This window comes from Staurois parvus, unplaced genomic scaffold, assembly GCF_062004578.1.
Source record: "Staurois parvus isolate SC_StPar_1 unplaced genomic scaffold, SC_StPar_1.0 ptg000183l, whole genome shotgun sequence".
Lineage (NCBI taxonomy): Eukaryota > Metazoa > Chordata > Amphibia > Anura > Ranidae > Staurois > Staurois parvus.
The window spans coordinates 1,621,127-1,765,305 of record NW_028317979.1 but is presented as its reverse complement, the minus strand read 5'-3'; positions in this window follow the sequence as shown (position 1 = coordinate 1,765,305).

Genomic DNA, 144,179 nt, shown 5'->3' with positions numbered 1-144,179 from the left:
GGCGTCCATCTTGGATTCTGCTGTGCATGATGGGAACCCTTTTATGCCTTCAGGTTTCTGTGGTCCATCCCCCAGAGGGGTGTGGCTGATGACATATAAGCCTGTGGCCCGCACATGCTCTTTGCACTTGTGTCTTGTGTCTTTGTGTTGCTATTACTCTGTTCTGACTCTCGTGACTCTCCTGGTATCTGATTCGGCTTGTGACTTGACTATTCTTTGTATTCTCCTTTGATTTGACCCTCTGTTGCTGAACCCGGCTCGTGACCTGTGATTCTCGTCTGCTGTCCTGTACCGTTTTGTCCTGTTGTTGTTGACCCCGGCTTGTCTGACTACTCTTTTGTCTCTTCCACCAGTTACACGCCATTGGCGGCGGCCATTACCGCAGCTGAGGTGTCTCGGGGGCCGCGACCTGGTTCCTGGCTGCGTCAAGTCCATCCCCACCATCAGGGGCCCTGGTGAAGGGCAGCCTGGGACTTAGACTCCGCGCCCTGAGGAACTTCGGTCTGTGGGTGGTGGTTGTCGTCTGCCAGTGCGTTACATTGTTAGGCCTGCCTGTCCGTTCCTCAGCTCCTGCCCTGACATTACACAAGTGCCATGAACCCTGACGGTGCAGGCACGCCTTCGCTCCCAACGCTAGTCACCAGACTGGATCAACAGGATCACCTGTTGGATCAGTTCGCTCAGGCGTTGCAAACTCTGCTTGCACGCACTGCACACCTTGCTCCTGGTGCTATTAGGCCGGTAGTCGCTCCGGTGGTCTCTCCCGCAGCTTCTCCGCCTATTGCGTCCACCACCTCGACGGCTGCATCAGCGGCGCCCAGAGGTATGACTGGTTCTGCCCCTCTTCCACAGCGCTTTGGGGGTGAGCCGAGTCAGTGTCGTGGGTTCCTCAACCAGGTGGGTATTTATTTTGAATTAATACCCCACGCCTTCCCGTCTGAGAGGTCAAAGGTTGGGTTCCTAATTTCACTACTCTCAGACAAGGCCTTGGCCTGGGCAAATCCCTTATGGGAGAGGAACGACCCGGTGATTCAAGATTTTTCCAGTTTTGTCGATGCCTTCCGTAGGGTATTCGACGTACCGGCTCGTTCCGCCTCGGCGGCCAAGCTGCTCATGACCATGCATCAGGGTTCACGGACCGTGGCCGAGTACGCTATAGAGTTTCGTACCCTGGCGGCAGAGGTCGGTTGGAACAATGAGGCTCTGGTGGCTGCGTTTTCCCATGGTCTTTCTGACACATTGAAGGACGAGATTGCAGCTAAGGAACTGCCTGTGGTGCTGGAGGAGCTCATCTCTTTCCTGATCCTGATTGACACCAGGCTCAGGGAGAGGCCTTCACTCAAGGAACGCCTGCGGAGGCCTTCCAATCGACTGGCACCTGCGTTTTCTGTCCCACCTGTTCCTCCCTCTCCTCCCACGCCTCCTGGGGATAGCTTGTCTGGTGGGGAACCCATGCAGCTGGGGTTTGCTCGCCTTTCCGAGGGGGAGCGGGCCGCTTGGCGTCAGGAGGGTCGCTGCCTGTACTGTGGCCTCGGTGGTCACTTTCGGCAGTCTTGTCCGGTCCGTCCGGGAAACGCTCGCACCTGAGATCATGTCGGGGACAGATCTTGGGTGGAGTTTCCTCGTCCCCGGCGTTCCGCAAGGATAAGCCACTGATCACCGTGGTCCTTTCTTGGACGGAGGGCTCGGTGACGGCCCAGGCGTTGGTAGACTCTGGGGCCGGTGGATTGTTCTTGGACAGCTCGTTTGCTGCACAGCACTCCATTCCCCTGCAGGCTCGTGCTGCCCCATTGGTTCTCGAAGCAATAGATGGCAGGCCCCTGCAACCGCCGCAGGTTACCCACGAGACTCTGCCAATAGAGGTAGCCATTGGGGCTGTTCACAGGGAGTTGGCCTGTTTTCAGGTGATTTCTTCCCCACACTATTCGGTGGTTTTGGGGTATCCCTGGCTCCAGAGGCACAATCCAACCTTCAATTGGCAAACAGCCGAGATTCTCTTATGGTCTCCACAGTGTGGGGCCGGGTGCATCCGGGGGCCGGTTAAGGTATTGTGTGCCTCCTCGGACTCTGCGTTGCCCACCGACTATGGGGAGTACCGGGACGTGTTTGATAAGGTACGTGCTGGTACCTTACCACCGCATCGTCCTTACGACTGCGCCATATCCTTGCAACCCGGGGCCACTCCTCCACGTGGCAGGGTGTACCCTCTCTCGGTTGCGGAGAATAAGGCCATGGAGGAGTACGTTGTGGATGCGCTTTCCCGGGGGCAAATTCGTAAGTCTACTTCCCCAGCAGGAGCGGGTTTTTTTTCGTAAAGAAGAAAGGTGAGGAATTGAGGCCCTGCATCGATTATAGGGGTCTCAATCGAATTACCATTAAAAATGCATATCCAATTCCTTTGATTTCGACCGCCTTAAGGGAGCAACAGTCTTTACCAAACTCGACCTTAGGGCGGCGTACAACCTCGTACGGATCAGACAGGGGGATGAGTGGAAGACCGCGTTTAACACCAGAACTGGGCACTACGAATACCTGGTGATGCCCTTCGGATTGTGTAATGCGCCCGCGGTTTTTCAGGAATTCATAAACGATGTCCTTCGTGATTTGTTGCAGCAGTGTGTTGTGGTTTACCTGGATGACATCTTGGTTTACTCTGCCTCCATGGAGTCCCATGTCCAGGATGTCAAGCAGGTGCTGCAACGATTACGTGAGAACGGACTCTTTTGTAAACTCGAGAAGTGCGAGTTCCATCGATCCCAAGTTGCCTTTTTGGGCTACATAATTTCCGTGGAGGGATTTTCCATGGACCCTCAGAAGGTTGCGGCGGTTCTGCAGTGGCCTCGTCCCAGTGGTCTTCGGCCCATTCAGCGCTTTCTGGGTTTTGCCAACTACTATCGGAAGTTCATCAGGAACTTCTCCACGTTGGCGAAACCTCTGTCTGACCTAACCAAGAAGGGGAGTAACCCTCACGAGTGGCCATCCGAGGCCATCATAGCTTTCGAGGCTCTGAAAGCTGCCTTTGCTTCGGCTCCGATTCTTTCGCATCCCAATCCTGGGTTGCCCTTCGTCCTCGAAGTTGATGCTTCCGAGACGGGAGTAGGGGCTCTCCTGTCTCAGCGTCGGTCGCCCGATGGACCCCTACTTCCCTGCGGGTTCTACTCCAGGAAGCTTTCCTCGGCTGAGTGCAACTACCAGATTGGAGATAGGGAGTTGTTGGCAATCATTCTGGCTCTCAAGGAATGGAGGCACCTGCTCGAGGGTTCCGCAGTTCCGGTCCTCATTCTTACCGATCACAAGAACCTGACCTATCTTTCGGAGGCCAAGAGATTGACACCCCGCCAGGCCAGATGGGCTCTGTTCTTGTCACGATTCAACTATGTGGTTTCATATTTGCCTGGTTCCAAGAATGTCAGGGCTGATGCGTTATCACGCCAATACTCTGAGTTGTCCAGGGAGGACTCTGAGCCAATCTCACTTATACCTCCAGATCAGATCCTGGCTGCCATTCGCACCAGTCTGACCTCTCCCCTTGGGGGACAGATTTTGGCGGCTCAAACTGATGCTCCTCCCGGGAAGCCGGAGGGTAGATGTTTCGTACCCGAGGGATTGCGCACCCGCCTGCTGCGTACCTACCATAACGCCAAAACTGCCGGGCATCCGGGGAAGAACCAGCTGTGTTGGGTCGTCTCTCGCTTATTCTGGTGGCCAACCCTCCGTGCCGACATTGCCTCTTATGTAGCGGCATGTTCGATCTGTGCCCAGAATAAGTCTCCACGGCATCTCCCTTTGGGTCTTCTGCAACCCATTCCCAATGGGGAGCGTCCTTGGTCACATCTAGGGATGGACTTTATTGTAGACCTCCCGGTGTCTCGGGGTCATACGGTCATCCTCATGATCGTCGATCGGTTTTCCAAGATGTGCCATTGCATTCCACTCAGGAAATTACCCACAGCGCAAGAACTGGCCACAGTCTTTTCCAGGGAGGTTTTTCGCCTGCATGGGTTACCTAAGGTGATTGTCTCAGACCGCGGGAGTCAGTTCGTGTCCAGATTCTGGCGCGCCTTCTGCTCCCAGTTGGGTATTAGTCTCTCCTTTTCTTCAGCCTACCACCCGCAGTCCAATGGGGCTGCGGAGCGTTCCAATCAGGCCTTAGAACAATTCCTTCGGTGTTATATCTCAGACCATCAGGACGATTGGGCCGATCTCCTGCCGTTGGCAGAGTTTGCCAGGAACTCGGCGGTCAACTCCTCCTCCGGGATGTCTCCCTTCATGGCCAACTATGGGTTCCAACCCGCGGTATTACCTGAGAGGTTCTCACCACAGGACATTCCGGCTGTGGAGAACCATCTTGCTGCCCTGCGTTCTTCATGGGGGCAGATCCAGAGGGCCTTGAGGGACTCAGCTCAGCGCCAGAAGTTCCAGGCTGATCGCAGACGGTTGCCCGCTCCTTCATACCAGGTCGGCGATCGGGTGTGGTTGTCTACTCGCAACCTCAATCTTCGGGTGCCCACACCCAAACTAGCTCCCCGTTTTGTCGGTCCTTTCCGCATTCTCCGCAAAGTGAATCCGGTGGCCTATGCCCTTGCCCTTCCGTCTGGGATGCGGATCTCCAATATCTTTCATGTTTCCCTGTTGAAACCTCTGATCTGCAATCGTTTCACTACCTTTCTGCCTCGGCCCCGTCCTGTCCGGGTTGACTGTCATGAGGAGTATGAGGTGAGCCGGATCCTGGACTCTCGATTGGTACGCGGTCGATTACAGTTCCTGGTTCATTGGCGCGGTTATGGTCCCGAGGAGCGTTCCTGGGTTCCTTCCGCGGATGTCCATGCTCCTGCCCTCCTCCGCGCTTTTCATACCCGCTTTCCTCAGAAACCTTTTGTTGAGCCGCGGAGGGGGAGGGGCCCTTGAGGAGGAGGTACTGTCAAGGTCCTACCTTTTCCCTGAGGTTATGTTACTCCATGTGCTGGCGTCCATCTTGGATTCTGCTGTGCATGATGGGAACCCTTTTATGCCTTCAGGTTTCTGTGGTCCATCCCCCAGAGGGGTGTGGCTGATGACATATAAGCCTGTGGCCCGCACATGCTCTTTGCACTTGTGTCTTGTGTCTTTGTGTTGCTATTACTCTGTTCTGACTCTCGTGACTCTCCTGGTATCTGATTCGGCTTGTGACTTGACTATTCTTTGTATTCTCCTTTGATCTGACCCTCTGTTGCTGAACCCGGCTCGTGACCTGTGATTCTCGTCTGCTGTCCTGTACCGTTTTGTCCTGTTGTTGTTGACCCCGGCTTGTCTGACTACTCTTTTGTCTCTTCCACCAGTTACACGCCATTGGCGGCGGCCATTACCGCAGCTGAGGTGTCTCGGGGGCCGCGACCTGGTTCCTGGCTGCGTCAAGTCCATCCCCACCATCAGGGGCCCTGGTGAAGGGCAGCCTGGGACTTAGACTCCGCGCCCTGAGGGACTTCGGTCTGTGGGTGGTGGTTGTCGTCAGCCAGTGCGTTACATTGTTAGGCTTGCCTGTCCGTTCCTCAGCTCCTGCCCTGACAGTTACTTAGCGCCTGTGGTCAGTAGGAGGAGGAATAGTGGCCCATTATTGGTATTACTGGGAGGAACAGTACCCCATCATTAGTATCAGTGGACTAAATAGCACCTTATTGTTGGTGTCAGTGGGAGGAATAGTGGTCCACTATTGATATCAGTGGGAGGAATAGTGGCCCACCATTGATATCAGTCGGAGGAATAGTGGCCCACCACTGATATCAGTGGAAGGAACAGTGGCAAATCATTGGTATCAGTGGGAGGAATAGCGTCCCACTATTAGTGTCAGGAATTATGCCCCAATGTTGGTGTCAGTGTAAGGAATAGTGCCTCATATCAGTGGAAGGACAATTACCCCAAGGGCTGGATAGAGGCTAGCAAAGGGCTGCATCTAGTTTGGAGACCACCGAGCTAAACAAATTGTTCTTGTGTTCATTGGGATATTGATTAAAATCTTACTTTTCAAAAGGGGTGTACTCATTTATGCTGAGCACTGTATATATATTTTTGATTGTTTGTTGTTTTGTTTTTTTTACTCTAGATTTCAGCCACATAGGTTTAAATTTGGTCTTTTATGTTTGTTACTCAACAAAAGGCACTGTTGAATATCATTGTCTGATATGTCCTTAAAACACCTCTTATTTTCATTGTTCTTTGAGAGTTCTTGCTTTACCAACAGTCCTCTCTTTCCTGTAACTTACGGTAAACATACTTACCCTATAATCACTGTAACCTAAGTTGTCCCTAATTTCCACATGTGCAATCAGCTCTTTGTTGCTTAAAATTATAGATCCGACAGAACGTTTTTCTATTTGGAGCTTCCGCCATTTGACCAATGAAATTGTCCTGCAATATGTAATAAAATATTTCATTGCTTTATTGTTGCTCAGTTTTGGATTGCAATTTGTTTCTGCAAGACTTCCTGGACATAGATAATACAATTTTCCTTCTGACTGGTCAGAGCCCTTCTTCTTCCACTATTCCACCCACCTCTATAATCCATGCCCACTTTGACCATTGGTCTCTATATATTGTAATAATTTTTATCCCTCCTCAAAACCTAGGTGTTAAATTAGGATACCTGAAACAGTTACTTGTTATGATGGGATTTCCCCTCACTTCTTATTGTTGCACACATTTGCCATCAGCCCCTTAAAGCCTAACTGTGCCTAGCTTTTTTTCTTTAATAGCACTGTACTACACTCCCATTTCCTGACAGCATTCCTAAGACAAGGACCCACCCCCTCTGTGTGAAAGCAGCAGTCCTCCAGGGGTCTGATTCACCTGCTGTACAATCACAACTACTGTTCCAATCAGCAATGTTCATGATCCCTTCTGATTAGAGAACAGTATTTCTACCTGTGCAGAGGGCATGCTGAATCATTAGAGATTGGAGACTGCTGCTCTTGCAGTAAGATCTTCAGTGCACTACCGTAAAAGGATTTTTTGGTGCCACTGGAGAGATATTATGGGCTAACAAGTTAGACATTTAAAAACAAGGGCAAAGACCAAGGGTGCAATGATCTTTGTGCATCAAAAACAATAATACAGATATTTTTTAATATTTATTTATTACAGGTACTTCTATAGCGACATCAATTTGCACAGCGCTTTACATATAAATTGTGTATTCACATCAGTCCGTAACCCTCAAAGGGCGTACAATATAAAGTCCCTAACTTGCATTCATACATACACATAATAGGGCCAATTTAGACAGGAGCCAATAAACCTACCAGTATTTCTTCGGAGCGTAGGAGTGTAGAGTAAGCTCAATCAGGCACAGAGAGAACATGTAATCTCCAGGCAGGTGGTGCCGTGGTTGGGATTCGAACTAACGACCCGAGTACTGTCCGGCGGAGGTACTAACCATTTAGTCACTGTGCAGATATTCTGAGTGTCTTCCTTTGGTTGGGACTCTCGGATCAGGCCAATGCAGTACAATGTGGATAATGATGGGAGTGAGATTTTATGCTGTTTGTGAATATACATCTGGTTTATGATTTCAATAAAAGGAATCACAAAGGTAATGTGCAAGGCTGGTGCACCTTTCTGTTCCTGTTTTTCTAGTGTGTCTTTTGGGCATCCTCAGTACTCAAGGGGCTGAAAAGTTTTGCCAGTACTGGAGTGACTGAAGATCTGTGGTCCATTACTGCCAGAACATTTCTCTTGAACGCTCGAGGCTGTTCTTTACAGTGCCTTGACACACTGCCTTGAACACTGGTTTTAAAACATGTTTACAAATAAATATCTGAAAAGTGTGGCATGCATTTGTATTCAGCCCCCCTGAGTCAATACTTTGTAGAACCTCTTTTTGTTTTAATTAAAGCTACAAGTCTTTTTGGGTATATCTCTATCTGCTTTGCACATCTAGAGAGTGAAATTTGCACCCATTCTTCTTTGCAAAATAGCTCAAACTCTGTTAGATTGGATGGAGAGCATCTGTGAACAGCAATTTTCAAGTCTTGCCACAGATTCTCAGTTGGATTTAGGTCTGGACTTTGACTGCGCCATTCTAACACATGGTTTGATCTAAACCATTCCATTGTAGTTCTGTTTAGGGTCGTTGTCCTGCTGGAAGGTGAACCTCTGCCCCAGTCTCAAGTCTTTTGCAGCCTTTAACAGGTTTTCTTCTAAAATTGCCCTGTTTTGGCTCCATCCCTCTTCCCATCAACTCTGACCAGCTTCCCTGTCACTGTTGAAAAAAAGCATCCCCACAACATGATGCTGCAACTACCATGTTTTGCGGTGGGGATGGTGTGTTCAGGGTGATGTGCAGTGTTAGTTTTCTTGCCACACATAGAGTTTTGATTTTAGGCCAAAAAGTTCAATTTTGATCTCATCTGATTAGAGCACAATCTTCCACATGTTTGCTGTGTCCCCCACATGGCTTCTCGCAAACTGCAAATGGAACTTCTTACGGATTTCTTCTTGCCACTCCTCCATAAAGGCCAGATTTGTGGAGTGCACGACTAATAGTTGTTCTGTGGACAGATTCTCCGACCTGAGCTGTGGATCTCTGCAGCTCCTCCAGCATTACCATGGGCCTCTTGGCTGCTTCTCTGATTAATGCTCTGTTTGCCTGGCCTGTCAGTTTAGGTGGACGGCCATGTCTTGATAGGTTTGCAGTTGTGCCATTTCCTTGACCTGTCTGGTGTGTTCTTTGGCCTTCATGATGCTGTTTGTTCACTAATGTTTTCTAACAAACCTCTAAGAGCTTCACAGAATAGCTGTATTTATACTGAGATTAAATTACACACAGGTGGATTCTATTTACTAATTAGGTCACTTCTGAAGGCAATTGGTTCCACTAGATTTTAGTTAGGGGTATTAGAGTAAAGGGGAATGATTCTCAACCGTAGCACATATGGAAAGATAGGAGTAAGGAGGTGGTGGCAAAGTTGTAGCATTTTACCCATAATCCCTTCCAGAGTGCTAGAAAATAGCAACAACAGCCTAGGCTACGCTCATCTCCTCTAAAGCATCAAGCCAGTACAGTGAGTCTAAGATGGCTTCAGCACCCTGCACTCCAATTAAAACCGGTTGTATTAATATTTTATGGTATTTATTGTGATGACTAAGGGTTGACTGTTTATTCTTGGAATGTGAGGGGGTTGAGAGATCCAGTAAAAAAAATGGCCATATTTATGATGGCTTCCACTCCCAAGGCCACTGTTCTTTGTCTGCAGAGGCATCTCAATAAAGAAACAGCAATACGATTGAAGCATAAAGGACTTCCCTGTCAGTATCACTCAGTATACACCCAGGGCTGTAGATAATTTTTTTTCGGGGGGGGGGAGTTTCAGCTCACAGCCAAGCTGCATTTTTACTGCTCCCCACCTTCTCCCCCTTGAAGGAAGGAAGGAAGGAAGGAAGGAAGGGGTTGGTGGAATGAAGGAAGGAAGGGGTGGAGGGAAGGAAGTGTGAGTGGAAGGAAGAGTAGGTGAAAGGAAGGAAGGGAGGGGTGGGTGGGTGGGTGGAAGGAAGGAAGGGATGGGGGGGTGGGTGGAAGGAAGGAAGGGGTGGAAGGAAGGGGTAGGTGGGTGGAAGGAAGGGGAGGAAGGGAGGTGTGGAAGGGAGGGAAGGGTGGGTGGCAGGAAGGAAGTGAGGGAGGGAGGGAGGAGTGGGTGGAAGGAAGGGGTGGAAGGAAGGGAGGGGTGGCGGAAGGAAGGAAGGTTAAGTCAGATGTACCGTGACTCCTTCAGAAGCATCAGAGCTGTCGGCTGCTGCGTGCAGCTTCCCGCCCATACATCCTCTGAAGCTTTGAGGCACAGGGGGAGGCAGAGCAGATCCAGCCTCTCTCCCCTCTTCTCCTATTGGTGCAGATGATGGAGGGAGGGGTTGGGCACTGAGAAGAACACTGCAGCAGGAACACAGCTGTGGTGGAAGGGGATTGGGGGCCAGAAAGAAAAACTGAACAGCCCTAGTTCCTGCTCGCCGCCCCCACCTTATTTCCATTCGCAGGCGAGTGGAAATTTTGAGGGCTGCAGGGATGGTTGGCAACTATCCTCTGGGGGAAGGTTCAGACCCCCCTGACCCCCCCTGTATAGACCTCTTATCCATGAGGAGTGAGTATATTAATACACAGGTCAGTGTCTTTCTCCTGCAGACAGACAAGGATTGATAGTGGAATTCGGTATATATTTATGTATTGTTTATTAGCAGGTATTTCATGCATATTGGTAAATGTTTATATTCCTCCCCTGTCACGTACCTGATGGGAGACTGAAATGACGAGGTCGGCCTCACTTGTGTCACTAGCCCTGCCCCACTGGAGTTGGAACAGAGGGAGTCTAGGACCCAGGGGAACAAAAGCGCCAGTAGTTGTTGTTTGCAGCTCTTGCAGATGATGACTCTGGAACAGGGGCGGACTGACCATTTGGAAACTCGGGCACTGTCCGAGCGCCCGGAGTAAGTATGAGATGCCTTTTTCATAGGCTTTTTTGAGTTTGGTAAGTATGAGATGCCTTTTTCATAGGCTTTTTTGAGTTTGGGCAAGGACACAGGGGCCCAATGATCCCCTATTGCCCGGGGGCCCCATGAGTTGTCAGTCCGCCCCTGCTCTGGAAGACTGATGATCTTCTGATTCAGGCACAGTAGTAACAAGCAGAGCAGGTCTTGTAGATTGCCAGGCATGCACCAGAGCAAGGCAGGTAGTGAGGGTAAAAGACAGGAGCAGTGTCATGGGAATAGTCAGGGCCATCAACAGTCAGGCAGCATGGTACAGAATCAGAAGGAAAGCTAAGGTCAGGAGCAGAGCCGAAGTCAGGAACCAGTATCAATCAGGAGAGCAATCAGAGTCAGGTGAGGAACAAGCCGGGTCAGCAACAAAGGAATCACACAGGAACAAGCAGGACACGGGGGAGCTGAAGACCAGTCAGAACTCAACATGGGCAGAGACACTCTTTAAATAGGCCGTCTGGCGCCAATCTTCGCCATGCATCTGCATGTGCGCGATCGCTCATTTCTGCGCGCATGCGCACACCCGGTAGTTCTTCTCCGGGAATTCCGCGTATTTCCGATTCGTCTTGCCAGAAATCCCTTACATCTCACTTTTAGGATGGAGGTAATAAGACATCTCTTGGAATTTATAGCAGATAAGCCAAGGTTACCAGTCTTGGTAGTAGGGGATTTCAATGTGGTGATGGATGTTTGGAAATTTCCCCCTGGGAGGAGAGTTGGGCAGTATCTATATACTTCATTATGCCATTATATAAGGTACTTGTTGAGGTGGGTCTGATAGATATTTGACGGGTGCGCCATCCAGCAGACCAGTTTTTTTTTTCATGGTATTCTAGTACTTACTCTATGCTCTCCAGAATAGACTTGGAAATGAAAGCCTTTTACCACTGGTCATGGATATAAAGTACATAGCTAGAGAGGTGTCAGACAACTCCCTCCTGGTCCTGTCAATGCGTTTAGAAGGGTGTCAACAGTTAATGGAATGGAAGGTGAACCCCTTTTGGCTAAATCCGATTACACCTTAGGAATGAATGATAGACAGTCTGGGGGAATTTCTACAGCTCAATAGAACTTCAGAACCTCAGGGAATGGTATGGGACGTATGGGACTCATTTTAGGCCTAACTTAGGAGGCTCATAATTGTGCAAAATTCTGAGATAATAAAAGCTACAAAGGATTGGGAGCTGTCAATCATAAAAGAGGTGGCTGAAGTGGAAAAATATTACAGAAGATCCTTCACCGGACAATCTACAGTATCTAAGTGGTTTGAGATGTAGCTGATGAATCGTATGGTATCCTCAACAAGTGCAGAAAGAATGCACACTCACCAGAACGCACAGTAAATGAGCGTTTTATATATATTTTTTTTTTCCTGAGGTCATCTGCTGATCAAGGTGTTCTCTGGGGTCTGATATCCTTCCTTCAAAGGTCCTCGATTAGTGTCAAGGTGGTCCAGTATCTCCCTCAGATAGTAGCCTATGGACTGCTCTGTGGTAATAGGAAAAGCTCCTTCTCCAATGGTCAGGTGGATGGCTGTGGATTAATACTCCCCAAGGGAGTCAAAGCAGAGACATCTCCATAGTGTAGTAGATTGATACTTTATTGAGGCAAACCCCTCCAGACGACGTGCGTGCGCACGAAACGCGTAGGAGGAGCCAGCAACGCCGTGACGTCACGCCGCCGGAGCATCGTGGAGCTCCGGCGGCCATCTTTAACACTGGACGGTTAGTCCATGAAATTGCTTGCATATATATTTTATACTATATACCCTCGTTTTGCCTCAATAAAGTATCAATCTACTACACTATGGAGATGTCTCTGCTTTGACTCCCTTGGGGAGTATTAATCCACAGCCATCCACCTGACCATTGGAGAAGGAGCTTTTCCTATTACCACAGAGCAGTCCATAGGCTACTATCTGAGGGAGATACTGGACCACCTTGACACTAATCGAGGAACTTTGAAGGAAGGATATCGGACCCCAGAGAACACCTTGATCAGCAGATGACCTCAGGAAAAAATATATATATAAAATGCTCATTTACTGTGCGTTCTGGTGAGTGTGCATTCTTTCTGCACTTTATCTCACAGCACCTGTCGGAGATCGCCGCGCCGCTGGTCCCGGCGCAGGCGCAGTACACCTCCCTGTACGCGAGCGCCGGGACTTGGCCGACCGCGGCAATCAGGTTCGCGCATGCGCAGTAGTGACCGCGCGCGCGCGCCTGGCACCAATGACAGCGCAGGGCGGGATATTTAAACGGCCCTGAGCTGTCATTCAGTGCCTTTTGGTCTTTTGTATCCTGTGAACCTGTGAACCTGTCTGAAGTAAGTTGCTGACCCGGATTGTGCCCTGACCTTGCTGTTTTCTCCTGTTTTGACCCTTGCTTGCCTGACCTCTCTCCTGAATGCCCCCTATTGGATCTGACCTGCTGTTGCTGACCTGGCGTGTGACCCGACTATTCTCTGCCCGCTGCTCTGTACCGCACCGTCCCCATAGTTACCGACCCGGCTTGTATGACCCTGCTCCTGCTCAGCCATCCATCCATCCGTCCCTCTCTACGGGGTCTCCAGACCTCCTCATACCTGGCTCTCTCCCGTGGGAGCCCCTGGCGAATACCCCTACCACTGACGGGTGTCCTCAGTAGTCACGACCTGGTCCTAGGGTGCTCCAAGTCCATCCCCACCATCAGGGGCCCTGGTGAACAAGTACCCTGGGGCTTAGACTCCGTGCGCTAGGAACATCCGACCAGTGGAGTGCTAGTGGTACCGCCGGGCGGTCCCTTACAGTACCAAAAGGCCATGACTGAGCCTAGAGGAGGGCCCTCCCCGTTAGAGGAAATTTGCAGGCACCTAGCTAATTTGACGCAGGCCGTAACGGTCCTGCAGGACAGATGCATGCAGCTGGAGAATCGCATCCAGACTGGCTCTATTTCTGATCCTGCCCCACAGGCCCCGGTTTCTGCACCTCCGGCCCTGGTAGCTCAGGAGCCAGTCTCAGGGGCTTCCGCCCCGCTCCCTATGGTAGAACCCCGAGTACCCCTACCGGAGTGTTTTCACGGGGACCGCACACGCTTCCGGTCATTCCGCGACTCCTGTCTCTTGTTCTTTGAGCTACAACCCCGTACCTTCCTGACCGAAAACGTGAAGGTAGGATTCATTATTTCACTCCTACAGGGTGAACCCCAGGATTGGGCCCACCGGCTAAGGGGAAACAATGATCCTCACCTGGGATCGGTCAATAGTCTCTTTGAAGCAATGGCCATCTTGTATGATGACCCACAGCGGGCAGCCTCAGCCGAAGCGACCTTATATGCGCTCCGACAGGGCCGGCGGGCGGCAGAGGAATACGCCTCTGATTTCAGGCGGTGGATGGGGGACACACGCTGGAATGAGTTCGCTCTATTGCACCAGTTCCGTATGGGACTCTCCGATCCCTTGAAAGATGAGCTGGCCCGGGTGGAGGTTCCCGAGTCTCTAGAAGACCTTATTGCCCTGACAATTAAGATTGACCGAAGACTGCGGGAACGCAGGCTTGAGAGGTCCGGCCAGGGTCGCGGAAATACCTGGGGTCCATTCCTAGGCCCCAGCCCACCAACCCGACAAAGCATCCAGAACCCACCACCAGGAGATGTACCGGAACCTATGCAGCTAGGTCTGGCACGGCCTAAATTATCACCGGAGGAACGCCAGCGCAGACGAGCCCAGAACCTCTGCCTTTACTGCGGTGAAGCTGGTCATATGGTGCGATCCTGCCCTCAAAAAATGAGTAAGTGCACCCGTTTTTCTTCCTTGTCTATTAGCAATACCTGTCCTTCGCAATACTTAGTAGTGCCCCTCTCCTTTCAGCTTCCAGGAAAGATCGTGGAGGTGACAGCCATAGTTGATTCGGGGGCATGCAGCTGTTTCCTGGATCTAGAGTTTGCTCACCAACAGGGTATCCCTCTCCAACACAGACAGAAGGGCTTCAACATCTTTTTGGCTGATGGTTCCCAGATAAAATCGGGGGTAGTTAATCAGGAAACTCCCCCCATTGCCACTATTATTGCCAACCAGCACCAGGAGTTCCTCCGCCTGGACGCTATTGCATCACCTCTTTTCCCAGTCATTCTGGGGCTCCCATGGTTACGGGCCCATAACCCCCAGATTGACTGGGAGACCGGGTCAATCTCGTTCCCTTCCCCATACTGTCGGGAACATTCTCGCACTTCGGGCCCCGCGGGGCCCCGAGTTCTCCTTTGCTCTGAAGGAGACTCCGACTTGAAACAGGTTATTCCCGCAGCCTATCATGGGTTCCTGGATGTGTTCAGTAAGCGGGGAGCCGACACTCTGCCCCCCCACCGCCCGTATGACTGTCCAATCGACCTGTTATCAGGCTCTGAAATCCCTTTTGGGCGTATTTTCCCCCTATCTGAGCTTGAATTGGGGGCCCTGAAGGAATATATCGAGGACAGCCTCCAGAAGGGATTCATCCGCCCCTCCACTTCTCCAGCAGGAGCGGGAATCTTCTTCGTGGAGAAAAAAGACAAAACCCTGAGGCCTTGTATTGACTACCGGGAGCTGAACAGGGTCACGATAAAAAATCGTTACCCATTGCCATTGGTACCAGAACTGTTTCAGAGCCTAAAGGCTGCGGCTATTTTCACAAAGCTTGATTTAAGGGGGGCCTATAACCTGGTACGCATAAGAGAGGGGGACGAGTGGAAAACGGCTTTCCGTACCCGGTTTGGCCACTTTGAATACTTGGTCATGCCATTTGGGCTGTGCAATGCACCAGCCACCTTCCAACACTTTGTGAACGACATCTTCAGGGATTTTTTGGATGTCTTCGTTATCGTCTACTTGGACGACATACTAATTTTTTCACCCTCTCTAGAGGATCATAGGATACATGTGGCAAAAGTTTTGGGGCGATTGCGGCAGCATGGGTTATATGCTAAGGCGGAGAAATGTTGCTTTGAGCAAACTAGCATCACGTTTCTAGGCCTGATTATCTCCACTGCGGGGGTCGCGATGGACCCCCAGAAGGTCTCTGCAATTTTAGATTGGCCTGAACCCACGGACAAAAAAGGTGTCCAACGGTTTATAGGGTTCGCGAACTTTTATCGGAAGTTCATCAAAAACTTCTCGGGTCTGGTCTCCCCCATTACCCAACTAACCAAACTTGGAACCCGGTTCAAATGGACACCAGAGGCTCAAAAAGCTTTCGAAGCTCTGAAAAAGCTGTTTACCTCGGCACCCATCCTGGGCCACCCGGACGCGGCCCTGCCCTACATCTTGGAGGTAGATGCATCGGAGAATGCGGTAGGATCCATCCTGTCTCAGCGGAAAGGCACCAAAGAGTTACTCCATCCCGTAGCATTCTTCTCGAGGAAACTCACCCCAGCAGAAAAGAATTACGATATCGGGGATCGAGAGCTGCTGGCTATCAAAGCAGCGCTAGAAGAATGGAGATACCTGCCTCACACCCTATATTGATTTTCACAGACCACAAGAATCTGGAATATCTGAGGACTGCCAAGCGTCTACGCCCACGGCAGGCAAGATGGGCCCTGTTCTTTTCCAGATTCAATTTTCATATTACTTACAGGCCCGGATCTAAAAATACGAAGCCTGACGCGCTATCTCGTATGTTTGAGGACTCCGAAGAAGAACTGGTACCCGACACTATCTTGTCCTCAGGGAACTTCTTGGCGCTCCAGACGGACCTTCGCTCCAAGTTAATAGAAGCATCTACGGCCACACCAACCCCAGTTGGGGTATCCCTCCAGAACAAAGGGGGACTCCTGTGGAAGGAGGATTCTATCGTGGTACCTGAGGAAGTCCGGACCCTGGTTTTGGGGCATTGCCACGATCACCCGCTGGCGGGTCACTTTGGCCCAGTCAAGACTCTGGAGCTTCTCCGGCGCTCGTTTTGGTGGCCAAACATGGCTAAGGATTGCAAGCGCTACGTGAGATCCTGTACCATCTGCCAGAAGAGCAAACCGTCAAGGAGCAAAGCCTGGGGGCTGTTGCGACCTTTGCCGATTCCCGAACGGCCTTGGCAGAAGATCGCAATGGACTTCATAGTCGAGCTCCCACCGTCACAAGACCACACAGCAATTCTGGTGGTTATTGATCGCCTATCCAAGATGGCTCACTTCGTGCCACTAAGGAAGACTCCGTCAGCAACTGAGACGGCGCGAATATTTATCCGGGAGATCGTTAGACTTCATGGAGTACCCGAGGACATCGTCTCTGATCGAGGGGTCCAGTTTACATCTAAGTTTTGGAGGGCTCTGTGCAAGGCCCTGGACATCAAGTTGTCCCTCTCCTCCGCGTTCCACCCTCAGACCAACGGTCAGACCGAGAGGACGAACCAGACCCTGGAGCAATACTTGCGTTGCTACACGTCTTTCCTGCAGGATGATTGGCTGTCTCTTTTACCCCTGGCGGAGTTCGCTTATAACAACGCAAGCCATTTGGCAACGGGGCAGTCCCCATTCTTTTCGAATTATGGGTTTCACCCTGTCTTTCTCCCTGACTTGGTCTCTGAATGCCCAGTTCCAGCCACGCAGGATGCGTTGACCTTCTTCTCCGTCAATAACAAATTACTCCAGGAAGCCATCGCTCGGGCCCAAGAGGACAATAAGAAGGAGTTTAACAAGAAACGAAGAGGGGATTTGGCGTTGCGGCCTGGGCAGAAGGTGTGGTTGGCCACAACCAACTTAAAGATGCTTTGTCCCTCGAAAAAATTGGGACCTAAATTTGTGGGGCCTTTTCAGGTAAAGCGGATGGTCAACGAAGTGGCATATGAGCTGATCCTTCCGGCCACGTTCAGAATTCATCCAGTTTTCCATGTATCTCTGCTGAAGCCAGTGATCCCAGATGCCTTCCCAGAACGAGAATCCAGACCCCCTGAGGCCATAACGGTCGAAGGACAAGAGGAATTTGAGGTGGAAACGATCCTTAAGTGCCGAAGAAGGGGGGGCCAGACCCAATTCCTAATTAAGTGGAAGGGCTATGGTCCTGAGGACAATTCCTGGGAACCGGCTCATAATGTCCACGCACCTAGACTAGTCCGGGAGTTTCTTCGTGATCACCCGTGGTGGAGAGATCGGGTGGGCATCCGGAGGTTGCCCGTGGGGGGGGCAATGTCGGAGATCGCCGCGCCGCTGGTCCCGGCGCAGGCGCAGTACACCTCCCTGTACGCGAGCGCCGGGACTTGGCCGACCGCGGCAATCAGGTTCGCGCATGCGCAGTAGTGACCGCGGGCGCGCGCCTGGCACCAATGACAGCGCAGGGCGGGATATTTAAACGGCCCTGAGCTGTCATTCAGTGCCTTTTGGTCTTTTGTATCCTGTGAACCTGTGAACCTGTCTGAAGTAAGTTGCTGACCCGGATTGTGCCCTGACCTTGCTGTTTTCTCCTGTTTTGACCCTTGCTTGCCTGACCTCTCTCCTGAATGCCCCCTATTGGATCTGACCTGCTGTTGCTGACCTGGCGTGTGACCCGACTATTCTCTGCCCGCTGCTCTGTACCGCACCGTCCCCATAGTTACCGACCCGGCTTGTATGACCCTGCTCCTGCTCAGCCATCCATCCATCCATCCGTCCCTCTCTACGGGGTCTCCAGACCTCCTCATACCTGGCTCTCTCCCGTGGGAGCCCCTGGCGAATACCCCTACCACTGACGGGTGTCCTCAGTAGTCACGACCTGGTCCTAGGGTGCTCCAAGTCCATCCCCACCATCAGGGGCCCTGGTGAACAAGTACCCTGGGGCTTAGACTCCGTGCGCTGGGAACATCCGACCAGTGGAGTGCTAGTGGTACCGCCGGGCGGTCCCTTACAGCACCTTACCACCAGAAGAATACAATTATAGGAGAGCACCTGATGTCACTTGAAATCACCATATGAACTGTTTATCCATTTAATTATCCTAACATCTATAGTGTGTTTTCTAGCGCTGCACTTTCTTGTTTTACATTGTTTTAGAGGTTTTATGGTTACCTGGTGTACAGCTGCTATATTTTCTCTACGAGTGCGCTCGCATATATTTTCTATATTGTCTATCCTCAACAAGGGCTTCAGCCAATCACAGCTGCCCTTTACCAAGTGATCAGATGTGTCCAAGCACAGCTGGTCACATGTAAACAGATTTGCAGATTATCTGCATTTTCTTTCCTCACACCCTGTCCCTGTGTGAGGAAAGGAGAGTCAATAACTGGCCAGTCTGACCGTATATTGTTTACACTGATAATCAGGATAATGATGTAAAACTTGCTGCAAAATGAGCTGTTAAAAATGCACAAAGCTCAGTGTTCAAAAAGGTGTATGAGCTACTTATCCTGTGTAGGGCAGCCCATTGGAATTAATAGGCTACCGCAGTATTTCTCAATCTTTTTCCAGTTAGGGTGCCCTTGAAAATTATTTTACTTCTCGAGGCACCCTAGTTAAGGCTTGGTTCACACTACTGCATGTTGGGGAATGTACGCAAAATCATTGGAATTCCCAAGATGCACACAAATGCACTGCTCTTTAGCAAAACACACAAGGGTGCGATTAATTCCTAATGTTATTTCTGTGCATTAGCAAATGCAGTGCGCTTTCAGTGTGGCACAATTTAAAAAAGAAAATGGTTTGGGCATAAGGGCCAGTTCACACCAGAACTATGTACAGGAAAGGAACGCTCTACATGCATTTCCCACACTGCAGGTGATTGCATTGGCCTTGTGATTTGCATGTAGGTGCCAATGCATTGTCAACGGAAAAACATTTCGCAAATGCAGTGTATTTGAAGGCACCAGATTGCATTCAAATGCATGGGCTGCAAAATCACACTGCATGTTCCCCTCTCTGCTAACCTCTGCACCCCAGTCCCACCCTGCCCACCTTCTGACCCCAATCCCCCTGCTAATCTCTGCACCTCAGAACCCTTCTGCTCACCTCTGCACTGCAACCCCCCTCTCTTCTTACCTTGGTACCCCTGAACTCCCCTCTCTGCTCACCTTCATATCCCAAAACTCCATCTCTGCTCACCTCTGTACCCTGAACCCCCCCCTGCTCACCTCTACACCCTAAAACCCCCTCTCTGCTCACCTCCACACCCCCAACTCCTTACTGCTCACCCCCCACCCTGCCCACCTTCTGAACCCAATCTCCCTGCTAATCTCTGCACCTCAGAACCCTTTTGCTCACCTCTGCACTGCAACCCCCCTCTCTTCTTACCTTGGTACCCCTGAACCCCCCTCTCTGCTCACCTTCATATCCCAAAACTCCATCTCTGCTCACCTCTGTACCCTGACCCCCCCCTGCTCACCTCTACACCCCAAAACCCCCTCTCTGCTAACCTCCACACCCCCAACTCCACCCTGCGCATCCCCACACCCCAACCCCTTTCTGCTCACCCCTACACCCCCAACCCTTTTCTGCTCACCCCTATACCCCAAAACCCCCTCTCTTCTCACCTCCACACCCCCTCTCCACTCACCCCTGTACCCCAACCCCCCCTGCTCACTTCCACACCCCAAAACCCCCTCTCTGGTCACCTCCACACTCCCAACCCCTCCATGCTCACCTCCACACCCCCAACCCCTCTCTGCTCACCTCCACACCCAAAAACTCCCTCTCTTCTCACCTCCATACCCCTAACCCCTTTCTGCTCACCCCCACACCCCAAAACCCCTTCTCTTCTCGCCTCCACACCCCCTCTCTGCTCACCCCTGTACCCCAACCCCCCTGCTCACCTCCACACCCCAAAACCCCCTCTCTGGTCACCTCCACACTCCCAACCCCTCCCTGCTCACCTCCACACCCCCAACCCCTCTCTGCTCACCTCTACACCCGAAAACTCCCTCTCTTTTCACCTCCATACCCCAACCCCTCTCTGCTCACCTCCACACCCCAAAAACCCCTCTCAGCACACCTCCACACCCCAAAACATCTCTGCTCACCTCCACACCCCAAAACCCCTCTCTGCTCACCTCCACAGCCCCAACCCCTCTATGCTCACCTCCACATCCCCAAAACCCCCTCTCTGCTCACCTCCACACCTGCAATCCCTCTCTGCTCACCTCCACACCTCAATCCCACCCTGCCCACCTTCTGACCCCAATCCCCCTGCTATTCTCTGCACCTCAGAACCCTTCTGCTCACCTCTACTGCAACCCCCCTCTCTTCTTACCTTGGTACCCCTGAACCCCCTTCTCTGCTCACCTTCATATCCCAAAACTCCATCTCTGCTCACCTCTGTACCCTGAACCCCCTCTGCTCACCTCTACAAACCAAAAACCCCTCTCTGCTCACCTCCACACACCCAACTCCTCCCTGCTCACACCCCCAACCCCTTTCTGCTCACCTCCACACCCCAAAACCCCTTCTCTGGTCACCTCCACATCCCCAACCCCTTCCTGCTCACCTCCACACCCCCAAACCTTCTCTGCTCACCTCCACACCTGAAAACTCCCTCTCTTCTCACCTCCACACCCCCAACCCCTCCCTGCTCATCTCCACACCCCCAATTCCTCTCTGCTCACCTCCACACCCCAAAAACCCCTCTCTGCACACCTCCACACCCCAAACCCTCTCTGCTCACCTCCACATGCCAAAACCCCCTCTCTGCTTACCTCCACACCCCAAAACCTCTCTCTGCTCACTTCTACTCTCCAAACCCCTCTCTGCTCACTTCCACATCGCCCTCTCTGCTCACCTCCACACCAAAAAAAACCCTGTTAGCTCTCCTATGTACACTACTCTCCCTGCTAAGCGCTACAAGCTAACCTCCACCTTCCCTTTTGATCCCCTCTGTGCCCTGCTTTCCACTTAACATAGACTCAGGTCAGGCTATTCTTCACATTCACAAAAATTGGGATCAGACTTAAATGATGTTCTATATATAAAGGGTGTTTGCACAGCATTTGCATTTCCAAGTGTCCTTTTCACATGTGGGACTGGAGCACCTTTTCAGACCATGGACCATTGTTGGCCATGATATGCCTGTTTACATTTGTCATTTGTGAGTATACATCTACTATTTTTACAATTAAACTTTTTGTTGAGATAATGCACAAGGCTTGTGTGCTCCTTTTCTTTTCTTATTTTCTAGGCCTTTCTTTTATTGCCATCCACACAGCTGTGGACGGTGCTGGCTGGGTACTGTCCTGTAGGGGGAGGTGGAGAGCTCAGGATTCAGAAAGCTGCCTCCCCTTGCAACTGCTTTGCACTGCACTGTGCCAACGGAGCCCTTGCTCTTGTAATATTCGGCAGAGCAGGAGTTCGGTCGGATCTGACAGCTTTTTGAATCATGATGCCACGGCACCCCAGTTGAGAAACTCTGGGCTACTGTCTGTGTGTGGTGTAAAAACATGAGTGCGCAAAACCATTTTTCATGTGTTCTCCAAAACTCTAAATTTGAATGCAGCCTTTGAGTGCCCTCATTTAGTTTGGTTATGTAATTCTGTCTAATTATGGGATGCTAACAAGTTAGATTTATATGTTTTAAAATAAAGTATTTCACTTCACTACTCTATTTACTATTTATATGCCTTGCTAATGATTACACTTGGAAGATTGTATTTATGTTTTACATATCATCTAAGAATGAATTTTATATTACAGTACATTTTGCTGACAGGCACAGAAACCTGTGGTTAAGGAAATGCAGTAATCTGCTTAGGCTAATATGTTGTCAAGATTCCTCGTCACCTTCTGTTAAAAATATACTTTTGTTGCTGAGTTAATGGATTCTGTTTGCCGCAGATATTTAAGTTTATGAAATTTTATGCTGTATATTGGAAAAAAAAATGAGTTTTATGCATTTGTTTACTAATATGTTTGCTAAAACTAGAAATACAGAGGCAGCTCTAGCTCACATCCCTGAAATCTATATGTCTAAAATATGATTTGAAATAGAAACCGTTGGCATCCTGGCAATTTTTTTTTCGAAGTCCATGGGGTTGAATTACTAAAGGCAAATTGGCTCTTTGCTTTACCCAATTACCTGCAGAAAAAAAATATTATTGCTTGCACATGATTTGATGATGAAAATCTGCAGGGCTTCAAATTATTCACTAAGCTCTGGGGCAAATTCCCTTCCTTTAGTAAATCAGCTCCATGTGTCCCTTTCAGTAAAAATGGAAGATGAACAGCAGGTAAGTGATATAAATGTCACCCTCTTCTCACATGCAAAAATGATTCACAGGGGCTTTTTTGTGACCTTATGGAGAAGATATAATCAATGATTGTTTGGATTGTGCAGCAAATATGTGTTTGCTTCGAATACCCAGTCATAATCAGAAGAAGAATGTATTTTTTTAATTTACTTTAAAGGATGATAGCACTTTTAAAACTTTTCTTCTATTTTGTCTTCCTTCTGTAGCCTGGGGGAAAAAAAATTATTAGGATGGATTACCTATCCTGCCGAGAACTGTTTTCAGATATTGTGGCCTGCACCCACCTGCTTGTGTGATGACAGTTTCAAGTGGCTAGAAGTTGACATTGTTGAGGAAGACAGGATCTGTGTTCAGATGAAGCCCAAAACTTGTCTCACATAAGCATCTGATAGTAGCTTCTAGACAAACAAGAAGCTATGCAAAGACAATGCTAAGAGGTTTGGTAGTGCAAATACCCGTTTGCATTGCCATTTTTCCCAAGATAAGACTCATTCAAATGGCAGATTAGTGCCATCCTCTATGTGTGTATCTACCTTGGAGCTGCATGCAGACAGATCATAGAAGTGGATGCACATGCAGCTCTGGCACAGATACAATCACATGTCAAAGTTTGACATGCGGACAGAAGTGGGTGCATGCATCTTTCATCTGAATGAGCCCCTGATGCTAGGCATGTACACAGGTCCTGGGGGGTATTTAAATGTCTTCCCTTTTGGTGACCAGTGCAGCGTCCTTTTGCCAGTTACCTTGTTGATGAGATTGCTGTTGTTTCTGCCGTACCTTTGCTTGACCCTGCTTGTATCTCCTGCCCCCTGTTACTAACTCTGCCTGTTCTTGTTATCCTCTTGCTTGTCAACTGCCTCTACCTCTGCTTAGACACTAATTACTCTCTTGCCTGCTGTCTGATCCACCTCTGCCTTGACATCAATTACTCTCTTGCTTGCTACCTGCCTTGAACCCTTCTTGGACTTTGGCCTTCCATTATATTACATTCTGTCTCCACCCCATAGCCACCTTGTACAACCCATTAATGGAGATAACTGAGGGCTGCAACCTGGAGGGGGGGGCCAATAGGGTCACAAAGCAGGAAACCAGAGACAGGTTTTCCAATCAACAAACTTTGCAAGCAGATCGCCAAACTAAAGATCTCAGTAAAAGAAGTTCAGAGAGGTTATTTTCAGCTGAAAGGTAATATCCAATCCCTGGCCAGCATATCCTTCTCTACAGTCTACTCCACACCAGCTCCAGTCTCAGCCCAGCCGCCTATGTTTGAGACCAAGGTACTTCTTCATGATTGCTTCTCAGGAGACTGCAATCAGTTCAGGGGCTTCTATAGAGCTTGCCTACTTTACTTTCTTCTTGCGGCCAAGAACTTTCTCTGATAAATGAACCAAAGTGGGTACTGTTATCTCCCTTCTTCATGTGGAGCCTCAGTTTATAGACCAAGGAGACAAGGCCCAGACCAGTGTCTCCTCTTTGTTTGATGCACCGACTGAACATTATGATGACCCATGTCTTGCTACTAGTGCTGATTTTCCTCTTTTTAAAACCGTGACCAGAACTGGAAATGGAAACCTGTTGAAGAATATATCTCAGATTTTCATAGGTGGAACATACATACTCCGTGGAACAATGCAACACTCAAAATACAATTCCATTTCTGTGCTTTGAACAATCGAAGGATGAGTTAGATGTAGTCAGTATTCCAAATACTTTGGGGTTGATTTACTAAAGGCAAACAGGCTGTTTACTTTTAAAGGGAATTTGTCCCAGAGATTAGTGAATCAGGTAAAGCTCTGCTGAATTTCATAATCCAATCATGTGCAAGCAAACATTTTTTTACATTTTCCTTGCACATGATTGGGTATTCTTTGCAAATTGAAACTTCGCAACAGTCACTAAGCTCTGGGGCAAATTCCATTGCAAAATGAAATCTCCTTTGCAAATAAATAGCCTATTTGTCTTTAGAAAATCAACCTCTTTGAATGAGTTAGTCAGTCTGACTACACAAAGAATATACCAAAGTTTATAGAGGACTTTTTAAGTGCCATCTTCAATCTAACGTCTGCCTTTTTTGCAGGGCGCCAAGCACGTTTCTTTATTTCGGTCCAGTGAGACAATGCAATAAGAAAGATTCCTCTGTCCTTCAGCCTACCTATGTCCTGTAGGCTTCCTAAAATCACATATCCTTATGTTTACCTCTGCAGGGTCCCAAAAAAAAACTACGGAGGTACTCACCATTGTAAATGTATGAGTCTGCGCGTGTTTGAATGCTTCTCTAACTCAGTAGCTCTGTATTGCTCTCCACACCAAGGCTCAATCTCTGCCTATTCAGTTATCTGATGGTTTAGCTATCAAATCAGGACCAGTCACACTTTTCTAATTCTCACCACGATTTACCTGGCTTATCAAGCATATCTAAGTTACAAGAAGATCCATTCACCACTATTTCCTGTTATTTTGAGTATTTCCTAATTGTAGGCCCATAACCCAAATATCAGTTGGTCCTTGGGAGACATCTTCTAGGACTACTGTGGCCATTTCTGCCTGGTCAGTCCCAGAAGCATCTGTTGGAGTGATATGAAAAGAAAATAGAGCTTCTCTCTCATATACCATGATTACCTAGATGCCTGTGATAAGAAAGGGGCAGATAGTCTCCCAACACATCATATCCACGACTGCCCCATTGAGCTTCTACCCATTCAATTTGGCCAGATTTTTCTGAACTTGAGCTGGCCAACTTCAAAGGTATATTAATGATATTTTAAAGAAGGGGTCATTATGCCCGTCCACCTCTCCTATGGGTGTAGTTGTATTTGTAATAGAAAAAATAACCAACCGTTAGGCTTCCAGACCCTCAACAAACTGATAATAAAGAATCAATATCCCCTCCATTGGTACCTGAGCTCTTCCAGAATGTGAGATCTGCAAAAATATTAACTAAGTTAGACCTGCTAGGAGCTTATAATAAGAAAATGCCCTAGAGGGGGATGAATGGAAGTCAACTTTTAGTACCAGGTATGGCCACTTTGAATGCCTGGTGATCCCTTTTATTTTCTGTAATTAAACTTTACAGCATTCTATCAACAACATTTTCAGGGACTTTATTGATGTTTTTTATGGTTTTGTACCTGAACAATATCCTAGTTTTCTCATCCTCTCTGGAAAATAATAGGAATCATGTCACGAAGCTCCTTTGTGATATCTATACTCACAATTGCATGTTAAGCCAGAGAAATGTAAATCCAATTCATTGGGTTGGTCATCTCCACTGAAGGTAACAATTTAAATCCAAAGAAGGCCTCCTCAGTTCACCGACAAGAAATATAATCAGAGTTCCTGAGATTTATTAATTTTCCCTGTAAATTTGTACAGAATTTTTCCGCCATAATTGTTCTACTGACCCAACTCATTCGTTTGCACGCCTTCTTGCCATGTTAGCATGAAGAAGAGTCTGCATTTGATAAGGTGAAAGTTCTGTTTAATTCAGCACCAATTCTGAAGCATCCAGATAAGAGATGGGAAGGCCTGAAAAAAAAAATGGAAAAAATGGGGGGGGGGGGTTCCGTTTTTCTCAAAGCTCTTTTTTGTTTGTTTTTTCTGGAAAAATTGGAAAAAAGAAAGAAGCGTGGAATATGGGTTTTTTACAATGACAAATAAAATATCTATGGCATGGCATTCAAACTAAATACCAAGAAAACCTTAATAAAAGATTTTCTGAGCCTTTATATAAAGTCTTAAATCATTGAATCATTGAAGATAAGCAAATCCTGGAATACAATTCAAGTAACACTCTACTTCTCAATGCAGTTTGCAAACAAGAGAAATCTGCATTTCTGCCACTAGGGGGCATTGTAGGAAAAAGGTTCCAGTTTACTTTGCTTGTGACTCCATCTTGTACCTCCTACCATTGGGTGATTGTTGAGATACTGTAGATGATAGTTGCTGTCCTAACTAGCTTTAAATGACTGGTAAGAGGGTAAATTTGTCTGACAAATTAGTTTCTCTTTTTTAACCTTTAAATTATTCCTATTAATTTTCTCCACCATCACAGCATAATGTTTATCTATAGTCTGCTCAGTAAATTTTTTTTCTTTTCCTCCCCTCAGTAAAATGGTGAGACCAACATCTAGAGTTTGGAAACATTTTCGCAGTGCAATTTCTGAGCTGCAAAGTGCAAATATTGTAAGAAGAAATATTCTTTTCCAAATGCTACACGGATGACAAAACACATCCTGGCATGCCATGCGTGAGTGCATTTTCTGCTGGAGTGCAGTTGAACACAGTCCCCCTGATCATGTCCTCTCTGTTTTTTCACAGGTAAATGCTGGTATGTGATCTAAATCTTAAACTGTCTCCCTGCTATGCACAGACTTTCTGCAAACTTAGGGTAAATGCTGTTATGTGATCTTCACCAAAACTGTCTCCCTGCTATGCACAGACTTTCTGCAAACTTAGGGTAAATGCTGTTATGTGATCTTCACCTTAAACTGTCTCCCTGCTATGCACAGACTTTCTGCAAAACTCACGATAATTAGTCCTATATCTTTTTGTCTGTTTGTGGTGATTGATTCTCACCTCTTTTGCCTTTCTGTGATCAGAGGATCAACCATCTTTTAGGACTTTGACCTGTGTCTGTAGCTGGTCTAGTTTTGACCAACCTCCCCTCAAATTCATGTGATCCTTATCAGTTCCTAATTGGAGCAGAGAAGAGTTGCTCATTTGATCATCTCCCTAGACCAGCTTTTGGGGAAGGTCACATACGAGGAGGACAGTCACAGACGGAGGGCATTGTCCTGCATGAGTGCATTTTCTGCTGGAGTGCAAAACAGCAGTTGAACACAGCAGTTTAACTAAAGCAGGATAATTAAAGCAGCAAGAAGATACAACAAAGAACTCTACTGCAATTTGGATGGACTGCAAGCAAAACACCCTGGTCAATATCTCCTAGAAGTCTGATTCCCACTCCATCTGCCTTTTAATATGTCCCCTCTACTCCTCCTTTTCATATTAATATCCTCTGTTCTCAAAATCTAATTTCTTTACCTCTCTGCTCCACCCCATAGCTTTTACATATCACCCTCACTTCTACCATCTCCCTACTACTGCTCTCATCACCTCTTGCTAATACTTTATTCACCTGCTGACCCAAACACCAGGACAGGAAGGCATGTGCACTCATATACGTCATCCCACTCCCATCTTACTTTCCTCACCCTCCTTCTAACCTCTGGAGATATCTCCCTGAACCCTGGTCCTCCAATATCTCACCCCCACACCAGGCACCCTCCTTCCTCCGGGAATAGCTGCAATCCACTCAATTTAATCTCAATCCCCATGCTCCTAAAAACCACCCTCCCTTTTTCATGTGCACTCTGGAATGCCCGCTCTGTCTGTAATAAGCTCACCTCTGTCCATGATCTTTTTGTCTCCTACTCCCTTAACCTACTAGCAATTACAGAAACCTGGCTTCAAGCATCAGATTCCGCTTCTCCCGCAGTACTTTCCTATGGAGGCCTTCTCTGGACTCACTCACCCAGACCCAGTGGTCAAAAAGGAGGTGGAGTTGTTTTGCTTCTATCCCCGCTGAGCACTTTTCAAGTCCTCCCTAACCCACCCTCTCTATCCTTCTCTTCTTTTGAGACTCACTGCATTCAGTTGTTTTCTCCCATTTCTCTGAGGATTGCAGTGATCTACCAGCCTCCTGGACCAGTGTTGCGCTTTCTTGATGACTTCTCTGCTTGGCTACCCTACTTTCTCTCCTCTGAAATACCTACTATCATTCTTGGAGATTTTAACATCCCCATTAATGTGAACAACCCAGTTACATCCCAACTCCTCAACCTAACCTCATCTTTTGCCTTAACACAATGGATACAGTCCTCCACTCACTCTGATGGGAATACATTAGACCTTATTTTCTCCCATCTTTGCACTCCCTACAACTTCACAAACACCCCCTTTCCTCTCTCTGATCACAATCTCATCAACATTACAGTGTCCTCATCTTCAAACACTTATCCCTCCAAGCAGCAAACAATTACCCTCAGAAACCTTCACAACTTAAACCCTTCTCTTTTCCACTCTGCAACTGACTGCATCTATAACAGAATTTCTCCCCTGTCCTGCCCTGACCTGGCCACTGCTATCTACAACAGTTCACTTTCATCCACACTAGACTCACTTGCTCCTCTAACTACACGAAGTATCAGGCCCCAACCATTACAACCGTGGCAGACTGACATCACCTGAAATCTTAAGTGACATAGCACTGGGGCAATCATAGCGTAAAGCCAATCTCAGCAAGCATTCACCCTATATAAATCGGCTTTCTTAACATACAATTCCTCCCTCCATGCTGCCAAGCAAGCCTACTTTGTCACTCTTATTAACCACTTGCCGCCCTGCCAGTGTAGAAATACAGCGGCAGGGCGGCACTGGCAGGGAAAACCACGTTTTAAAACGCGTGTTTTGTAAACAGATAGGAGGCGCGCACGTGGCGCGCCACAGCCCTATCTGTCCCGCCGATCACCGCCGCGGATGTCAGCAGCAAACAGTGACAGACAGCACAGCTGCAGTAGCTGTGCTGTCTGTCACTTCCCTGACAGCTTGAGGATGAGCTGATTGAGAAAGAAGAGTTTCTCTCTCTCAATCAGCCTTGTCCTGTCCAGCACACACCCCCGCCCCCTAGCAAAACACACCCCTCACTCAGATAACCCTTCCCTGCAAAATAAAGTTAACCCTTTCCTTCCCAGTGTCAGTGTTTGTTTGTTTTTGCACTGATCACTGTATTAGTGTTTTTGGGGATATCAGTGGCCCCAAGTCAGTACCCCCCAATGTCAGAATGTCCGCCGCAGTCCCGCAGTCCCGCCATAAGTCGCTGGTCGCTGCCATAAGTCACCGACCTCCATTATTAGTATAAAAAAAAAACTAAAAATCCCAGTATCTTTCCCACCATTTGTAAACGCTATAACTTTCACGTAAACCAATTAATTTACACGTATTGGTTTTTTTTTAGCAAAGTCATGTCGTAGAATGCATTTTGGCAGAAATTTATGACTAAATTTGATTTTTGCATTTTTTTTTTACTGGACATGTTTTATAGCAAAAAGTCCAAAATATTGTTTTTTTTCCCTCAAAATTGTCAGCGTTTTTTTTTATAGCGCAAAAAATAAAAACCGCACAGGCAATCAAATACCACCAAAAGAAAGCTCAATTTGTGGGGAAAAAATATATACCGTATTGCATGACCGCGCAATTGTCCGTTAAACTAGCCCAGCGCTGTATAGCAGGAAAATGGCATAAATTGCAGTATTTATACCATAGTTTGTAGACGCTATAACTTCCACACAAAGCAATCAATATACACTCATTGGGATTTTTTTTTACCAAAAACATGGAGCAGAATACATTTTGGCCTAAATTTATAACCAACTTTGAGTTTACTATATATTTTTTATAGCTGAAAGTAAAAAATATTGTTTTTCTTCAAAATTTTTGGCTTTTTTTTGTTTATAGCATGAAAAATAAAAAGCGCACAAGTGATCAAATTACACCGAAAGAAAGCTCTATTTGTGTGAAAAAAGGATGTAAATTTCGTTTGGGTGCAGCATTGCATGACCGCGCAATTATCAGTTGAATTAGTGCAGCGCCGAGTAGCAAAAAGAGGCCTGGTCATTAAGGGGGGTAAATCCTCTGGAGGTCAAGTGGTTAATAACTTTTCATCCAGTTCTTGTTGTCTCTTCTCTATTTTTAACTCTCTACTTTCTCCACCCCCACCTGCATCCAATAACTCACTCACTGCTTACAAGACTGCAAATCATTTCAAAAACAAGATTGATGCAATTCGTAGGGGCATCTCCACTACACAGACATCTATCCCACTTAGCATATCTTATATCAAACCTCCCTCAACACTTTCCTCTTTATACTTTGCTACTACTGAAGAGGTCACTAAAGTTACCTCAGAAGCCCATCTCACCACGTGCCCCCTGGATCCTGTCCCCTCTCAACTACTACAGTCACCCTCTTCTTCTGTCCTATGCTCCCTCACTCACATCTTCAATCTCTCCCTCTCTTATGGTGCCTTCCCCACCACTCTAAAGCATGCACAGATCACTCGCATACTTAAAAAGCCCTCGCTGGACTCCACCAACCTGAACAACTTAAGACCCATCACCCTGCTCCCGTTTACCTCTAAACTCTTAGAATGCTAAGTCTACAATCGCCTGAGCTCCCACCTCACTGACAACAACTTTATTGACCCTTTACAGTCTGGCTTTCGCTCACTACACTCCACTTAAACTGCCCCACTAAAACTCACTAATGGTTTACTAACTGCTAAAACCAATGGCCACTACTCCATACTCTTATTACTTGACCTCTTTGCGGCTTTTGATACTGTTGACCATCCCCTCCTCCTAAAAAAACTCCACTCTCTTGGCCTCTGAGTCTCTGCTATGTCCTGGTTCTCCTATCTATTGCAGCTCTCCTTCAGCGTTACCTATAACTCTGTCTCCTCCTCTCCACTTTTTGTAGGGGTCCCTCAAGGTTCTGTTCTTGGATCCCTTCTCTTCTCCATCTATACCTCCTCCCTTGGTCACTTGATAAACTCCCATGGCTTTAAGTACCAGCTCTATGCTGATGACACACAAATGTATCTTTCTACTCCTCACCTCACCCCTTCAGTCTCCTCTCACAGTACTAACCTACCAAGTGACATATCAGGATGGATGTCACTCCACTTACTCAAACTAAATCTTTCCAAAACTGAGCTCATACTATTGCCTCCAGTTTGTGCCTTCTCCTCTGACTTCTCCATCAAGATCAATAATACAACCATAAGTCCCTCCCCTCATGCCAGGGTACTAGGTGTAATCCTGGACTCCCATCTGTCCTTCAGTCCCAAATCCAATCACTGTCCAAATCTTGTAGATTTCACCTCCGCAACATCTCCAAGATACTTAACCTCTGAAACCACTAAGCAACTTATTCACTCCCTTGTTATCTCTCACCTTGACTATTGTAACTCCCTCCTCATTGGCCTACCTAATGGCAGGCTATCCCCTCTTCAGTCTATCATGAATGTTGCTGCCAGACTTATCCACTTTACCAACCGCTCCATATCTGCCATCCCTCTCTGCCAATCCCTCCACTGGCTTCCCATTGCCAAAAGAATAAAATTCTAAACATTAACAATAACATATAAAGCCATTTATAACTCCAAATCACATCACCAAACTTGTCTCCAAATATCACCCAAACCGTCCTCTCCGCCCCTCCCAAGACCTCCTGCTCTCTAGCTCCCTTTTGTCCTCCTCCCATGCTCATCTCCTGGATTTCTCCAGAGCCTCCTCATCCTCTGGAACTCTCTACCCCAATCTGATACCCCAGCTGATAACAGAATTTTCTATTCCTCCTATCAGTTCATCCCCCACAGTTATTACCTTTTGCACCACCAGCTCCCCCTCTTAGATTGCAAGCTCCAATGAGCAGGGTCCTCCTCACCCTCTTGTATTGAACTGTATCATTGCTGTATTGTCTCCCTTTTATATTGTAAAACGCTGAGCAAACTGTTGGTTCTATATAAATCCTGTATAATAATAATAATGCCAGAGGTATTGAATGAAATGATGAGAACCATAATGAAAGTGCAGGTAGCTTTTCCCTTCAGAGTTCTCATTCCAGATACCTCTATTTAAACTAGCTCAGATTGCCATTATGTGCCTGAGCATCAGGTCGTGCTCCTAGCCATAGGCCCCTGTTCCAATGTGACCCTGACTTCTGAGTGACCCATTAAACTTATTTCCAGTCCCTAGTTCCTGTGTCTCCAAGCATTCCTATGACCCAAATGCCTCCCCATGGCATAATTCCTATAGAACAATCCCCCACACTGTCACCTCCTGTTTTTTTGCAAACTGCAGATTTCATCTGGCTTTGCTGCTGAGTTGCTCCTTTCAGTATCAATGATTTGGTGTGGCTTTCTGCTACCAACTACCCTCTGAAAAACTGAGCCCTAGATTTATTGGCCTGTTTCCTATTCAAAGGATCATCATTCTAGTGGCAGTCAGGCTCACACTTCCACTTACTGATTAAAGGTTCATCCAGGTTGCCACATATAATTTGAAACCAGATCCATTTCTAGGCAGGTCAGCTCCTCTATCCACTCCAATCCTGGTGGGTGACATTGGGGATTTTGAGATGGAGGAAATTGTGGATTCCAAATGAGTGGCAGGGTGTCTTTAGTATCTGATTAAGTGGACAAGGTCTGCACAGAAGGCAATTCTTGAGAACCATTGACTACACAGCTACATTGATCCAACCTTTCCATAGTGCTCTCTGAAAAATTAGGCCCTGGGGCACTCGGAGGCTGCCCATAAGAGGGGGGAAATGTTTCAGGGCCTCTAGGATTCAAGTCTGTCCATCCTGGGGCCATATCAGTCCTGCCTTTGTGCAGCATGTGATGTACACGCATGCTGAATTGTGGCCATTTCGTTATGGCTGGTTGCACACATAGGCGTGAGCATGCACATGTTGGTGCGCATTCCTTAGCATGTGTCAGCGTACACACATAAGCACTCATCGGTGTGCATTCTTGAAATTGGGCCTGGAGGGCATCTAAATATCTTCCTTTATGTTAAATTTTGTTATGTTTTCTTGAAGCTACTGTGTGCTTGCGATTCCTGTTGTTTCTGCTTTACCTATTGCTGACCCAGATTGCCTGGCACTGCTTGTGTCTCCTGCCCCCACTGCCAACTCTGTCCCTTCCTGTTATCCTCCTGCCTGTCACCTGCCTCAACCTCTGCATGGTCTCTGGCTTCTCTCTTGCCTGTAACCTGCCCTACCTCTCCCTGAAAACCGACTACATTCTTGATGATATTCTGTCATCAGCTCCTTCTATTGATGTGTCAGCCACTCCCAGCACTGGGTGTAATGTGAGGAGGAGAGAGGTGCACAGGGACTCCTCCATCCCCAGATCATCATCTCCTCTCTTCTGCTGTGTGCACAGCCAGGGACAGCTGCTGCTCTGAGTCCTCCAGCTACTTAAGGAGGATATCCATTGGTACTGACCTTATTTTGATGCCGGGTGTAAGTGATACCAAGGAGCAGTCCCTGTATGCTGTGAGGGTCCCACTAAGAGGTCTGGAGTCCAACCCTTGGTGTACAAAGTACCAACGGAGTGCCTCATCCTTACCGGTTCCTAGATGACCACTAGTGCCCTTCTGATTATTACATACATGCACAATAATATTGTGCGTCCGGTGAGTGCAAGCACACCTCTTTTCCTTACCACGAAAGTCACGAGCAACTTATTTATGTAATTCCAATGAGAGTGACCGGTACCCCCAGACACTGGATTGTCGATGCACCTATGAGAAAATTTTCAACACTGTTATTTTGGACCTGTACGTTTATGTCATTGCACTTCGTCTACTTTAAGATGACACACTGTTGCCACTTTATAGCGCTCACCAATAGCACTTGAATTTATCACTTATCACTTTATAATTTATTCGATTTATATATATATGTTTTAGCACTGCATTCTTGATATATATGGTTTAAAGGATTTAGGGGTTTTTTCCTTATGCAAGCTGCTTTTGTTTTTCATTTTTAAGAAGCGCCGGCTTGATTACTCATTATATTAGCAATAGCGAATTGACATTTTCAGTATCACATGCGATATGTGGTCACCTGACCGGCACAACGCATGCAATAACCTTTTGTGAATTGTCCCCAGTATAAAAATGAGATAAATACAAGAAGAAGACCCAATATATATGAATTTGTGTACAAAAAAGAGAGCAAGTTCCTTGTCCAGGTACTATTGGAAGTGGTCATATGGCCTTGTACTAACTGCCTTATGCAAGGTAAAAAAAATTATGTAGGTGAGCTCTACTTTATGATCAGTAACAGTAAATAGTTGATAAAAATAACAGTGTTACGAGATGTCTTTATATACACCCAATATATTGTACATCTCAAATGTCTGCAATTTCACAGGAGTAGTACACCCGTTCTGTCCATATGTCCCTAAAATATGTCCACATGTCCTTTCTTGTTTATTTTTAACAATGTCAATCCAGCTTTCAGCTTCCATCACATTCTCTACCTTCCTCTTACAATCTGAGAGTAATGGACAAGCAGTTTGTTTCGAAAATCTTGGAATCAAGCTTTTAGCTGGGTTTACTGTAGTAAGTGCATAGTCACACTGTTTTTATAAGATTTGAAAGAGGGCATATCATGAAGGACGTGGTGTAGAGGCGTGCTTCTAATTGTTTTAAGGGTGGTCTTCTGAATCCAATGGGAAATGGAGTCCCATAAACTCCAAAGTTTTGTATATGACCACCGTATATGTAAAAATGTACCCTTTTGATTACAACCTCTCCAGCACCTTGAAAATGTACCTGGAAAGATTTGCATCAAACGTGAAGGAGTTTTACACCATCTAGCTACCATCTAGCTAAAAACTAGTAGCAAAGCTCCTGAACTTTGGAGCATACAGATGAAGCATAGGAAAGACCTATCATTTTTAGTAGTTGATGAGGTGTGAATTCAATAGCAAGCTCCCTCTCCTGCTCTCTGATAAAGTAGGATCAGTGTAGACTGTGACATGAGTAATAGTTCATACATACAGTATGAGAAAGAAGGTGTCTCATATCTTGAGATTTCATGCATAGGGACTCAACAGAAGAGAGTTCTGAAACTGCTCAGAGCTTAGGGGTTACTTTGTGAATAAATTCAAATAGTTGTTGGTATCTTCATGTGTCCATTGGGGAGGCCCATATGGAATGTCTCAGCTTCTCCAGTGGCAATAACTGTCCAGTAGGAGCAAACTTGGGTCATTTAGTGTCTCCACCAATCCCCCATGTCTGAAAAAAGTGTAGATCTTCATCTGGTTTAAACCAAGGGAAGCCCCTTAATGGAGCTAGTAGAGAAGTCTTTGGGACCAAGGCATCATTAATGTTCAGCCTGTCCCAAACAGTTGTTAGTGTAAGTGAGGATGCCCAAGAAGGAAGCCCTCTATGTGTAGCTTGAATCCAAAGGCACCTGCTACATTTCTGCACGCCTTAAACAGTCCTAGTATGTCAGCTGAATTTTGGTGTCATATCATTATGTTGTCCAGTGCCATTGCCTTGTAATATAAAGCTATGTCCTGTAGGCACATGTATCTATCTAACTTCTGTCTGTGTAATATTGTATAGGCTAGTCCGGGATTTTTCTCTTGCCAAACAAATGTCGGAAGGCTTCTCCTCAGTCATCTAAAGAAGACACAATGGAGATCTATGGGAATAGTACAGTATATAGTAAATAAATGATGTGTGGGAGAATGTTATATTTGTCCACTTAAGTAGGCGATGGAGAAGCCCTGCCATGTCTGGAGGTCCCTACCCCCTCCATCAAGGTTAATCTTAAAGTCCAGTGAGATGTGGATCCCCAAGTACAGGAGTGATTCAGTTTGCCAGACTACTGGGAAGGATCTGAACAGCTGGGAAATCAAGGCCCCGGATATATTATTCAGGAGGATTTCCAACTTGGCAAAATTAATTTTAAAATTAGATATTTGTCCAAATCTATGTAGTTCAGACAGAACTGGGAGAGTGGCGGTCGGCTGAGAAACATATAATAAGACTTCAATCTTGTAAACAGATAGATTTTTGCTCTCTCAAGCCTTTGGATCCCCTTGATGCCCCCGTTGCTTCTGACCTTCTGAAGGAAATGCTACAAAACTAATGTAAAAACCAAGGGGGACAAGGGACACCCTTGTTGGGTTCCATTTCTAATAAAAAAGGGCTTAGACAGCATATCAAAATAAGGTTCTTTATCCTTTCTTTTAGGCTCACTGGAAGTGACAAGGTAATTCAGGAAAAATCAACAAGTATTTTCTCTACTTGCTTAAAATGTTTTTAGCTGAAAAAGTAAAAAACAAATGCAACCACCACATCTATGGACCTGTAAGTTGTATTATATGACATTTTTGTTTTTGAGTTTCAATGTAATACATGTTTTAAAACTGGTACACTATGTCAGTGTTTTAATCTTCAAGTGAAAGTTGGCCCTGTCTGAGTCTGTCTGAGTCTTAGGGCAATGAAGCTGAATTTATTCAGTCTCTGAGAGAGCAATGTCAGTAACTAATGTGAATCAGATAATGCCAGCTTCCAACTGAGGATTCTCACTCAAATAAATTGTTTTGTAGCAGATTCCCTTTAAATTGGTTTCAAGAACCATCATCAAAATTATGATTTAGATAATTATTATTCCAACAAGTCTTCTATAAAAGACAAGACATGCAAACACTCTAGTAATACATATTTAAACCTACAGAAAAGAATTCATGACTTAGTAAACAAAACAGATAAATAAAGAATCTGTTTAGCATTAGATAAGAATGAGAACAAGTCAGTGTGTTACTAATTTACCATATATTATACACTATTCTCTAAACAGCTGTTAGTACCATGAATCTAAAACACTAGTTTATGTGCTTTAAATTTGCGCAAACATCATGTTGACTTTACTAATTGGTCCCCTTGAGAGTATGTTTAGTATATAAGGCACCGAACAGCACAACCAAAGGAAGAGGCGCGTGTGCCTCAACACATAGCACTACTAATTTATTGCATAATATCTTTACTCCATATACATAATTTTGTGCCAAGACACAGTGACTACATTTTTTCTTGTATGTAGGAAAACAATGGCTTTAACAGACCTGAACACCTAAAATGGCAGTTCATACAAATAAAAACCACCACTTATATCACACAAAGATGTATATAAAGGTGCAAATTGTACTTCAGTGAGTGTTTATAAGTCTGGTGAGCACTGCCTATCCTATGCATATTGTTCTATAGGATAATGAAAAGAATTATCAGTGTTTATGTAAATGCCAGCAGCATCAGTACTACTAATATTTATGTATTTAAAAGGCTATTCCATTCTCTTTTGTAAAGAGAGAAACCATCCTGGTCAGCTGTAAGTATTGTAAGGATTGTAGGGATTCCATCAAACTTCAATGGCTATATTTGCCAGTTGCTGATGTGTTGAAACTGACACATATTATACTGTAAACTGTAGTTACATACTATAATAATAAATGGCTCATGTTCATTAGGTTCAATTGCTGACAGTTTTGGTCCAGAACAATGGAAAACAACCCCCTATCACCTTACTACAGCAACTGGTGCAATTTTGAAAAATAGGAGGAAAATATATTTTTTCACTGCAGTATTTATTGATTGTGTAGTAGTATAAACCAGTGTTTCTGAACCTTTTTTCAGTCAAGGCACACTTTAATTTTTTTGACAGTCCCGAGGCACCTTTTAAAATTATGGACAGTCTTGAGGCACCCCATTCTAAAATGTGAAAAACTATTCTAATAGTTTTATATAACTCAGCAACATCCACACATGTAGGATACCCAGGTGATTTATTCTTCTGAAGCAAATACACTTTTGCACCTTGGTACTGACTTGTATTCCAGTGTTTCTCTTCTCCATCAGTTTTTCACCTTCACTGAGCTAATGTGACCCCAGCACTGACAGAGAGGGGCAGGGGAGGATCAAACTAGGATGCTGTGCAGGCAACTGCCATCCTCCTTATCAACTGATGATGCCATTGGTTGTCAGGACGCTAGAAGGTCGTAATGGTACACAATGAAAACCCGTGGCTTTGTGTAACTAAAAGGCAGGCTTGTTCCAGCCACTGGCTTGTATACAAGTTTGGGCAATTTTTAGATATTTAGCCAAGGCACCCCTGAAGAAACCTCAAACCTCATGCCTGGGCACCCTGGTTGAAAAAGCCTGGTATAAACTATTAGAAGCACAAATTGTTACATTTGCATGACTTATCCCCATTTTCCCTGGAATTCCCAAGTCAGTACCAAAATCAGTGAGATTTAATATGTATATGCTTGGCAGTCAAGTAAGGGGACAATTTGACAAAACACAGTCCAGTTTGGAGTAATGTAGAACATCATCAATATTACTTAGCAGGGTCTTCAAAATACTGTTAAATAGATCCTATCATAAATGGCCAAATCATAAACAATCTGGAAAGCAGTTGAGGAATACACATTTGTGAGACACTGGGGGTAGGGACCTTTTGACCTAGAGCTGTATTTTCATACATCTCAAACTTGAAACCTGAATTCAGATTCCATAAATTCTACAGTAATGTATAACAGGATACTAATCAGTTGACCACCAAACACTCCTAACTGACAAGGTTCAGAAGGCTAGTAAACCACATTACACCTCCTAAGCAAAATATACATCGGATCTACATTATATTTGGTTTTTAACAAATTGTATTTTCACTCTGCTTAATAAAATGTTGGTTTTCAGATTGTAAAACCCTCTCATATGGACGTACCCAGAAATGTTGACATTAAAAAGGTATTAAACCCAAAACAGAAGTGTAATATATTGCAGCGTACCAAATCTTTAGATGTTGCAGCTGCATTCATTTTATTTTTTAAGCTTCTATTTTCCTTTATTTCATTAAGTGATCCAGCCATTTCCTATGTTAGGGTATCTGGGTTCTGGATGAAGTACAAAAGCAGACAACTTTGGACAGCAGCATTGCCATTCTGGGGAGAGGGTAGTGTTAAACTGGCACATTTAGATGGACTTGACAAGCTGAACTCCAGCTTACACTTTATAAGCAGTTACAGCAAAAAGTTTTTGTTTTTCTTTTCGGATAAACTATTCACATAAATGAATTAAAGCTGACCATAGAAAGGACCCCTATCAGTGTTAAATGGTTTGTCTCAGCCCTCTAACTGCTTCTTTGTCTGGACAGCTTGGTCTGTTAGAGTAAGTTGATAAATAACAGACTTTCTGGTTGGATTACCAGGTGAGGAAAAACCCTAAAAAAGAAAGCTAATGCAGCCAACACATGTAAGGATTGGTAATCCACAATTCATTACATTTTAGTTTTTGCATGCAGTACCGCTTTAGAGGATAAGCTCACCTTTTATAACATGTTACATGTCACTCATAGTTAGCCCCGTTGTGACATATAGTGAGGGAGCTTCTCTCCTCCAGTTGTCACAATTTTAGAGAAAAAAAAATGTGGCCATGCAGGGCTCCACCTGCCAGGCTGCAGCATTCATTCACAGGGTTCTATGAATGGAAAACTACAAGTCCTGACATCCTTTGCAGCTGTTGGCTTGTAGTTCTCATTGAACTACCATGGTGCTGTTGAGCGTTGTGGTAGTTCATTGAGGCTTCCTGTCAGTGTAAAACTGCCTGCTCATACAATGTACGTGCAGACAGATTACACTGACAGTCTGATCGCTGGTGCAATGTTTTCCAGGTTCCTAAAACAAAAATAGAAAGTGCACACTTTTTTACCTGCAAGAAATGTGCATTTATTATTTTTTGTTAAAAGATGAACTTATCCTTTAACCACTTGCCTACTGGGCATTTTACACCTTTCATGCCCAGGGCAATTTTCAATTTTCAGCTTTCAGCGCTGTCACACTTTGAATGACAATTGCGTAGTCCTGCAACATTGTATCCATATGACATTTTTTATAATTTTTTTCACACAAATAGAACTTTCTTTTGGTGGTATTTAATCGCCACTGGGTGTTTTCTTTTTTGCATTATAAAAAAAAAGCAAAAAAAAAAGTTTTCCTTTCTTTCTATTATAAAATTTTGCAAACAGGTAATTTTTCTCCATCACTGATTTACATTGATGAGGCTGCACTGATACGCAGTACTGATATGCAGCACTTATGGGCACTGATGAGGTGGCACAGATAGACAGCACTGGTGGGCACTGATAGGCTGCACTGATGAGGTAGCACTGATGAGATGGCACTGGTGGGCATTGAAGAGGAGGCACTGATGATGCTGCACTGATATGCAGCAATGATGGACACTGATAGGTGGCACTGATGGGTGGCGCTGACTGGTGGTACTGACTGACAACACTGACTGGCAGCACTGATGAGTGACACTGCTGGGCACTGGTGGTTGGCACTACTGGGCACTGATCATCAGTGCTGATCTGCTCTGTGACAGTTGCCTGTTATCGGCAGTACTTTCTTCACAAAGTGACAGCATGAGAAAAGTGCAGCCGATAACCGGCAACTGTATTTACTTGGTGATCTGCTGTGTCATTGAACACAGCTGATCACATGGTAAAAGGCCACTGTGATTGGTTTTTTACCTCATTACATGATCAGCTGTGTCCATAAAAAAGATGCTACCATCACTCCATGCCCTTGGCCATCGTGCACTTTTCCAACATGGCAGTGATCCAAAACACACATCTAAGGCCACTGTTGCATTTCTGAAGAATAACGGGGTGAAAGTGACTCAGTGGCCAAGTATGTCTCCTGATCTGAACCCATTTGAACACCTATGTGGAATTTTGAACAGACAAGTTGAGCATCACTCCATCCAGCATCCAAGCTCTAATAAAGGTCGTTCTTAAAGAATGCAAAAAAATCGGTTACAATATGTCGCCAACATGCTCATTCAATGCCTAGAAGACTTGGTGCTGTCCTTACAAAACATGGAGGTCATACAAAATACTAGATATAGTAGTTTTAGTTGTTTTGCATTAACTAATTTGAGTAAAACTGAAGATTGTGTAATCTAAGCTATATTATTAACCTTATTTTCATGTAGTGAGCTAAACAAATGTTCTATAAAACTCAGTTTTGTAAACATTTTGGAAATTATTCTTGTGTTCACTGAGATATTAATTAAAATCTTACTTTTTAAAGGGGTGTACTCAATTATGCTGAGTACTGTGTGTATATATATATATATATATATATATATATATATATATGTACACACAGTAGGGGTGGAAACTCTCTTGGGGGGGTAGCAGGAGGCAAAGAAACAACAGTACACTGATCTTCCCAGTAAACAGCTCTGCAGGCAGAATGTCGGGACAAGTCTGATCATTGGATTGCAATAAGGCTGTGCTCCCACATAGAATGCAATAAAATAATATTGACAATGCTGGAGTAGATGTGCTTCCATGCCTGGTGTGGTAAGTTTGACATTAAAAAGCAGGGGCTGGCAGGATCACCGGCTATTTTTTACAAAGAAAGCAATGCAAAGAGAACTGGACATTTTTTAATACAAGTGCATGGTACAACAGACACATAATCAGAAATATGAAATGTTGGGGTAACATACACTTCAACCAACAAAAATTTATTTACCTCATTAACCACTTGCCGCCCAGCCACCGCATATAAACGGTGGCAGGGCGGTGCTCGTAGGCAAAAGCACGTTTTAAAACGGCTGCCTTCAAAACAGGTAAGGGGCGTGCGAGGCGCGCGCCCGCCCTACCTGTCCCGTGGGTGTCAGCAGCGGGTGTCAGCCGACGGGTCACGGCCGGTTTTTACCGGCCGTTTTCCCGCGATTGCCGGTGATCGCTGAGACAGAGCAGGGCTGCATTGTTTACACACAGCCCTGCTCTGTGTCAGTTCTCTAACAGCTTGTGAGAAGCTGCAGAGTTTCTCTCCCTCGATCAGCTCCCCCCTCCCTCCCCCCGTCCAGTATACACCCCCGCCCCTTAGTAAAACACTCCCCTTACACTGCAAATTCTAAAAATGTTAACCCCTTCCTCCCCAGTGACATTAGTACAATTTCAGTGGTTTTTTTTCACTGATCACTGTATTGGTGTCACTGGGGATGTCAGTGACCCCAAGTCAGTTCCCCCCCCAGTGTCAAAATGTCCGCCGCTGTCCCGCAGTCCTGTCATAAGTCGCTGGTCGCCGCCATATGTCGCTGATTGCCGCCAAAAGTCGCTGATCGGCGCCATTATTAGTATAAATAAAAATTTAAAATTCCAGTATCTTTCCCGCCATTTGTAAACGCTATACCTTTCACATAAACCAATTAATTTACACGTACTGGGGTTTTTTTTTAGCAAAGACATGTCGCAGAATGCATTTTGGCAGAAATTTATGACTAAATTTGATTTTTGCATTTTTTTTTACTGGACATGTTTTATAGCAAAAAGTCCAAAATATTGTTTTTTTTTCCTCAAAATTGTCAGCCTTTTTTTTTAAAGCGCACAAAATAAAAACCGCACAGGCGATCAAATACCACCGAAAGAAAGCTCAATTTGTGGGGAAAAAAAGGATGTAAATTTCATATATGTACCGTATTGCATGACTGCGCAATTGTCCGTTAAACTAGCGCAGCGCTGTATAGCAGAAAAATGTTGTAAATTGCAGTATTTATACCATAGTTTGTAGACGCTATAACTTCCACACAAAGCAATCAATATACACTTATTGGAATTTTTTTTACCAAAAACATGGAGCAGAATACATTTTGGCCTAAATTTATAACCAACTTTGAGTTTACTATATATTTTTTATAGCTGAAAGTAAAAAATATTGTTTTTCTTTAAAATGTTTGGCCTTTTTTTGTTTATAGCATGAAAAATAAAAAGCGCACAGGTGATCAAATTACACCGAAAGAAAGCTCTATTTGTGTGAAAAAAGGACGTAAATTTCGTTTGGGTGCAGCATTGCATGACCGCGCAATTATCAGTTGAATTAGTGCAGCGCCGAGTAGCAAAAAGAGGCCTGGTCATTAAGGGGGGTAAATCCTCAGGTGCTCAAGTGGTTAAGATGACTTTTTTTTCTAGACTGAACATGCCCAATTTTCAGTCTTCAACTGTAAAATATTTCATCCCAATTGAAATTTTGTCACCCACCTCTGAATCCTCTCAATAAAACCTAAGTCCATTTACAGTTTGGTGCCCCAAAGCAGATACCATATTTTGCATATGAACTTACAAATGATTTATATAAAATGATTATTAGGTTATTAATTGTCTTGTGTAAATTTTTTGTCTATATGTTTAACAGAAATAGAGTTTTTCTTTAAGTTTTAAGAATTTAACATCTTTAAATTTGACCGTAAATATATTTCTAAAACCTTTTTTACCTAAATAAATTTGGAATTCATGTTCACTAATCCTTTAACTGCTTCTAGTCTAAAGTCCTTCTAAAAATAGCAGGAGACATAATAAAATGTCCTGGTATTTAATCTATTATGTTTTTCTATTTTTTTGTTAGTTCAGTGACATTACATTTATACCGATTACAGTATTTTAGCTCTTGATGGCCATAGTTAAATAAAAGGTCAGATGTATCTCAATACATCATCCGAGTTTCAAGTTTTCTTTTTCTTCAGCTGGTCCCTAGCAGAGCCCTAGGTAATGTTTAAGATCTAATATCTCTTAGAATCTATCTTCTGCTTGGAAAGGTCAGATCGCTCCAAGCACTGGCAACAACCATTAAGCAAACAAGGCCCAACTTTGTATATTTATTTGCATATTGGAGTTTCCAGTGCAATTCAAAGCTGCTGTGGAAAAATACTGTCCCTTGGCGTTATTTTTGCACTGTCATAAGCATTTAAGTCTTTACGATATTCTTGATATTTAACAATACGTAGCGCATGTTTAGCAGAAAGCTATACGAACATTGATGTCAAGTCCATTAATCATCGGTAAAAAAAAATGTTAAGGCCAGCATGTCAGGCAAGGATTACTTGTGCCTTGTTCTATAAAATCTATTCAAACAACTGACCGATTAGGTCAGCTTGTCCTCCTGCCTTGGGATTTCTAAGAGAGGTTGGCACTTACAACTCTAATCCTTAAAATACTGCAGGCTGTGTGTAGATATATGATTGGAGACTATGGGTAGCAGCGATGTAGAGTTTAGCTTGCAGCTGTCACTATAACAGGTTCACAGAGAAAAAAAATCAATATAAAAATACATGTTCTGCAAAGAAAACATGTCCATCATAAAGGAAACATTTCCCAGCAGTTTAAAGGTGCCTGACATCCCCATAATTGAATATCACCAATTTCTTTGCAAGCGATATCACCAGGTAAAGCGTGCATGACTTATTTGTCTGCAGAGAGAGAGTGAGCCATTTTAATCGGTAACACTTCTCTGTGCTTTACATCCCAGGATACTTCAAGATACATGTCTCAGTGAGGAAGAAAAATGAAAATGAACACTGCTATGAGCAATACGGCAATGAGCTGTAATAAACATGCATATAACAAGCTTAATGTGAGACTGTGCTTTAATTATGCCCCCTACCCCATACTTTTATACTTGTCCACTTTTTGCTCCCCTATTCACCCGTAGGAATGACCTGAAGACCTGTGCAAGCCTTAACCCTTTTGCTGCCAAATCTGTTCTTTTGCACACATGTTAAAATGCACATTTTAGGCATGAAAATAAGTTATAAATCCTTAAATATTATATACGGTATTTTCTGAAAACAGAGACCCAGGAGAATAAAATGTGGTAGTTCCGATTTGTTATGTCACACGATATTAGCCCAACCAGGGGCAGACTGACCATTTGGAAACTCGGGCACTGCCCGAGGGCCCGGGGTCAGTAGGGGGCCCCATAAGATGCCCCTGCTACCTTTTTCATAGGCTTTTTTGAGTTTGGGCAAGGACACAGGGGCCCCATGATCCCCTATTGCCCGGAGGCCCCATGAGTTGTCAGTCCGCCCCTGAGCCCAACGATTTATCAAATGCATATTTTTAGTAAAATAGTCAATTTTAGTAAACACTAGGAAACTTTATTGCCATTTTTTTTGTTAAAATATTAAAGATGAGATTGCATTGAGTAAATAGACACCCAGTATGTTAAGCCTTAAAATTGCACGTACCATTGAAAAACAGAAACAAATTTGATACCCAAAATGCTCCATAAGCAATTCTTTAAAAAGCCCTTACGAGTCGTCAGTTTAGAGTCAACTGTGAATAATGGCCATAGAATTATTGCTTTTAGCCCAGCATGTACTGCAATATAAAACATACATTTTCAAACTGAAACTTACACAGGGCATGCATTTATGTATGTATGTGTGTGTACATGGAAAGAGGGGGTCTTTTTTTTTCATATGTCCCTTTAATTCTTTTTACATTTCTTTCATATAATTTTATTGCTATCACATAGCATATAACTTGTGACAGGTTCTTTTTGATGAGACATCAGAAGACAAGACACATGAGGCCCTAATGCACTCCACTGAAGTTAATGGTGTACAGATTATGCTTTATTAGCTTCTTCCCCGGCCAGCGTTCCTGGAGAATGACAGCTCTGCACCAGAGGGAGGATCACTGAACAAGTGTACACCATCCTACCCCATGAAACCCACCATGCAGGTGTGACAGCAGAGCCTGGAATACATGGCAAAAGGGGTCGCATAGAGGCAATAGTGTGTTTCGGTGCCCGTGGAAGTGATTGGGTGGGATAAAACTGATAGTCAGGTTGTAAAGTACACACACTTTCCTGGCGGCTGCAGCAGTTGCTGCCTTATATTATTGGCAGCAAAAGGTTTAACGCAAATTTCCACTTTTGCAGCCAAACTGGGATAACACCTACATTATACAGTATTTGTTATATCTTCTCATTAACATAGAATACCTTAAAAAAAAACAATAAAATTGCTTGTTACCCCTTTATGTGTTTGTTTTCTTGTTTAAAAATCTTACCAAGCTCACTCTGCTTTGCAATATTTAGGAGGGGTTGTGGAGTGATGTTTAACATAATTAACCCTGTCTGTATTGTACTGACAGCTCTTCACTACCAGTTTTACACTAAATCTGCACTGTCTGTCCTAACAGAGGATTCAAAATCTAGAAAGTGGCTTCCAGCTTTGTATTTTAATGATGGATAGTTAAGTGAGTCTCCAGTCTGAACAGGGGCATAGATAATGTAAAGATACTCAGAACCTCTTGCAATCTTCCACAAAGCCTTTTTTTAGGTATGCTGTGTGAACAGTAACACATAGCAAACATACAGTATAGTGGGGTTTCTCTAATTTGACTGCAGAAGAGGAAATATGCTTTAAGTCTCTCCAGCAGCAGTTTACACAAACTAAAGACCCTCTCTCTTTACGCCCATAAGACACCAATGGTGTCTGAAGACTGGCAGCTCTGGCTCCAAGTGATGCACTTTGGGATGAAAAGAGGAAAGATTTATACACCTGGAAGTACCAGATATTTCCCTTCACTTGTAGTGGTCTTAAACTATTACATATACCCACTGAAGAGACTAGCTTTAGGGGATATACAGAGATGGAACAAATCCTCCTATATAAGTTTTACTTGTTTATCTGCAGTCCACTCTCCTCCACAGCCTTCTAAAATACATTTTAGAAATACATACACAAATCAAAGGCATATTTCCCCAGCTCCAGAAGGCAGGAGTGGGGATCTGATGTTACACACTGCACAGAATAGTGAGGAGAGCTCAGTGTAATTTGAGACCTGAGTGTAAGGAATGGACCAGGGGCGGACTGACAACTCATGGGGCCCCTGGGCAATAGGGAATCATGGGGCCCCTGTGTCCTTGCCCAAACTCAAAAAAGCCTATGAAAAAGGTACCAGGGGCATCTCATGGGGCCCCCTACTGACCCCGGGCCCTCGGGCAGTGCCCGAGTTTCCAAATGGTCATTCCGCCCCTGTGTACAACCGAATTAACAAATGCAATGAAATTTGGATCCAATCATTATCCAAATCCAAATTACCGAGCAAATTTGAAAATTTAATTACTATCCCATCATGTGACGTCATCCACATAAAACGAATGAAACAAATGCATTTGATAATTTCGTTTTAATGTTTTTCCAAATCGTTGACATTCGTTACTTTATCCATTCGGAGATTCGTATACATCAGAATCTCCAAAAATGACATTTGCAATCCGAAAAGCAAATCAAAACAAAAAGTACATGTCTAGTATGTAAAGTCAAAATGTTTTTTTTTTCTCATTTTGGATATTGCAGGGATAGGTTTCATTAGGGAGATGTTCCATCACCTCCCGTCTTGTAGACTCAACTGGAAGATATCTTTCAAAAGTGAGGCAAATCCACTGACACCACCTAACATTCCATCCAAATAAAAAAAATAATGCCTTTAATTATACATTAAAATTCCTTGTAAGTCTCCAAAACCTAAAACTAATGTGTCAGTGTCCTAGGGTTTTAAACTTTAATACAGGAACATCAGAGCTCACATTTGATACATAAAAATGCCAAACGAGCATAACCTATATGGGTTTACTGATATAGTTGTGCTTGGCTGCAGTTCTCTATTAAAACTTCTAACAAAGCAGCCCTCTGATTTTAAAACAAGATAAATGTTCAATGCCTTTATAGACTGTTGTATTTTTAAGATTGTTATGCTAAGCTTTCTGTCGTCTATGGCTGAATAGAAAACTTTCACAAAGTGTGAAATTTGAATGTAACTGTACTTGTGTTCCTAAAATAAATACATTATGTAATAATCATACTGAAAGATACAATGCACGCTTCAAAGCACCTCATATATATAAACATATGGCATCATTCTGTTTTAAATTATGTATCATTGTGAGAAAAGATTTATTTTCTATTTTGATTTTCTCTGTGTAAATTGGATTGTGACTTTTAATACAAACTGGTTATCATTCAAAAGACTAGATTTGTTGAAAGGATAGCAAATGCCATTGTTTGTTAATATAATATACTGATTTTATCACATCATTCTCAATCTCCCTCATTTTAAGTCTACCTGACATTAAATTGGTCGTTTCCATAGATACGGCACACGCAATTCTTTTCATTTGACCTCCAGTTCAATCCATGCAGCTATAGCTAGAATTCTGACAGATGCCTTCTCTGCAACCAAAATGTGCCATCATTAACCATTTACAAGCACGATGAAAAAACTTTAAGTCCTTTATTAAAATAACCGGGGTAAAATGCATCATCCTCCTCCGATTATTATCAGTACAACATATAAGACAGGTAAGAGAGATAAGGCAGTGATAAGCTCAATAAAAGGATAGTAGGGACAGCTGAGTTCTCCTCTTCCAAGTGAATAGTACGTTTTCACCTTCTACCTTTTCATGCCAACACTTAAAAATTAATTATAAATTAAAAAGAAAAATGCCAGTTTCAAAAATGCACCTCCTTATGTATTAAACAAAGGGTTCAAAATAAATTGAAGTTTCTTTTTTATCTCACTCTGAGCCTTCACCTGCATTAAATACCCTATCTAGGGTTCACATTTGAGGGACTGAGCATCCCCACATCTTCACTCTGGAGCTTCCAGCCCCACAAGTGAATCTCATAGAGATTCTCATTCCAGTAACTAGAGCACAATATTCTATAATTTTCTCAGTCTCTATGCTTTGTCTTTTTAAATAGTTTTATCACAGGGACAGGGATACCATATGGTAGGATTGCCCATCTGGCCCTCGTGGACTTAAAGTGATATTAAAGGCAATTTTTTTTAACTAATAAAAATGTTATACTTACCTGCTCTGTGCAATGGTTTTGCACAGAGCAGCTCCGATCCTCCTCTTCTTGGGTCCCCCGCCAGTGCTCCTGGCCCCTCCCTCCTACCAAGTGCTCCCACAAAGGCTCCCGCTGCTGTCTCAGCCAGTGAGGAGGTAGAGTCCCTGGAGAGCCAAGGCTCTTGTGCACATTGATGGATCGCAATGGGGCTCAGGTGAGTACTTCACACAGAAGGTTTTTTACCTTCATGCAGAGAATGCATGAAGGTGAAAAACCTTGAGCCTTTACAACCACTTGTCCATTTATAATAAACTTGGATCACCACTGCTTTCAGATGACATGCACCTCTTTCACTCCTTGCCTGTCGGGGACTGAGACATGTAAATTACTTTTCCCATCTTCTCTTGACACCATTTAGACTAAAGTGAAGGATGTGTTCGCTGATGGATGCTAGCTGCATCTTATGAACCATAGGAAAGTATATGGTATACCCAAGGCTAGTTTGCATCTGTATCTATCTATCTATCTATCTATCTATCTATCACTCTATCTGCAGTTTAAAAAAGTGCTCGCACTTGGGCAGTAGTTGAATGGGGGTCCCAAAGCTCAATGGAGAATTATGCACCCCCCTAGACCAGTACTAATAAATTATGTTGAGTTGGTGGGCCTGAATGGAGATATTTTCACCATTTAGATGCCAATCAGAGTGAGACCCCCAGGCACAGATATTTTTCTTTTTTTCACCTTTCAAACAGATATACCAAAACACTTTTAACTTTTATTTAACAGATGAAAATGTAGCATATAGACAAAGTTCATTTATAGGATTTACATACAGCTGAATATAGGGGAAATTATTCCCAGATCAGATGAATTATCTAAACTGTAGTATTCTTCTTTTAAAAGGATATCTCTCACTGAATCCTTGTACAGGGCACTGAGGGGAAGTGAAGGGTAGGGAAAAACAGCTATAATGCATTCTCTTGTGTTGTAAATGTCTGCTTAAGCTATGAAACCCTGTAAACAGCAGACTTTCCACAACAAAGAAATAAGGAAGACACTGGAAAACATTCAAGTACCATATCCTGACAACTTGTTAAAAGGAGCCTATATCTCCACCTGCTGGTTGGATAGAAGACTACATAATATTCATATGCAATATTTCCCATCTACCCGACTAAAAAACATACAAAGAAATAAAATAACTAATTTCTACCTTCTAATTCCTGAACCAAGCAGTACAGAGAATACAAACATTTCCAAATTATGTATTTTTTCTACGAGTCATGATGATTTTTTTTTTTCTTTTATGCTTTATGCATTGTTTTAATCAAAATAAGAAGGCAGTACTGTATTGAGACTGTGTCTTGTGACCGGTGAGGCATGAAACATTATGCTTGCACAAACACAACCCTTGTTTACCTCATTGTTCCTTGATTTATTAGTTGCGTGTAACTGGTTCATTTAGAATAAATTAATAGCAATCTATCTCTTACAACTGTTAGCCTGTGACAAATTGCTGCAGTGTCTGAATGCAAGTGAGCATGCATCTAAAGCGTATTAAATAGGCCTTTCATAACTGCAGCTTGACCTTATATTAAGTTGATTCAGGTATGGCAACCTTCTGTAATCAGTCTGTAACTGAACAAGTTCTGGTGTGGGGAAGGCTAATAAATCTAAAATTAACATGTCCTGAATAACAGCCAAAATGTATTTCAGGATTAAACGCACACATACGCATATACAGTATATATATTTACTGTTACAGAATCATTTCTTGACATTTTAGGACAGCGCCTGCTTAGTTAAAATACATTTTAATATAGAAGAAAGGCTTTATAAAACAGTTTTAAAGCTGAATTCCGTGCTAAATAAATATTGTCTAAATACAAGGGCCATGTCAATTCTTGCTTGAATCTGGGTGTCCATTGTGTATTCCTTTCAGATTTCTGAAGTAATCCAGCATGAAACAGCACTTGCACTTTGCCTGTATGCAGGAGCTTTCTGTGATAAAGACTAGGCATTGCTGTTCTCTCCCCTTGTACATGGGGACTAGTCCTGTGCCCGCCCCCCGTAGTTTTCTGTGAACAGCCTGTAATAGGTGGAGAGTTGGGTTCCCCCCACAGCTCTGCTCACTGTACAAGCAGTGTACCGCCCAGTGATGATATCACCAATACTTTTATATATTTTTCAATCATTTTTTTCTGCCCAGAGTTCATCTTTAAGCAAATATATTCAAGTTTTATAAGCGCTACATGTACAACAATTAAAGTAGTTGGGAAGGCGATGTGCACAAGAGCAGCGACTCTCCTGGGTCTCTCTCTCCTCATTGGCTGAGACAGCAGTGGGAACCATTGGCTCCCTTTGCTGTCAATCACAGCCAATAAGGAGGGGGGGACCCATAGACACACAGAGCCAGCTCGGGAGCAAGCGCGTATGAGTGTCCCCAGAGCAAACAGCTTTCTCTGGATGCACTCGGCAAGGAAGAGGGGCCATAAGCATTTGTAGGACCCGAGAGGATCGGGGCTGCTCTGTGGAAAACCATTACACAGAGCAGGTAAGTATGATGTATGTTTTTATTTTTAAAGAAAAAAAAAATCAAGCCTTTAGAACCACTTTAAAATTATTTTTCATCTTGGCTAGTGCAGCGGCCTAAACCTCTATTACTATCGCATTTCCACACTACTGAAAATTGAAATCAGACTTGTAGTGATGTTTCTGTTTCAGTAAGCTGATAACAGGAGAGGTTCATCAATAGGCTTTTTAGAGAGGATAAAGTTCAGGGTGACTGCAACAGAGGTTCACTATCAATCCAATGAGCAGACAGGATGGTTTAATACAAAGAAGCCTAGATAAATGAACTCTCTAAAATGTGTTGTCACCATCCTTTTACTCCTGAGCCACATGATTTGATTGTGTATGTGGCAAGTTGATGTAAGATGAACCACTTCTGCGCCACCCTATAGCAGAAATACTGCTACAGGGCGGCACGGGTGAGCAAAATCATGTATATGTATATATATATATATATATATATATATATATATATATATATGTGTGTGATTTTGCAGTTATGGGTAGGGGGGGGGGCGCCCTACCCATGCCACTATTCACGGCCTTGGGTGTCAATCACCGGGTCCCAGTCGGTGATTCCCAGCTGGCACCCAGCGATCTCCGAGGATTTCCAATGGGGGAGAGACCTATATGTAAACAATACAGATCTCTCCCCTGTCAGCTCCTGCACACTGCTTTGTATGGCTCAAAAGCAGTGTGCTTACAGTGAAACACACACAGCACACATAGTAAAACAGCACACAGCACACAGTTAACCCTTTGATAGCCCCACATGTTAACCCCTTCCTGCCCAGTGTCATTAGTACAGTGTCAGTGCTTTTTATTAGCACTGATAACTGTATTGATGTCACTGGGGATGTCAGTGACACCAAGTCAGTTCCCCTACAGTGTCAGAATGCCCGCCGCAATCCCGCTATAAGTCGCTGATCGCCATCATTACTAGTCCTAAATTTATGGCAAAATTTGATTGTTTTAATTTTTTTTACTGAACATGTTTAATAGCAAAAAGTCAAAAATATATATTTTTTTCAAAATTGTTGGTCTTTTTTTGTTTATAGCACAAAAAATAAAAAGTGCAGAGGCAATCAAATACCACCGAAAGAAAGCTCAATTTGTGAGGAAAAAAGGACACAAATTTTATTTGGGTGCAGCGTTGCATGATCGCGCAATTGTTAGCTAAAGTAACAAAGAGCCATATTGCAAAAAATGGCCTGGTCAGGAAGCGGGGTAAATCCTCTGAAGGGCAAATGGTTAAAAAAGAACCTGTCAACAACCAGCATGTATAATAGTCCTAAAGTCATTTTTTAAACAACAAACATTTCATACTTACCTGCTCTGTGCAAAGGTTTTGCACAGAGCACCCCCGATCCTACTCTTCTCGGGTCCCCCACCAGTGCTCCTGGCTCCTCCTTCTGCTGAGTGCTCCCATAGCTAGCAACTTTTTCTGGGGGCACTCATGTGTGCTCACTCCAGAGCCAGCTTTGTATGTTCTTTGACACGCAGAGCTCAGTTCAACCCTGCCCCCTCTCCATCCTCAGTAGATGTGATTGACAACAGTGGAAGCCAATGGCTCCCCCTGCTGCCTCGATGTCCAATGAGAAGAGAGAGCAGAGAGAGTCGCTGCTCTCCTATACATCATTGGATCAAAATCAAGTTCAAGAATGTACAAGGGGAGCAGGCGGTGAAGTTGCATGCAAAATGGTTTTTGTTTTACCTTAATGCATTAAAAGCATTAAGGTAAAAACCTTTCTGCCTTTAGAACCACTTTAATCTCCATTCTTACATTCTTTTTGTTTTTAATAATGTACTTACTTGGGCTACTTGACCTTTATTACTTTCGTGGGCTACTTGACTTTTATTACATACTTTGGCTACTTGCCTTTTATTTGCTTTCTCCATCCATGTCAGAGTAGAAATGTCATAATGACTGTCATCCTTTAAGACCACATTATCCCTTGGTTCACCTTAGTGACAAATAAAAAAGGTGCCATCACAATTACACAAATAACAGTTGCAGCCTGGACAGTGGCAGTTATCATCCTGAACTCACAGTGGAGACAGTACAGCATCTGTGGGGATTATACAGCTTAACACTGGGCTGACATTTCTGCTCTGTCAGGGGAAGAAAACACAGTGAATAACTGCACACACATCTATACCTGAGATGTAATGCTGCATTATTATAACAACTTTAAAGATGCTTAAAAACTACATTCTAGTAAGGGAACTAGTTAAAAGAGTAGCTCTTCCTCATCATTATGCAGACATAAGCTTGACATTCATTTTTACAGTGTCCACACATACACCTTTACAGGGGTCACCAAACCAGTGAAGCTTACCATCAGTATCTAAATTTCCTATCACAATAATACATGCAGACACACTTATGGGCTAATGTAGGCAAAAGACAATTAGGGTTCATTCACACATGAGTGATTATCCTTGCGTATAGAAGAATGTTATAGAGAGAAAGATAAAAAAAAAACAGTTGACCCATTTTCTATGCAATCTCTAATTGTGACTGTATGTTAATCTTTTTCTGAACATCACCATGAGTCCTTTTCTAAACATGCATTTTTTAGCACATTTAAATGTGTTAGTGTGAATTTCATACAAAGCAGTGAGGCAAAAGAGTGTACCATATACTGTATATATATATGTGTGTCATATACAGGGAGGAGCTTTGTTCACAGATACAATACATGAGTACCATTCCCTAACATTACCCTAATTTGGGGGCACAATAGTGAAGGTACTTTGCAAATTGTAACATTAGTCTGAGCCCTGTGCCAAAAGAAATGTATAGGTTGTCGTCACAGATTCTGAATGCGAATAGCCTATCAAGTTGATCCAGTGACTTTAAAGCTGAACTTTGGGAACAAAAAAATATTACCATTGCAGTGGAACCCCATCTCCACTGCAAGGGTTAAAGCAGAGCTCCACCCAAAGGGGGAAGTTCCGCTTTAAGGGCTGCTCCCCCGCTCCCTATTAAGGATTGGTACCTTTGGGGAGCGGGGGGGGTAGGGGGGGGCGGGTATCCGAATTTGACAGGTACCCGCTCCCACTTCCGGTTAGATCGCCTAGGCGATCGGAATCAGAAAGGTCTCCTCCCTCCCTCCCTGTAGTCTTTTGGGACACGTGACAGGTCCCAGAAGACTACAGGACCATTCACGAAACGTAGCGGTACTCACGGATGCGCAGTGGGTACCCAACTGTGAAGCTGCAAGCTATCACAGCCGGGTGCCCTCACTGAAGATGCTAGCCTCCTGGAATATAGGACGGTCGGTGAAACTAGCTGCGGGGGACACCACGGGACCGACGAACAGGTAAGTAGCTGTTTTTTAAAAGTCAGCAGCTACAGTTTTTGTAGCTGCTGAATTTTATTTTTTGATAGGCTGAGTGGAACTCCACTTTAAGTGCTCCTTTTGTCTAAGGAATGATGAATATGGTGATATACTAAAGCCAGACATGTACTGATCTAAATTTGGCCCGTTCATCAGAGATCTGTAAAATTTTGATCCATGTGTGGGCAGGCTGGTTTTAGAGAAGTCAATTTACAGTTTGGCTTCTGTACAACCATGATTTCTGATATTCCCTGCTCAATCAGCACCACTTGCTATAGCCAGAATATAAAAATAAACAATATGGCATAAAGTCCAACCAAACAAAGCTCTTGCCAACATCCCAATGTACTTTAACCAATAAAAAAAAAGAAACAGAAATGTTCCCCTTGGACTTTGTATGGTAAAAACCGCAATAAGTATACAAAAATTAAAACAAAAGTATTTATTAAAAGGAATTGACAGTAAAAATGAATCAAAAGATTCAATATAATGGCTTGTGGTACAATGATTCATAAATTGCATACAGAACATACATAATGTGCATGAAACCTGGCAGTCTGTAGTACATCAACTGGTAAATGGGTAAATAGCCCAAGAAAAACTTAGCAGTGATGTTGTTCAGACAAATCCAATGTGTTTCGGAACTTTTATTTCTTTCTTCAGGGATTAAATATGTCAGGTCTACAACATAACATCAGCCATGATGTCTACAGACTGTCAGGTTCCACGCACATGTGTACGCGCATATGTATGTTTTGTATGCAATTTATGAATCATTGTACCACAAGCCATTATATTGAATCTTTTGATTCATTTTTACTGTGTCAGTTCCTTGTAATAAATTCTTTGTTTTAATTATTTGTATACTCATTGCGGTTTTTGACATACAAAGTCCCAGGGGAACATTTCTATGTCTTGCTATAGCCAGTAGCACTGATCTGACAATGGGGAAGACTCCCTGCTGTCAGAATACAATAGCTCAGCAGGGAGGATTTCCCTATCCAAACTGAATGTGTGGATGGGGGAATCAGGTCATTTTTTTTTCATTCAATCCACTGGTTGAACAAACAAAATGATTCATCTATGTCCTGCTTTACCAAATTTCTCACTCATCTGTCAGCCAGCACTCTTCTTCACTGTCCAACAGTGGATGGGCCCTCTGCGTCATCCCCTACAATGCAGAAGTTGGTCCTGCATTGTAAGGGATGATGTCAGACAGATGGGGGTTTATTTACTAAAGCTGGAGAGTCCAAAATCAGACTCCCTTCTACATAGAAACCAATCAGCTTCTAACCTCAGCTTGTTCAATGAAGCTTTGGCAATGAAACCTGGAAGCTGATTGGTTTCTATGCAGAAGTGAGTCTGATTTTGGACTCTCCAGCTTTAGTAAATAAACCCCATGATGTCAGAAAGCTGTGAGCTGTCATGCAGGAGAGGGAAGAGACTTCGAGGGACCAGTCAAATGGGAGAAAGCCTGCTTAAGTAGGGAATAAAGTACAGTTGTGTCCAAAATTATTCAACCCCCACTGAAATTGAGTGTTTTGGCCAGTTTGACATTGCTTTTGATCATTCAGTCATCTTGCTTACATTTACATTAAAGAGGCACTTGTAGGTCAGACAAATATAACATAACAGTTATAATGAAATAACCACAAATGTCTTTTCTGTGCTCACAGCATTATCAGTTTTATTCAACCCCCAAGTGACATTCAATCTTAGTACTTAGTACAGCATCCTTTTACAGTTATAACAGCTTTTAAACGTGAAGCATAGCTTGACACAAGTGTCTTGCAGCGATCTACGGGTATCTTCGCCCATTCTTCATGGGCAAAGGCCTCCAGTTCAGTCACATTCTTAGGCTTGCGCACTGCAACTGCTTTCTTTAAGTCCCACCAGAGGTTCTCAATCGGATTTAAGTCTGGTGACTGCGATGGCCACTCCAAAATGTTCCAGCCTTTCCTCTGCAACCATGCTCTAGTGGACTTGGAGGTATGCTTGGGATCATTGTCCTGTTGAAAGGTCCAACGTCTCCCAAGCCTCAGGTGTGTGACGGACTGCATCACGTTTCCATCCAATATCTCCTGGTACTGAAGAGAATTCATGGTACCTTGCACACGCTGAAGCTTCCCTGTACCTGCAGAAGCAAAACAGCCCCAAAGCATGATTGACCCTCCACCATGCTTCACAGTAGGCAAGGTGTTCTTTTCATCATAGGCCTTGTTCTTCCTCCTCCAAACATAGCGTTGATCCATGGGCCCAAACAGTTCTAATTTTGTTTCATCAGTCCACAGAACACTATCCCACAACTTTTGTGGTTTGTCCACATGGCTTTTGGCATACTGCAGTCGACTCTTCTTATTCTTTGGAGACAGCAAGGGGGTACGCCTGGGAGTTCTGGCACGGAGGCCTTCATTACGCAGTGTGCGTCTTATTGTCTGGGCTGAAACTTCTGTACCCACATCTGACAAATCTTTTCTCAGTTCCTCAGCAGTCACACGGGGACTTCTCTCCACTCTACGCTTCAGGTAGCGCACAGCAGTCGAAGTCAGCATCTTCTTTCTGCCACGACCAGGTAGCGTTTCAACAGTGCCCTTTGCCTTGAATTTGCGAATGATGCTTCCTAAGGTGTCTCTTGGTATGTTTAACATCTTTGCAATCTTCTTATAGCCATTGCCCTTCCTGTGAAGAGAAATCACCTCTTCTCTTGTCTTCCTGGACCATTCTCTTGCCTTCACCATGTTTGTAACCACACCAGTAAATGTCTAGAAGGAGCTGAGTATCACAGTCATTTTAAAGCTGCCTAATTGGTGCTTATTATGCTTGATTGCTGCTCGGTGACATCCACAGGTGTTTTCAATACCTGATGGAAAGCACCTGTATGAACCTCTGTTCTTCAGAGTGGTAGTCTTTAAGGGGTTGAATAATTGTGGCAATGAAGAAACCACATAAGAACCATTTACTACTGTATTACATAAACAATTGATGTCATTTTAGTTGCATTTGGGTAGTTACAACGTCCTTGTAGGATTTGATTCTGAATACAATTCCAAATGTACACTATAGTCCCTAAACCCCTTTACAGCATTGGGGGTTGAATAATTTTGGACACAACTGTAAGTATGTCACCTTATTAATGGCTCCCTATGCAAAACAAGCATTTAACCATTGCAGAGGTGGAGGACCCACTGCAAGGGTTATTTTTCTTCCCCCAGAGTTCAGCTTTATTACATCCTAAATTAATGGGGTCAATTTACTAAAGAAATATAGATTGTTCACTTTGTAAAGTACTGTATGCTAACCTGCAAAGCAAATGTTTACTTAGCTTAGTGAGTAAGGTGAAGCCGTGTACACTTTAATCATCCAATCATGTGCAAGCAAAAATCATGTTTTTTTTTTTATTCCTTTGCACATGATTGTATATTTAAAGTGAATATAATCTACTCCTTTAGCAAATCAACCCAAATGACTTTAGTTAGTATACAGAAAAGGAGTTATTATTTTTTTCTGACATCCACATCATTAACTTAGAAGGTTTGAGTTTGTAAAGGAGCAAAGATTTTTTATTTGGCAAAGTAAAAGTTCACATTGCTTGGTAAATACTATGATGCTCTGTTCGTTTCAAACATGCAATCATTAATCCTGATGTTTTAACTTCCCTTAACACACTGCATTAAAATTCCATCCTAATTCAGCAAAGAGAAATGCATAGCTCAAAACATTTAATTTTTTGAAAAACATTTTTTGTAGCCTCTTTCAATCTTTGATTTGGCTGTCACATGACTGCACAACATCTTAAGTCCATAGCAAGGGGCGTGTTCTGTTTAATAAGGGGGTGGGTTTAATGGCTCGCACACAGAAGGGAAGTTTTTGGAGGGGAAGGGAAAACTAAAATATTAAAAAAATTACATTTTAAAGTACAGTTGAACTTTAGGGTTGACAGTTAGCAATATGTTTAGATTAGTGGATTGGTAGTGAACTACATTTTAAAACATATCCCCTCACTATAGATACTTTATACATATTCCCCATGTTGCCAACGCTCCTAAAATATCCATGAACATTCTCAAAATGCTTTTTTTGTTTAAACTATCTTTACTATGTTTATTTTGTGTATTTTGTTATGTTAAGTGGTCCTTTAACTATTTGGAAAGTTTCCATGATAAAAGAGGAAATGAAAATAGTTTATTCCGCCACTTGGCAGAGAAGCCAAGGAACCATTTCACTGTAGGTTTCCTTAAAATACTCTGATAATGATACCATTACAATTATATAAATGTTTCATTTACAAACAGCAGCCAAAAAAAGTCCAAAAAACAGGGCAGGATTTTTCTAAGATTCACGATAACTAGATGTTGAAGGCTAATTAAACTCAAGTGTGAAAAAGCAGCTCTGAGTGCTATTTACCATATCATGCTGCCTGCAGTTGGAATAAACACAAGTGCTGACCCAGGAATTCCCCAATCTGAAGTTTATGCAGGAGGAAATTAATGCAAAGTGAAGGCAATCCTTGGCTCCAGCTCCAGCAAAACTGAACACTTGTCAGAAGTGCTGTGGGATAGCTGGTAGAATTTGCATTTTTGTGTGAAATATGAAATATTTATGAATAAAAATTAAAATATTGTATCAAATTAATATTGCATTAACATGAATATTTAAAAAAAAGATCATGCCAGATACTCAAAGCTAGCTACCTATTGGGATTTACGATATGAAACCAATTATACAAATTAGTCATGAAATGAGAACTAAGCCATTGCCACTAATAAAATAAAATTGTACTTTTGTATTGTTTACTGGTACATGTCCGAAGCAAATATTTTGTATATTTGTATACTAGCATTTTCTTAAAGCATAGCTGACATTTCTATAAAAAAACTGGTGATTACAGATCAGACAAACACTAGCTCCCCTTGCCACTACTCCTATGCATAGACCTGGCTCAGTCTACTGCCGCAGATAAGAAAGCGAAGTCTGGCTTGGACTGGGCTATAAAGAGTAATGGCCACTTTGTGGCTGACCCAGACCAATTGACAGCAGCTTGTGGACTCATCTGCATTTATGGATTGGAGCAGCAGCACATGGAGGCTGTAAACATAGAATACAGGTTAGTACAAGGATACCATTGCTGGGATTTAAAGACAAGCATTTCTTGCTCTATAGGCAGGCAATATCTTCCTGGTCTTAGAGACAGAGATTTAATGTTCTATAGGCAGTAAAGATCTTCCTGATCTATAACCAGCCTTTTGCTCAAAAAAAATAAAGGAACACTATTTAATCAGAGTATAACATCAAGTCAATTTAACTCCTGAAATATTGACCTGGTCAGTTAAGTAGTAGAGGGGGTTGGTAATCAGTTTTAAACTTTGGTGTTAATTAAATTAACAACAGGTGCACTAGATGGGCAACAATGACGCAACCCCCAAAACAGGAATGATTTTACAGGTGGAGGCAACTAAAATTTTTTGCTCTGCGTATCTTTTTTGACTCTTTTTCACTAGTTTTGCCTTTGGCTAGGGTCAGTGTCATTACTGGTAGCATGAGGACCCTATAGAGGTTGCAAAGGCAGTCAAACTACTCCAGGATGGCACATCAATACGTGCCATTGCCAGAAGATTTGCTGGATCTCCCAACACAGTCTCAAGAGCAAGGAGGAGATTCCAGGAGACAGGCCGTTACTCTAGGAGAGCTGGACAGGGCCGTAGAAGGTCCTTAACCCATCAGCAGGACCAATATCTGCTCCTTTGTGCAAGGAGGAACACGATGAGTTCTGCCAGAGCCCTACAAAATGACCTCCAGCAGGCCACTGGTGTGAATGTCTCTGACCAAACAATCAGAAACAGACTTCATGAGGGTGGACTGAGAGCCCAACGTACTCTAGTTGGCCCTGTGCTCACTGCCCGGCTCCATAGAGCTCAATTGGCATTTGCCATTGAACACCAGAATTGGCAGGTCTGCAACTGGTGCCCTGTGCTTTTCACAGATGATAACAGGTTCACCCTGAGCACATGTGAGAGACGTGAAAGATGTCATTCAGCATGACCGTTTTGGTGGTAAGTCAGTGATGGTCTGGGGAGAAATATCCATGGATGGACGCATAGACCTCTACAGGCTAGACAATGGCACCCTGACTGCCATTGGGTATTGGGATGAAATCCTTGCACCCACTGTCAGACCCTACGCTGGTGCAGTGAGTCCTGGGTTCCTCCTGGTGCACGACAATGCTCGGTCTCATGTGGCAAGAGTATGCAGGATAAAGGAACTGATACCACTGAATGGCCCCCAAGCTCGCCTGATCTAAATCCAATAGAACACCTTTGGGATATCATGTTTCAGTCCATATGACACCACCGGGTTGCACCTCCGACTGTCCAGGAGCTCAGTGATGCCCTGGTCCAGATCTGGGAGGAAATACCCCAGGACACCATCCATCGACTCATTAGAAGCATGCCTCGATGTTGTCAGGCATGCATACAAGCACGTGGGTGCCATAAAAACTACTGAGTACCATTTTGAGTTGCTGTAATGAAATTTCAGCAAAAGAGAATAGCCTGCTGCATCATTTTTTTACTTTGATTTTTGGGGTGTCTTTGAATTCAGTCCTCTGTAGGTTGATAATTTTCATTTCCATCAAACGATGGGACATCCTTACATTCCTAACACATTACCCAGTCCATATCAGTATAGATATCCAGCCTGATATATTTCACCATTGAGATCTGATGTGTTTTCAAATTGTTCCTTTATTTTTTTTTAGCAGTGTACAAGGTGCTTATTGAGCATGCTATATTAAAGTGTAAGGTGGGGTGAACTGAACCTGTGTTTACTGCAAACATCCAATCATATACAGAATTCATTCTTTTTTTTTAATTTCCTCTGCACACAATTGTATATTCATGCAGAGACCTTGTCTTATGTAGTGGTGTCTCTAGATAAATTCTATGTCTGCTCAAAACAGCTAGGATGTAGTCAGCATTAACTTCTTTTATATTCTGAAATTTGCAAAAGTTCCAAAGCTCAGGTTATTATTTGCTTCTCGCAACTACTGTTGAGCAAGCTCAAGTAGTCTGTTAGAGAAGGGATCAAGGCTCATTCAGACGGCAGATTAGTGCAGTCCTGTGTGTAGAACCGTTGGCAGATGTGCCTACATCCATCATGGAGCTGCATGCAGACAGCCCATATAAGCAGATGCACACACATTGCTGCTATGGACACAATCGCATTTCAAAGTTTGTTTCTACAAGCTGCCTGCATGCATCTCCGTGGTGGATGCACACGCATCTGCCAGCAGCTCTGCACAGAAGACGGCACTTAGTAGCCCTATGAATAAGTTCTTAAAGTTAACTCCATGATAAGCAAATATTGGATAAATACAGTACATGTAGCACCTTCTTAGGTCAGGTGCTAGGAGTGAGATAAATCTAGTTTTTGGCTCCACTGTTAGAAGTGGAGACTAATTGTGTTTACCTACTCTGGTTCTGCAGTTGCAGACTTGCCAGTCTCCTTCTGTTGTTCCAGGGTATTCTGGAAACATAGTGAGCAGGAGAGGATGAAGTCTGGGCTGGCCTTGGATACTGTCTCAGCCAATTCCTGGTCGAAAAGAATGGCCAGCAAGGGGCTGTGAGGGGTATGTAAGGCTAAGAGCAGAGAGTGGCTGGGCCCTTTGCCAGCAGTGAGTGACCCAGTCTGGAAATGCTGTTAAACTTTCCAAAACTCAGGAGGAGCCTTAAGAAGTCCTGGATGATTCTTGCTCAGTGTGGAGCAATAGGATCACCCCTAAAATTGCAGGAACATTCAAGGTGACACTCAATGGGGATCTTCCTGGGATAATTCATGTCAGAGGCAAGCTGAAGCTGAGGGAAGATCTTCAGATTGCCTGGATCATAGTGAGTAGGGCTTAGTAGAACTCTCAGGAGAGAAACTGTTGCCTGTGAACCCTTTCTAGAGAGAGAGAGAGAGGGACTGTTCAAGACTTGCTGCCAGGGTTGTGCCTTAGAGAAGAGAGGTCCCCCTGTGCTGGAAACTGTGCTACCTTTTTGTACTGAAGAATTCTGAGTTACTTCCATTAAAGTATTACTAAACCCAGGACCCTGCATTCACTATATCTGGTCTTCACAATACACACAACATGGAAATGCAATTATTTTAGTAAATACAAACTGCTAAATACCTTTTCTCATCAGCAGTTAGAGCAGTCTTGTGACTTCTATCAGTGTCCGGCTGAGCACTGGTTAATCTTGGAGGAAGAGTTTTCATTCTGCTCTGATTGCCTTATGAGGCTGCATAACTCCTGTCCCTCTGTCTGGACAGTGCTGATTAGCCCTGTGATGACCACATGCATCCTCCTAGAAAAAAAAAACTATCTAGCAATACACACCAAACTGAGCATGTGCAGAGTGACTCCCATAGCTCTGTACTATCAGCAAATGGATTGGGGACAGTAAAAGAAGAGGAGGATCAGAGAAGACAGGATCAAAAAGTCTTTGTACATACTGTGGAGGATTAACTCCTTAGGTTGCAGAGTGAGTATAACAAGCATGCTTTACTGCATATACAGACTGAGTTTACTGTTGTGGGTTTAGTAACACTTTAACTACTTCAAGATAGTGTCCTCAATCAAGGTATTTAGTTCTGGGCATCCCAAAGCTTTTCCAAATCCCAGTTCTACAAAACAAATAAAACAACAAAAAATACACTATTTGCCTAATTGCTATCTGAGGACTGAGTGAGAATTTGTGTATCTTGCTGAAAATACCCTGTGCCTGGATGCTTGCTGCAAAAAGGAATCAGAACCCAGGATCAAATTGGAAGACCATACCAGTCTGTCTGCTACATACAATAGGCATATCTATTCTTACTTGAATCTTGGTGTGCATTGTGTATCTTTCCACATTTGTGCAGTAATTCAGTGTGAAATTTTAGCTGACTATACACTTTTCGAATTTGGAGCAGCTCCTGGTGGATCAACCACTATCAGTTTAGTTGGTGGCCTTGTCAGTCCACTGATCGAAAAATCAAAGAAGCCAAGAGGAAAATTAACAGTGGAACAGTGGTTGCCTCCAATCAGCAGTTGTTTGGGTATGCTGATAGCTACCAATTGTGGCTTTCACAATACAATGTCCTCAGCAAAAGATTCCTCCATCTACTGATGGAGATGGAGGAATCTGTTAGATGTTATTTGTATGGCTGTAATCAAAACCAGTCACAGGTGCTCATTCTCCTTGTGCAGAGTGACTGGCCTTGTATTCTGCCCCCTCCTGGAGTTTTCTGCAGGCAGCCTGTAATGTGTGGGCCCGCTGAGTCCCTTCCACAGATCTGCTGTCTGCAAAGACACAAAGAAACTAGTCAAGGTGTGAGCTTGGGAGTGGGTTGTTTTGCCTGGACTCCCACCTAGTGGGATACATGCTGAGTTTCTATCCATATGAGTTCTGCCTTGAAACTCTCCTCCAGTTGGTACAATGGCTTTGGGACAAAAGCAGCTTAATTTCTTTTGATTGACTGCAACCAAGGACCTGCGACTTCTCACTAAAAGGAACTGGAGCTGAACTACAGTGGGGCAAAAAAGTATTTAGTCAGCCACCAATTGTGCAAGTTCTCCCACTTAAAAAGATGAGAGAGGCCTGTAATTGGCATCATAGGTAGACCTCAACTATGAGAGACAAAATGAGCAAAAAAATCCAGACAATCACATTGGCTGATTTGGAAAGAATTTATTTGAAAATTATGGTGGAAAATAAGTATTTGGTCACCTACAAACAAGCAAGATTTCTGGCTCTCACAGACCTGTACCTTCTTCTCTAAGAGGCTCCTCTGTCCTGCACTCATTACCTGTATCAATGGCACCTGTTTGAACTTGTTATCAGTATAAAAGACACCTGTCCACAACCTCAAACAGTCACACTCCAAACTCCACTATGGTGAAAACCAAAGAGCTGTCGAAGGACACGAGAAACAAAATTGTAGACCTGCACCAGGCTGGGAAGACTGAATCTGCAATAGGCAAGCAGCTTGGTGTGAACAAATCAACTGTGGGAGCAATAATTAGAAAATGGAAGACATACAAAACCACTGATAATCTCCCTCGATCTGGGGCTCCACGCAAGATCTCACCCCGTGAGGTCAAAATGATGACAAGAACAGTGAGCAAAAATCCCTGGACCACACGGGGGGGACCTAGTGAATGACCTGCAGAGAGCTGGGACTGGGTAATAAAGGCTACCATCAGTAACACACTACGCCGCCAGGGACTCAGATCCTGCAGTGCCAGATATGTCCCCCTGCTTAAGCCAGTACATGTCCGGGCCTGTCTGAAGTTTGCTAGAGAGCATTTGGATGATCCAGAAGAGGATTGGGAGAATGTCATATGGTCAGATGAAACCAAAATAGAACTGTTTGGTAGAAACACAACTCGTCGTGTTTGGAGGAGAGAGAATGCTGAGTTGCATCCAAAGAACACCATACCTACTGTGAAGCATCGGAGTGGCAACATCATGCTTTGGGGCTGTTTCTCCGCAAAGGGACCAGGACGACTGATCCATGTACAGGACAGAATGAATGGGGCCATGTATCGTGAGATTTTGAGTGCAAACCTCCTTCCATCAGCAAGGGCATTGAAGATAAAACATGGCTGGGTCTTCCAACATGACAATGATCCCAAACATACCGCCCGAGCAACAAAGGAGTGGCTTCGTATTTCAAGGTCCTGGAGTGGCCTAGCCAGTCTCCAGATCTCAACCCCATAGAAAACCTTTGGAGGGAGTTGAAAGTCTGTGTTGCCTATTGACAGCCCCAAAACATCACTGCCTCAGGGGAGATCTGCATGGAGGACTGGGCCAACATACCAGCAACAGTGTGTGCCAACCTTGTGAAGACTTACAGGAAACGTTTGACCTCTGTCATTGACAACAAAGGATATATAACAAAGTATCGAGATGAACTTTTGATATTGACAAAATACTTATTTTCCACCATAATTTGCAAATAAATTCTTTCCAAATCAACCAATGTGATTGTCTGGATTTTTTTTCTCATTTTGTCTCTCATAGTTGAGGTCTACCTATGATGCCAATTACAGGCCTCTCTCATCTTTTTAAGTGGGAGAACTTGAACAATTGGTGGCTGACTAAATACTTTTTTGCCCCACTGTATCTATCAGGGAGAAGCAGAATGGAAACCTTCTTGGCTGATCTACAAGTACAGAGAGAGCACTCAAGCAGACACCTGAGCCTTGACAGACGCTCCTACATTGTCTTAAAGCACACAAGTTATGTTAAGAAGTTAATGCTGTTTTGAGTATTCTGTTTCCTCACCCTCTATCCTGTTGAGTACCTCACCAAAATATCTTCAAAATCTACGATTATGGTACCCATTTTCTTGTACCCACTATATGCCAAGGAGCCGCCCTGAAAGTGACCAAAAAGTTCAACAAATATGTTTAGTGCTGAGTAGAGCTCTGAAACAAGTTTAGTTCCCAAGATGCAATGCTTTCCTTACTCCATTCATGCACCCACTCATATAAATTTTACAGGTTCTGCATCAATATACATTCAAATAAAGGACCAACAAACAGAGGTTATACAGAATATGGTGCTAAGATGGACAGCTATATAACTCAGAACAATAGACAGTAAGGCGTCAGCAGTTTTCTGTAAAACATATCTGATGTGAAGTGGTGGAGAGAACAATTTCCAATTTCAATGATGGAACATTTCTAAATACTTTAGGTGCTCATGCACACTGGATGTTTTCACAGCTGCTGTTTTTGGCTTTTGATGTTTTTTTCTACAGCCAGTAAACTCCCCAGCATGTTATCCTATGTGTCCGTGCACACATAGACTGTAATCAACGTTTTATGGCAGGGACGTTTTTTGGCTGAAAATAAAACCCAGGACTAATGGGTTTCCAAAGGAGTTTTTAGTAAAAACGCTCTAATGCTGGAAAACACGGCAAAATGCCACAAACCAGAGTTTTTGGATTTTTTTTTTTTTAAAAATTGGGGGTGTAAAAAAAACACTAAAAACGCAATTGTGGAAAAAACGTGGGAAAATTCCGCTAAAAGAGGCAAAACGCAGCTAAACACTAACGTAAAAACACTTTAAGAAGCTGAAAAACTCATGTTTTTAATGTGACCTTACACAGTTAACATTAACAGCGTTATCAAAATGTCCCGTGTGCATAAGGAATAAAAGGTGCATATGGAGTACTCTTTAACACCCACCTAACTAAATCCTTCACAGGTCTTCCTTTCCATGGTAGTCAGAGGTGATGCTGAGTTCTTTATGTCCCCCAAGAATATATTGAGAGTGCAAAATCAGGCTCACTTCTGCAGAAAAACCAATCAGCTTCCAACCTCAGCTTGTTTAATTAAGGTTTGACAATAAAACCTTCTCTGCAGAAGTGAGCCTGATTTTGCACTTTCCAGTTTTAGTAAATAAACCCCACTAATTTTTGTTCCTTACACTTGTAAATAGGGATGAGCCAAATGAACCTGAGTTTGATTTGGAGTATGTTTGATGAACGTTACTGGAGTTCAGGTGCTGAATCATAATCCCACTGATGTCAATGGGAGCAGAATGTTAAAATACAGAAATGGCCAGGCTAAAGACAATGGATTATCAAACAAATGGCATGGGGGCTGGGCATTGCCCTGGGAAACATGTAGAAAAGCAAAGAAATGTTTTCAATTCCATTTAGAGGGGAACAGAAATTTTAATACTGTTTTAAAGGCTACAATAAAAATGCTAAATTCCTTTCAATAACATGCCTGGGGGATGCCCTGAACCTGCCTGTGAAGTCGACTGGTACATTGCACACCATACTGGAATCAACCATGAGAGTATAAGGGAGCTTCAATGACTACCATCCTGAAAGTTTACACCATGTATAGATGAAATCTGTCACCAAGAGGGACTGTTCCTTAGGTATGTGATCATACAAGAATAAAGAGCTTTGCACTTTGAAACAAGCTTGCTGATGTGTTGCCGATATTTTTCATCCCTGCCTGTGAATTGGCACATTTGTACAATGAATACAACCTGCTACAGTAAAACTGGCATTTACAAGAAAAAAACAATGCTGTTTAAATTACCAGCAAATAACAGCTCCCAAATAAACGACTGGTGATCCTCTTCATTTATACCAGGTGTCACTAAATGGCGGACCGCGGTCCGAATACGGACCTCATGACAGTCCTGTCCAGACCGCGGCCACACCACTTAGCAGCCTGAGTGGACTCCTGTCCTCCCGCTACTGCAGCTGTTAGAAATCGGGAGTAATGGCGGGGTGGAATCCTGTTCTGTATGTACTCTTCTGCCACCGTCGTCATCGCTGCTGTTGAAGTCACAGCAGGGAAGAGGACAGGAGGAATAAAAGGAAGGACTCGTCTTCTAAATGTACCAGCTTGCTGCAGATGAACTCAGAGCAGGAAGGAGGGCGTGAGACATTTGCAGGTCTACAGGGGAAGCTGGGAAGAGAAGCCAACCTTTCATGTGGGTCACTCGCTTTTTAACAGGAAGAGTTGGGCTGCTTTGGCCCTCAGTGGAAACCTTCTGTGTCTCCCGTCCTCCTCCCTGCTCTGAGTTCAGCTGCGGCAAGCTGGTACATTCAGAAGAGGAGTCCGTCCTTCCATTCTTTCCATTCTCTTCCCTGCTGTGACTTCAACAGCAGCAGCGACAAGGTATGGAGTTAAGGTATGGAGAAGATTATGGGGTAGAGGGGGCTGTGATATCCAAGGGGGGATCTGTGATATGGGGGGCTGTGAAATGGGGGGCTGTGAGATTGGAGAACTGTGATATGGGGGAGCTGTGAAATGGGGGGCTGTTAGAAGGGGGAGCTGTTATATGGAGGGCTGTGAAGTGGGGGGAGCTGTGATATTGGGGGCTGTGAAGTGAGAGGGGGAACTGTGATATGGGGGGCTGTGAAGTGAGAGGGGGAAGCTGTGATATGGGGGGCTGTGAAGTGATAGGGAGGGAGCTGTAAAATGGGGGGCTGTGATAGGGGGAGTCATGATGTGAGAGGGGGAGCTGTAATACTGGGGGGATGTGATGTGAGGAGAGCTGTAATATGAGGGAGCTGTGATATGGGGAGCTGTGATTTGGGGGGTTGTGATTGCAAGGGGAACTGTGATGCCAAGGAAAGACTCTGATGTGAAGTGGTTTCGGACCTCTGCAGAAAGAAAATGTTACCCCGATCTATACCAAAGCCATATCCTAGATCTTGGATGAGGGTCTGGTATAGATAATAATGGGAACCCCACACAAACAAAGGCATCAAGACCCCCACTTGAATTCCATACCACACCTCCTGAGCCATAACTGGCCACATGCTTAACATGAGGGGAACCTTGCCAGGAAGGACCCACTGGCAAAGCACCTTGTCACTAAGGAAGCTCCTAGATACTGCCCCCCTGGCAATAAGTAAGGACTATGCAGTAGAAAAAAATGTAAACAGTAAATAAACAAACACACTTTTTGACAGGTCCTTTAAAAAAAATTAAGATGTCCCACAATGTACATCCATCATCAATACATCATCCAGTGCTGCAAATCATTGTTAATTTTGATGCCCATGCACGTTGACCTCTTGACATGATTCTATTCCAACAACTGCTTAACCAGGAATAACAGATCCAGCAGATGAGAGCTAGAATAAACAAAGGGGTGGGGTCTCCTGGGTAACATCATTGATCAAATTTGGATACTTTTGGGGGTCTGATAGTATTTGGGGGAACCCACACCATTTTTTTTCGTTTTGCAAAGGGTACCTGAAGGACCTGGTAATAATTATCGAGGGAACCCCCGCCACTTTTTTAAAACAATACCTGCCAACTTTCATTACATGACCGGGGAATCCCTGACAGCAAGTGAATGGGGCCATTCAAGGTCACTGGTTGCTAAACAATCATTGACAATGGAAAAAGTAAGCTGTCATATATATCAGTGGGAGAAAAATCTGCTACTGTATATGAAGTTTAACTCTTCCTGAAGTTGCTGAAAGTCTGCCATTCGGACAAATGCCTGAACAACTTGTGTTCTGACCAAACCGGGAGCTCATCCCTACTTGTCAGTAAAGGAAATGCAATGTGACTCCTATATGACTTTTTATGTACAGATGTTCGTTTATAGCTCCTAAAATTTTCAGAAACTGGAAAGTTTCTAGTTTGCAGAAGTGCCTTCTTCCTATCCCACTGCAAAAATAAAAATGGTAAAGCAGAAAAAAAATCATAACCTCAAGATCTCAATGATATGCAGCACATATACTGTACATTGTATGTGTTCTACCCAGGGGCGGACTGACCATTTGGAAACTCGGGCACTGTCTGAGGGCCCAGGGTCAGTAGGGGGCCCCATGAGATGCCCCTGGTACCTTTTTCATAGGCTTTTTTGAGTTTGGGCAAGGACACAGGGGCCCCATGATCCCCCATTGCCCGGGGGCCCCATGAGTTGTCAGTCCGCCCCTGGTTCTACCCCTTTAGCAGCAAGAAAAAATAATGCCATTAAAACATTTACTTCTGTCCATAGGAAAAGAAGTATAAGTAGCATACACTGATGAAGTCATGTGTGCTCTCACATCCTGTAAACATGCTCAAAGTGTTAGACTGGCAGCATGGTGCACAGGAATAGAACAATGACTGTCTGATTGCTGCTGGTTTCTGTTATAGATTTATTTCAAAAACTTTTTAAAAATAATGCCTTGGCTGGAGTTTTTCCAGCCAGATATAAAAAGAACAACTTCAAGCAGATATAAAAAACTAGACGTGCGTTTTGGTTCATTTTGATTCATTTTTCAAAAGAAAATGTCATTTTCAGAGATTCGGATGTATACTGTACGAATCTCTGAATGGACATATTAATGAATGTCAACAAATCCATAAAAAAGAAATGAAAAAACAAAATTAATGATTGCATTCATTTCATTTGAATGATGTCACATGATGCAATAGTAGTTCGGGCCCATGGGGAAATTAATACAATTTTCAAATTTGTCCGATAATTCGGATTTGAATAACAAATGGATCCCAAATGAAGTTTTTCTATAAAACTCAACTTCAGTCAGATATAAAAGGTGCAACTTCAATCAGATAAGAGAAACTAGACGTGTGTTGCATTTCCTTTTGATTCATTTTCAGAGAATCGTATGTGTACGAATCTGAAAAAATGTTATAATGAAATTAATGAATGCATATTATTCATTCTTTTCATTCGGATGATGTTACATGATGCAAAAGTAGATAAGGCCCATGGGGAAATTAATTAAGTTTTTGAATTTGTTCAGTAATTTGAATTCCAATAATGAATGGATCCAAATTTTGTTCCATTTGGTAATTCAGATGCACATGACGCCATTCGATATTTTGTCCAATCAGCTCATTCCATTTCTTGTTGTTGGTTGGACTAGCATCCAAAAATTTTGAATCCTTCTCATTCAAATCCATCCAATTTTATAATATATTGCATATATAGCAATCTTCCAAAAATTCAAAATGATTGCCAAAGATATGAAGTGAATTCCATAAATGAATCGGGTCAACATAACGAATATGACTAATTCTCCAATGAACGAATGCATCTGAAATGAAATGAACATTTCCCACATGCACATATCCATAAAAAAATAAATTAATTCAACTTTATATTCATTAAAGGGGAACTTAAAGCGGAGTTCCACTCATACTGTAAAAAAATAAAAGTCAGCAGCTACAAAAACTGTAGTTGCTGACTTTTAAAAAACAGCCACTCACCTGTCCCACGATCCTGCGGTGCCCCTGCAACAGCCCGTTTTACCGGCGGTCCTGCATTCCAGGCGCCAGCATCTTCAGTGTGGGCACCCGGCTGTGACAGCTTGCGGCTTCACAGCCGGGTGCCCACTTCGCATGTGCAAGTAGCGCTGCGCTTCATGAATGGACCTGTAGTCTTCTGGAACCTGTCACGTGTCCTACAAGACTATGGGGAGGGAGGGTAGGAGGACAACTTCCACTTCTGATTCGCCTAGCGGAAGTGGGAGCGGGTACCTGTCAATTTTGGGTACCCAAAGGTGCCAATCCTTAATGGGGAGCGGGGGACCAATCTTTAAAGCAGAACTTCCCCTTTTGGGTGGAACTCCACTGTAACCTCCCTAGCGGACTGATTATGTCCATATTTCTGTGCTCAAAGCAGTACAATTTTTTGCATGGAAATATTTGTTTTTTTTATTGTAGGCCTGTAATTTTTAGGAATAACTCACTGAAATCTGTCCGAACAAGAGTCTAGTAAACATCCCGGTTATGTTACAGTTTGAAACACAAAATCATAAATTATAATTTAATAAATAATCATAAAAAAATAATAATATAATAATAATAAATTTAATTCAATAATGTAATCAAACCAAAAACACTGAAATTTGAAATATAGTGCCAAGTTCGCACGTCATTGAGCAAAGTCGCAAAATCGTTTTCAGTGTCTGATGACGAATTTCCCCACGAATCATTATCACTCAATTCTGCAAGTGATTCTAATTTACTATCGCTGTTCTCTAGCTGGTCTAAAACCTAAAACCGCTTTTGACCTAAAGGGACGCTTTTTGGACGCCATGGACATTTCTCAGTTTCCAGGCAGAAAGAACAGTAAAAATGCAGGCAGGGCACAGGACCAAACACTAGGGACAAAATGTATGTGAAATGGTTTGATACAGTAATGTTTTACTATGTGATTTTAGTGATTTTAGTGAATGTCACTTTTACAACTTTCAAATTTCCCGCCACTTCCTTCCCCCGTACGTCCTGACGTCACAGGGGACGGAACCCAGAAGACAGATGCTGGCATCGGCCGGAGGACATTGCAGGGGACACTGCAGGAGGGACATTGCGGCTGCGCAGGACAAGGTAAGTGAAGAAGAGATCCCGGAGTAGCACTGCATGGTTTTCCCGAGTATAGCTCGAGGTTACCGCTTGTGGTGCTGAAACTTTACCCCGAGCTACACTCGGGAATACCGCCAGGGAGGTTAACTTCAAAATACAGTTACACTCCTGGCAAGCCAGGAATACTAACTGTCACTTTTGCTGGTGTTCTCAGCTAAACTGTCAAACCATCAAATGGCCAATGTCTTAACTGATCACATGTGCAGCACCATGGCAATCGAAGATCAAACAGAAGCTAAGATGGCAGCTTCCTTGGCTGAAAAGTATAGGAGGATTTAGTTCCGCTGTAATACATCAATGGAAACAGTGTATGTTTCTGAATTTTTTGGCTTCTTGCAACCCCCTGCGCAGCATAGTTCAGACTGGAAGATGGAGAAGCACGATAAGGAGCCTGTCAACTGTGCTGTAGTAGTCATATGTTAATAGGGAATATGCTGATAGGAGGAGAGAACAGAGTGTTGGAGAGGGAACAGAGTGTTAGAGAGATTAGCTCATCCATGTACTGCATTTTAATTGTCCAACCACCGGTTGGAGGTGGGGATAAGGCCTGTAAGGCTTACTTAACAGCAGCAGTTAAAAATCACGTCTATTGCCCTGCAAGGTAGGACTGTGCTGTGTAGCAGAGCTTTGTAAATCTTGGGACTGGGTGGTGAGAAATACAAATCATTTGACAGGTATTTAGCTGTGTGTCTAGAGTTCATGGTTAAAAAGTTTTTTTAAAAAGTATGCATAATTTTTTACCAAGGTGTTGAACGGCACCTCTCAATACCAATATTGTTTTTAACATAGGCTGTAAGAATAAATATGCCAGATGATAATACATTTTGTGAAAAAGGCATTTATGTGCACATTGGAAACTCACAGCCACATGAAAAATCCCATAAACCTGACCATGCATCCTTACAAACTACCTATAAAAGTACAAAGAGAATGAGTAGGCTTCTCCGATGGTCTCCTAAGTAGGTGTCGTTGGACCGTTGCTTTAATTGGAACATCTAATTACAGCAGTTAGCTAAACCCATTAACAGGAGCTACTTACGCAGACCACTGAGCACAGGTGCAGCTAACAATGCTAACATAAAACAAATCAACATACTCAAAATTGCTTCCTGACAATTGTCACTACCAGGAACATCCTTCCTTTAAAAAGATTATATAAAAAAATACTCATTTTGTTCCCAAAATGGCATTTAGAGGGCTGGATATGGAAATAGTGTCATTTTAAAGATGACAATCTCTACTTTGTTCATCAAAGCCCTTCTAAAGATCAACCACCATGTTAATTTATGTCAATATTTTAATTTGCTTTTTCATTTTGTTTCATCAGTAAATATAGTGCTACATTAATTACTGCTCAGTGCCATACTGATTGCTGTTTGAAGCTGAAGATCATTTCATATATATTCATGAAGCAGAAATACATTTCTCATGCTGACGACGATTCCCAACATTTGGTAATGGGGATTCATCACAAATGCATAAACCTACTCTGGACATTATTTCCAAGTTACAACCGCAGTGGTGTTGTCCATAATCAGCAATTAGGTTCTTATGTGTTTACGATACTACTGGTATGAAACTTGTATACTTAAAGCAATATTATATTTATTATATTTCAGCTTACCAGTTCTTAGATGTGTTGGCTGCATTCATTTTCTTTTTAAGGCTTTCTTTCATTTTTCTCCTGGTGATTCAGCCAATAAGTCTGTGTTTTTTAACTTCCTTTAGCAGAGCAAGATGTAAAAAATTGACAGTTAGAGTATTGAGACAAACCATTTAACTGTTTACTTTATGTAAAACATTTATCCTAAAGGGGAAAAACTGTAGCTGTAGCTGCCTAAAATGTGTTAGCTGATGTTCAGCTTTAATTTGTTAGCCAAGCCTATCTAAAGTTTCTAGTGCATCTAACACTACCCTCTCCCCAGACTGATACTACTGCTGTCCAAAGGTGTCTCCGTTGGTCCTCCAGTGAAGTGGAGACAACCAAGATACACAGTAAATTGCTTTCCAGATCACCAGGTAAAATAAAGTAAAAAATTAGGAAGGGGGATGGGCAGTTACCATATATTCATCATAATTAACCCTGTCTGTGCTGCACTGACAGATCTTTATTATCAGTTGTTCATACTGTCTCTCCTAACAAAGGGTTAAAGATATCACAGCTTGGGTGATACATTGTATGTTTACTAAAACTGCATTGTGCAAAACCTGGAGCAGCTCTGCTTAGAAACCAATCAGCTTCCAGGTTTTATTGTCAAAGCTTAATTGAACAAGCAAACGTTAGAAGCTGATTGGCTACCATGCACAGCTGCACCAGATTCTGAGTGCTCCAGTTTTCGTAAATTCCCACCATTGTGTTAGCACACTTTGAAACACTTCCTCCAAAAGGACGTATCTGTACATCCTCTGGTTTAAGTTGTTATACCAGGGCCATGGCTCCCATGCGCATGGGCGGGAGTGAAGTTATCACGACTCAGCCATTCAAACAGCCAGAGCCCTCAAACCCGGAAGGAAGACTGGGTGAAGATGGAAGCCCTGTCATTGGTGACAGCATGCTGCTTAGAGGGCTTCGTTTTAAGGTATGTCTTTCATAATGTGCTAGTACAGTATGTGATGCATACTAGCACATTATGATATTACCTTGCAGGGAGATTTTTTTTTTCCAGGGGGGAAGTTTTACTATCTCTTTAAGAGGTAACTCCACTTTTGTGGGAAAAAGATATCATACATAAAATAATATATAGAATATACAATTGCAACACAAGGCATATTGTAATATAATGTTATTAAAAATTATCTTTCTGTCATTTTCTGTAAAATACAATGCAATATGGCCACCTGGAGGCATTCCGTACACAGCACCCCTCACCAGAAATTTAACTTTCTGCAACAATAATTTCATTTATTGGGAGATACTCCCAAAGGGTTAGTCATGTCTAAGGCAGGGGCGGACTGACCATTTGGAAACTCGGGCACTGCCCAAGGGCCCGGGGTCAGTAGGGGGCCCCATGAGATGACCCTAGTACCTTTTTCATAGGTTTTTTTTTAGTTTGGGCAAGGACACAGGGTCCCCATGATCCCCTATTGCCCGGGGGCCCCATGAGTTGGCAGTCCACCCCTGGTCTAAGGGGATTCAGACCCTGCCATTTTCTTCATTTTTCTAATGAAAACGTCACTCCCTTTCATTTTGCACATGGGCACAGAAACAGCTATTTCAGAATAACAAAACGGTAGAATCTGCAGCATCGTTTGTTAAAGTAGTTGTAAACTCTTACATATGCCCAGTGAGGTGACCAGGGGCAGACTGACAACTCATGGGGCCCCCGGGCAATAGGGGATCATGGGGCCCCTGTGTCCTTGCCCAAACTCAAAAAAGCCTATGAAAAAGGTACCAGGGGCATCTCATGGGGCCCCCTACTGACCCCAGGCCCTTGAGCAGTGCCGAGTTTCCAAATGGTCAGTCCGCCCCTGGTACCTGTCTATCTGAAGTTATTTGTCCTGTACATCCTTGTAAAATTCCAAGATGTAAAAGGATTTTTCACAGACTCACAAGCAGAGGGCAGAGAGTCACAAGTACACACTGTACACGAGCTCTGAGAGCTGATTGGAGGGTTACACTTCACACATCACACAGGAACAGAGTTGAAGCTGTCAATCACAGGCTGTGTGCTGGAGCTCCCTCCTCTGTGACCTTTTTTCTTTTGGTGTCAGGAAAACTTGTCAGAAGAGGCTGATGCTGATAACAGAAGAACTAGACATAAGAGAGAAATGACATTTAGTACTTTGAAGAGAGGCACGTAAACACTATAGAAATAAGTGCTTTGTTCAGATTTCATGTCTGAGGTTTACAACCACTTTCAAATCATTGCAATGTACATAGATCACTCAGGGAATTTTGTTTTTTTTTTCTCAACAAAAGTGGAGTTACTCTTTAATATATTTAAAGCTGAACTCTAGGCAAATGTATTAGACACAAATTAATGTAGCTGTAGAAATTCCTACAGCTTTAAGTGGTAATTGCAAAAACAATCTTGAAATTTTAGATCTGGATTATTTTTATTGCAACTAAAAATATCCAAAGTTGTCATTGCTAAATTTAGGAGAGAGATATTTCTATTTTTAGGGGAATTCCCCAACTGTCCATTGTGAGTCGGGAAGGAACTTCTGCTTCTAATGTGTTGTAAAATGAGGAAGGTGGGAGTTTAGGTTTTTCTTTTCTGGATCCAAACTGCAAGATGTGTAAAATGTTTAACTTGATGGACTTCAGTTGTTCTTCCATAAAACTACTAAGTGTTGTAGTGTGTGGATAAGACATAAGAATAGATGCTCCTACAGCGAGAGAGGAATTTCATTTTATACATGTGCCCCCATATCTGCATATTAGACTGACATTGCCATACTTAAACATGGTTGCAGCAAGTTAGTAATCACATACTGTACAATTACACTATGTTCCAGATCAGCTGACATTTTGCTCAGTTCATGATTTCCAGCTAATATATAACTATATTGATCTAGAAGGAAGATGTAGCAATTCCCAATTTTGACTCATTCTGCAAAACGCCTTTTCTTTCACAATATGCAAATCCCATCCATTAGTTTTGCAATCCAATGATGCATACAAATGTTTATTTAGAAATTATAAATATATTTACAAAACTGACATTCACGCTTTTGCTTCACGAAGAGGACTTAAAATAATTCAGCTGCATTTTCTTCCAACATTAGATTACAAGACAGAGGCTCTAATAATTGGATAAAGCCATTGTTCAGAATCAGGCAATTCACAGTTCAATAAACAACTTGTCACAATTACTGGTTGAGAACAGAATTGGATGCCAGCACAAATATTTAGCATTTAGATAACAGAATAAATTGGTCTCTTAGGTAGATAAATTGGGCAGTATTGTCTAATGCTTCATCAGGACAATATCAAACCAAAAAGATCAGGTGGATCTTTGTGAGTACTAGCTTGTCTAAATGTTCCAACCTGTATTTATTATCATACAATGAATCGTGGAACCAATTCAAAGACTTTGACCAATATTAGAGTCAATTATTCAGAGTTTCCAGAGTCCTAAGTTCATGTTACAGGTTCAAAAAAAAGTCTCTCTCTATATATATATATATATATATATATATATATATATATATATATATATATATTAGAGATAGTGACAAATTTAGGGTTTATGAGGGAAGAGACAGCGAAGTAGAACCCCCGACTGCCCAGACTACATGGGGAGCAGTGGCAAGATAGTTTGGGACTTGGTGTCGTGTTTGTTCTGTAAGGGGTACCACTTATAAGTGGACAATTTGTATACAAGCATGCCACCATATAGACATTTGTACAATCTTGGAATTGGCTCCTGTGCCACCGTGCGACCCACCGGGCCTGGGCTTCCCTGAACGGCTTGTAAATACCCAACTTAGAAAGGGGGAGGAAATCTGCTTGTGGAATGAGGAATTGCTCGCAGTGAAGTGGAAAGACAAACAGGATGTTTTTGTCCTGTCTTCCATTCACGCAGATGTGACAGTCCAAATTAACACGGTATCTGACGTTGTTGAGAAACCCCTCTGTGTCCATGACTATAAGCTTAACATAGGAGAGATGGACTTCAACAACCAAATGATAGCTCTCATTAAGATTACTGATGCATACAAGAACGTCATTCACAAAAGTGTTACTAATGAGAAAAGACTCTGTAGCCAATAGGTACCATATTCAAACGTACAGATTCTAACTCAGTTATTTAATAATATACTAATAACAGTAGATGTGATTAATGCCTGTCACTTCTTTGTTAACTCAACCCAAAAAAACTGGTATCAGGCTGACATGAAATCTCAGGTAGTATATATGTGAAGGACAGACATGAGGCCTCTACTTCTACACCTGGAAGGGCTCAACATGAACAGAGGGTCAAGCCACCATGTATTACCTGGACCTAGGATTCAGGAGGCTCAGGGATTGATCTACAGTTAAACACAAGTACGTACCAGAACTACAAGGAGCTTGCACTTCAGTACACGTTTTAGGGCAATTCATTTTAACTTCAATAGAGATTACAACAGGACTGTGACCTGTTTTTCTGGAACTTTAGCAATGACAAAAAAAACTGAAACCCCTTACATATAAGAAACCAATAGGGGCCTATTCACACTAGTGTTGCAAAAGCACATGTTTTAATATTCTACATTGGGGCAGCCTATTCAAAACGTGTTTTTGTACACTTTGAAGCCTAAGAAAAAATCAGCAAGAGACATAACTTACAGTCAGTAGGATGTGTCCTTCTTTGTGCTGATTCCTCTGCTGTTAGTAGTAATCCTTCTCTGTCATCCCCCCAGCTTACCCTCGCTGTCGTAATTTTCTGGTGTGGTGGGAATAATTAGAACTAAAGAGCAATTACAAGCTCTCACCGAGAGCCTGAATATGCCTGCCCTCTCTGCCCAGATCCACCATTTATAGAAGTCATACTACATCTTCTATGAATGGAACAGGATCTATGAATGGAGGGGGAGGGGTCTATTAATCATCCACCCCTCCTCCATTCCTAAATCCTGTTCCATTCATAGAAGCTGTAGTACAGCTTCTATGAATGGCACAGCTGGCGAAAAAAGGTGGACATAGTCAGGCTCTCTTGATAAGAGTCTATGACAGCCCCTTAGTTGTATTTATCCCTTCCACACAGGAAGATTACAGTGGGAAGGAGGTGTGGCATGCAGGAAGGAGGAAAATTTTCACTAACAGAAGAGGAATCAGCACAAGGGATGCATCCTACTGACAGCTATGTCCCTTGTGCTGATTTTCTATTTTTAGTTTTGAGTGCACTTAGGTAGAACACACAAAAAATGGTCATGATTTTCTTTAATGTAGAGCACCATAACACACTGCATATACTCTGTAGCATGCTTTAGTGTGGGTGTATTGCCTACTACTGTAATAGTGCATTGGGGGTGCCAGTCAAAATTAATAGCACTACAATGCTATACACCATGGTTTGTGTTATACATGTGTGCAAGTTCTGCCGCAAGTTACTGCAACCCAAAAATATGAATGAAACCTAATTGATTCAGCCCACTAACATTTATCCAAAACCAGAAGTCTGTTTTGAATTCAATGACCCATTACTTCTACACTACTTCAGTGTTGTAATTATAAAAGATGCACCCTCAGCTTTCCCTTTCCCTTTGCATTTTTTTCTTGTAATATCCAAATACCAAAAATAATGTGTTGCATTTATATACTAACCAAATTAGAGTTTCCCTTTAACTCTAAGCTTCAAGAATATTGTAATGCTAAAACTAATTATAGGACTCAGCTAGCTCAACTAAATGCATATTTCAAGTGCATTGTCTTAGTGCATTTCAATATGATCCCCTGTGTAGCTCTTGTTTAAGATAGCTGCTCTGGAAACAGCTGGCAAAGGCATTAATATTAATCTAAATGTGCAGGTACGAGTCTTGAATTAATTTATCTTTTACAAATGCATATGGTTACTCAGAAGTTTGAAAGAACATACTAAGGCCTCATTTACATGGATGTCAAGTTCCTATGGACTTTTCTTAGTAAAATCAATTCCCCAAATTTAACTAACATTGCAATGAACCTTATGATATGTCCGTTTGTAGGGCAGTAAGGAATATTATCCTGTAAAACTGCTATATTCACTTTTACTGGCACCGTGGAATCAACAGGCACACGAAAATGCATGCTACTGTATTTTAAGGCGTTGATCAGTGCTAGCACAGGTTAATAATAGTTTGAAAAGGACTGCAAATGCTTTTTCATGTTTTTAAATAAATACATCAACTTGGTATAAATAATTGTATAAATATGTGTTGATGTAAACATATTTCTATAATAAAACTGGAATTACATATGTACATGTGGGCATCCATATGCACTCTTTACATACAGGATGCAGACTCCGTGTCTTGTTTTACAGTGCTACATAATAATTATGCTTTTGCTTATCCTTCTCACAATGCAAATTTATGATTGAACAGAGACAAACAAGTTTATGGCACAGAGCCTTTGAAATTATCATAAAGTTAAAGTGTTACTAGACCCAGACCCCTGCATTCACTATATCTGGTCTCCCACAGTACACACAGCATGGAAATGCAATTATTTTAGTAAATACAAACTGCTAATTACCTTTTCTCATCAGCAGTTAGAGCAGTCTTGTAACTTCTATCAGTGTCCAGCAGAGCACTGGTTAAAACTTGTAGGAGGAGTTTTCATTCTTCCCTATGAGGCTTCAGGACCCTTGACCCTCTGTCTGGACAATACTGATTGGCCCTGTGCTGATCACATGCACTCTCCCAAGAAAAAAAACATTATCTAGCAATACACACCAAACTGAGCATGTGCAGCTTGTCCTCAAACCTCTGTTCTATCAGGAGATATATTGGGGACTGTGGAAGAAAGGGAGGATCAGAGAAGACAGAATCAAACATCCTTTTTACACAGTGCGGAGGATTAACCCCTTGGGGTTCCACAGTGAGTATAACAAGCATGCTTTACTACATATACAGACTGATTTTACTGTTGTGGGTTTAGTAACTCTGAATTCAAAATAATACTAAAATTCAAACAAATATCATTACATAGTGATTCAAAATCTCAATAACAGTAAAAAGTCCCACACTACAATGTGAAAAAAGGGTGCTCTATAATAAATAAATATTTCTACTCTTCTCCTTGCTTATTACACCTTATTGCTTATTACACCAGTGCTCCACTACATGTTAGAGTCTAATGCACTCACCACAAGTGTGAATGGAAGGTCATAATGATTAATCCAAAGACTCAAATACAATTTTCAAATGGTTTGAAAGACTGATGATACCCCTCTTTGTGGACTTCTTCACAAGACCTCCTTCTCTCTAGTTCCCTGGTCTCTTCCTCCCATGCCTGCCTCCAGGACTTCTGCAGGGTGTCACCCATCCTCTGGAACTCCCTGCCCCAACCCATCAGATTATCACCTACTCTCCTCTCCTTTAGGCGCACCCTGAAAACCCACCTCTTCAGAGAAGCCTACACCACCCCCTGCTAACCTGCTGACCTCCTCCACTCTTCCTACCACTCCATCCCCCACAGCTATCTCCTCCTGTACCACTATCCCCTCCCTCCTAGATTGTAAGCTCGAAAGAGCAGGGCCCTCGATCCCCTCATGTTTTGCATTGTATTGGTATTGTTCTGTCACATGTTCTGTCTCCCTTTGTAATGTACAGCGCTGAGCGAACCATTGGCGCTTTATAAATACTGTATAATAATAATAATAATAATGTGGCTTGCAACTCCTTCTCAGGAGATGAATAATGTGCACTCAAAAATAAATACTATCACAGTGCAGTATTTATTAAATAAATTAAAGTGCCCATATATATAACCAATGCATGCTCACATTTACTGGTGCTCAGTATCTAGGCACCAATACACACAGTCAGTGGCAATCACCACCACTCCGCTCACTGGAGCAGGCGTGCATTCCATTTGACAACACCGTAAATGGCGTCATAATGTGGACTGGATATGACGAACATGTTACTGCTTCTACATATTTTGCAGTTACGTTGTCTTCAGGAAGCTTCAGTAAGCGAAGCGGCGGTGGTTGTCACTGGCTATGTATATTGGTGCCGAGATACCGAGCACCAGAAAATGTGAGCATGCATTGTTGCAGAAAACCCACCAGATCACACTGATGAAGCACTGGTATAATAAGCAAGAAGAGAAGAAATGTTTATTTATTATAGAGCACTTTTTTTTCACATTGTGTTCTGGGACTTTTTACTGATAATGAGATTTTGGAGTATAGTATCAAGTCAATTAAACTCCTTGGATATTGATCTGGTCAGTTAAGTAGCAGAGGGGTTTGGTAATCAGTTTCAGCTGCTTTGATGTTAATGAAATTAACAACAGGTGCACTAGATGGGCAACAATGAGACAACCCCCAAAATAGAAATGGCTTTACAGTTGGAGGTCACTGACATCCCTACTCATCTTTCCTGACTGTTTTTCACTAGTTTTGCATTTGGCTAGGGTCTGTGTCACTACTGGTAGCATGAGGTGATACCTGGACCCTAGTGAGGTTGCACAGGAAGTCCAACTCCTTCAGGATGGCACATCAATACATGCCATTGCCAGAAGCTTTGCTGTGTCTCCCAGCACAGTCTCAAGAGCATGGAGGAGATTCCAGAAAACAAGCAGTTACTCTGGGGGAGCTGGACAGGGCTGTAGAAGGTCCTTAACCCATCAGTAGGACCAGTATCTGCTCCTTTGTGCAAGGAGGAAAAGGATGAGCACTGCAAGAGCCCTACAAAATGACCTCCAGCAGGCCACTGGTGTGAATGTCTCTGACCAAACAATTAGAAACAGACTTCATGAGGGAGGCCTGAGGGCCCGACGTCCTCTAGTGGGTGCTGTGCTCACGGCCTGGCACCATAGAGCTCAATTGGCATTTGCCATTGAACACCAGAATTGGCGGACCCGCCAATGGCGCCATGTACATTTCACAGATGAGAGCAGAGCAAGTTCACCCTGAGCACATGTGACAGACATGAAAGGGTCAGGAGAAGCCGTGGAGAACGTTATGCTGCCTGTAACATCGTTCAGCATGACTGTTTTGGTGGTGGGTTAGTGATGGTCTGGGAATGAATATCCATGGAGGGACACACAGGCTAAACAATGGCACCCTGACTGCCATTAGGTATGGGGATGAAATCCTTTAACCCATTGTCAGACCCTATGCTGGTGCAGTAGGTCCTGGGTTCCTCCTGGTGGAACCACAATGCCTGGCCCGCCATACAAGCACGTGGGGCCATACAAACTACTGAGTACCATTTTGAGTTGCTGCAATGAAATTTCAGCAAATTGGACTAGCCTGCTGCATCATTTTTAAACTTTGATTTTCGGGGTGACTTTGAATTCAGTCCTCTGTAGGTTGATAATTTTAATTTCCATCAAACGATGGGGCATCCTCAAGTTTCTAACACATTACCCAATCCTTATCAGTATAGATATCCAGCATGATATTTTTCCCCATTGAGATCTGATGTGTTTTCAAAGTGCTCCTCTAATTTTTCTTAGCAGTGTATAAAGCACATTATAAGTAATTAACTAAGAGGTTTGAGCCCCAGGGATATTGCAGTGAATTTTTAAAGAAGCAGGTGCTCACTATTAGAATTCTTTTAGACAAGCCACTGAAAATTTCTTCCAGTAGCCTTATTACAAATCTCTATCGCTGTTTAGCTGGCCATAGATAGATAGAAATTCGAATCAGCAGGGACTGGCTGAATATCGATCCATCAATGGGCCAAATACACTACAGCTGTGGCTCCCAGGCACCTAATGTACATCCATGTGCAAGAGCTCTTGTCATGGCTTATACAGAACCTCTCTCTGTTTGAACGGCTTCTTGGTGCTGCTCTACCCCTGCACTCTCCTTACAAATGTTACTTCCCCCCCCCCCCACCCCTGCATCTGCTTCTCACGCCTTTCTCTTCCCCTTCATTGTCTTTCTTTACACACACACTCATTCAAAGCAGACAGACTACATACACAATCACAGAACACAACCACAATCCACACTCACTGTCCTTGATCCATATTAGAGAGAGGCATTAAAAAAAACTGTAACCACAGTAAAAAAATTAAAAGAAACAAAAAAATCTTGCAAAAATGTGCGCTGTCCTCTCACACTTGTCAACCCTTTTTCACTGTGGGCTCCATTGCAGATCATATGCAGAATTTACATGTCCTAAATATCGCGTGCTATCCTGAATGTTTCAACTCACCCAACATAAATAAATAATTAAATGTATGCGGTAATTAAGTAGTGGTCCAGGCATGAGGTATTTAACCCCTTTACGCCGGCCGCACACAAATGTGCGGCCTCCCGGCGTCTGGGCCTAGACACAGAGCATCCACACACTTGCGTTCATGTAACAAAAAACATATGTGCTGAGAGCGCGTGCCCTGCGCACTCCCAGCACACATGTCCGGTACTCACGGAAAGGTCCCGGTCTGCTCTTTTGATCGGGACCTTTCCCGATCATGTGACCGCCGTGATGACGCGTCACGGCAGTCACATGATCCCTAAACCACGCACCACCCTCCCTGCCACCCGGCGTCTGAAACTCTTAAAGGGCCGGGAGGCGCCGGCGGGAAGGGGTTAAGAAATTATAATAGCCAATTTTCAGTAGTCTCTGCTGTTTTGGATCCGTGTTCTCAACAGTAATGCATTGAAACCTAAATATAGATATATGAAAATCATTGGGGTTGATTTATTTAAAGTATAACTAAAGAAGAACATTTTGTTTTTGGTTTTGGATAGAGTGGAGGTGGTTTAAAACACCTGTCAAGTTTTTATTGCAGTCTGTGCCCCTGTTAGGGAGATTTCACCCTCTCTATTTGTCCTGGTTATTGTTATCATTGAAAGTGAAAGTAAAAGAAAAGCCCACATTTTGGGTTGTCCGTAGAACAGTAATAGAGGGGAAATCTTTCAGTGGGGACACTGGTTTTGGTGACCTGGAGGCCCCAAGAGATTCCATTAATTCGTAATTGTTTTGGCTATGGGACAGGAAGTGAAGGCAAATATACCCAATGGGACACAGATGGAAAAAAAACCCTCCCTTACTCATTCCAAATAAAAAAAAAAGTTTTGCCTATAGTTCTACTTTAGAGCAAGTAGACTGTGCAATTTGCAAGTTGTTCCAGAGCTTAGTAAATGATTTAAAGCTTCACTTTACAAAGAATACCCATTCATACTCATTTACTAAGCTCAGGAGCAACATCACTTGTAAAGTGCTTAGTCTATGTGTCTTTAGTAAATCCACAACATTACTTTTAGTAAATCCACCCCATTTCATGTAGTAAAATCCATCTATTTTCTCTTGTCATTTCGTTAGATTTGCAGAGACATTTTTCTGTATAAATTATAAATAACTGCTGCAAAAACATCCCAATCACGCAAAACATAATGCAATGTACATGCGTTTCACAATGGATAATCCCTTTTTAGAACATATGTCATACTGTATGTAGTGGGGCTACTTTACTTTTTCACAATTTTATTTGGAGATATCTTCCCAGTGACAAGTTCCCACTGACATCATTGATCTTTTTAGCTATCTACCGTATAAGGGGTTAGTTCTTCCCAATGACCACAAATGTAAGGAGTATTCTTCCCACTGACCATCACACTAATATATCAAGAGTTGTAAATATAGTCATTTTTAGCAGGGGTTTCCTGAGACTGGAAAGTTATTTCAAAGGTTTCTCTGTGTTGAAAAGGCTGCGAAAGGTTGCTTTAAAGTGTGACTAAAGGCAAAACTTTTATTTTTTATTTTTGATAGAGTAATGGAAGGTTAGAACCCCTGTCAGTTATTTTCACCATGTGTCCCATTAGGGAGATTTCTCTTCACTTCATGTGACATTGCCAAAAATCACACACATATATAAATACCCATTTCCACCAATAAAAAGACAGCGTTGTAGAAAAAGGGTATTTATATATGTGTGTGATTTTTTTATACTATTTTCATTCAATATTTGACATTTAGAAAATTATTTTGTATTTACTTAATTTAACTTAGTTATTTTTGATACATCACGTGTCCTGAGAAAGGAGCTTCCCTTTGACACTCTTTTTTTCCTTTGTATTAATATATATGCTTCAGGGACTGACTTAGTGAGTTGGCATATTTATATGGTTAAAAACATGTTATCTCTTTATTAGCAATAAAAACTGACAGGGGCTCTAATTCTTCTCCACTGTATCTATCCCACTGCATATCGCATGCGATAAAATCCCACATGGTTTCATGAGATAAATACCGCATAAATCGGAAAAATACCACAAGCATTTTTCTGGAATACAAAACAACTTTTGGAAAAACTCCAAGAGCTATTTTACCACATTTCTTAACGTGGTAGATGTCACTTTGTGAATGGAGCCTTATTTCTTTTGCACACTGTCATATCCTCCTCACTTCTTTTACATATATTGCTGACTGCCATACCTTCCATACCTCCTCTCCTACACATACTGTCTTCCATTGTACCTTTACTATCATACCCATTGGTGTATTTAGGTTTTGTGCTGCCCTAGGCAACACAAAAATCGTCTGCCCCCACAGACACCGACCAACAACCCCCCCTCCCCCTCTTGTGGAGAGAGCCTGACATTAACCAACAACACCCCTGCACCCCACCTGGGAGAGTCTTCTACTACACCCCCCACCTGGCGATAGAGAGAAAGACACTCATCTTCCTCTCCTGACATCCCCAGGAACAAGAGTCAGGCTCTACATACACCATCAAGTACTCCGCAGCCTCTCTCAGATCCCACCTGGTTCCCATGGAGCACGTGTCCCTTCTTTCATTCCTTCTTCTGGGGGAGGTGCTGCCCCCATGAAAAATACCGCCCTAGGCAAGTGCCTTGTTTGCCTTGTTGTAAATATGCCCCTGATCGTACCCTCTGTCCCTTCTTCATTTCTCCCCTGTGCATACTGCCTTCCATTATACCCCTAGTATCATAGCCTATGTACCCTCTTCAATTCTCCCCTGTACATACTGTCTTCCATTATACCCCTAGTATCATAGCCTCTGTACCCTCTTCAATTCTCCCCTGTACATACTGTCTTCCTTTATACCCCTACTATCACACCCTCTTCACTTCCCTCTTGCATATACTGTCTTCCATTACATTTCTACTATCATACCCTCTGCACTCCTCTCCTGAATACAGTATACTGTTTGCTATTATACTGCTACTATCATACCCTCTGCACTCCTCTCCTGCATACAGTATACTGTTTGCTATTATACCGGTACTATCATACCCTCTGCACTCCTCTCCTGCATACAGTATACTGTTTACTATTATACCGCTACTATCATACCCTCTGCACTCCTCTCCTGCATACAGTATACTGTTTACTATTATACCGCTACTATCATACCCTCTGCACTCCTCTCCTGCATACAGTATACTGTTTACTATTATACCTCTACTATCATACCCTCTGCACTCCTCTCCTGCATACAGTATACTGTTTACTATTATACCTCTACTATCATACCCTCTGCACTCCTCTCCTGCATACAGTATACTGTTTACTATTATACCTCTACTATCATACCCTCTGCACTCCTCTCCTGCGTACAGTATACTGTTTACTATTATACCTCTACTATCATACCCTCTGCAGTCCTCTCCTGCGTACAGTATACTGTTTACTATTATACCGCTACTATCATACCCTCTGCACTCCTCTCCTGCATACAGTATACTGTTTACTATTATACCTCTACTATCATACCCTCTGCACTCCTCTCCTGCACACAGTATACTGTTTACTATTATACCTCTACTATCATACCCTCTGCACTCCTCTCCTGCATACAATATACTGTTTACTATTATACCGCTACTATCATACCCTCTGCACTCCTCTCCTGCATACAGTATACTGTTTACTATTATACCGCTACTATCATACCCTCTGCACTCCTCTCCTGCACACAGTATACTGTTTACTATTATACCGCTACTATCATACCCTCTGCACTCCTCTCCTGCACACAGTATACTGTTTACTATTATACCGCTACTATCATACCCTCTGCACTCCTCTCCTGCATACAGTATACTGTTTACTATTATACCGCTACTATCATACCCTCTGCACTCCTCTCCTGCACACAGTATACTGTATACTATTATACCGCTACTATCATACCCTCTGCACTCCTCTCCTGCACACAGTATACTGTATACTATTATACCGCTACTATCATACCCTCTGCACTCCTCTCCTGCACACAGTATACTGTTTACTATTATACCACTACTATTATACCCTCTGCACTCCTCTCCTGCATACAATATACTGTTTACTATTACACCACTACTAGCATACCCTCCACACTCCTCTCTGGCACATACTTTCTATCATTTACACCTCTGCTATCATACACTCTGTATTTCTCCCCTGCAATATTCCCTGCCATCATACCCTCTGAATTCCTCTCCTGCACATACTATCCTCTATCATACCCTTTGTAATTCTCTAGTACACATACTGCCTGTCATCATACTCTCCACACACCACCCCTGCACATATTTCCTTCCATTATTCCCTCCACATTCCTCCTCTGTACACATTGCCCACCCTCATACCCTCCACACACCTCCACTGCACATATTGCTTACCATCATACCCTGTGCATACTTTCTCTTCACATACTTGCCATCATACAGCTCTCTGTACTGATCCCCTGCACGTATTGTCTGCCCTCATACCCTTCCAAATCCCTCCCCTGCACATATTGCTTGCCTTCATACCCTTCCAAACTCCTCCCCTGCACATACTGCCTGCCCTCATGCCCTTCCAAACTCCTCCCCTGATCATATTGACTGCTCTCATACCCTCTTCAGTCCTTCCTGCAAATACTGCCCTCTATCATACTGTACCTACTGCATTTCTCTATCATACCTACTGCATTTAAAAATACATTTTAAGGAGCAGCATAAAATGAAAATAAATAAAATGATCTCAAGAATTCAGTATCTTGCCATGGTTAAGCCTTTGGACAAATATAGCACCTACCAGATACTAATTGCTACACAGATTATAATATTTTTACGTGTTCCATTTTCTTCTCCAATAAATGTTGCCTCTAAAGAAAGATTTGAGCTTTTTTTCTCCTTTCATCAGCACCATATATTCCTGATTGCAGCCCTGGTGTTTATTCAATAGAAATCATGTTATTTTGTCTTTTCTCAGCTCCTGGAGTCATTATATCTCTCTACAGGATTCAGCACCAAATTGGATAAATAATTGCACAGGACCTTGTTACACTCGTTCGACTCTACCAAACATCTTGTTATATTTCACAAAAACGCTGCTATCCTTTCCTATCATATGCCAACTGCCAAGTAAGTCCTTTTCACTGTTCATCATTAACCCTCTACTCATCAGAGATACACACTGACGTTTGGTGTAATTTGTGTTTTATTACCCAATGTCTTATATAAAATTATAATATCCATTGTTATGGTTTAATACAGTGATGGAGAAGCTATAGACAGACATATATGTCATCTCTTTTGTTGAAAGACTAGAGATCTGCACATCCTCTTTGTGTTTGTACCTGACATGATTTCATTTATGTCCTTAGGATACCCAGGGAATAGATAGTTTTCTTTTCTAAAGGTATACAAAGATGTGACATGATCATATTCTGATCTAGCCTGTTTTTACTAGAATTACTCATTCTACAGGTCTACGGGTCTACAGGTCCTTTGTCTATGAGATCTTTGTATTCCCTGTGATTAGGGAAGACGATCTTAAAGCAGATCAAACCCTAACTGTGTGACATTGTGTTTGCTCCTGTGCATCATAACCAATTGCCATGTTGTTGTTTTTATATCTTTTTTTACATCCTATGCTGTTGATCTCTCTAAACTATTTTAGTCACTTCCTGTTTCCATATACCTATTCTTGTATCTGGAGAAGCCTCCTGATAATCATAGCAATGATTGCACCAAATGTGATATCAGAACGCCAGCCCTTACAAATAAACATCCTTTTAACTTTCCTTTATTGCATCAATTCACAAAACATTAAAGTGAATGTAAAGGTACAAATATAAAAAAAAATAAAAAAAACAACACACACAGGTCATACTTATTTTCTCTGTGTAATGGTTTTTCACAGATCAGCCCAATCCCCCTCTTCCTGCGCTCCTGGCCCCTCCTTTCTGCTGAGTGCACCTAAAGCAAGCCGCTTACTCTGGGGGCACTCATGCGTGCTCACTCCTGAACGGGCCCTGTATGTCAATAAAACACAGAGAGCGTGACTCAGCCCTGCCCTTACTCCCTCCTCTTTGGCTGTGATTGACAACAGTGGGAGCCAAACAGGAAACCGCTGCTCTCGTGCACAGCTCTCAGGTTAAGTATTAGAGGGGCTGAGGGGGGAGCTGCACACTGAATAAGAGCCTTCAGGCTTTAGAACCACATCAAGTTGAAAAGTTTAAAAACATCATTCAAATGGGTTTTAGTCATGGCTATGATTAAGGCAAGGTACAGCTGAAATGCATTAGCTAGAGATTTCAGACTTTTCTACTTCATGTCCTGGAAATTAATGTACAGTAATAAAGGAAAATTAAAAGGATGAATATTTGTCAGTGCTGGCATTCTAATGTTGGTAAAAACAAACCAAATAATTTCCTTGTGCTAGCAAAAACAGAAAATAAAAAATGACTGCTGAATCCACTACACAATCTAGATACTAGATGTAAAACAACTGCTTGAAAAAAAGGGGGTGCGCTGTCTCCTAAAAATTCCAAAGTGCAATTGTGCATACAATATACAGTAACTTTAAAATGTCAAAGTGCAGCGCTTAAAAAAGTAAATAAGTGATAAACAGTAATAAAGAGTCAATAAAGCATCCACAATGTTTCACTGGAGAAATGCGAACTTCCACGGCCTTTTACTCCTTCAAATAACAGAAATGCGCACTCACCAGAAAACGCATGGATTTGCGCATATACAATCAGACATCCCAGGTGATAGGAACATCAAAGGTTAGGCAGCAGGCATTTTCCTCATGATGGGTCATCACAGACTCCTGGGTCAGGTCCAGAGGTTCCCCTAAGGTCAGCCAGGCACTCCACACAAAAGCTCCTCTTAAGATGGCAGTGTGCTCTCTCTGTGGGAATGATAGCTCCACATAGGAGCCCCAGAAAACAGATGCCAGAGATAGTGTAGTACTTCCCAAAAACTTTTTATTCATGTAAAACGCATAACAGGGCAGTGTGCATAATCAGTTTCATATGTGAATAGAAAAAGCAGCAGTACTGACCCCAATAAAAATGGCCGCCGGGCCTCCTCGTGGCTCCGGCGGTGATATGACGTCACGCTCTGCACAGCTCCTCCTTAGGCCTTTCGTGCTACAGGCACATCATCAGAGGGGAGACTGCAGTCTGCCCTCTGATGATGTGCCTGTAGCACGAAAGGCCTAAGGAGGAGCTGTGCAGAGCGTGACATCATATCACCGCCGGAGCCACGAGGAGGCCCGGCGGCCATTTTTATTGGGGTCAGTACTGCTGCTTTTTCTATTCACATATGAAACTGATTATGCACACTGCCCTGTTATGCGTTTTACATGAATAAAAAGTTTTTGGGAAGTACTACACTATCTCTGGCATCTGTTTTCTGGGGCTCCTATGTGGAGCTATCATTCCCACAGAGAGAGCACACTGCCATCTTAAGAGGAGCTTTTGTGTGGAGTGCCTGGCTGACCTTAGGGGAACCTCTGGACCTGACCCAGGAGTCTGTGATGACCCATCATGAGGAAAATGCCTGCTGCCTAACCTTTGATGTTCCTATCACCTGGGATGTCTGATTGTATATGCGCAAATCCATGCGTTTTCTGGTGAGTGCGCATTTTTGTTATTTGAAGGAGTAAAAGGCCGTGGAAGTTCGCATTTCTCCAGTGAAACATTGTGGATGCTTTATTGACTCTTTATTACTGTTTATCACTTATTTACTTTTTTAAGCGCTGCACTTTGACGTTTTATGTTTATATTGATATTTTGAAGGCAGTGTGGTTGCCTTTAGTGTTCTAGCTGCTTTATTTATAAGAGCGCTCACTATCTTCTAAGCTGAATATACAGTAACTATATCAAACCATATTAATATAGAGAAAATAGATAATGTGTGCTCAATATATGCAATAATCTAAATAAATATAAAGATAACATCACAAATAAGGTTGTGCCAAAACACCATAATCAACTTTCACAAAATACATAAATAAACCTAGAAGAGTATATATCCGTACAGATGGACAAATGTGTGTGTATGGACAATAATAAGCTGGATGCCTAAATATGTCGAAAAACATGCAAACTTAAAAAGGTGTATGCGATATAACCCAGTACTCCACTCTCAAAATAGAAAAAACATTTTGAAAGTGTATATGGGTACAGATGAACACATATACATATGGACCAGGGGCAGATTGACAACTTATGGGGCCCCCGGGCAATAGGGGATCATGGGGCCCCTGTGTCCTTGCCCAAACTCAAAAAAGCCTATGAAAAAGGTACCAGGGGCATCTCATGGGGCCCCCTACTGACCCCGGGCCTTCGGGCAGTGCCCGAGTTTCCAAATGGTCAGTCCGCCCCTGCTCGGGAACGAGCTGGCACGACTGCCCACAGAGTAAGCAGCCTGCTCTGGGAACACTCAGCAGGAGGGAGGGGCCAGGAGTGCTGGTGGGGGACCCGAACAGGTAAGTATACCATGTTTATTTGGTTTTCTTTTTAATGAACCTTTAGTATCACTTTGATTAAGTTTTGTATGTTTATCTTCATTCACATCTGAATCCTCTACAAAACTAAACCTACAAACTGCTGTGCATCAGACAAAACTCCTTAAAAGTAATGCTTGTGGCAAATGAACAATTTCAACCTTTGGCACTGGCAGCTACTTAAAAATCAGATCAACAGCCTCAGATATAAATAGTGTTACCTACAGACATGTCTGAAACACAGACTGGGGACAGAATATTGCAAAGGCAAAATGCACATTAGTCAGCTGGCATGATGTATATTCAGTAATCCATATCTGATAACAGCTAACACCTTGTAATCTTTCAAGATCCCCTGCTCTCTTTTGTCTCTGAGCCAAAAATATATTTTATGTAGTAAAATACTATTTGACTAAAAAAAAAAAAACTATGATTAACAGGTTATTTTCATTAAAGAAATGTAGCAGTATACATTTTGGCCTAAATTTATGAAGAAAGATTATATCAGAAATAAAGAAAAAGCTTGTTCCTGAGGAGGCTCAGGAACAGGGGTGGACTGACAGCTCATGGGGCCCCCGGGCAATAGGGGATCATGGGGCCCCTGTGTCCTTGCCCAAACTCAAAAAAGCCTATGTAAAAGGTACCAGGGGCATCTCATGGGGCCCCCTACTGACCTCAGGCCCTCGGGCAGTGCCCGAGTTTCCAAATGATCAGTCCGCCCCTGATATGGACAAAAGGTATAGAAAAAACATTATAAAAGTGTATATGGGTACAGATGGACACATATACAAATGGACAAAAGTTAGAAAAAACATTATAAAAGTGTATATGAGTACAGATGGACAAATAAACCTATGGACAAATGTTAAATGAACAAGCATAAATACTCCAAACAAAGTTGAAGATGAATAAAGCAACCAAATGTGCAAAATGTCCATACAGATGAACAAACATCCTGGTGAACAGTCCAAAATCAAGATGGAAAATCCCAAAGGAAAAGAAGACACACTTCAAAGTGCAAGATGGAGAGCATTCAGTGCAGCAGGAATAGAGGGTGCCAGGAAATCCCACCACCCACTTGAAAGATGAACTCCTTACCAGACACTGATCCCACATGAGATCATGAAGCGGCTTGCTGTCCCACAGCACAAAATATTCAGACACGCCACTCCATTTGGATACGATCCTGTATAAGTGCGCTCAGCACGGAGGAGTTAAACAAGAAGGGACCACCATAGTGCAGTATGATAAAACCAAGGGCTTTTAATATGGTAATGTACTTACAATAAAAAGACAATCACAAGCATATAACAAATGATGAGCATCATCGCATTCCGCCAGCGTGCATAATAGTGTCACGTGTTTGGCCCTGAGCTAACGCGTTTCACATGAGGCATGATGTTCTGATGTTGGTGAAGTTTCATTATGGGAGGTGCTGCTGTGCACCACATTACAAAGTAGCAGTAAGTAATAAGAGTCAGGGCTGCTGATAAGGCAGTACAGCCAGCCCTCCAGTACAGGGCCTGGGCCCCATCAGTTTAAAAGGTGGCCCGGGCACCTGCCGAGCTGGTGGGTCAGCTATACTGCCTTATTGCTGACACCAATACTCTTGCACCTCCCCATGCAGCTCTGCCAGCTCCTACCCCTTTTTCTCCCTCAAGTTGCACTGCAAGGAGATCAGTTCTAGTATTGCGCCCCCTGCTATCTGGGACCCCTGTGTGCTCCCCTCCCCTGCAGGCTTCCCTCCTCTCCTCTGATACCGGAAGCTGCTGAGGTCACACAAGGGGATTGTTTCAGGATGGAGAGTGGGGGAGAGGGCAGTAAATATGTCATAGCAGGAGCAAATGGAATGCAGGGGGGGGGTATGTGCACCTCTGGATCCTCTGCATTGTTCTTGTCACAGCTTGCCCTGGGAAAGTGCTTGGAGCTGTGACAAGTGGTGGTTATTAACCCCTTTCTAGTGCTGCCTCCCGGGAGCCGGGCATTCTGATCATGTGACTGCAGTGATTGGTAGGCACAACAGTCACATGATTGGAATGCTCCTGAACGCAAGTATGCATCAGGAGCTTTCCAGTACCAGTTGGTTACTGTGCTGGGAGTGCGCAGGGAGAGTGCTCTCAGCAACGAAACACATTTACAGAGAGAGGCATATATGCAGCCTCTCTGCAGTAAAGCCCACCCACCAAGAGGCCACATATATGCGTACCACCAGTGGGAACTGGTTAATCACCAGGATCCTCTCTTCCTATGTATTCGGACACAGGGGGGTGCTTGCCTGATATCGTACTTAGGCTTACAAGGCACATAGGAACTTGGGACAAAATTCTACTTGTACTTTGTAACCTGAGGGACAGAATACTGAAGAAAAATCCAATATTTTAAGGTTGTCACCAGGGCCTGTTCCATCTGTTCAGGGACAGGAATGTTCCTCCTTTACTTTGGAAAAATCTCCTCTCACTTGCTGTTGTGTCTCTGACTCAGGAGGCAAAGGGAAATCTCCACAACAAATCCACAGATAGAAAAGAAAACTGTTAGGGGTTCTAACCATTTCCTACTCTACGCAAAAGTAAAAAAAAAAAATCTTTCTAGCGGTATGGGGAGGGATAGCAGAACAGACTGTCAGTATGTAAGATTTTTTTGTAACTTGAGAGGATTTGCAATGGTTTGGTTTGGCTGTAATACTTCACTTTTACAAAGATATATCCACTTAGAATATGCTCAAAAAAGATTTAAAACAAGACAAATCAGAGTGAAGACTATTTAGATTGTGTTCTTTTTCACTCTCCAGTAGAGTTGCCACATTGAAAATTCAGTTATCTGTTACTCAGAGGATCTATAGCTGTGTGTCTTTTTAATGGTGTCATTGCTTTTTTCTCCTCTTCTGAAACAATCTATTTTTGATATCTTGGCTCAAGAGAATATTTGCAGAAATCTTTAACAATAGTTTTAGTGCTCTTGTTCCATTTTAAGTGTGATGCATTCTGTTTTCTTGGAAGTAATATAACTGGAGAAGTAAACACTGCATTAAATTACTTCTTTGTTTTTTTCAAGCATTTGTTTCATTGTCTTACATATCTACATAATTGCTTCTGCACAGGTATATGATTTTACTAATTTTCTTGTTTCTTTTTTTATTAACTCAACTTTGCATTCAAGAGCTAAAACATACAAAATCATGAACCAGTGGCTCAGTTTACTTACAAGCAGGTTTGATTTAGAAATAAGGAAAAATATAAAGAATACCAGACAATTGTTAAAACCACCACTCAGTATGTATATTATATAACCCCAGACTGCAAAATATATAAACAGTATATATACAGAACAATTAAAGGAACACTTTGAAAACACGTCAGATCTCAAGGGGGAAAAATATCATGCTGGATATGTATACTGATATGGACTGGGCAATGTGTTAGGGATGTAAGGATGCCCCATCGTTGGATGGAAATGAAAATTATCAACCTACAAGACTGAATTCAAAGACACCCCAAAAATCAAAGTGAAAAAATGATTCAGCAGGCTAGTCCGTTTTGCTGAAATTTCATTAAAGCAACTCAGAATGATACTCAGTAGTTTGTATGGACCCCACGTGCTTGTATGCATGCTTGACAACGTCGAGATATGCTCCTAATGAGACAACAGATATTTTCGGGGGTATTTTCTCCCAGATCTGGACCATTGCCTCACTGAGCTCCTGGACAGTGTGAAGTGCGTCGGAAGGACCAAAACATGATACCCCAGAGATGTTCTATTGGATTTAGGTCAAGCGAGTGTGGGGGCCATTCAATGGTATCAATTCCTTCATCCTCCAGGAACTGCCTGCATACTTCCGGCACATGAGCCCAGGAATTATCGTGCACCAGGAAGAACCCAGGACCCACTGCATCAGCGTAGGGTCTGACAATGGGTCCAAGGATTTCATCAGGGTGCCATTGTCTAGCCTGTAGAGGTCTGTGTGTCCCTCCATGGATATGCCTCTCCAGACCACCACTGACCTAACATCGAAACAGTCATCCTGAATGATGTTACAGGCAGCATAAATTTCTCCACGGTTTCTCCAGTCCCTTTCACATCTGTCACATATACTCAGGGTGAACCTGCTATCATCTGTGAAAAGCACAGGGCACCAGTGCCAATTCTGGTGTTCAATGGCAAATGTCAATCGAGTTCTATGGTGCTGGGCAGTGAGTCAGGCCACCCTCACGAAGTCTGTTTCTGAATGTTTGGTCAGAGACATTCACACCAGTGGCCTGCTGGAGGTCATTTGTAGGGCTCTGGCAGTGTTCATCCTTTTCCTCCTTGCACAACGGAGCAGATACCAGTCCTGCTGATGGGTTAAGGACCTTCTATGACCCTGTCCAGCTCTCCTAGAGTAACTGCCTGTCTCCTGGAGTCTCCTCCACGCTCTTGAGACTGTGCTGGGAGACACAGCAAATTTTCTGGCAATGGCACGTGCCATCCTGGAGTAGTTGTATTGCCTGTGCAACCTCTGTAGGGTCCAGGTATCGCCTCATGCTACAAGTAGTGACACTGACCCTAGCCAAATGCAAAACTAGTGAAAAACAGTCAGAGAAGATGAGTAGGGAAAAAATGTCAGTGGCCTCCACCTGTAAAACCATTCCTGTTTTGGGGGTCGTTTCATTGTTGCCCATCTAGTGCACCTGTTTCATTAACACCAAAGCAGCTGAAACTGATTAACAACCCCCTCTGCTACTTAACTGACCAGATCAATATCCTTGGAGTTTCATTGACTTAAGGCTATACTGTGATTAAAAAGTGTTCCTTTAATTTTTTGAGCAGTGTATAATGAAGCAGATCACCTTGATATGCATTGAGCTTCCTTGTTCCAGTCCTGCCATTACCCCATGATACAGTCTTATTTTCAGCTGGCAATAAGTTTGCACCACTACATCTTTCCTATACTAGATTATTTAGGGTTACTTTTTGCTGGTCATTCGTTTTTACCATTGAGTATTGTATTACTATTATTGGTACTTTTTGAGGCACCAGAAGGGTAAATGTAGAGTGATGGTTTTTTTTTAAATTTATTTCATTTATCTTTCACAGTTCATTTTTCGCATAAAACTATATATAATCTTCCATTTTTGAGTATTTCATGTTGTTCCACATGTGATTATGGGTGGATTTATGCACTATTTATTTAGTATGTGCTATACATATATCTTTTATGACCCAGAGCATACCAATGTAATGGCTGAATACTATTTGGCCTAGACTGGATCCACAATTGGTGGGTTTGTTTTTAACTGTTTTTATGTGTAATATGTGGAGGGGTATTGCATATAAGAAATGTTCATACAGTTTTACCTTTCAAGTGGTCTGTGATTTTACATGATATTTGTAATTTACCCATAAGTCATTGATGATACTTATTTATATGCAGAGGTGCAGACATTTTTCCAGGAACAATTGAGGTTTTAGAAGTTTGCTTAGCAGTCCATGTCCTGCACACCTAATAGTGTTAGTTCAGTTTGTTAATTAAACATTAGTATAATGTTCAGTAAACCATTACCTCTTTGCTGTTCTTTGGTAGATCTAGAGCTTTCAAAAGTGGCCTCTCCTCATTGTGCTACCATTGCCCTGACATTTACAGTCCTTCTGCTCTGCATTATTTAGATGAAAGGGGTCAGCCCCATAGAGATTAGATGGAATGAGCATTTTAAATCAATGAATGCACAGGAAATGGAAGCAACTTTTTAAAATTACTATAGCAGTAAAGCAATAGCTCTTCTTGCTGAGCCACCTGAGATTCTGGAGAGCACCGTCTGATCCATTGGATAGTCCTGCCTTGTGCCTTGTTTCTGGTGAACTTTGAACTCTTTGCTCCTTCCATGAGCTTCCTATTTAAGCCATGTCTTTGTACTTTCTGTTTGCCAGATTATTTTGCTTTTCTCCATCCAATATCTTGCTCTTGTCTCTCCTGATACTATCCATATCCTCACTACTACTCGTTATCAACCTTGGCTTGTTCCTTGACTATGAATCCACTCGATCCCAATTTGCAACCATTGTTTACTGACCCTTGTCTTGTCCCTTGGCTACTCTTCCATTTAATTCCAACCTGCAACCACTTGTTACTGACCTTTGGCTTGTTTATTGATGCCGCGTCTGCTTGCTCCCTACCTGCTATATCTGCTACTAGATCCTGGCTTGCTTACCTCCTGGTGGAGCGATCCTGAGAACAGTGATTTGCTACTGTATCAAACAACTATGCAGCGCTAATAAATACAATGATGCATGCAAATAATCATACGGTGCATATAATAAATGGTAAAGTGAACACCACTTAATACTGAAATAAATCTTAGAAATTGTCTTAAAAGTCCAAGAATAATAATGATGGTGAATAAAAATCTTCAACAAGAGTGTTCTTGCGGTGCATAATATAAAAAATTTCAAGGCAAAAAGGTGACACAATAAGTGACTTCTGTGACCATATTCCTCCCACAGAAATGAGTGTAGATTGCACTAACCAGAAAGCGCAATGGTAATGCGCATTTGAGTGTTAACCAACTCCTGGTCATCGGGCTACTGAAACTGGAACTGGATCACAGAGAGTGGTCATCTGGCCTGCATCAGCTGGGCAAACATCATAACCTCAGGGTCTCCAGATATCAGAGGACGTGTAGTCGTCTCGCTACCGGGGGGAGTCTAACCAATCATGATGTGGCCACCAGATCATCCCAATAAGCCTTGAAGGAGGGGGGGGGGGCTCGGAAGTAACGAGCCAAGACAACAGAAGATTCTGATAGTGTAGTACTTTATAATCCACAAGGGAAAAATAGACAAATAGCTGAAAAATACTACTCACATGTATAGTGAGCAGCTGGTAGCAGGGAATTCCAAAATGGCCACCGGCCATCCACAGGGGCCATGCGGTGTGACGTCACAGGGTATAAGGCACCTCCCTAACGCGTTTCGTGCGATGGCCACATCATGATTGGTTAGACTCCCCACGGTGGCGAGACGACTACACGTCCTCTGATATCTGGAGACCCTGAGGTTGTGATGTTTGCCCAGCTGATGCAGGCCAGATGACCACTCTCTGTGATCCAGTTCCAGTTTCAGTAGCCGGATGACCAGGAGTTGGTTAACACTCAAATGCGCATTGCCATTGCACTTTCTGGTTAGTGCAATCTACACTCATTTCTGTGGGAGGAATATGGTCACAGAAGTCACTTATTGTGTCACCTTTTTGCCTTGAAATTTTTTATATTATGCACAACAAAAACACTCTTGTTGAAGATTTTTATTCACCATCATTATTATTCTTGGACTTTTAAGACAATTTCTAAGATTTATTTCAGTATTAAGTGGTGTTCACTTTACCATTTATTATATGCACCGTATGAATATTTGCATGCATCATTGTATTTATTAGCGCTGCATGGTTGTTTGACACATTTTCTTTTGAGGCTCCTGGTGTTTGCCTTTCATGCTAGTCGCTCTTTGGTTGTTTATCCAGCGCTCGTATCTTTTCTGGGTTTTTTTAGTGATTTGCTACTAACATGCAGAAAAACCCATTTCCACCATCAGGAGCTCTGGTGAATATCAGTTAGTGCTTATACCCCGTACCTCAGGTGAGCCCACGTCATCCACCAGGGTGACCTGCCTCTGTTCGTATCCAGCTGATTGGAGGGAGTCTCTCTACTGCTATAGTTACTGGCAGGGGCGGACTGACAACTCATGGGGCCCCTGTGTCCTTGCCCAAACTCAAAAAAGCCTATGAAAAAGGTACCAGGGGCATCTCATGGGGTCCTCTAATGACCCTCGGGCAGTGCCTGAGTTTCCAAATGGTCAGTCTGCCCCTGGTTACTGGTCTCCGAGCTTAGCATGGCAGAGATATGCTTGTGCATGTAGCCTCATTGGGGATGTAGGGTCAGCCATGTAACTGTATGCTTTACACATTGTAGCACCTGAATTTCCCTGGTGCATTGGGTGGATGACTCAACTTATATGACTTAACATAATAGACTTTTGCAAAATACATTTTTCTTTTAAATATACTATTGAATGTGTTTTGTTATATCAGTTTGATAAGTGCAATAGATACCTGTTGATCCTGTCAAAAATCCATTGAGATTCTAACTTTCTGTGATCTCTGCCTCTGCTACACTAAAATCCCAAGCTGTGTTATCAGCTTTGCAGAGTTCATCTCCTCGGACTACAGAACATAGACCCCTTATGTTATGTTGATGAAGAAGGGGGAGGTGGTCTGTAAGCCTTTCTGTCCTGGGGGTAAAGCTGCTTCTCCATAGAAACTCTGGAATGAGCGAGAGTTGTCACTCTAGAACAGGAACAAATCATAAAACAAATGATTCTTTGGATATCAAAGAATAATTTTGGGGACTTTTTTGGTTTATTTACTTTTTAATAAAGTAAATAAACTATTAAAAACCCATGTGTCTTTATTATCAGCATAAAAACGTTATAGGCATAAAAGCTTCTTTTTTTTTATTTAAACATACAATATTAGTGCTGTTCCAGTACACATATGTATTTTACAACAATCTGTACATCACTTATCCTCTCACATACAGTTCCTAGCCATCAACCTTGGCTTGTCTATACCTGTACAACATTATAAAATATACTGTGTCAACCCTTATCAACTTAGTCAATGGAGGACCTCTCAATGCATTTTCTGAGTCAGCTGGCACGCTTCTGCAGGAGAAAAACAGAGGTAAATGTTTTGAATAGCAAATATGGTATTACAACAGTATTTTATAGTTGAACTGGATGGACTTTTGTCTTTTTTCAGCCAGAATAACTATGTAACTATGTAACAACAATCTAAAAAAAAACCTTTTAAAATGGCATTAAGACTGGCAACCATACAACTATCCACCAGACAGTAGGCCACAAGGAAGGGGAAACAGGAGAAAAGGGAAAAAAGACCCAAATGGTCAGGTATGGGTGTATGTTATAACCCCTTGATGTTGTTGCTATATGTGACAAACACACTTATCCATCCCATTTGAATCCCGGATATAGTGATATGGGAAAGGGCTTTTTCCAAATAAAATCCTAAATTGTCCTAATTTTAACTCCATGATTTATCATTTGTTAATCAAGTACAAAAAATGCTACTATTACATGAACTCAGCAAATTCTTACTATGAGTTGCCAGCTGAAGTACAATCATTTGAAACATATGTATAGCCAATTCTTTACAAGATTTGCAGTTTTTCTAGTTAAATTGGCTTGATAAATCTAAGAAATATTTCCTGTAGTTCTGCCCTTATACACATTACTGTTCCTCACTGCAGGTGCTCCAAAAGATGTCTAATACATTAAGAGGAGTATAATTTACACAGTTTGGTTTACACTTAACATTTTAATGATGTGAAAAGGCAGGTGTGCCGTTATCTATTTCCATAAAAGCAGCTGGAATATTAAAAATATACAATAATAAATATTACATAAGGGATAATCAGCAACAGCAAACGGAAAATATTTTTTTTTACATTATTTTGTACAGCTTAAACCAAAACCATTTAAAGTAGATGTAAACCCTAACTGAATAAAATGTAGTTTGCTAAAGCATCTTATATCTTAAATAATGTCTAGTTGTTTCTTCTTTTTTTTGTCATTGGCAGGCAGGACTGCATGGCATTTCTTAGGGTGGGGTTCCTGGTGGTGACAACAATGGACCATGTCTGTATAACTTGTGTTCAAACAGTCACTTGTAATCTTCATCTGAAGTCCATGTGAGAGGGTTAAAATGCAGGCGCACCATTTGGAGATAGGAAGTGTTGTCACCCTTAAACAGGAATTGCCAGAACAAGGACCTTCATGGCACGATATAGCACTATATATTATTTTAGCAGAAGCTTCAGATTTAAAAAGATTAAAAATTACTTTTTGAAATTACTAAACATGTCATGTTGATTCTTGTTACACTTATACTTTAAGAAACAGCTTGACTTTTCTGTAGACACAACAAAAACAAGCTATCATACATTTCTATGTTACCATTGATTCTGGACACCTAGCTGCCAAGTTCCTTATTCTTTGCTCCTACAATCCTTATTGCTTTAATGGCTCAAATGCCTGGATTTCTATATTTCAGAAGTTTACGGTGCATAATCACGCAAGTCACAGGTGAATGCAATGTTTTGAAACTACATTGGTCTCTCATCAAGGCAAATGTGACAGAAAGCAAGCCTTCAGGCTGAGAACTTCTCCTCCTGGACAAGATCCCAGCTGAATTAGCTCTCTTTTTGCACTCCCCAGCCACCTACCAGGCATATTTCCCCAGGGATTGGCTGGGACCACATAAATATTCAAGCTTTAATCTGACCCTTCCAGCCCACTATATTACAGAATCCTCCAAAAGGCAGTAGTCAAACCTGTAATCAGTGGGACCAAGAACAGCCCAAAGTAATTATAAACTGCTCTACTGATTACAGAGAAGCCTAGACAACTAATTTGCCTAACTTAACTAGCAACCTGTCAAGGAGGGTGCTACATCTGAATCCCACTATACACACAGAACATCAGTGTACAATAGGTTTGAGGACTGCGATCAATTTATGCATGGATCTGTATGCATTCATAACAATTTATGTTTTCTCTTATTCATTTTCTTTGATAAATCAGAACGGATCTGCCAAGGTGGATCATAATAACTATGATCATGGATTCTAATTATGGGGAAGAATGATGCTGGTGACAATTATAACAAACTGAATACTTGCTTATTTCTGAGTTACACTTACTTCAGAGTTATTAAACAGAAGGATGACTACTGGGTACATACACCTAATAGATTATACTAGGTACATACACATTCAGTATACACTGCAGAAATAAATGAAAGGAACACTTTGAAAACACATCAGATCTCAATAGGGACAAATATCATGCTGGATATCTATACTGATATGGACTGGGTAATGTGTTAGGAACATAAGGATGCCCCACCGTTTGATGGAAATGAAAACTATCAAACTATAGAGGACTGAATTCAAAGACACCCCGAAAATCAGTGAAACAAATTATGCAACAGGCTAGTCCATTTTGCTGAAATTTCATTGCAACAACTCAAAATGCTACTCAGTAGTTTGTATGTCCCCCACATGCTTGTATGCATGCCTGACAATGTCAGGGCATGCTCCTAATGAGACAACGGATGGTGTCCTGGGGTATTTCCTCCCAGATTTGGACCAGGGCATCACTGAGCTCCTGGACAGTCTGAGGTGCAACCTGGCAACGTCGGATAGACCGAAACATGATATCCCAGAGGTGTTCTATTGGATTTAGGTCAGGCGAGCATGGGGGCCATTCAATGGTGTCATTTCCTTTATCCTCTGGGAACTGCCTGCATACTCTCGGCACATAAGGCCGGGCATTGTCATGCACCAGGAGGAACCCAGGACCCACTGCACAAGCATAGGGTCTGACAATGGGTCCAAGGATTTCATCCCGATACCTAATGGCAGTCAAGGTGCCATTGTCTACCCTGTAGAGGTAAGTGTGTCCCTCCATGGATATGCCTCCCCAGACCATCACTGACCCACTACCAAAACGGTCATGCTAAACGATGTTACAGGCAGCATAACATTCTCCACAGCTTCTCCAGACCCTTTCACATCTGTCACATGTGTTCAGGGTGAACCTGCTCTCATCTGTGAAAAGCACAGATAGCCAGTGCCAGACCTGCCAATTGTGGTGTTCAATAGCAAATGCCAATCGAACTCTATGGTGCCGGGCAGTGAGCAGCACAGGGCCCACTGGAGGATGTTGGGCCCTCAGGCCACCCTCATGAAGTCTTTTTCTGATTGTTTGGTCACAGACATTCACACCAGTGGCCTGCTGGAGGTCATTTTGTAGGACTTTGACTGTGCTCATCCTGTTCCTCCTTGCACAAAGGAGCAAATACCGGTCCTGCTGATGGATTATGGACTTTCTACAGCCCTGTCCAGCTCCACTAGAGTAACTGCCTGTCTCCTGGAATCTCCTCCATGCTCTTGAGATTGTGCTGGGAGACACAGAAAACCTTCTGGCAATGGCACGTATTGATGTGCCATCCTGGAGGAGTTGGACTGCCTGTGCAACCTCTGTAGGGTCCAGATATCGCCTCATGCTACCAGTAGTGACACTGACCCTAGCCAAATGCAAAACTAGTGAAAAACAGTCAGAAAAGATGAGTAGGGGGAAAAAAATGTCAGTGACCTCTACCTGTAAAACCATTCCTGCTTTGGGGGTTGTCTCATTGTTGCCCATCTAGTGCACCTGTTGTTAACTTCATTATTATTATTATAGGTACTTATATAGTGCTGTCAATTTATGCTGCGCTTTACATATATATTGTACATTCACATCAGTCCCTAACCCTTGAGGGGCGTACAATATAAAGTCCCTAACTCACATTCGTACATATACATACTAGGAGCAATTTAGACAGGAGCCAATTAACCTACCAGCATGTCTTTGGAGTGTGGGAGTAAGCCCATGCAGGCACAGGGAGAACATGCAAACTCCAGGCAGGTACCGTGGTTGAATTTCAAACCAATGACCCCAGTACTGCTATGTGGAAGTGCTAACCATTTAGCCACTGTGCTGCCCCAAACCAGCTAAAACTGATTAACAACCCCCTCTGCTACTTAATTGACCAGATCAATATCCCAGGAGTTGAATTGACTTGATGTTATACTCTGATTAAAAAGTGTTCCTTTAATTTTTTTCAGCAGTGTATTAAATTGAAATAATTTAAAAGTAAGTAATTTTTCTAAGACAAACTATCAACTAAACTAGGACATTACTATTCAGCTTGCAGCAGGTTTCATGGCTTAAATGTTCCAGTGCAACACAAAGACATTAGCAAAACACACTTTGCCATGTAATATTTTTATCTGGCCAACATTTTAAAATTTATACAGTATAAAAGGGGTCCACATGTGTGGAAACTCAATAGGGAACCTTTTTGTTGCTTGTTTGCCATGAAAAAAATCAACTACATAAAACCCATTGGAAAAATGTGTGAATTGTGGTGATGCAAATAAAATTTTAATGGCAAATCAGGGAAATTGTTGTTGTCTGAGCAGGTTTAAAATGTTCACCCATCTCTATACTTGATATAAATTACTGTGCTGTGTGTACCAATTCAACCTGAATTTATGAGCTTCTAGTAAATATAGGGTTTATCTAGAAATTACTATACTGGAAGATTATCAAAGCCCAGTGGAGTCCATTTATCAAACATTGTCCAGGAAAGTTAAATAAAGATAAAAAAAAAATCTTCCTATCATCTTAAAGAAAGCTGGTGTAATTATATGGGGTCCAGCGAACACAAGACTGAGTGACTACATACCTAGTAAAGGAAAGTAGCACAGCAGGGTTAGCAGAGCAAAGCTCTGTGCCCAGAAGGAGAGGAAGATGATAAGGATGGTAGAGTGTGGAGATCACTGATTAGTCTCACAACCTCTGTATGATAAGACTAGTGTCTTATTGCCTGCTGTGTAATCTCCAGAGCAATATTTTAGATATCTAAGAGGACAGAACCTCTGCTCACACGGATAAAGAAGACATTCACAATAGTTAAAAGGTATTTTATTCTAGACTTTATTAGAGCATATATAAATGACCAAAGATTTCAAATGCTTATGCGTGATACTGCATATGTCAGGCATTGAAACAGTCCTAGTAGTATCCACTGACACTATGATAACATGTAGTGCTTCAAAGAAACAGAGTCACACCTTTGCTTTTATGTTGCAAACACATTCAAAGACCTACTAAATGGCAAAGGTAGCAGAAGAATGGCTTAGTGGTTAGCACTTCTGTTTTGAAGCACAGAGGTTGCTTGTTCAAATCTTGCTCAAGACTAGTAATGAGCCATATGTACCTAGCTTCTATTCAGGGTATGCTTGGTAAACTTTACTGAAGTTTGAATGCCGATTCCCCACTACCTCCTGGCCCTTTAAAGGGATCAAAATGCCAGTAGGAGGAGGTGGGCATTCTAATCATGTGACCGCTACGATTGGCTGTCATAGTGGTCACATGATCAAAAGCTCTTGATGCACTGGGAGCTCTCTGTGACAGTTTAGTTACTCTGCTGGGAGCATGCAGTGAACATGAACTGTTTACCTATAGACGTATAAATATTTGCGCAGTAATTCATCAAACACAAATTTTCAGAAAAAAATACACTTATATTAATTTTAAAAATATGGAGTTGTGTCAAGTAAATAAATATCTAACATGTCAAGATTTAACACTGCACACCTGTGAAATGCTGACAAAATACAGTACCTAAAACTATTCATAGGCAGGGCCGGTGCTACCATTAGGAAAACTAGGCAGCGGCCTAGGGCAAGCTGCCACCTAGGGCGCTGCCACCTAGGGTGCAGCCATGGACATTTTCCTATTCTCTGCCATGGGTGGATCTACAGGGGTGCTGGGATGGGCTACACCCCCCACATTTCAGTTGTGCACCCCCAGGTTAGTCTTTCCATGGACATGGGTCCTTGCCTCTGTGTGTCCTCCCCCATCCCCGTACTCACGGCTGGGACAAGGGGAGAGCAGCCTGGAGCAGTGAAGCCTGCAAAGGAGAAATGACAGGAGAGAGCCAGAAGGTGCAGGCTGTGCTCTCCTCTTCTGTCATTGGAGCAATCCTCCATAAAGCAGATGACACAGGATCGCTCTTACATCAGCATGTTCAGTGTTTGATTCATTCCCTGGCTCCCTGATGCTGAGAGATGAGTGGTCATTGAAGGAGATGGGGGTGGGGTAATCAAACTGTGTACAGCCCAATCCAACAGTGATTCTGTCTATTAGACACCTAGGCCCTGATTCACTATTGGGCGTGGGCGCATATTTATGGGCTTAAGCCCAATTTTCATGGGCGTCCGTCATTTTTTACCCTGCAACCTAATTCACTATTGAGCAGAGCCCATAAGCAGATGCCCAATCTAATTCACAAAAAGACACACGCCCGAAATCAGACTCACAAAACAGACTTGCTAAGAAGCAAGTCTAAAACCATGAAAAATCACTGCAGAGACATGTTCACTTAGAAATTTGCTTTGCCAAATATCAGGACTTCACTTTAAACAATATCTGCTATTTCCAAAAAAATTAAAAATGTGTTAAAAATCGTTTTTTTCAAGGAAATCGACACAGTAAAAATCTAGAAGCCCGTGCAGTGTCTTTGGCAGATACAACTGAGCATGTGCAGAACACATTTTAGACTTCTGCCATGGGCGTTTGCTTTTTAGCCACTGACTAATAGTGAATCTGATTGTGGATTCCTCTGAGAGCCGGCACTCGCTCGCGACTATTGTGTTTAATAAACAGCACTCGGCATATCTTCATGTAATCTAACTAGATTTCCTTAGTTCTAGTGATTCTATTTTTGTTTCTTATCCTTTATAATTATTTCTGTAATGATTTTACTTATTTCAAAGGTCTAGATAATATTTATTTTGACAGCTGAATGTAAAAATAAAGGTCCACAATAAAAAAAAAAAAAAAAAAAACAGCGTGGGTCCCCCCTCTCATCCATACCAAGCCCTTCAGGTCTGGTATGGATATTAAGGGGGAACTCCACGCTGAAATTTAAAAAAAAAAACAGCGTGGGTCCCCCTCAATATCCATACCAGACCCTTATCCGAGCATGCAGCCCGGCAGGTCAGGAAAGGGGGGGGACGAGCGAGCGCCCCCCCCCTCCTGAACCATACCAGGCCACATGCCCTCAACATGGGGGGGTGCTTTGAGGCAGGGGGGCTCCCCCTCCAAAGCACCTTGTCCCCATGTTGATGAGGACAAGGGCCTCTTCCCCACAACCCTGGCCGGTGGTTGTGGGGGTCTGCGGGCGGGGGGCTTATCAGAATCTGGAAGCCCCCTTTAACAAGGGGGCCCCCAGATCCCGGCCCCCCCCCCTACGTGAACGAGTCTGCGGTAGATGCTCCCGCAGACTCCTTCACAAAAAAAAAAGTGTGGTGTAAAAAAAACACAGTACAGGGTCTTTGACAAGTCCTTTATTAAAACAATGTCCCCCGAAGTAGATCCAACGTCAAAAAAAAAGAAAAAAAAAAAAAGGTTCCGCTCCCGTCGGAGGCTCCCAGCCTTGTGAAGAAGAGGCTAGCTGACAGTTCTTATATAGGTATGGGGCAGGGCCAGCCAGGCACATCATCCCCGCCCCTTACCTATTTGAGAAATGTCACCCTGTCTCTCCGCTGAGGCTAACTAGCTGAATGCAGGAGACAGTCTGACATTTCTTATATAGCTATGGGTCGGGGCCAGCCGGGGACATCATCCGAGTGACCCGCCCCATGTCACATGCTTGCTGTTCCCGGCTGGCCCCGCCCCATAGCTATATAAGAAATGTCAGACTGTCTCCTGCATTCAGCTAGTTAGCCTCAGCGGAGAGACAGGGTGACATTTCTCAAATAGGTAAGGGGCGGGGATGATGTGCCCGGCTGGCCCTGCCCCATACCTATATAAGAACTGTCAGCTAGCCTCTTCTTCACAAGGCTGGGAGCCTCCGACGGGAGCGGAACCTTTTTTTTTTTTCTTTTTTCGGGTCCCTGCCGCCGCCGCCGTGATTGACGTTGGATCTACTTCGGGGGACATTGTTTTAATAAAGGACTTGTCAAAGACCCTGTACTGTGTTTTTTTTACACCACACTTAGTTTTTTTGTGAAGGAGTCTGCGGGACCATGTACCGCAGACTCGTTCACGTAGGGGGGGGGGCGGGATCTGGGGGCCCCCTTGTTAAAGGGGGCTTCCAGATTCTGATAAGCCCCCCGCCCGCAGACCCCCACAACCACCGGCCAGGGTTGTGGGGAAGAGGCCCTTGTCCTCATCAACATGGGGACAAGGTGCTTTGGGGGGGGGAGCCCCCCCTGCCTCAAAGCACCCCCCCATGTTGAGGGCATGTGGCCTGGTATGGTTCAGGGGGGGGGGGCGCTTGCTCGTCCCCCCCCTTTCCTGACCTGCCGGGCTGCATGCTCGGATAAGGGTCTGGTATGGATATTGAGGGGGACCCACGCTGTTTTTTTTTTAAATTTCAGCGTGGAGTTCCCCCTTAATACCCATACCAGACCTGAAGGGCTTGGTATGGATGAGAGGGGGGACCCACGCTGTTTTTTTTATTATTTATTTAATTCACGGAAATAATTTAAAATTCAGCTGTCAGTGGGAAACCCCGATGACAGCTGAAACATTCCTTCTGTCCCTGCAGAGAGCTCCGCTATTATATTTGACATTAAAAAGTATAGAGACTGCAACATTGTATCCATTTGTATCCATTCCGGATATAGATGTTTTTATTCGGATACAAATAGATACAATGTTGCAACCTTTATACTTTTTAATGTCAAATATAATAGCGCAGCTCTCTGCAGGGACAGAAGTAATTACTTCGCTATTATATTTGCAGGCCGTAGATGGGGCGAAAATCGAACAATTTTTTTGCCATTGGTGGTAACGTCGGCCCATTGAACAACCGATTTTTTTTTTTTAAAACGGTCAGTTTTCGCCCCATCTAAGGCCTGCATTTTTCTTTTTCTTATTCTTTTTTTTTATTCTTTTTCTTGCAGGTCATGGCTCATGTGCAGATTATTTATCTGTTAAAAGATCAGCCAATTTGCCGATCATTGCAGCTAAAATCGGCCGATCTGCAAAATCGGCCAATTTTTATCCAAATTTACCAATTAAAAAAAGTTGCAAAATCCCCAAAAATGGCTGACCAATTAACCCACTAACGGGCTGAAAATCAGCCGATTTTTTTTGCGGACGATTTTAGACCCATGTAAAGCAGGCCATAGATGGGTCTAAAATCGGCCGATTTTTCTGCCGAAAAGAAAATCGAACGATTTTCGGGCCGTTAGTGGGTTAATTGGTCAGCTGTTTTTCGGGATTTTGGCACATTTTTTTTATCAGTAAATTTGGAACAAAAAATTTTCAACTTTACTGGTAAACAAAATATGCTAAAATCCCAAAAAATGGCTGACCAATTATCCCAATAACGGAAGAGGCCCTTGTCCCCATTAACATGGGGACAAGGTGCTTTGGGGGGGAGCCCCCCTTCCCCAAAGCACCCCCCCATGTTGAGGGCAGGTGGCCTGGTATAGTTCAGGAGGGGGGGCGCTCGCTCGTCCCCCCCCCTTTCCTGACCTGCCGGGCTGCATGCTCGGATAAGGGTCTGGTATGGATTTTGGGGGGATCCCCAAGCTGTTTTTTTTTATTTCAGCGTGGAGTTCCCCCTTAATATCCATACCAGATCCGAAGGGCTTGGTATGGATGGGAGTGGGGACCCCACGCTTTTTTTTTTTTTTTTTTTTACATTCAGCTGTCAGTGGGGAACCCCGCTGACAGTTGAAACATTAACACATGGCTGTCGCTCCTACAATCCCGCATGAGTTATGTTATCAACTCATGCAGCATTTTAGTAGCAAAAACCAATGCAGCGCTCATGTTTCAGCTGTCGGCGGAGTTCCCCACTGACAGTTGATGTAAAAGTATTGCAGGGAATTATAAACAATTTGTAAAAAACCCGGCGTGGGGTCCCCCCTCCCATCCATACTAAGCCCTTCGGGTCTCGTATGGATGTTAAGGGGTAACTCCACGCTGAAATTAAATAAAAAACAGCATGGGGTACCCCCCAAAATCCATAACAGATACTTATCTGAGCATGCAGCCCAGCAGGTCAGGAAAGGGGGGGGGGACAAGCGAGCGCCTCCCCCCCTCCTGAACCATACCAGGCCACATGCCCATACCAAATTATTCAAACATTTGTAAACAGACCAATTAACTGAAATGGTTTGGCATTTGTACCCCAAATATGACGTTCCCTGAGGCATTGGTAAACCGAGGTACGCCTGTATTAGTATTGCAATCCTTTGTATTGGGATACATAGAACCATCATACATGTGAATTGGCAACATAGCACAACATTTGTGTCACATTGGAGATATCTGGTAGTTACACTGAACTTGCCCAGGGACCTAAGATTGATTCACAGCACAGAAATACAGGCTGGATTAGCAATGTAGCTCCGTGGATTAGTGGTTAGCACTACTGCCTCACAACTCTAGGGTTGTCGGTTTGAATCCCAACCACGACAAGGAAGTAGTATGATCTCCGTGTGTGGCTGTCTTCAAATAGATGTTCTGGCAACATCTTTGCTTTCTGTCTAAGTGATCCCTAAAATGTGAATTAGAATGAGGCCTTGTCTGTTGAAACACCTTCAAAGCTGCACCTTATGTGAATGTCATACAATGGGGTAAGATAAGAGCCTGGAGCACTAATAGATTTGATAATGATGGTTTACACTCAACCCACTTTTGTGAAGGATTTGGCAAGCAAAGAGCTGACAGAGAGAGAGAAGAGCGAGCCAGTGAGATGAAGAAGAGTGAGCGAGAAAAACATACTGAAGAGTGATAAAGAGAGACATACAGAAGAGTGAGCGAGAGAGAAGAGCGAGCCAGTGAGACAAAGAAGAGTGAGCGAGAGAGAAAAGACTTGGTTGGTGAATCCACACATCAAACTTGTCACAAATACTGGTATGGATTTTTCCACCAAATGCAAAGCAGACCGCACGCCTTCAAAGATTTATTTCCTTTGTTAATTCTCCTGCTTCGTTCACACTATATGCAAATGAAAATTACTGTTTAAGTTGCCAATTTTACTGTGTTTTCTAGAGAATTACTAACTAGTTGTGTTTTCAATTGTGTGTAGCATTGCGATTTCTATTTGAGTCTAGATGTTAAATTGCTAATAAATGGCCAAAATCTTCAAATACCTTTGAACTCTCACTGCAACAAATGGCGTACGTTAATACACTCACATTCACATTCATTATATCCAATATCAGGTACCATGTCAATTCACAAATCGCACCTGAAATTGCACACCCTGGATGCGACTTGTCATGCGATTGGCATGGCCAGCAACTTGCCCTTTGCATGGCAAATTGCACACAATGTTACTGGGGGCTAACACCACTGTCACATCTAATCCGATGCGGCAATTGCCCAACTTACAGTGAAGTTGCACGAGTTCACAATCCAATTGGATGTGAACAGAGCCTACAGTGGCCAATAGGGTGCGACTTGGTCTACGATTTGCAAGTCGCCTGTAATGCCAATTGCATGGCAATCGCAAACAATGTTACTGGGGGCTACCCGGTCACATTAAAGCAGATTTCTAAGTGGTGTTATTGACACCACAGTCACATCATGTGACTTGCATAGAAGTTGCATGATTTCAAAGTTAGGGTACATGGTGATTTCAAGTGCAATTTGCAAGACAATCGACACCGATCTCTCAGCAAATTGCATGAAAAGTAGTGTATTCATTACTCTATTATTACTTGCGGCTCCAACCAAGTTTGAACCACAACAATATGAACGCTCCAATAGCGTGCACATTGAGTGGGACTTGGCATGTGATTTGCACAACATGCAAGTTGTAAATCGTCTGCAAAGTCGCACCCTATTGTCTGCTATTAGAGTGACCACATGGGTGCGTTTCAAACACTGATTTCTATAGTAGTACATGTACTACTTTAGTGGCAATTTGCATAGAGATCTGTGTCAGATGTCTTGAAAATTGCATTAAAATGGTCAACTTTACTGTAAGTCGCAGGATTTGTAAATCAGCTTTGCCCAGAGTGTAATGTTTGGTGATGTTTGATTTCTGGAGTGTTTTGCCAATTGATGGGAAATTCACCATACTAGTCAAATCGATTTGTCATTTTCAGTATTGCATACAAGATGTGGTCATGTGACTGTCTTAACTCATGCGAGAATCTGGAGGGAATTGTGACCATAGTAGCAATAACGGTTCCAATTGGGGTTCCCTTTCACATCCCTGCTCAATGTTCTGTTGTATGCTGCACACGTACATTTCACTGTATATTTCTTTCTGATTTGTGGGGCCTGTATACCAAGGGTTAATGCAGGTAGGAAGCGGATTCATCAGGTGAAAACACTTTCACTGACCAAATTAAGGTCAGTGGTGGGTGTGGCTTCATTGGGTGTGGGGCCTTGTTTGGCGTGCTCCAAATACAACCTAGCTTATATAAAGATGTGCAGTAGGGAGTGATTTGGCCTGTTACTAGGCCGGGTGGTTTGTGACTAAGTCCTTGCTTGTAGTGGTTTGGGGGAAGAAGAGATTTTGTGCTGAATTGCCCCAGACACCACCCAGGCTGTGTTTGGAAGTGGGCTGGAAATGTTTGCATATTTTTGGCCTTGTAAAGTGTTTGTGTGTTATTGCACAATGATTGTGTTTTTTCTCTTTGCATTGAAAGCCTCACACATGTCAATCGTTTTGTTTAAAATCTGCTCTTGTTTTAATTTTGCTTGCTTATTTAGACTCCAATGCATTTTTCTGACAAACCTGCTGACAAATGTATGTGTAGGGGATTTGTAGAGGTGGGAGGGGATTTGTAGAGGTGGGAGGGTTTTGTTTCACATGCTTTGTTTTCTTGATATTTTGATCTGAAGACTTTTTTTTTGTGAATGGATCTTCATTAGAGATGAGCGAAGAAATGAAAAATTCGATTCGACTGATTCGGCGAATTCGTGGACAATATTCGATTCGAGTCGAATAAATTCGCTGTGAATTTAACTTAAAAAAGGGTGTTTCTAGGCTTCAGAGAGACTTAATATTAGTGCAGAACACTGTACCTTTAATTTAAATGCCCTTGGAGTCTGCTGGGGAAGAGAAATAATACTGTCTGTCAGTATGACATGCAGATGAGTGCCGTCGATCTTAGAATCACTGCACACTTCACTCCTTTGGCCAGTCACGGGGCCAAAACCAGTGTTTGGAGCCACAGTGTGGCGGTGGAGGCAGCAGCAATGGGAGGCCATACAGCAACCTATGACAAAATGGAAACCAGCAGGAGCGTGAGGAGACCTGAAAGTGGCACATGGCAGAGTGGGAGCAATGGGAGGCGGTACAGGGACCCAGGTCACACTGTGGGCCCAGCAGCAGCGTGACCAGGCGGTACGGGGGCCCATGGCCGATATGGGGCTTGGTGGCACCTATGGAAGGCCTGTAATCTGCCAGCAACCTATGACAAAATGGACAACCGCAGGAGTGTGAGGAGATTTCAAAGTGGCACATGGCAGAGTGGAAGCAATGGGAGGCCGTACAGGGACCCAGGTCACACTGTGGGCTCAGCAGCAGCGTGACCAGGAGGTACGGGGGCCCATGGTCGATATGGGGCCTGGCGGCACCTATGGAAGGCCGCTAATCTGCCAGCAACCTATGACAAAATGGACAACCGCAGGAGTGTGAGGAGATTTCAAAGAGGTACATGGCAGAGTGGAAGCAATGGGAGGCCGTACAGGGACCCAGGTCACACTGTGGGACCAGCATCAGCGTGAACAGGCGGTACGGGGGCCCATGGCCGATTTGACCTCATTCATCCCATAGTCCTGCCGACTCACGAATAGCGTGGCCTCCTCAAAGGGCCTGAGCAAGCGCAGGTGTCACACATGAGCTGACAATGGCTGACATCTAAGTTACACAGGGAGTACCTTTATCCGCTTTTAACATCAGGAAATCTGTGATGGCCTTTAGCTGTTCGTAAAGGCGGTCTAACATATGTAGGGTTGAATTACACCTTGTTGCAACGTCACAGCATGAGGAGTCGGTACGGGGGCCCATGGCAGATTACATGTCTGGCAGCAGCAATGGGAGGCCCGTAATCTGCCAGCACCCTATGTCAAAAAATTTAACACACCAGCAGTGTGAAGAGACCTGAAAGTGGCACATGGCAGCAGAGTGTGGCGATGGAGACAGCAGCAATGGGAGGCCGTACAGGGACCCATGAGAGACTCTAGACTTGGCAGCAGCATGAGGAGGCGGTATATAGGGGCCCATGGCAGATTAGGGGCCTGGCAGCAGCTATGTGAGGCCCGTAATCTGCCTGCACCCTATGTCAAAAAATTTAACACACCAGCAGTGTGAAGGAGACCTGAAAGTGGCACATGGCAGCAGAGTGTGGCGATGGAGACAGCAGCAATGGGAGGCCGTACAGGGACCCATGAGAGACTCTGGACTTGGCAGCAGCATGAGGAGGCGGTATATAGGGGCCCATGGCAGATTAGGGGCCTGGCAGCAGCTATGTGAGGCCCGTAATCTGCCTGCACCCTATGTCAAAAAATTTAACACACCAGCAGTGTGAAGAGACCTGAAAGTGGCACATGGCAGCAGAGTGTGGCGATGGAGACAGCAGCAATGGGAGGCCGTACAGGGACCCATGAGAGACTCTGGACTTGGCAGCAGCATGAGGAGGCGGTATATAGGGGCCCATGGCAGATTAGGGGCCTGGCAGCAGCTATGTGAGGCCCGTAATCTGCCTGCACCCTATGTCAAAAAATTAAACACACCAGCAGTGTGAAGAGACCTGAAAGTGGCACATGGCAGAGTGTGGCGATGGAGACAGCAGCAATGGGAGGCCGTACAGGGACCCATGACAGACTCTAGACTTGGCAGCAGCATGAGGAGGCGGTATATAGGGGCCCATGGCAGATTAGGGGCCTGGCAGCAGCTATGTGAGGCCCGTAATCTGCCTGCACCCTATGTCAAAAAATTTAACACACCAGCAGTGTGAAGAGACCTGAAAGTGGCACATGGCAGCAGAGTGTGGCGATGGAGACAGCAGCAATGGGAGGCCGTACAGGGACCCATGAGAGACTCTGGACTTGGCAGCAGCATGAGGAGGCGGTATATAGGGGCCCATGGCAGATTAGGGGCCTGGCAGCAGCTATGTGAGGCCCGTTATCTTGCAGCACCCTATGTCAAAAAATTAAACACACCAGCAGTGTGAAGAGACCTGAAAGTGGCACATGGCAGCAGAGTGTGGCGATGGAGACAGCAGCAATGGGAGGCCGTACAGGGACCCATGAGAGACTCTAGACTTGGCAGCAGCATGAGGAGGCGGTTTATAGGGGCCCATGGCAGATTAGGGGCCTGGCAGCAGCTATGTGAGGCCCGTAATCTGCCTGCACCCTATGTCAAAAAATTTAACACACCAGCAGTGTGAAGAGACCTGAAAGTGGCACATGGCAGCAGAGTGTGGCGATGGAGACAGCAGCAATGGGAGGCCGTACAGGGACCCATGAGAGACTCTAGACTTGGCAGCAGCATGAGGAGGCGGTATATAGGGGCCCATGGCAGATTAGGGGCCTGGCAGCAGCTATGTGAGGCCCGTAATCTGCCTGCACCCTATGTCAAAAAATTTAACACACCAGCAGTGTGAAGGAGACCTGAAAGTGGCACATGGCAGCAGAGTGTGGCGATGGAGACAGCAGCAATGGGAGGCCGTACAGGGACCCATGAGAGACTCTGGACTTGGCAGCAGCATGAGGAGGCGGTATATAGGGGCCCATGGCAGATTAGGGGCCTGGCAGCAGCTATGTGAGGCCCGTTATCTTGCAGCACCCTATGTCAAAAAATTAAACACACCAGCAGTGTGAAGAGACCTGAAAGTGGCACATGGCAGCAGAGTGTGGCGATGGAGACAGCAGCAATGGGAGGCCGTACAGGGACCCATGAGAGACTCTAGACTTGGCAGCAGCATGAGGAGGCGGTTTATAGGGGCCCATGGCAGATTAGGGGCCTGGCAGCAGCTATGTGAGGCCCGTAATCTGCCTGCACCCTATGTCAAAAAATTAAACACACCAGCAGTGTGAAGAGACCTGAAAGTGGCACATGGCAGCAGAGTGTGGCGATGGAGACAGCAGCAATGGGAGGCCGTACAGGGACCCATGAGAGACTCTAGACTTGGCAGCAGCATGAGGAGGCGGTTTATAGGGGCCCATGGCAGATTAGGGGCCTGGCAGCAGCTATGTGAGGCCCGTAATCTGCCTGCACCCTATGTCAAAAAATTTAACACACCAGCAGTGTGAAGAGACCTGAAAGTGGCACATGGCAGCAGAGTGTGGCGATGGAGACAGCAGCAATGGGAGGCCGTACAGGGACCCATGAGAGACTCTAGACTTGGCAGCAGCATGAGGAGGCGGTATATAGGGGCCCATGGCAGATTAGGGGCCTGGCAGCAGCTATGTGAGGCCCGTAATCTGCCTGCACCCTATGTCAAAAAATTTAACACACCAGCAGTGTGAAGAGACCTGAAAGTGGCACATGGCAGCAGAGTGTGGCGATGGAGACAGCAGCAATGGGAGGCCGTACAGGGACCCATGAGAGACTCTAGACTTGGCAGCAGCATGAGGAGGCGGTATATAGGGGCCCATGGCAGATTAGGGGCCTGGCAGCAGCTATGTGAGGCCCGTAATCTGCCTGCACCCTATGTCAAAAAATTTAACACACCAGCAGTGTGAAGAGACCTGAAAGTGGCACATGGCAGCAGAGTGTGGCGATGGAGACAGCAGCAATGGGAGGCCGTACAGGGACCCATGAGAGACTCTGGACTTGGCAGCAGCATGAGGAGGCGGTATATAGGGGCCCATGGCAGATTAGGGGCCTGGCAGCAGCTATGTGAGGCCCGTTATCTTGCAGCACCCTATGTCAAAAAATTAAACACACCAGCAGTGTGAAGAGACCTGAAAGTGGCACATGGCAGCAGAGTGTGGCGATGGAGACAGCAGCAATGGGAGGCCGTACAGGGACCCATGAGAGACTCTGGACTTGGCAGCAGCATGAGGAGGCGGTATATAGGGGCCCATGGCAGATTAGGGGCCTGGCAGCAGCTATGTGAGGCCCGTAATCTGCCTGCACCCTATGTCAAAAAATTTAACACACCAGCAGTGTGAAGAGACCTGAAAGTGGCACATGGCAGCAGAGTGTGGCGATGGAGACAGCAGCAATGGGAGGCCGTACAGGGACCCATGAGAGACTCTAGACTTGGCAGCAGCATGAGGAGGCGGTATATAGGGGCCCATGGCAGATTAGGGGCCTGGCAGCAGCTATGTGAGGCCCGTAATCTGCCTGCACCCTATGTCAAAAAATTTAACACACCAGCAGTGTGAAGAGACCTGAAAGTGGCACATGGCAGCAGAGTGTGGCGATGGAGACAGCAGCAATGGGAGGCCGTACAGGGACCCATGAGAGACTCTGGACTTGGCAGCAGCATGAGGAGGCGGTATATAGGGGCCCATGGCAGATTAGGGGCCTGGCAGCAGCTATGTGAGGCCCGTTATCTTGCAGCACCCTATGTCAAAAAATTAAACACACCAGCAGTGTGAAGAGACCTGAAAGTGGCACATGGCAGCAGAGTGTGGCGATGGAGACAGCAGCAATGGGAGGCCGTACAGGGACCCATGAGAGACTCTGGACTTGGCAGCAGCATGAGGAGGCGGTATATAGGGGCCCATGGCAGATTAGGGGCCTGGCAGCAGCTATGTGAGGCCCGTTATCTTGCAGCACCCTATGTCAAAAAATTAAACACACCAGCAGTGTGAAGAGACCTGAAAGTGGCACATGGCAGCAGAGTGTGGCGATGGAGACAGCAGCAATGGGAGGCCGTACAGGGACCCATGAGAGACTCTAGACTTGGCAGCAGCATGAGGAGGCGGTTTATAGGGGCCCATGGCAGATTAGGGGCCTGGCAGCAGCTATGTGAGGCCCGTAATCTGCCTGCACCCTATGTCAAAAAATTTAACACACCAGCAGTGTGAAGAGACCTGAAAGTGGCACATGGCAGCAGAGTGTGGCGATGGAGACAGCAGCAATGGGAGGCCGTACAGGGACCCATGAGAGACTCTAGACTTGGCAGCAGCATGAGGAGGCGGTATATAGGGGCCCATGGCAGATTAGGGGCCTGGCAGCAGCTATGTGAGGCCCGTAATCTGCCTGCACCCTATGTCAAAAAATTTAACACACCAGCAGTGTGAAGAGACCTGAAAGTGGCACATGGCAGCAGAGTGTGGCGATGGAGACAGCAGCAATGGGAGGCCGTACAGGGACCCATGAGAGACTCTAGACTTGGCAGCAGCATGAGGAGGCGGTATATAGGGGCCCATGGCAGATTAGGGGCCTGGCAGCAGCTATGTGAGGCCCGTAATCTGCCTGCACCCTATGTCAAAAAATTTAACACACCAGCAGTGTGAAGAGACCTGAAAGTGGCACATGGCAGCAGAGTGTGGCGATGGAGACAGCAGCAATGGGAGGCCGTACAGGGACCCATGAGAGACTCTGGACTTGGCAGCAGCATGAGGAGGCGGTATATAGGGGCCCATGGCAGATTAGGGGCCTGGCAGCAGCTATGTGAGGCCCGTAATCTGCCTGCACCCTATGTCAAAAAATTTAACACACCAGCAGTGTGAAGAGACCTGAAAGTGGCACATGGCAGCAGAGTGTGGCGATGGAGACAGCAGCAATGGGAGGCCGTACAGGGACCCATGAGAGACTCTAGACTTGGCAGCAGCATGAGGAGGCGGTATATAGGGGCCCATGGCAGATTAGGGGCCTGGCAGCAGCTATGTGAGGCCCGTAATCTGCCTGCACCCTATGTCAAAAAATTTAACACACCAGCAGTGTGAAGAGACCTGAAAGTGGCACATGGCAGCAGAGTGTGGCGATGGAGACAGCAGCAATGGGAGGCCGTACAGGGACCCATGAGAGACTCTGGACCTAGCAGCAGCATGAGGAGGCGGTATATAGGGGCCTATGGCAGATTAGGGGCCTGGCAGCAGCTATAGGAGGCCCGTAATCTGCCAGCACCCTATGTCAAAAAATTAAACACACCAGCAGTGTGAGGAGACCTGAAAGTGGCACATGTTTGAGGCATGATTCATGGCGGATTTAGTCAGTTGTGTCAGGAACTGGTGGTTTGAAATCCAGACTAATCCACGCCTGATTCATTTTCACAAACGTGAGTCTCTCCACACTTTGGGTGGACAGTCGTGTCCTCCGCGGAGTTACAATACCTCCTGCCGCACTAAACACGCGCTCCGATGCCACGCTACTGGCCGGGCATGACAGCCTTTCAAGGGCAAATTCAGCTAGTTGGGGCCAAAGGTCAAGTTTCGTTGCCCAGTAGTCAAGGGGATTGTCTACCTCGGTTGGCAGGGTGCTGTCCAAGTAGGCCCAAGCCTGTTGTTTGAGCTCCTGCTCCAGGTCCACCTGATGCTGCTGCTGCTGCTGCGGCTGGTTAGTAGTTTCCTCACTGCGCTGGTGAAGAAAGCTACTCATCATCGACTGCAGACTGAGGCAGCCACTGCTGGTGGAGCTGCCACTGCTCCTACCACCCCACCCCTCCCCTGCTGCCATGCCAGCGGAACGCGAGCGCACAGGGCCCACAGTGTCTGAGGATGGACGTTGGCGCACAAAGGCAGAGACCAACTGACTACATAGGTGGTTTTTATAGTACGTAATTTTGGCCTCCCTCTCAGCAGGTGTGAAAAAGGCCACCATTTTGGACCAGTAGCGAGGGTCCAACAAGGTGGACAGCCAAAAGTCATCCCTCTGTCTGATGGTTATTATTCGGCTGTCGCTACGCAAGCAACCGAGCATGCTATGGGCCATTTGTGCCAAGGAATGCGAGGGACTCCCTGCCTCCATCTCCACAGCATACTGCCACGGTGCGTCTGGGTCCTCTGTCTCCTCCTCCTCCTCCTCTACCAGATGCTCCTGCTCCTCCACTCCTGTCCGCTGAGTGGAAAAACCACCCATTTCACTCAATAATTCCTGAGCACAAATGTCCTCCTCTACCTCCTCCTCTTCTTCCTGTCCTGCCCCCACAGGGGTCATGTGGCGTTGAGATCTGTGCGCCACGTCTACCGCACCCTGACCAGCCATTGTTAACAGCATTTGTTCCAGGACGTGCAACAGAGGAATGACGTCGTTCATCCCATAGTCCTGCCGACTCACGAATAGCGTGGCCTCCTCAAAGGGCCTGAGCAAGCGGCAGGTGTCACGCATGAGCTGCCAATGGCTGACATCTAAGTTACACAGGGGAGTACCTTTATCCGCTTGTAACATCAGGAAATCGGTGATGGCCTTTCGCTGCTCGTAAAGGCGGTCTAACATGTGTAGGGTTGAATTCCACCTTGTTGCAACGTCGCAGATCAGGCGATGCTGTGGAATTCCGTTCTGCCGCTGCAGCTCAATGAGGGTGTTCTTTGCGGTGTAGGAATGGCTGAAATGCATGCACAGTTTACGTGACATTTTAAGGATGTCTTGCAGTGGGATGGTGGATTTTAGGAACCGCTTGACAACCAGATTGAACACGTGAGCCATGCATGGCGCATGGCACAACCTTCCTTGACGCAGAGCAGACACCATGTTCTTTCCGTTGTCAGTCAACATGGTTCCGATTTTTAGTTTGCGCGGAGACAGCCATCTGTCGATTTCTCTGTTCATTACACTCAGCAGTTCCTCCCCTGTGTGACTACGTTCGCCAAGGCATACCAGGTGCAGCACAGCGTGACACCGTTGCGCCCTGCACATGTGATATGCCGGTCGGGTAATGGGACTTGGCACGGGGGTGGCGGCTGAGGACACGGCGGAAAAAGAGGTGGTAGAGGCGGACATGCTTGCTGGACCAAGGACGTGCAAACGTGGAGGCAAAAGCGTCGTGACCTGTCCAAGTTGCTGGTGCGGCTGTGCCGGCACCACGTTCACCCAGTGGGCCGTAAATGACATGTACTGTCCCTGACCGTAGTTACAGCTCCACACGTCGGCGCTGCCGTGCACTTTGGCAGAGACCGACATGCTCAAAGACTGGCCCACCATCTCTTCTACATGTGAATGCAGGGCTGGCACTGCCTTTTGGGCAAAGAAATGACGGCTTGGCACTCTCCACCGCGGCGCGGCACAAGCCATCATTTCTCGGAAAGGTGCTGAGTCCACCAGTTGGAAAGGGAGGGACTGCAGCACCAGCAACTTGGACAGGAGGACGTTCAGCTTTTGCACCGTCGGGTGCGTGCTCGCAAACTGTTGTCTCTTGGATACGGATTCCAAGAAAGACTGTTGACGGAATCCGAGAAGAGGAGTAGCAGGAGAAGGAGCATCTGAACGAGCGGAAGATGCCAACGAGCGACAACTCCCCTCAGCAGAGGTGTTGGAGCCTTGACTGGCTGATAGAGGGCGATTGACGACGTCGGGTGACGGAGCAAGTAACGGAGCGGGTGATGGAGCGGGGGCTGGGGCAGGCAGAACCGCCGTATGTTTATCACGGTTTTCCCAGGCCACCGAATGGTGACGCTGCATATGCTGACGCAACGCTGTAGTCCCAACATGGGCCCCCTGGCCACGCTTGCATTTCTGGCCACATAGTCGACATACGGCTACGTTTACTTCCTCGGGCGGCTTGAGGAAAAATTGCCACACCACCGAGTAGGAAACTTTGCCCCCGCTACTCTTCACTGGCTGACTGCTACTTCCTCCGTGCGCACCGGCACCACTACTGGCCGTGGTGGTAGGCTGCAGTGGAGCTGGTGCTCTACTCCGTGGACGTTTGGCTCCACTGACACTGATGCGACCCTGCTGCTGTCTCCTGGGCAACCCACCGACTGTTTTGCTCGCTGCCAAGCTGCCACCCTCTTCTCCTGATGATGCGGAAGAAATTGCCTGATGACGACGAGGCTGCCAAGTGCGATCAACCTCCTCATCATCAAGTAGGGTCTCCGCCTCACTACTAGCCCCCTCGGCTGCGTCTGGGTCAGGAGACAGACCTGTCTCTAGACCGGCTACCGAGCCACTCTCCTCGCCAGTACTTGTTCGCTTGGCTGCTGAAAAGGCCGATGTCTCCCCCCGTTCCTGACCGCCCTCTGTTAGCTCTTCCTCACTGTACAGTGGGGCTGAGCCCACAGCATGCGATACTTCGCTTGGTGAGGGAACAGCAAAGGACAGGGGCAGGTAGAGGACACGTGATTTCAGTGGGCTTGCTCCCGGGCCATGCCAACTAACGGTTGTGTCTGACGTACCCACCGACCATTGGCTGTAGGTGTCAGAGGTGACCTGGGAAGAGGAAGACGACCGAGCCAACCAATCAATGACGGCAGGGTTGTCGGTGGAGACACGACCGCTGGATGACACCGGGAGCACTGGCCTCTGGCTGCGAATACTGCTGCCTCGACCCCTTCCTCTGCTGCCACGTCTGCTCGCTCCTAAAACATTGCCTCCTCTGCCACTCCTCTGCATGTTGTCTGACATACTATTTAATTCAACGATTAGGTGTCCCTGAGTAACAATTCTCTGGCACTCAGTAACAATTCTGTCTGTCCCTGAGTATGAATTCTGTGGCCCTGAGTAACAATTCTGTGTCTGTGCGAGTAACAATTCTGTGTCTGTGCGAGTAACAATTCTGTGTCTGTGCAAGTAACAATTTTGTGTCTGTGCGAGTAACAATTCTCTGGCACTCAGTAACAATTCTGTCTGTCCCTGAGTAACAATTCTCTGGCACTCAGTAACAATTCTGTCTGTCCCTGAGTAACAATTCTCTGGCACTCAGTAACAATTCTGTCTGTCCCTGAGTATGAATTCTGTGGCCCTGAGTAACAATTCTGTGTCTGTGCGAGTAACAATTCTGTGTCTGTGCAAGTAACAATTTTGTGTCTGTGCGAGTAACAATTCTCTGGCACTCAGTAACAATTCTGTCTGTCCCTGAGTAACAATTCTCTGGCACTCAGTAACAATTCTGTCTGTCCCTGAGTAACAATTCTCTGGCACTCAGTAACAATTCTGTCTGTCCCTGAGTAACAATTCTCTGGCACTCAGTAACAATTCTGTGTCTGTGCGAGTAACAATTCTGTGTCTGTGCAAGTAACAATTTTGTGTCTGTGCGAGTAACAATTCTCTGGCACTCAGTAACAATTCTGTCTGTCCCTGAGTAACAATTCTCTGGCACTCAGTAACAATTCTGTCTGTCCCTGAGTAACAATTCTCTGGCACTCAGTAACAATTCTGTCTGTCCCTGAGTATGAATTCTGTGGCCCTGAGTAACAATTCTGTGTCTGTGCGAGTAACAATTCTGTGTCTGTGCAAGTAACAATTTTGTGTCTGTGCGAGTAACAATTCTCTGGCACTCAGTAACAATTCTGTCTGTCCCTGAGTAACAATTCTCTGGCACTCAGTAACAATTCTGTCTGTCCCTGAGTAACAATTCTCTGGCACTCAGTAACAATTCTGTCTGTCCCTGAGTAACAATTCTCTGGCACTCAGTAACAATTCTGTCTGTCCCTGAGTAACAATTCTCTGGCACTCAGTAACAATTCTGTGTCTGTGCGAGTAACAATTCTGTGTCTGTGCAAGTAACAATTTTGTGTCTGTGCGAGTAACAATTCTCTGGCACTCAGTAACAATTCTGTCTGTCCCTGAGTAACAATTCTCTGGCACTCAGTAACAATTCTGTCTGTCCCTGAGTAACAATTCTCTGGCACTCAGTAACAATTCTGTCTGTCCCTGAGTATGAATTCTGTGGCCCTGAGTAACAATTCTGTGTCTGTGCGAGTAACAATTCTGTGTCTGTGCAAGTAACAATTTTGTGTCTGTGCGAGTAACAATTCTCTGGCACTCAGTAACAATTCTGTCTGTCCCTGAGTAACAATTCTCTGGCACTCAGTAACAATTCTGTCTGTCCCTGAGTAACAATTCTCTGGCACTCAGTAACAATTCTGTCTGTCCCTGAGTAACAATTCTCTGGCACTCAGTAACAATTCTGTCTGTCCCTGAGTAACAATTCTCTGGCACTCAGTAACAATTCTGTGTCTGTGCGAGTAACAATTCTGTGTCTGTGCAAGTAACAATTTTGTGTCTGTGCGAGTAACAATTCTCTGGCACTCAGTAACAATTCTGTCTGTCCCTGAGTAACAATTCTCTGGCACTCAGTAACAATTCTGTCTGTCCCTGAGTAACAATTCTCTGGCACTCAGTAACAATTCTGTCTGTCCCTGAGTATGAATTCTGTGGCCCTGAGTAACAATTCTGTGTCTGTGCGAGTAACAATTCTGTGTCTGTGCAAGTAACAATTTTGTGTCTGTGCGAGTAACAATTCTCTGGCACTCAGTAACAATTCTGTCTGTCCCTGAGTAACAATTCTCTGGCACTCAGTAACAATTCTGTCTGTCCCTGAGTAACAATTCTCTGGCACTCAGTAACAATTCTGTCTGTCCCTGAGTATGAATTCTGTGGCCCTGAGTAACAATTCTGTGTCTGTGCGAGTAACAATTCTGTGTCTGTGCAAGTAACAATTTTGTGTCTGTGCGAGTAACAATTCTCTGGCACTCAGTAACAATTCTGTCTGTCCCTGAGTAACAATTCTCTGGCACTCAGTAACAATTCTGTCTGTCCCTGAGTAACAATTCTCTGGCACTCAGTAACAATTCTGTCTGTCCCTGAGTATGAATTCTGTGGCCCTGAGTAACAATTCTGTGTCTGTGCGAGTAACAATTCTGTGTCTGTGCAAGTAACAATTTTGTGTCTGTGCGAGTAACAATTCTCTGGCACTCAGTAACAATTCTGTCTGTCCCTGAGTAACAATTCTCTGGCACTCAGTAACAATTCTGTCTGTCCCTGAGTAACAATTCTCTGGCACTCAGTAACAATTCTGTCTGTCCCTGAGTAACAATTCTCTGGCACTCAGTAACAATTCTGTCTGTCCCTGAGTAACAATTCTCTGGCACTCAGTAACAATTCTGTGTCTGTGCGAGTAACAATTCTGTGTCTGTGCAAGTAACAATTTTGTGTCTGTGCGAGTAACAATTCTCTGGCACTCAGTAACAATTCTGTCTGTCCCTGAGTAACAATTCTCTGGCACTCAGTAACAATTCTGTCTGTCCCTGAGTAACAATTCTCTGGCACTCAGTAACAATTCTGTCTGTCCCTGAGTAACAATTCTGTCTGTCCCTGAGAATGAATTCTGTGGCCCTGAGTAAGAATTCTCTGGCACTCAGTAACAATTCTGTCTGTCCCTGAGTAACAATTCTCTGGCACTCAGTAACAATTCTGTCTGTCCCTGAGTAAAAATTCTGTGGCCCTAATAACGTTTCTGTGGCCCTAAGTAACAATTCTCTGGCACTGAGTGAAAATTCTGTCTGTCCCTGAGTATGAATTCTGTGGCCCTAACTAGCGTTTCTTTGTCCCTAAATAACGATTCTGTGGCCCTCATTAACAAGTCTGTGTCCCTGAGTAATGGTTCTCTGTCCCTAAGTAACTTCTCTCTGTCCCCAATTCTCGTTTCTGTGGCCCTAACTCTGTCCCTGTCCCTAGTACAGAGCGGTCTGCCTCTGTTCAATGACTGCAGGCAAATGAAGATTTCCAAAATGGCCGCTATATATACCTCGACCATTACACAGTGCTGGCTGGCTGGCTGCTGATTGGCTGATGCGATCACATGTCGTTGAGGAATGCATTATGGGGCAGCGCGCCTTGTCTGCGCGCCTTCCCCGACATCCCCGCTCCGTCGCCGCACATGTCAGCCGCCATTTTCGGAAAAATTTCGATTCGCGCGTCCGAATTAGGCTGTTTTTCGGATTCGGCACGAATCGAAATTTTTCCGATATTCGACTCGAATTCCACTTCGGATACTTCGATTCGCTCATCTCTAATCTTCATACTAAGTGATTGTGTAAGTAAATCTTATGTGCATGAAAATGTTACTTGATTCATCTTCCCCTTTGTTTCCTGCTATAACCTGTGCACACACAGTTCACTAGAAGTATCTTTAGATTGTAAGCTCTTATGAGCAGGAGTGTTTTATTTTTGCCACATCAATCCTATTTTTGTGACTCACCAAGATATTGACTGTACCTACTTGTTCCTGCTGACCAAATAAATGACGATATATTTGATCAATAAATATTTGACCGATGTTTTTGTGTTTATTTTATGTTCAATATATGAGCAACCTTAATAGTTACTTTGTATACTTATATAATCTGCTCAAATGTAGCTTGTAAGAGCGTGAATATGCAAGTGTGTGCAAACTGGCTTTTTCAAAACCAAAAAAAAAAAACCCACTTGCACCACAATATTATGTACTAATGAATGTCACATTCACTGTGCAGCCAGCTACAGGTTTTCTACAATTCGATTTACAGTAATAAAATAGTCCACACTTTGTTGATTTTTGGCCTTTGGCAACAAATATTAGCCAAGGTTAAAAAAAACAAATCAATAAGAAACACACATTTGCGAAAGCTATCATAGCCGCACATAAAAATGCGCGATTGCAAACAAATAAGCACCAAACAGGTGTCCGCATGGAGCATGAACGGCTATCCTGGAAGTCCGTCATCACGTGCGCGCGCACCCGGAAGTGGTTGTGGGGAGTGTAAGTGGATGAGAAGTGGTTGGAGGTTTTGTGTTGGTTGAAAATTTTGATAACCTTATTGGCATTTGGACATGGCGAGAGCACAGTTCTCAACTGAGGAGATGATCCTTATATGTACAGTAAGTGTGGCCATTGCAAACATGTTTATAACATGTGAGGGACAGGTAATTGCAATTTTGTGGGTGGAGCCTAGCAGAATCTCACTTGGTGCACATGCTACTTATCTGTACATTAGCTCCTGGGTATTGATGGGTCAATGATATTAACCACTTGCCTACTGGGTACTCCTACCCCCTTCCTGTCCTGGCCAATTTTCATCTTTCTGCACTGTTACCCTTTGAATGACAATTGTGCGGTCATGCCACATTGTACCCATCTTAAATTTATATCAGTTTTTTCAGACAAATAGAGCTTTCTTTGGGTGGTATTGACTTGCTGCTGTGTGTTTTACTTTTTGCTCGATAAACCACAAAATAGCTCATAATGAATAAAAGTCTGTTTATATTATAACATTTGGTAAACTGGTAATTTAGCAACACTGATGTGCGTTGATGAGGCAGCACTGGTGGGTGGCACTGCTGGCCACAGGTGGGCGTAACTGTTGGGTGGCACTGGTGGGCACTGATCATCGGGGCCGACCCCTGCTTTGATAACTGCTGGTTCTCGGCAGTACTTTCCACACATTCTGATAGCGTGATGAAAGTGCAGCCAAGACCCGGCAAATGCATTTCCCGGTGATCAGCGTGTCATTGGACATGGCTGATCACATGGTAAAAAGCCGCTGTGATTGGCCTTTACCACATCACGTGATCAGCTGTGTCCTTAGGACACAGCAATCACGGAGAGCGCGTTCTGCCAGGATGTCATATGACACCCTCCCAGAGCTGCCTGGATGCAGTGTAGCGTTATTCGGCTATCTGCGGTCGCCCAATAGGTAACCAGCTAGGCCTTCATGGCTAATCTTTGAATATCTGGACATGTATAATGCATTACATTCTACAATGTGTTGGTGTACATGGTATTACAGTGTGCAATGCGTTGCTGGATTCTGCATGACAGTGGACAGCGTATCACAGTGTGCAATGCGTAGCTCCATCCTGCATGACAGTGTACAGTGCATTACAGTCTACAATGTGTGGGTGTACACGGTATCACAGTGTGCAATGCGTTGCTCCATCCTGCATGATAGTGTACAGTGCATTACAGTCTACAATGTGTGGGTGTACACGGTATTACAGTGTATTACAGTGTGCAATGCGTTGTACACTGCAGTGTGCACTAAAGCATTTTACACTCATGCACTGTACACACTAAAGCATTTTACACTCATGCACTGTACACACTAACGCATTTTACACTCATGCACTGTACACACTAACGTATTTGACATTTTTAGTGTGCAATGCGTTAGTGTGCAATGCCTTGGACAGTACAATACATGTGCATACCCTGAAAAAGGGTCCTGCACATTTTTGGCCCGGATGCGGTGCAATTTGAGGTGTGCAAAATGTTTGTCTCTAATTGCAACGCACACAAATTGCATGTGATTTGCCCAGGAGTGCGGTGTTAGACCACAATGCATGTATGTGAAGCCAGAATAAAAGGATGTGGATTTTGTCTATTTTTACTTGCGCATGTTAACATTATGTAAGTGCATTTTTTTTCTGTTTAACATGCTATAGAAATGCAACATGCATTTGGATGGAGTGTTTTTGTATGTGCATTTTGGAAGTATTCTAAACACACATTGACCCTAGGGCCACACCATATCTTATGCAGGCCATAGATGGGTCGAAAATTGGCCGATTTTTCGTCCGAAAATAAAATCGGCCGATTTTCGGATCGTTAGTGGGCTATTTGTTCGGCCGTTTTTCGGTATTTTGGCAGATTTTTTTTTTCGGTAAAGTTGGAAAAAAAAACGGCCGAATTTGCCGATCGGCCGATTTTCGCGGCAATGATGGGCAAATTGGCCGATTTTTTACTGATAAAAAATCTGCACATGAGCAGTGACCTGCAAGAGGAAGACAAAAAGAAGAAAAAGAAGAAGAGGATGAAGAAGAGGATGATGATGAAGAAGAAGAAGAGGATGATGATGATGATGAAGAAGAAGAAGAGGATGAAGAAGAAGAAAAAGAAGAGGATGATGATGAAGAAGAAGAAGAGGATGATGATGATGATGAAGAAGAAGAAGAGGATGATGATGATGATGAAGAAGAAGAGGATGATGATGATGAAGAAGAAGAAGAAGAGGATGATGATGATGATGATGATGAAGAAGAAGAAGATGAAGAAGAGGATGATGATGAAGAGGATGATGATGATGAAGATGATGAAGAAGAAGAGGATGATGATGATGAAGAAGAAGAGGATGATGATGATGATGAAGAAGAAGAGGATGATGATGATGAAGAAGAAGAAGAAGAGGATGATGAAGAAGAAGAAGAAGAGGATGATGATGATGAAGAGGATGATGATGAAGAAGAAGAGGATGATGATGAAGAAGAAGAAGAAGAAGAAGATGATGATGATGAAGAGGAGGAGGATGATGAAGAAGAATAAGAGGATGATGATGAAGAAGAAGAAGAAGAGGATGATGATGATCAAGATGATGAAGAAGAAGAGGATGAAGAAGAAGAGGATGAAGATGATGAAGAAGAAGAGGATGAAGAAGAAGAGGATGATGATGAAAAAGAAGAAGAGGATGATGATGAAAAAGAAGAAGAGGATGATGATGAAGAAGAAGAAGAAGAAGAAGAAGGATGAAAAATGAGAGGAATTCCAGTATGGCAAAAAGTGTCCCTGCAGAGAGCTCCGCTATTTCTTTGACAGTTCCTTGACATTTACAGCGGTTGCAACATTGTATCTATTTGTTTCCGAATAAAAACATCTGTATCCTAAATGGATACAAATAGATACATTGTTGCAACCGCTGTAAATGTCAAGGAACTGTCAAAGAAATAGCGGAGCTCTCTGCAGAGACACTTTTTGCCGGCTGTAGACGGGATGAAAATCGGCCGATTTTTTTTCTACCATTGCTGGCAACGTCGGCCGCTTGAACAACCAATTTTTCATTTTTTAAAAGAAAAATCGGCCGTTTTTCTCCCCGTCTATGGTCTGCATAAGCATTAGTGTGCCTGGGGGAGGGGGGGGACCTTTGGCCTTTCCAAACACAGTAGATGCTCCAAGAATGTTTCTTTGAACTCTTGAAATGGTTAAAAAGGAAAGACACTCTAGATAGCCTGCACTGAGAATTGACTGTCATGATGACGTGTCAATGATTATTTGCTCTCATTTTTCAGGAGTGGTACTGCTTGCGGTTGAAGCTGGTAGAAATCCACCTTCACGTCCTCCACTCACCTTCACTCGTGGCCAGTGGATATTTTGTGGCTGCAGGCAAGAACTGGCATCGAGGACCTGCATAATGACCCTGGCATGCCAGAGGTGGTTTGGAAGCAGCACAGCAATTTGACCATCCCTTTCCTCTATGTTGGTTTTAGGGGTGCAGAATTGCTTCTCGTTCGTGAACGGACTGTCGCCGGATATCAGAGTCCCCATATTTTCAAGATATGTTTTAGCCATGTTGGCTTATTTTTATGTTATTTTCCAAGTGTGTCGCACCTAACCGCACAGTAGTGTGGTGCCATGCGTATTTGTGGCTGTGAATGGGGCTGTTTTTAATAGACGTGTGTAGGTGCAACAACGTTTTCATCATGGTACCTGCGCACATCTACATAGGGCATTGCATTTCTTTGCTGTGCTGGAAAATGTGTGTTCTTGCATGCGTTTCTGCACCACCAATGGTGTGAACAAGTCCTAAGGGCTGGTTCACACTATAGAAACAGTCTAGATGTGTTCCTGATGGGTTTTTTTCATGCCCTTTTGGCATGCATGTTTAGTGTGTTCCAGTACATTTTGAATGCGTTTTGGACATGTTTACATTGCATTTTTATATCCCTTCCACTTATTTTTTTCTATTTTCTTTGTATTCAATGTAGTTAGGGACATGTGCGTTTTAGTACATTCAAGGACGTTTCAATGTGTTCCAGTACAGTTCTGTGCAGAAACAATGCAGCGTGGTCAACTTTGTTTACAGCACCTGCAATGCACTGAAAATGCAAGTGCTGATGTGAACTATGACATTGACAACCATATAACCTTCTTTCTGTGCGTTTGTGATGCCGAAAAAGCAACTGAAACACATGTAGTGTGAACTGGCCCTAAAGTTTATTAGAGGTCAGGGAACGGGACTGACCAGGAATTGTGAATTCAATCAGACTAGTGGTGAGATACAATCAGCAATTGTATAATAATGTGAGATCTGAGCTGTAGCTGATAGAAAATGAGACACATTCACTTGATCAGTAAATAGATAGTTAAAGAGTGGGGCGGTGATCCATAGATTTGCATATGGGACAGGTGATGGCGGGGTGGGGGAGGGGGTCAAGTTGTATAAGGAGACAGATTTAAAAGAGAAAAATGTTACAATGAAATATACACGGCATGAAAATGGCACATTTCCTAATTGGCAGAAGAGTACATTCATCCACTTTCTAGTCATTAGGCAAAATCATAATTGTTTGATCAATATTCCTGGCACAACCCAGAAAATTGATCTCCATTTTTTAGGATGTAGCCATGACCGGGATTAGAACCCATGACCCAAGTGCTGTAAGTTCTGAGCTCTAACCACTAAACCACTGTGGGAGACACAGTTTGAGCTATAATGTAGAATAGTTCCATTGTTTGAAAATGATAAAGCGAGCGCTGGTCACATGATATAGACTAGTAAAATGGTATTACACAAGATAAATATAACCACGAACAGTAGAACATGAACTCGTGAAAGGTCATCCACCCCTGTGACAGTGTACTACACTATTGAGCACCTTTCTGGCTCCTGTGGCTGAGCTAATTCCTCCCCAGGACCATTTGGGCACCCACCCTGATGGATGGATGGATGGAGCTGGATGACTAACCCATAACTGCCAGCATACCGCTGCACCCCCAGATGTGTGGAGTGTATAACCCATACACATTAATACTTTTGTTCTGGTGAGTGTAGACCAGTCCCAAGGGTGGTTTACCTTTCACGAGTTCATGCACTACTGTCCGTCACGGAGAGACCACACGTGCCATTCATAGGCACTCTCTGAGTTGGTACTCTCACACGAAGGACATTCCATTATTCAGGAATGATTCTATGAACTTATTTTAGCACCATTTACAATATTACATCATTGTTGCAATTCTTTGCACTTTTTGGTTTTTACATGCGTTCATTATTGATCACATGCATTTATAGCGCTGCACTTGTCTTTACCATAGAATAGTTACGTGATTAAAGAGAATGAAGATATATAATTATATTGGGAAATTAGAAGTATATAAATTATTTGAGATATAAGTGTGTAAATGTTTAACATTTGAGTACAGAATGTATGACATTCATTAGTAAATGCATTAGTTTCCTGATCATTTTGGAGACACAGCAAGAAAATAAATAGAAGAAAATAGAAAATTCTAATACAGGTGTACAGGTGTATTTATAACATTCTAAGAATTCTTTTGCCATCATGAAAACGCCAATGTAAATAAAGCCCGCGCTTGTGCGCCATCTAGCGAACATATCCGGTATTGCACCTAAAAATGTGCCAGTGATAGCAAAGTAGTCAATAGACGCTCGTCAATGAGCTTGCTAGACGCTGGTCAGACGACTGATTGATTGACCGGAGTCTGCCTGAATGGTCAGTCTCTGCTATTACACTCACATCTTAGTGAATCAGGGCCCTAATGTCTCCCCTGCCCTCCAAAGCAGCTGATAAAACACAGATCATGTTTTATCAGCTGCTTCCCTGGCTGTAACAGTCAGAGAATGACAGCTCTGAAATTGGAAATTATGTAATCCTCATCGCTTCTGGCTTTTGTTCTTCACAGGGGAGATGGGGGAACGGAGTATCTTCCATCCCCTCTGTGAGATCCTGTCTCAATGGCTTACTGCAGTCCCAGAATGGGAGGTCCTGAGAACCACCATGGGTGATGGCAGGAGGGGACCTTCCGAGCTCTGTAAAAGTGATCAGGCAGCTATAAAGCCACCCAGATTACTTTTACATGACAGTCAATTGCCAGAAGAAAGCCATGATCCTCATATTAACCATTTGTAGACAGAACATTAGATACGCATGTAAGATGGGAGGGGCTTAAAATAAGGAGACCCCAGGATATCCTCCCCCCATACATAGTCAATCAAGTCATCCAGTGATACAGATCTTGGCCAATCATGATGAACGATGCCCAACACCTGCCGAAGCAAAAAAGAGATTTACATGTCCGATCCCATCACTGCCCCCTGCAATGGGGTTCCCACACTACAAAGACATGCTGATAGGTTAGTAGGCTGTTGCCTAAAACTGACTCTAGTATTTATGTATTTGAGATAGGGACCTTAGATTGTAGGCTGCTTGAGAGCAGGAACTGATGTAAAATGTATATATAAATGCATATATAAAGCTCTGTTATCACATAACCTTGGGTCACATTTCTAACTTGTAGCATCGCATCCCTTGAAACATCAATAAACCATCCGAGAAACTAATAATGGGATTTTTAAGGTGCATAACCCCAATAACTGCACACGCTTGTTATAAAAAGATCTTTACAATATTTTGTCAGTAAAACACTGTTAAAAAATGGTCAGATTTAAAAAAAACAGCTAATGGCATTGTATTTCATTTGTACATCAGATAGTGTATATCATGCCTCTGTCTTTCAGATCCCACATGTTGTTATAACTTCATGGTTTAATGCAATACAATCAGCACATATACAGGTCATATAGTGGAAATAGCTCATGTAAAGCTCTGCATAATTTGTCAGTGCTATGTGCTATATAAATGCCTGTAATAAATAAGATACCCAAAGATATCGGGGCCTCAATGTTTGATATTTTACATTCAGTCAACAACAGAGGTTTCTACAGGGTACTAACAACTATACCAGATAAAACCTGATGACCTCAGGGGAGTTGCACTGATGCAAAAGGAATACATTAGACCTTTTTTCTCCCTTCTTATTAAAGGAATGAATACATAGCTCTCAGCAACTCACATACATAGCTATCATTGTGGATATTTACATGAGCTGGAGGGATTTTCAGTCAAATTTTTTCTCCTGTTCATCTAGCATCTGTGAGTTTCTGAATCTTTAGAATTGTGTGACTATATAGTATATTAGAGGATGTAAGTCCCATTTATTGGGAAACAATATATATTTTCAATTGTATATGTATACATATGATATAGATCCTAGATTGTAAGCTCCAAGGAGCAGGGCCCTCCTTTCACTCTTGTATTGAACTGTATTGTTGCTGTATTGTCTCCCGTTATATTGTAAAGCGCTGAGCAATCTGTTGGCACTATATAAATCCTGTATAATAATAATAATTTACTTGACAATGCCTCTTTTCAATTTTATTACTCCTCAGTAGGGATGAGCTAACTAGATCAAGTGGCTTTGCTATAATGTATGGTCAGTTTTGTCTGTACCTGGTTTAACTAGATCAAAAGTTAGAGTATTTTTTGTTAGCAACTTCCCTGCAGACTTAGTACAGGCTTGTCCTTCTTCAGGACTGCGGAGGCCAGTAATGGTGTGGCTAACAAAATGTGTAGCTTCTCCATGTACTTACAATAATGTAGCACCTTATCCTAGTTTCATCCTACTAGAATAATTCTCAAGTGCTTGCATTTAAAGGAAAAAAAGATATATCTCTTGTGGACACATTCACAGAGACCATTGACAAGGTAAAGACCTTTCAACTGCTAAGCAAAATAAAAACGTTTCATGAAACACTATCATGAAGTGTTGTAAGCACTGTTACATTGCACAATGTTTGCGTTTTGGACCAGACCTCAATGTATTGCTGAACAGCCAGCATACACCTGCCGACACTGGCATCACTAGGGTTGGTGTCACCTGGTGCGGGAAAACATGGTGTTACCTCCCCCCCCCCAATAATTTTCCCATATACCAGAGTTTACTATGCTTCAGTTATGAATGGACACAACAGTGATCGTTACCGAACACTTACTGTGTCCATTCACTAAATGAAGAGGCCGGTAAATTACATATTTACTGGCCCCTTTTCCTGCTCTCCATCCTAAGGATTAGGATTCCCCCTGTGTACCCGCAGCAGCCAGCAGGAGAGGGAAGCCAATGGAGCTGTAGGAGGTGGGCCCAGGCACACAGGGGGGAATTAGATAGGGGCAGGACAGGAAGGAGGATTGGTGCGGCAAGGCGGGGGCAATTGCGTAAAAATGCTCTGTGTCTCTCCCTGCAGCAGCTGAAAGCTGGCGGGAGGGAGAGGGGGAGAAACCAGCTTTCAGCTGCTGCAGGGAGATACACAGACACAGGGCATTCTGTAATTGCCCCTCCCCCCGCACCAATTCCCCCTGCCATCTGGTGCCAGTGCCCAAATGGTCAGTCCTCACCTGGAACACTGAGTGATATTCCCTATATAAAACACTGATCTCTATAAACTCTATTACCTATATACTGTATGACACTGAAATCTGTACACTGAGTGGCACTCAGTGTTCAGATATCAATCTTATATATACGTAAAAGCACTCAGTGTATACAGTAAAGATCAGTGTTTATTATATATAGGGAATATCACTCAGTGTATGAGCACAGTCACTGCCACACTTGCTACTGTGCACTATTTGGTATTGAATACAGCACACACTAAGGTTCTGGTGGCCTGGCAATCACTGACCTGCACACAAGGTAAGTTACTTGTAGACTCTTCCTCCTCTGACTCTCCTCAGCATGGGCTTACTGGCCCCCCTAGCAAGGATGTGGACTGTGGCCCCGCTCCACCCCTCCATAAACCTCCCAAGGAGCAGAAGTGGCTGGAGCCTTCTTCTCCACAGATTCAACATCCGTCACTACCCTGCCAGCAGGAGTTCCTCCTCTCCCAGCACTGCATCAGCTACTGGCAGAAACTGAGCATCATGGTTCACTGTCTCCTCCTCTCTCGAACCTCCTCTTCCTTGTTAGTAAAGCTGTGGGCACCTCTCAGGATGGACTTAGTTTCTCATGGGGCCCCCTCACTGACCCCGAGCCCTCGGGCAGTGCTTGAGTGCCTGAGAGGTCAGTCTGCCCCTTCCTACTTGATGGCATCACCCCTCTAATGGTGGCTGTGTGCACCCCCTGCACCCTCATTGCCCCTGCCAACACTGGTTGGGGTTAATTTTTTAAAAAATAATTAGTGTTCTCTCCCTTTTCAAAAAAAATAAATAAGGATTGGCGGTGTCTCTAATTTGTGCAATGCACTACTTCTTTAAATAAAGTGCAAACTTGCGTGGTGTGCTGTGCTGTGTACTGTGCTCCCCGCCAGTGTTCCCATTCATTCACCGGCTCCTGTGGACTCTTAAACACATATGAGTCATAATCGCTTATGCAGAAATCCTGGTTCCGCTGGGGCTTGAAGTCCTCCTTAGTAGTGGTATTTTGTCCCAGTATTGGTATGCCCCCAATCAATATCACAGGGATATATGGCTCTCATGCATGAAAGAAGTAGCAGTGGGGACCCACATAGTGTGATTCCATTTATTGACTTTAACAGATAAAATCGGTTGCACTCACATTAAAATAGAAGTGGAATTTTCAGACCAGATGTTCCACCAGCCAGATATGACATCACCAATGGTTTCCAATTTGCCCCTCCCACTGGCCATTCTTAGAGGTTTAATTTTTTTCTATTAAAAAAAGTACATCTATTCTATAAAGCTGAACTCCAGTCAAAGGACAAAAATCATTTGTCTTTCCAACTCCACCTACCTCAAGCTAACCTACAACTTATATTTTTTAAAAATAGCTAAAACCCTGATTTCTTACGTGTCCGTTTACACCCTCCTACTTCTGATCCAAACAGCTCTGCAAAAAAATGGAAGGGGGTCTATCCTTTTCTATGTAGGCAGATAGGATTGGACGGCAGTCAGGTGTAAAACGACCCATAGAGCAGAGCGAGCTCTGTCCCTGTCCACTCTGCATAAACTGAGCAGACATGGACCTGTTATCTGCCACTCTGTTCTGATCAGCAGGGATCAGTGTACAGATCCCCTGTTGATCAAAACGGAGTCTGCCCTGAGTGAAAGGGGCCTAAGTGTGGATGATCACAATGTCCAAAGAAGGTCTTCACAGGTTCCCGTAATCGTAAAGGGGAAGTGTCCTGATGTAGCGATCACCAGGCTCCAGAAAAAGCACCATTTAGGGTCAGCACTTTTAGACAAATTATTCTATTTCTTAGAGAATTTAACAAAAAATAATATGCAATAGCTACGAGTGGGTAGGGTTTTTTTTTTTATCACAGTTCAGTTTTAATATTTTGTCTTATTGATAATGAATTGCTACTATACTACCAAATGTATCTTGCTAAAATAAAAGCCATGTTTGCCATCTCCCATGTCATGGACAGACGCTCGATCCATACAAACCTGCTTGCGGCAAAAAAATAAAGTTTGGAAAGGTAGTCCTACATGTATTCTTGTTATGAATCTTAACACCGATGGTGAGATACAACTTAAAATTGGTTTTAGTGCAAGGTATTGCACACAGCTCAATGCTGTTTTTCTCAGAAGGCATTTGGAAACCTAAACTGTATTTTTAGATATGGTGAACGGTGTCAGAAATCAGTTACTCTTATCAACCGACAGCATAAATTATCCTCTTCCATGTGTCCCCGCTGCCTGCTTCATGCGCTTCTCTATTCCAGAACAACATTTTAAATGCGGAGAAGCACATACTGACATCTTTTAAATTCAGCAAATAACTAATCCCGCTGCAACTTGGAAAGCACATAAAGATCCATCAAAATACTACTGACAGGCAAGGTATATATTTTTCTGTCTATTATTCTTCATGTTACTTGAATGCAACTGAATCGCCACATCAACTTTTTATTTTGTTGTTTTTCTCACCTGAATAACTAAGTGCATGTGTTAGTCAATCCCCGAGTCATTTAAATATGGGAAAATATTGTCACTGGTTTTCATAGATATTGATTGCAGTCATAAACAACCATAGTGTCATGTTCCATATACTGACATGTTTATAAATCTTACAGAAAAAGGGTATGAGTTGAAGTGATCCAATTTGCTGAGTTCAGATCTGCTCTTTGTCAAGATCTATAATCATTGAATCTGTGAGTTTACATATTTAAACTGGCTGTCAACACTTGATTGACTGTAACACACCTGTGCTTCCTATATCAGCAGTCGGGTTTGCTGGAAAAAATAGTCATGAAGTCATTCTCCTAAATTTAACCCACTGCCCTGACCCCAACATTTTTCTACCATAGATCTAACCTTTATTCTAACCTCTGCCCTATCTCTGTCCTATCTGAAGCTATCCACTAGTCCAGTGTTTCTCAACCTTTTTTCACTCAAGGCACCCTTTAAAATTCTGCACAATCTCAAGACACCCCATTGTAAAATGTAAAAACTATTCTACACACATCCAGTGCAACCAATGTTAGAGGTGATTTATTCTTCCAAAGCAAATATACCTTTGCACACTGGTACCAACTAGTATTTTAGTAAGTCAATCTGTTTTCTCCCTCGCTCTGCTAATGTGACTCCAGTGCTGACGGAGAGGGGCAAACAATGAAGAAGTGCATGCACCCCATGTCCTCCTTATCAACTGATGATGTCATTGGTTGTTAGGATGCTGGCAGCTATAAGGTCATAAAAGTGCACAATGAAAACCTGTGGATTTGCGTACTAAAAGGCAGGATTGATCCACTTGCTAGCTTGTATACAATTCTTGGGCATTTTGCCAAGGCACCCCTGAAGAAGCCTGAAGGCACACCAGGGTACCTGGGCACCTTGGTTGGGAAAGGCTGCACTAGTCACATCTCTAACCCTTTCCCCAAACCCTAACTTTAATGCTTAACTCCAGGTCATTTATTAATATTATCATTGATTTCCAGGCAGGTTTAAAAATAGCAGCTCAGATTGTGTTGATTGCATCCAGGACCAGTCATCTGTTCCTAATATTGGTCATTTGTTGGCTGTCCAGACAAATGTGAATAGAGGGGTGGAACGGCTGCTTTTTTACTGGCTGAGTTGTTTGCATCCACCTGTGATTTCTGCCACAGTAATTCACTGTCTGCCATAATCACAGGTGCAGATAGAGCCTCAAAGCTGTGCATCGTGCTATAGGCATGTTTTCGAAGCAGTTTAGATGTGTTTTAGATGTAGTATTATTCATTGCAAGTAAAAGTCAAAGGAGCAACAAAACTTCAGCAAGTACGATTGTTCTTGAAGTGGTTGTAAAAAATTTATTTTTTTTTTACCTTAATGCATTCTCTGCCTAGCCCCTCCCCCCCCCCACCCCTTTACTTACTTGAGCCTGATCTTGATGAATGTGCACAAGAGCAACATTGGCTCTCTCTTTTGTCAATTACAGCCAGTGAGGAGGGAGCGGGAAGCTGGACCGAGCCCACATGAGTTCCCCCATGGTAAGTGGCTTGCTATGGGGACATTTGGCTGAGGAGAAGAGCCAGAAGCACCAGCGGGAGGGCCTGAGAAGGGGAGTATCGGGGCTGCTCTGTGCAAAACCATTGCACAGAGCAGGTAAGTAGACATGTTTGTTGTTTTTAAAAAAAATGAAGGTTTACAATTACCTTAATTCGCTGATCTTAAATGTAGGGGTTTGAATGCACACTTGGTGGTATATTTATAAAGCAATGAATGTAGCATTCATCAAACATTCACTGCAGGCAAATCTTTCTGGTGTATGTTTAAAAACTACAGTGACTGATTGACCCAAAGTAACTTTTAGTGACTGTCACACTTACGGCTTTATAAATATACTCCTTAGTGTAACAATGTATAGTACATATTGACTAGAACTTGAAAAGCATTTGGGCTTATACAATAAGGCCACCAAAAATGTGCACCATCCACCTCATCCAGGTTTATTTTTTAAATGTGTAGTTTTGCTATCATGCACATCATTATTGCAAATACATTACCACAGTGATGTACAAGCTCATTAAACTCAAAATGTCCTTGTTTAATTCTTAGGTTCATTTTTATATTCAGCACAGAAGTTATGTTTATCATATACTGTAGCTGGGCATTGCCTTTCTGTACAGTTTAATATAACAATTCAATAGAAGTAATAATAATAACATATAATCACATATATGTACATAAAGTAAGATGGAATAGAGAACTGTGAAGCAGCTTATATGTAAACCATCACCTTGTAAAACAACTCACTCGTTTTAAAACAGAAATGAAAAGCAAAACATTTGTGTATAGATACAGTGAAAATATACGGTATATACAGTGTATATATATATATATATATATATATATACAGTTGCAAGAAAAAGTATGTGAACCCCTTGGGATTACATGGAGTTTTGCATGAATTGGGCATAAAATGTGTTCTGAACGTCATCTAAGTCACAACAATAGAAGAACACAGTCTGCTGAACATAATACTACACAAACATTAGATGTTGCTATGGTTTAATTGCACATAACATGTAAACATTCACAGTGCAGGGAGGAAAAAGTATGTGAACCTTTGGACTTAATAACTGGTTGACCCTCCTTTGGCAGCAATAACCTCAACCAAACGTTTCCTGTAGTTGCAGATCAGACCTGCACAACGATCTGGAGTATTTTGGACTACTCCTCTTCACAAAACAGTTTCAGTGTAGCAATATTCTTGGGATGTCTGGTGTGAATCGCTCTCTTAAGGTCATGCCACAGCATTTCAATCGGGTTGAGGTCAGGACTCTGACTGGGCCACTCCAGAAGGCGTATTCTGTGCTGTTGCAGCCATTGTTTTGTTGAATTACTTGTATGCTTTGGGTCATTGTCCTGTTGCATCACCCATCCTCTGCGGAGCTTCAGTTGGCGGACAGATGGTCGTACGTTTTCCTGCAAAAGGTCTTGATAAACTCTGGAATTCATTTTCCCATCAATGACAACAATCCGTCCAGGCCCTGAGGCAGCAAAGCAGCCCCTGACCATGATGCTCCCTCCGCCATGTTTTACACTGGGGATGAGGTTTTGATGTTGGTGTGCTGTGCCTTTTTTTCTCCACACATAGTGTTGTGTGTTCTTCCCAAACAACTCAATCTTGGTTTCATCTGTCCACAGTATATTTTGCCAGTAGTGCTGTGGAACATCCAGGTGCTCTTTTGCAAACTTCAAACGTGCTGCAATATTCTTTTTGGACAGCAATGGCTTCCTCCGTGGTGTTCTTCCATGTACTCCATTCTTGTTTAATGTTTTCCTTATTGTAGATGTGTCAACAAAAATGTTAGCATGTGCCAGAGATTTCTGTAGGTCTTTAGCTGACACTCTGGGATTCTTCTTTACCTCATGCAGCATGCTGCGCTGTGCTCTTGCAGTCATTTTTACAGGACGACCACGCCTAGGGAGAGTAGCAACAGTGCTACACTTTCTCCATTTGTAGACAGTCGGTCTTACCGTGGTCACATGAACATCAAGACTTTTGGAGATACTTCTGTAACCCTTTCCAGCTTCATGCAAATCAACAATTCTTGATCGTAGGTCTTCTGAGAGCTCTTTTCTGCAAGGCATGGTTCACATCAGACAGTGCTTCTTGAAACCAGTAAACCCAAAACAGGTGTGTGGTTTTTTAAGGGCAGGACAGCTGTCAGCAACACATTCAATATCATCACACTGATTGGAGTCAAGGTTGGCTCACTCCTGGCTCCAATTAGCTCTGGGAGAAGTCATTAAGCTAGGGCCTCACATACTTTTTCCTCCCTGCACTGTGAATGTTTACATGTTATGTGCAATTAAACCATGGCAACATCTAATGTTTGTGTAGTATTATGTTCAGCAGACTGTGTTCTTCTATTGTTGTGACTTAGATGACGTTCAGAGCACATTTTATGCCCAATTCATGCAAAACTCCACGTAATCCCAAGGGGTTCACATACTTTTTCTTGCAACTGTATATTCTTTTTTCCCCTTTTAAAAGTGATCACATACCCTCGCAGAGTGGTGGGTGTCAGCAGAAATCTGATCATTGGACAAGAGCATACTCAGTTCCCAGGACAGCTAGAAAACTGATTACGCTTTGCTTTTATGCCTAGTGTAGTCAGTTTTTAATAGGAAAGCAGAGGGACTGGCAGAAACACCAGGGATTTCACACAAAGGAAGCAATACAAAGAGAACAGGATACTTTATCATACAAGTACATGGTACAGCAGGCACATATCCGGAATATGAAATGTTGGGTTTACATACTCTAAACTAAAGTTATTGCCAAACTGCAAAAAGTAACTTGTTTTATAATCTTATCATAAAGATTTCTGAGCATTTCTGCTCTAAGAAATAAATCTGGAAAGTATTTTCCCTTCTCTCTATTAGTCTCTATTGTGACAAAGAGTTTAAATATTTTTTGTTGTGTGATAATGATCACTTCAGATAATGATCACTTCAAATGATCAGAAATGTTCATTATCAAACAGTGTTAATCCACATTAATTTAAAATGTTCCAAGCAATGCATTCAAGTGTATTTACACTTTAGCAGTCAGATTTGAGAACGCCCCGCTATATGCTTGTTATGTGTTCCCATTCACACAGCATACCTAAAAAAAGTTTTAAAAATATTTCTTGCCTTTTAGATGTTTCTGAGGAGAAGGTATCATGGCTGACTGCAAGCATTTCTCAGCTAGCTCAGTGTGATCTGTCCCATAAGCCAGGCCAGTTTCCATTAACATACAACGGAAAGGCCCAGCATCTTAACCTTTAAAGTGGTTCTAAAGGCAAAAGATTTAGCAGGTTTTATAGCATTCTATACTTACTTGAGCCCGATC